The sequence below is a fragment of the Tachyglossus aculeatus genome, chromosome 10 (genome assembly GCF_015852505.1).
Source record: "Tachyglossus aculeatus isolate mTacAcu1 chromosome 10, mTacAcu1.pri, whole genome shotgun sequence".
NCBI classification, from domain to species: domain Eukaryota; kingdom Metazoa; phylum Chordata; class Mammalia; order Monotremata; family Tachyglossidae; genus Tachyglossus; species Tachyglossus aculeatus.
Genome location: NC_052075.1, coordinates 43,128 through 184,573, shown reverse-complemented (window position 1 = coordinate 184,573; position 141,446 = coordinate 43,128). Strand labels below are relative to the sequence as shown.

The window sequence follows — 141,446 nt, the reverse complement described above, 5'->3', positions numbered from 1 at the left end:
ATCTGCCAGACTGCAGGGACAGTGTGGCCTACTGGGAAGAGTGTGAAGCTGGGTGTCAGGAAAACTGTGTCCTAACCCGGCCCCAGCCCCGCACTTGCTGTGTAACTTTGGGCAAGTCACCTTACTCTCATCTTCAGTTTTCTGATCTGGCCACCCTCTTTGTGAAGAAGGGTGGAGCCGCTGCCTCAGCCATTTAGCGCCTTGGGGCCATGGATGGCTTACTTCTCTTTCGAAGCAGTGCAGCCTAGTGGGAAGAGCCCGGGCCCGGGAGTCGGGGACCTGAGTTCAAGTTCTGGCTCAACTACTTTCGTGCTCTGTGACCTTAGTCACATCACTTCACCTCTCTGTGCCTCAGTGTCCTCACCTGTAATATGGGGATTCAATACCTATTCTCTCTTCTAACTTTGACTGTGAGCCCCGTAAGGGGCAGGGACTGTGTTTGACCTAATTGACGTGTATCTCTACCTCAACACTTAGTACAGTGCTTGGCACACTGTAAGTGCTTAATAGGTATGGCCATTAGTAAGCACATAGCATAGTGCTCCGCACACTGTAAGTGTTACATAGGTCCCATTGATTGGCTTACAGTCTGTTTGGTGGTCATGGTATTTATTGAGTGCTCCCTGGGGGCAGGACACTGGGCCCAGCGCTTGGCAAAGAACAAGAGAAGCATGGAGGAGCTGACCCTCCAGAGGGGGAGAAAGAAGAGACATAAAATTATCAACCAAAAAAGTAATTAATGGGACAGTTGATTCCACAAATAGACGATGGTGTTGAGAGAAGGTGTGAATCCATCTGGAAGTGTTGGAGTGGTTGCTGGGCTGCTGTGAGATGGGGAGTTGGAGTTCAACAGGAACTCTGTTAGGGAATCAGCATGGCCTGGACCGTGGGCCTGGGAGTCAGAAGAACCTCTGTTTTAATCCCAATTCCAACACTGGTCTGCCATGTGACCCTGGGCAAGTCAGTTCACTTCTCTGGGCCTCATTAATCTCATCTGAAAATGGGGATTAATATAGTGAGCTCCATAATAATAATGATGATGATGATGGTATTTGTTAAGTGTTTACTACGTGTCAAACACTGTTCTAAGTACCGGTATAGATAGAAGCTAATCAGGTTGAACACAGTCCCTGTCCCACAATTCATTCATTCATTCAATCGTATTTATTGAGTTCTTACTGTGTGCAGAGCACTGTACTAAGCGCTTGGGAAGTACAAGTTGGCAACACATAGAGACGGTCCCTACTCAACAACAGGCTGACAGTCTAGAAGGGGGAGACAGGCAACAAAACAAAACATGTGGACAGGTGTCAAGTCATCAGAATAAACAGAAGTAAAGCTAGATGCAAATCATTAACAAAATAAATAGAATAGTAAATATGTACAAGTAAAATAAATAGAGTAGCAAATCTGGACAAACGTATATGCAGGTGCTGGGGGGGGGGGAGCTCAGACTCTTAATCCCCATTTTACAGATGAGGTAACTGAGGCCCAGGGAAGTTAAGTGACTCACCCAAAGTCTCACAACAGACAAGTGGCAGAGCCGGCATTAGAACCCAGGCATTTTTAACTCCCAAGCCCATGCTCTATCCAATACACCATGCTGTGTCTCATGTGGGATATTGACTGCATTCAACCTAATTAAGTTGTATCTACCCCAGCGCTTAGTACAGTCTCTGGCACATAGTAAGTGTTTAAAAAATACCATTAAGAAAACCCCCAATAATAATAATAATAATGATGGCATTTATTGAGCACTTACTATGTGCAATGCACTGTTCTAAGCACTGGGGAGGTTACAAAGTGATCAGGTTATCCCACAGGGGGCTCACAGTCTTTAATCCCCATTTTACAGATGAGGTAACTGAGGCACAGAGAAGTGAAGTGACTTGCCCACAGTCACACAGCTGACAATTGGTGGAGCCGGGATTTGAACCCATGAACCATGACTCCAAAGCCTGTGCTCTTTCCACTGAGCCTTGCTGCATCTCAAAATACCAAGAAAAAGAACCGGGAAAATTTTCCCAGAGGAAGTGGGATTTCAAGAGGGCTTTGGTCCTGGGGAGAAGATGGTTTTTGGGTTGGGGGAGGGAGGGTGGAAGTGAGGGAGGCATTCTAAGCTGGAAATCTCTGAACGAGGGCCTGGAGGTGGGGGATCCAGAGCCTGGGGATGGCCATTAGAACGTTAGCTGGTGGGGAGGAATGAAGAGACCTGCTAGGTGAGATGGGGAGTGTTTGATGGAAGGAGAGCTTCCTTCCTTTCCCTGCTCTCCCCTCCCTCCCTCCCTCTCCTTTCCTCTCTCCCTCTCCTTTCTTCCTTCCCTCTCTCCCTCCCTCCCTCCCCCCTCTCTTTCTCCCTTCCTCCCCCTCTTCTCCTTCCCTCCCTGCCTCCTCCCTCTTAAAAAGGAAACTGTGAGTACCTGCCTCCAGAGAGGGCTCTGCTACAGGGAATCGGTCAGTCTGGTCTCTGTGGGGAAGACCCTCCCGTTTAATGTCGAGCCAGAGGCTGAGCTGTGACAGAGCAGGTGCCTGGTCATCTCCCAGACCAGGGCACTGTCCAGCCAGGCGGGCAGCATCGGGGCGGTGGTGTTGTGCAAGCAGGACCCTGCCTGGGCCCGCAATTCCCCAGGAACATTTTGAACATTTTTGAAAGTAGGAGACAATACCCAAAGTTCCCATTTCCAGGCTCTCCGGGTCAGAGTACACACATGGTCTTATTTTCTTATTCGAGGTATTATGTGCTCAAGGTAGATTTATGCCACAACTTTTGTTTATTGACTTGTACTTCTCCATATGCAGCTAATGGGACATGACAGCTGCTATTTATGGGCCATGTGTTTGCGATTAAATCACGTTGGACATTAAGCCCCAATAAAGGAGAGCCTGTTGGAAAGGGCAGCGGCAAGGGTGGGGGGAGAGGGAGAGGAGGCTGGCAGCCTCCCGCCCATCTGCCCCAACAGGGGTGTCTAGCCAAGCACCAGCATCAGAGGAGCAACCACAGTGGAGTGTGCATCATCTGCTTGGGCTCTGGCTTGGGCTCCTCTGGCGGGGTGGGGGCTTCCCAGAATCTTTCAGGTGGACTTGAGAGCTGTGAGGGCCCCTTTTCTGAAGGTCCCTAGCTGGGGGCTGGTTGAGGGGCTCATCGGTCTCTTTGGCCTCAGGACTAATAATGATAATAATAATTATGCTATTTGTTAAGCACTTACTATGTGTCAAGCACTGTTCCAAACTCTCGGGTTGATACAAGGTATTCAGGTTGTCCCACGTAGGGCTCACGGTCTTAATCCCCATTTTGCAGATGAGGTAACCAAGGTACAGAGAAGTTAAGTGGCTTGTCCAAGGTCACACAGCAGACAAGTGGTGGAGTGCTTACTATGTGCCAAGCACCGTTCTAAGTTCTGGGGTAGCTACAAGGTAGGTTGTCCCACATGAGGCTCACAGTTTTTATCCCCATTTTACAGATGAGGGAACTGAGACCCAGAGAATTGAAGTGACCTGCCCAAGGTCACACAGCAGACAAGTGGTGGAGCCAGGATTTGAACCCATGATCTTCTGACCCCCAGGCCCATGCTCTATCCACTACGCAATGCTGCCTCTCTATGCCATCTACCCCAGTATTTAGTACAGTGCGTGGCATACCCAGTAAGCACTTATCAAATGTTATTATTATTATTACTATGATTTTATTAAGCATTTACTATGTGCCAGACACTGTACTAAGCTCTTGAGTAGATACAAGCTAATCAGATTGGACAGAATCCATGTCCCACATGGGCTCACAGTCTTAATCCCCATTTTATTCATTCAATTGTATTTATTGAGCTCTTACTGTGTACAGAGCACCATATTAAGCACTTGGAAAGTACAATTCGGCAACAGAGACAATCCCTATCCAACAACTGGCTCACAGTCTAGAAGATGCCACCTCAATTTATAGATGAGGTAACTGAGGCACAGAAAAGTCAAGTGGCTTATCCAAAGTTACCCAGCAAGGTTATGAGAAGCAGCATGGCTTAGTGGAAAGAGCACGGGCTTGGGAGTCAGAGGTCGTGGGTTCTAGTCCCGGCTCTGCCACTTAGCTGTGTGACCTTGGGCAAGTCACTTAACTTCTCTGTGCCTCAGTTCCCTCATCTGTAAAATGGGGATGAAGACTGTGAGCCCCACGTGGGACAACAAGTATTATTATTATGATGTGACAGAACCGGGATCATTATTGCTGAGTGCAACAGACGCACAAGGTGTGGCCCCTGCCCTCAGGAAGTACCTACCATCATTGGGAGCTGGGGTGTCTTGGGGGCAGGGCTGGAATCGAATAAATTTGAAAGTTCAAGTGTATATGTCAGTGCATCCAAGGGCTGGGGTGGGCAGAAATACAAGGACAAGAGGGTGGTGAGGTTCAGGTGTCAATACTTAGTCAGGGGAGGCTTGTTGGAGGATAATAGTAATAATAATAGTTGTGGTATTTTTTAAGCACTTACTATGTGCCATACACCGTACTAATTGCTGGATGGATGCAAGGAAATCAGGTTGGACAGTTGGATACAGTCCCTGTCTCACAAGGGGCTCATGGTCTCAGTCCCCATTTTACAGATGAAGTAACTGAGGCACAGAAAAGTAAAGTGACTTGCCCAAGGTCACACAGCAGACAAGTGGCAGAGCTGGAATTAGAATCTATGACCTTCTGATTCTCAAGCCCATGCTGTATTCACTACACCAGGAGAAGGGTGATGCTTGGAGGGCTTTGTAGGTGGGAAACACTGGGGTCCAAAAGTCAGTCTGTATTATTTACTGAGCTTCTACTACAGGGCACTGTACTAAATGTTTCAAAAGGTACAATAGAATGAGTGGCCAGGAGCCCTGTCCTCAAGGAGCTTAAGGATAGGTCAGATAAACACCAAAACAAATTACAGCTTGGAAGAACTAATGGAGTAAAAAGATATGGACAGATGCAAAGGTATTGCAGAAGGGCCCAAGTGGAAATTGTTGGGAAAAAAGGGTGGGGACGTGAGATTAATGAGGGAAGTCTTCCCAGAGGAGATGAGACTTCAGAAGGGGTTTGAAGATCTGGAGAGTGGCCGTCTGCTGGACATGGAGAGAGAGGAACTTCTAGGCAGGAGGGAGGGTGACAGCAAGAGGTCAACAGTGAGAAAGGTGAGATCAAGGCCCAGAAAGGAGGTAGGTTTGAGAGGACTGAAGAGTGTGAGCTGGGGTGCAGTGGGAGAAGACAGTGGATATGTAGTGGGGAGAGGACTAAGGGCATGCCTTAGAGCCCACCATCAAGAGTTTCTGTTTGATGATGAGAGAAACGGTAACTGGCCGAATGGTTTGGAGGAGCGGAGGAAACTTGCACAGAACTTGCACAGAGTCTGGTGTGGGTCAGGCCCTGGGAAAAATGTGAATGGGGGGTCGGAGGTGCAGGAGAAGAGAGCGAGGCACAACCAGGAGGTGGGCTGGGGAGGAAGGAAGGCCAGGGGCACCACTTAGTAAGGGGGGCAGGACTGGCTCAGGGCCCGGAGGTAAGGGGGCACCTCTTCCCTCACCCAGGCTCCCTCTGGGACGTTGGGGACTGCAGCCTGGTCAGATCTGTTCTCGGAGCAGCATGAGGTGTCAGGGAGGTACATGGTGGGTAGAGAGACAGAGACAGGTGACCCGTGCCCCTGGTGGAGGGAATGGAGCTGAGGCTGGCACTCGGGCTGTGGCCAGCCCCCGGGCGTTGGTTTGGAGTCCCACTGCACAGAGCTGGGGAAAGCGGCATTCTGACGGCAAGGGTGGGAGCAGGCAGTGCAGGGGGATGGAGGTAAATGATGGATCTGTCTATAAGTGCTGTGGAACTGAGGTAGGGGTGAGTAAAGATGCAAATCCAAGAGCAGGGGTGATGCAGAAGTGAGTGTGAGAAGAGGGAATGAGGGCTTAGTGGGGGAAACCAAGCAGTTGATCAGTCATTTATTGAGCACTTATTGTAGGCCTCTTGGAGGAGATGTGCTTTTAATAAGGCTTTGAAGGTGGGGAGAATGATTGTCTTTCAGATATGAAGAGGGAGAGTGCTCTAGGCCAGGGGCAGGACATGAGTGAGAGGACGACAGTGAGATATACGAGATTGAGGTATAGTGAGAAGGTTGGCGTTAGAGGAGAGAAGTGTACAGGCTGGTTTATAGTTGGAAAGTAGTGAGGTGAGGTAGGAGGGAGCAAGATGATTGAGTGCTTTAAAACCAATGGTAAGGGGTTTCTGTTTGATGTGAAGGTTGTTAGCAACCAGTGGAGTTTCTTGAGGAGGGGGGAAACATGGCCTGAAGGTTTTTGTAGAAAAATGATCAGGGCAATAGAGTGAAATCTGGCCTGAGTGGGGAGAGTCAGGAGGCAGGGAGGTCAGCAAGGAGGCTGATATAAAAATCAAAGTGGGACAGGATAAGGGCTTGAGAAGGAGAGAGATCAAGGCTGCATACAGAGATTTGGGAATCATCCTCAGAGTGATAATAGTTGAAGCCCTGGGAGTGAATGAGTTCTCCAGGGGAGTGGGTATAGATGGAGAATAGAAGGGGACCCAGAAGTTTGGGGTGGGAGGCAGAGGAGAAGCCTATGAAAGAGACCGAGAACAAATGACCAGAAAGACAGGAGAAAAACCAGGAGACAACAGTTTTTTTTGTTTCGTTGTTTTTGTCTTTGTTAAACACTTACTACGTACCAGGCATTGTACTAAGAGCTGGGGTAGATGCAAAATAACTAGGATGGCAACAGTCCTTGTCCCACATACAGCTCACAGTCTTAATCCTCTATTTTGCAGGTGAGGTAATTGAGGCACAGAGGAGTGAAGCGACTTGCTCAAGGTCACACAGCAGACAAGTGGCAGAACCCAGGTCGTCGGACTTCCATGTCTGTCCCCTTTCCACTGGGCCCCATTGCTTCCCAGTGTCAATGACAGTGTCAGTGAAGCCAAGGTTGGTTAATGTTTCCTGGAGAAAGGAGTGGTCTGTAATGTCAAAGATAGCTGAGAGGTCAAGGGGGATTAGGATGGAGTAGAGGCCATTGGATTTGCCAAGAAATAGATCACTGGTGAACTTTGAGAGGGTGTTTTTTTTGGTGTGAAGTGGACGGAACCCAGATTGAAGGAGATCAAGGAGAGAATTGAAGGAGAGGAAGTGGAGACAGTGTTTGTAGACAATTTGTCAAGGAGTTTTTAGAGGAATGGTAGGAGGGAGATGGGCAATAACTGGAGGGAGCCATGGGTCAAGAGAGGGTTTTTTTTAGGACTGGGGATATATGAACATGTTTGAAAGCAGTGGAAAATGAAAAAAGTCATTGGAGAGTGAACAGTTGAAGATGGTAGTCTGAAAGGGAAGAAGGGCAGGGGCAAGCACTTTGATAAGGGGTGAAAGGATGGGGTTGGAGGTGCAGGTGGAGGGGCTGAATTTTGAGAGGAGGCAGGAGATCTTCTCTAGAGATACTTCTGGGAAAGATGGGAGAGTTGAAGAAGGGGCAGGAGGAGGGAGGGACTGAAGAGGAGCAGGGGAGATTTTAGGGACATCATGTCTGATGGTTTCAATTTTCCCAATAAGGTTGGTGGCCTGGTCATTAGGGGCAAGAAATGGGGGAAGCAGGGGGACAGGGGGTTTGAGGAGAAAGTTAAACATCTGGAGCAGCTGACAAGTGCAATGGGCTTGATGGAGAAATAATGTTGCCAGTAGGAGGAGAGGGCAGAGTTAAAGCAGGCAAGGATGAACTTAAAGTGAATGAGGTCAGCCTGATATGTGGATTTCTGACAGTGGTGTTCTGTGACTCGTGCACAGGAACAAAGGAAGCAGACTGTGGAGGTGATCCAGGGCTGCAGGTTAGTGGAACAAGATCAGCAAAGGGTTAGGGGAGCAAGTGAGTTTGAGTTGAGTAGAGAAGGTGGTGTTGAGGGCGTCAATTTGGTTGTCAGGGAAAGTAGTTTGGGTATGGAGACTAAATAGGGCAAGATGACTTGAGAAAATTGGATGGGGTCAAAAGATCGGAGTTGTCTTTCGTGGAACAGAACAGGTTTGCTGGGAGTAGGTGTATGGGAGAGAAGGCAGGTGAATACGTCATGATTGGATAGAGGAATTTCAGAGTTGGTGACGGTAGAGACTGTACAGTGACTAGAGATGATGAGATTGAGGGTGCAGGACTGGGTCCCTCTTGGGTGCTTGGGGACCACACAGAGAAATAAAAGCTTTGGTTCCTGGCTTTGAGAATCTCCCCTGCCAGGGGATTAGTAGACAAACACTTCCAAATATACCAGAGGGCAAGTGAGAGAATGGAGCTAGGTGGAAGGGATGTTTTCCTGGAAGAGAGCTCCCTGAGCCTTCCACTCGGAGAGCTGATGGGCTGTTGATTCCGGGAACCGGCATCCCTGTGGTCCCGCTGTGTCCGCTGCTGCCCCTGACCTGGTGCTCCCGAGCTCTGGGCTCTGAATAATCCCTTGGAGCGAGGGCGGGGACAAGCTGGAGGCTGTGGGGTGGGCCTGACTCCTCCCCACCCCCCTGAGAAGGGCTCCCATCCTTTTAGTGTAGCCCCTGACCATCAGACAATGCCTCTCGGCCCATTTTTCACCACAAATCCCAGCGAGGGTCTGGTCTGTGCCACCCTAGCATTGGAGTGTGACTTTGGCAGGATGCCCTGGCAGGTGGGCCCAGACTGAGTGGGAGGTTGGAGCGGATGCTGCACTTGGCTCCTACCTGGGGTAGCTTGGAGCCCACGATCCTTGTCGGGGTCCAGGAGCTTCCCGCCAGGTGGAGCATGAGGGTGGAAGAGTGGCGCTGACGGACCTGCCAGTGGCCCGGGCTCAGCCGCCGGGACAGGATTTCTCCTGCACACGGAGCCTGCACTGGCGGGCGAGCCTATGGTCTGGGACGTCCCAGCAGGGATGGAACGAGCACCACGAGGGCCCGAGGAAGAGAGAGCAGCTTCATTCGGATCCGGCGTCAGGGCACTCTGCTCTCACCATCCTCCAGGCTCGGCTTCTCTTCCCGGGACCCAGCCTGCTCCCGCTTGGCAGACAGAGAGAAGGGCAGTGGCGGAGACATTAGGGACTCGGAGATGTTTTCCCAGGAAGGCTGAGGGAGGGCAAGATGGCCGATATTTTGGGAATCGTGGGTGGTCACGTTGACCCATAGAGTTCCCACCCTCTCAGTGTCTGTCTGCTGGTGCATGTCAGGAACGTCGTTCACTGTGCTGGCCTGGGCCTGGCCCTTCTCGAACCCCTACATCCTGGAGCTTCTGGCTCTGTGCTCTGGACTTTTCCCACCAGGCCATCCCTGGACTGAACTTCTAGGTCTGCACTCTGGACTCTTCCCGTGGTCTTCCCCAGGCTGAGGACCCAGACCACACCCTGGATTTTTACCATCAGGCCATCCTTGGGCTGAGCTTCTTGGTTCGCATTCTGGACTCTTCCCCTAGGGTTCCCTGGTCCGAACAACCGGTCCAAGCTCCAGGCCCTTCTCGGCAGGCTTCCCCAGGCCAAATCAGCCCCCGTGCCAATGATCCGTTCTGCTCCAGAGGCTGTGAGCTTGCTGCCAGACCAGCGGGCGAGGCAATTAACGTTTCTTGCCCAGCTCCCCGTCCCCATGGAGACAGACAGGCAGGATGCTGGTCCACCCAGCTAGGGGCTGCAGAGAGAGGAATTGGCTAGAAGGTTTGCTCCTTGAGGAAGCTGTGGAGTCCCTGGCCGCTCCCAGTGACGTAGAGCTGCGTTCGTTCTGAAGATGGGGCTGCTCCCGGAGAGGTGGTGGCGGGTCCCGGTGAGACCAGAGGATGGACCTCCGCCTGAGACTGTGAGATGGAGCCCACTGCCCCCAGGAGTTGGCCGATGTCTGGGACCAGTCCACACTCACTCTAGTCCTACCCTTTGGGTCCCACAGGGGCCTGGGGTACAGCAGGTGAAAAGGTGGGCCGGGGCAGCATGGGGCCAAGGGCCCATTTGGATGTTGTTTGGGCGGGACCCCCAGGCCAGAATTATTGCAGGACTGTGGTGCCATGACCCGGCGGGCAAGGGGGTTGGGCCTCGGGGACGGCATCCACCTTCACTCCCTCATCGGCCAGCTGTCAGTCGGGATTCCAGTGGGCCCCTCCCCCCCCCCCCCCCCGCGCCCCCGACCCCCCATGGAACACCTCATTTTCTCGGTTCAGAACCACCACTTCTTGTGGCACAGCTGTAGTGGGAAGTGTGGTTGGAATTTGTCCTCTAGACTGTAAGTTTGCTGTGGGCAGGAAATGTGTCTGTTTATTGTAATAATAGTAATAATGGTATTTGTTAAGCACTTACTATGTGCCAAGCACTGTTCTAAGCACTGGGGTAGATACAAGGTAATCAGTTTGTCTCACATGGGGCTCATACTGTTAACCCCATTTTACAGATGAGGTAGCTGAGGCACAGAGAAGTTAAGTGACTTGCCCAGTCACACAGCTGATAGTGGAGGAGCTCTGACTCTCAATCCTGTGCTCTTTCCACTAAACCACAGGGTTTTAATCCCACTCCCACCATTTGTCTGCTGTGGAACCTTAGGCAAGTCACTTAACTTCTCTGTACCTCAGTATAAAACAGGGATTCAGTATCTAGACTCCCTCCAAAATAAACTCTGTGCCCCATATGGGACAGGGACTGTGTCTGACCTGTTATCATGCATCTTTCCCAATGCTTGGCACATAGCTCTTGCAAATATCACAGTTATTAACATTGCATTGTACACTTCCAAGCGTTTAGTACAGTGTTCTGCACACAGTAAGCACTCAATAAACATAATTGAATGAATGAAAGTTGGGGCGACATTGGCAAGGACCCCCCGGGAACCCGAATTCTCCTTGACTTGACGGAAGGCGAGCACTGTGCTGAGAGAGAAATGTAGCGGGAAGGGGGGGGCACAGGTCGACCGTGCCGCTTCGGGGCAAAGCCTCGGGCCTCGGGGCTGGCCTGGTCAGATGGGAAAAATCAGATCCCGAGAGGTTTTTGCGGAGAATGAAGTGGATCAAAGGCAGGCTCAATTAGACTCTGATTAAACATAGCCAAGGAGAACTCCAACTCATTACTGGGGAATGTACACAGCCTGGGCAGTTCTGCTGGGGATAATCACAGATTCACAACCACCAGAGCAGACGCTGTGGCGCTTGGGGGAGACGGACCTTTAGTGGCTGGGGGGCTCGGGGGAGGGGGGCCTGAGGGAGCGAGAGAGGTAAAGGTTGTGAGGGGGTGGCGTGTGAGTGCGCATGTGTGAGTGCAAGCATCTGCTTGCATGTGTGTGATTGCACGTGTACACAAGTGTACATTTGTGTGCGTGCGTGTGTGTGTGTGTGTGTGTGTGTGCCTCCACATGTTTTCCTGGGAGTGCATGAGTGTGTATGCTCTTCTCCTCTGACTCCCTCCTGGACCTTCTGCAATCAGCTCCTCCTCGGTGACCTTACCTGACCTCCTGACCTCAGGATCAGCTTCCAGAGCCTTTCAGGGCTCCCTGGCCCACAGTATCTTCTTTAGAAAAGAGAGCTTGGAGGGCTTGCTGAAAAAGCCCCGGGGGTGTTTGGTGTTGCACATGTCAGAGGCTGGGCTGTGCCAGCTGCTGGGTCACACTGTCTGGGATCAAGTGCTAATCCTGGGTGCGATTTCAGCTCTGCCTTGTTGTGTAACCTTGGATAAGTCACTTAACCTCTTTGCCTCTGAAAAATGGGGGCTAACGATGCTCCCTCCCTCCTCTCCCTCCTTGTCTTTCTCCCTTCCTCCCGACCTCCCTCTCCATTAAAACGTAAATTCCTTGTGGGAAGATGGCTTGTCACTTCATTATTAGAGAAGCAGTGTGGCTCAGTGGAAAGAGCATGGGCTTTGGAGTCAGAGGTCATGGGTTCAAATCCCAGCTCCACCACTTGTCAGCTGTGTGACTTTGGGCAAGTCACTTAACTTCTCTGGGCCTCAGTTCCCTCATCTGTAAAATGGGGATTAAGACTATGAGCCCCCTGGGGGATAACCTGATCACCTTATAACCTTCCCAGCACTTAGAACAGTGCTTTGCACATAGTAAGTGCTTAATAAATGCTATTATTATTATTATTATTATTATTATCATCATCATTATTATTCTGCACTTCTCAAATATCTGGTCCAGTGCACCACACCCAGTGGGTACTGTGTAAATGCTGAAACGACTATTCTTTCTCTTCATCTCTCTTTCCCTCTTTCCTTTCCACTCTTTCTCTTCCTCCTCCTTCTTCTCCTCTTCCTTCCCTCTTCCTCCTTACTTTTCTCTTTCCTTTCCTCCTCCTCCCTTTCTCCCTCTTCCCCTCCCTCCCTCCCCTTCCCTTTCTCTTTCACTCACGCAGTCTCCTTTCCTCCCAAACAGTGTGGCTTAATGGGGCTGTGAATCAGAAGGACTTGGATTCTAATGCTGGTCCTACCTCTTGTTTGCTGTATGACCTTGGGCAAGTAATTTCACTTCTCTGTGTCTCATTTCACTCGCTTGTAAAATGGGGATTAAGTCTTTGAGTTACCCTGGTACTTCATACAGTTCCTGGCATATAGTAAGCGCTTAACAGATACCATTAAAAGAAAATAGAACAGAATTTGTAAACACATTCCCTGCCCATAAGGAGCTCACAGCCAGTAGCATTTTGTACGTCACTCGATCAGTCAGTCAATCATATTTATGGAACGCTTTTTATGGTATTTGTTGAGCACTTTTATGTGCCAGTCACTGTACTAAGTGCTTGAATAGATACAAGCTAAACAGGTTAGACACAGTCCCTGTTCTGCATGGGGCTCGCAGTTCTAATCCCCATTTTGCAGATGAGGTAATTGAGGCACAAGAAGTGAAGTGACTTGTCCAAAGTCACATAGCAGGCAAGTGGCAGAGCCGGAATTAGAACCCAGGTCCTTCTGATTCCCAGGCCTGTGCTGTATCCATTAGGCCACACTGCTAGTACATTACAACAGTATAGTAGACACATTCCCTGCCCACAATGAGCTTACAGTCTAGAGGGGAAGACAGACAAATTACAGATATGTACATGCGTACATGTTGATTATGCTCTGCCATTTAGGCACTTGTTTCTCCTGCCTGTAGATTATTATGAGTTGTCTCCCCCTGCCACCGGTTGCTCGGCTAAGGACTTCTTGAGGGCTGGGATTGTGTCTCCTACAACTGCTTTACCCTTCCAGGCACTCAATTCAGCACTCTGCAAATAGTGTTCAGTCGCTGAATAAAATGCTTTGCACACTGAAAGAGCTCAGTCCATACCATTGGCTAATTTGTCATGATGGTGTGACCTCCCTGAACACCGAGGGGTGGTCGGAGTGAATCTGAGAATTGCAGCCTTGCTCTCTGCCTCTGAAAAGAAGGGAGAAGGGAGAATCAGTGTCATTTATTGAGTGTTTTCTGTGTACAGAGCCCCGTATTAAGCGCTTGGGAGAGGATGATGCAACATTCTTGGCCTGTAAGATCCCTGCCCTCAAGGAGCTTACAGGCTAGTGGAAGAGCTTAAAGTCTAGGCCAAACCCACAGAGGTATCGGAGGCCAAAAAATGCTGATAATCAGGGAAGAGGGTCCAGTCAGCACTGCCTTGGGCCGCAGTGGAGAGGACTGAGGAGGGAGGGACCCATACCAAGAGAACCCCGGGGTAGGGTATGGGTGCCAAGTGGGGTCCAGGGTGGACCTAGAGCCTGAGGGGCAGGTGGGGTTCCCACTGAAGTAGCGGCCTGATGGGAAGTGGCCGCTCACCTGGATTGGCCCCGCTGACCCAAGCAGGCAGATGCTGCCACCTCGGTTCTGGGGAAGAAGAAATCGGTCCTCACATCTAGTATCCCTCCCACTGGCACCTTGAAACCGAGCCAGATTTTCCCAGTAAATACAGTCAGTTCAACTATATGGTCATTTCAAAAGGCCTTCAGACTTCTTTGAAGGCACTGTTAACTTGATTCGAATTGCTAACCGAGCTCCTATCCCTGCCTGGAGGCAGCATAGGAGGCATCCTCAGGATGGGACACAATTTCTCCCACAGGGAGAGGAAAACTGCCGGTTCCTTTTTCCTCCCAAACACTCCACCTGGAAGGAGAGCCATCCTGCAAGCCTTCCCGGCCCCCACACCTGTACCCTTGGTGTTGGCCTTGCCGTCGTCCCCGGCTTCATCTGTCGGCTGCCCACCAGATGCCGCCCGCCAGTGCTTTCCCCATGCTGACTCCCGGAGCCATCTCTTCACTGCCAACTCAGTCCAGGTCCCGGCCACCTGATCCTTCTTGGGCGGACAGTGATTCCAGCCTCCTCGCTGGTCTTCTGGCCCCCAGCCTCTCCCATCTCCAATCCACCCTCCCCGTCTCTGTCCAGTCATGTTCCTGCAAGATCGCTCCTCACACAGGTCTCCAGAACTTATTTTTACAATGTACCCTCCCAAGCACTTAGCACGGTAAGTGCTAAATGAAATAAAATTGAATGAATGAATGAATGAGAAACCTCCAGCATATCTCCACGGGGAACCAGGCTCTCTTCTGGCTTTCTCCATCTCACAGACACTTAGCTCCCTTTTCCCCAGCTTAGACTCTTGGCTCCTCCCACAGCTCACCTCCTAACCATCTCTTTCGCTCATCTCACCGTGCCTCTGACCTCTTGTTGAAGCTGCTCTCCTGGCCTGGGACTGCCTCCCTGTTCCAAGTCCACCAGATTCTGGCTTTCCCCATCTTCAAACCCACCTCTTTCAGCCAGCCTGGCTCAACAGATTTTCAGTCTTCATTCATTCAGTCATATTTATTGAGTACTTACTGTGTATAGTGCAAAGGACTATACTAAGCGCCTGGGAGAGTACAATACAGCGTGGCTTAGTGGAAAGAGTGTGGGCTTGGGAGTCAGAGGTCATGGGTTTGAATTCTGGCTCAGCCACTTATTAGCTGTGTGACCTTGGGCAAGCCACTTAACTTCTCTGTGCCTCAGTTACCTCATCTGTAAAATGGGGATTAAGACTGTGAGCCCCACGTGGGACAACCTGATCACCTTGTATCTCCCCCAGTGCTTAGAACAGTGCTTCGCACATAGTGAGCGCTTAACAAATACCATCATTATTATTATTATTACAATACAACAACAAACACACATTTCCTACCCACAGCAACCCAGTCCAGCAGCCACCTCTAGCTCTCCTGCATTTCTTTACACTCAGCCCTCATTGTGTGTGTGTATATGTGTGTGTGTGTGTGTGTGTGTGTGTGTGTGTGTGTGTGCACGTGGGCGCATCTGTGCATATGTGTTGCACTGCCAGGATGAAAGGCTTGGGGTCTTTGCAGGGAAAAGAAGTTTGAGAGGAGTGACATTTTTCCACAGCAGCGAGGGACCTTGGGCGAGGAAAATGGGGAGAGAAACTAGCGGTGGGACAAGTGGACTCAGCTGGCACTGCAGCCCCAGTTCAGTCTGGCCGGCTGGCCGGCTGTGGGAAGGTCTGAAGCCCAAGATGTGGAGGAATGGTGGGGAAGCAGCTCCCCCAGGAGGGAGATGAGTGGCGATCAGGGAAAGAGGATCACAGCGAGAAGAGCTGGGTAGGAAGCAGGGAGCTGTGGAGAGACCCAAAACCTTGGAGGCACCTGCTCTGAGGATCAGTGAGTCATGGGGAATCTCGATTTTTAATTTTTCCATCGCCGTATGTGAACTCATTCTTTTATCAAGGTATAAAACCTGTTTTACTGGCCTGCCAAATGATGCTCATTTCTTCTAAAGTCTACAGGCTAAGATAGAGACAGGGCCCTCCTGTAATTTGAGCCTGGTTGGCCAGAGGGAGGCAGCCCCAGGGAAAGGAGAAAGCTTGGGCTCCTGATCAGACTCAGCTGAGACTCAGGGGGGAAAAGTGAGATCCTCTCTCGGGACTCTGGGCGCTTATAAAATCAATGATTTATTCGGATGACCCACCTACCATCAGTCTTTCTGTAGCTGTCTCCCCTATTAGTGTGAAAGTTTCTTGTGGGCAAAAAAATGTCTCTTGTGCTTTTGGTGAACTTTCCCAAACATTCATTCCAGTGTGTTGCTCCCAGGGGACACTGGTCAGTACTGTGCTCTGCCTTGGGTCCTGCCGCCCCCTGGTCAGAGATGGTGGCTGGCCTTGTGGGAGGTCCCCTGGCCGGACATTGCGATCTTAAGCTCCCTCTCCACCTCTTCTGATGACTTGCTCTGTGATTCCGGGCAGTTCTGTCGCCCCACTGAGGTCTTACCCTGTGAGAAGGTTAGCTGCACTAGAGGAGTGGAGTGTGCGGGCTGGGCTGCAGAAGGAGAGAAGAGAGGTGAGGTAGGAGGGGACAAGGTGATGGAGAGCTTTGAAGTCAGTAGTAAGGAGTTTTTGCTTGATATGGAGGTTGATCGGCAATCACTGGAGATTTTGAGGAGGGAGGTAACATGCCCGGAGCGTTTCTGTAGAAAGATAATCCGGGCAGCAGAGTGAAGCAGGGAGAGACAGGAAGTTGGGAAATCAGAAAGGAGATGGCCTTAAGCCACTGCAAGAGGGCTTGAAGTTAGATCTAAAGAAGAACTTGCAGTCAATGAGGGTGTTAAACACTGGAGGAAATGACCGAAGATGGCTGTGAAAACTCCTACTCCCTGCCTGGAAAAATGGGTGAGAGACTGAGAACTTGACAGGTCAATCAATGGTATGTGCTGAGCGCCTCCTGAGGGCAGAGCTCTGTACTGAGCACCCGGAACAGGCCAGGAGAAGCAAGACCTCTGTGTCCTGTCCTTAAGGAAATGACAGTCTAATGGGGAGTCAATTGGGCAGAAAATGGTGGGAGCTGGAGGATGAGCGAGGATCCGACTGGTCATGGCATGAATATGTCAGGATGAGAATAATAATAATGATAATAACTACAGTAATGGTGGTATTTAAGCGCTTACTATCTGCAACACACTCTCCTAAGCCCAGGTGTGGCTGCAAGATAATCAGGTGGGACCAATCAATCAATCAATCCATCAATAATTATTATTATTTATTAGGCATTTACTGCATGCAGAGCACTGCACTTGGGAGAGTACAACACAGCTACATAACAGAACATTCCTTGACTACAATGAGCTTAAAGTCTAGAGGGGGAGGCAGACTTTAATATAAAGTAATTAAATTACAAATATGACTTTAAGTGTTGTGGGGCTGGGGTGGTGGAGGTGAATAAAGGGAGTAAGTCAGGGGGATGTAGAAGGGAGTGGGAGAAGAGGAAATGAGAGCCTAGTCAGGGAAAGCCTCTTGGAGGTGATGTGCCTTAAGTAAGGCTTTGAAGGTGGAGAGAGTCACTGTCTGTCAGAGGGTATTCCAGGCCAGAGGCAGGATGTGGGCGATGGGTCAGCCGCGAGATAGAAGAGATAAAAGTACAGTGAGCTTAGTGCAATGCTCTGCACACAGTAAGCACTCAATAAATATGTTGGAATGAATGAATGAATTAGAAGAGCAAAGTCCTCCTCCCACCAGAGGCTCCCAGATGAAGGGTTTAGGTGGAGTTCTGACCGGAGGCAGGGAGCTGGGTTAATGGCCTCACAGGGGGTTCTGCCAACTAGAAGAAACCGTGACACCAGCTATCATCCTGGCTGGCTCCCAAACACAGGACTACTGACCTTTGCTATTCCAGGTGGGATTCCATGGAGAGTCAGGATTCAGACCCCACACCCACCTGGGTGCCAACAGAGGGAGAAGCCTTTCTTAGCCCCATGAACGGACTGAGCTGGGTGCAGCCTTCTCTTCCTCTTTCCCTCCACCACATTTGGGAACTGGGGCACAGTGACCTGGGCTGCCTGGGGTCTTGGTCCCTCCACTCTTGGTCACAGGCCCCGAGCTTGGACGCTTGGACTTGAACAGGGAGGGGCCTGGAGCTTCCATCGAGCCTATATTCCTTGCTCTGGTTCCTCTGTCAGACCCCCTCCATCGGGCCCTTCCACATGACCCGCTCCGTCCGACTTTCCCAGTCTTTTCCAGCCACGGAGGTGGAAGAGCTTGCCTCTCAAATACTCGTTCCAAGGACTCCGGTTAATCTGTAGTCAGGCTTCCCGCTAACCAATCGCAGACTGGGAATTGTCCCAGGAGAGATCTATAAGATGTGTTCTTCACATTTCATATGTTGGGTGATTTTACTGTCTTGTGGTTTGAATTTGGCCACTGTCATTTTAGAGGCATTTCCTGCCATCTGCGATCAATTGCATTTTCTCACAGATTTGTGCTTGCTGGTAAACACCAGGGCTGGCAGAGAGTGAATCTTTTTTCTCAGGGACGCTTAGGAAATTGTTCCTAGGGCGAGTGGTGCTATCCGCCGTGGGGTTGGGGGCTCAGGCCCGGAGACGACATGTGGGCTCTGGGTGGCCGCCAGTTGTTTTCCAACTCTGCCCTGCTTCTTCCAGCTCGACGTTGGTGGGATTTTCCTCTCTGGCCTCCCCCGCCCTCCCTTAGAGAACCTCGAGAAGCTCATCTGCTTGTTCCTTTTGATTTGTTGCTTTGGTTGCGAGGGGCTTGTCGGGCTTGTCACGCCTCAAATCTCTGTTGGGATAAGGTCAGGCCTCCCCCGGCCATCCTCCCTTCCAGCCGCTGTCCCCCCTTCCCCTGCCCCCGCATGATGAGCCCATGAAGGGTGACTGCTCCCTCCCTCCCCTCGAGGTTAACAGTCCATTTTTCACTGCCCGGTTAGCTCCAGGCTGGAGGGCTGGCCAGACTGGACCACTCTTGGGCAGAGAAAGGTCCTCCCTCCCCTCCACCTGCCTTCCTCTCATGGGTCTCTTAATGAGTGACTGGTGGGGCTGTTGCATTAAGTTCCTGCTCTTGGACAGGGAGCCGTCCTCCTGGTCCTGGGCTGCTGGGGATGCTGGTGCTCCCTATTGGGAAACCTGCAACAGGTAGAGGGGAAGAGGGAGAGAAGCCTGGGATCTGGGGGCCAGGGGCTGGGGCAGAAAAAGTGTAGCCGAGTCTGTAATCTGCACTCACTGGTTTGGGCTGGGGGCTCCAGGGAAGTGAAAGGAGAGGTGTCAGGGGTCGGTCCGGTCCCAGCTGGGTAAAGCCCTTTTGGCTCCAGCTCCCGCTCATCTGGCTTGGCTGTCCCTTGCCCTCGTCTCAATCCAGTGTTTTCTCATCAAGCTTTGTATTTTTTGTCTCTCCCTGATATTTTCTGTGCTGGTGTGAGGTCACCTGCCACCGTCCCCCGGCTTTGGGGACCACAGCTCCCAGCACCCGCTGTGCCTGGCTTCCCACAGAGCCAACACGAGAGCGGGTGAGGCGGACAGGGCGAGACAGGCGGATGGGTTGACAGAGAGAGCCTGACTCTCTTGTATTTAGTCAGCCCTTCCAAAATTCTTTGGAACCCAGGTTGAATTTTCTTGTTTACCAAACAGAGAGCAGCGTTTGGCCCAAGCCAAGTATGCCTAGTGACGGAAATTTCTAACCGATTACGTCTGCTGCCATTAGTCATTGTGTGTCTCAGCACCGGGCTGCCCAGACTGAAGGTGTGTTGGACAGAGATGAATGACTCTGTCGAGGACGGGACGGGAAGGTGGCAGATGGCAGAAAGGATTGGGGATTGAGGGGAAGAGTCCTGGGGGGGGTGGCGAGAGGGGCCTTGGGGGAGCGAGAAGACCCTCATGGTTGGGGCTGGGCTCCTGAATAATTGAGATATGTCTTAGTTTAATATATGTTTTAGTTATTTATTTTTGACCTCAGTAGTTGAAAATCACTTTGAGGTTTTTCTCCCCCATTAGATGGAAGCTCATTGTGGGCAGGGAATGTGACACTTGGTTATTTTAAGTTGGTCATTAACTTGGTAATTGTCAAGTACCAAGCACAGGGCACCACACCCCATGGGTGCTCAATAAATGCTGCTACTATTACTAGTTCCAGTACTACTTCTATTATTACTGGTGCTGGAGCTGCTACTACTGTTGCTAGTGCCAGTGCCTCTACTACTAGTAGTAGTAGTAGTACAAGTAGTATGAGAAGCAGCATGGTGTGATGGATAGAGTGCCAGCCTTGGGGTCAAAAGGTCATGGGTTGTATTCCTGCCTCTGCCACTGCTGTGTGACCTTGGGCAAATCACTTCTCTGGGCTTCAGTTACCTCATCTGTAAAATGAGGATTGAGACTGGGAGCCCCATGCAGGACAGGGACTGTGTCCAACCTGATTTCCTTTTATCCATCCCAGTGCTTAATACAGTGCCTTGCACATAGTAAGTGCTTAACAAATACCATTATTATTATTATTATTAGTGCCAGTGCTGCTCTGTTGTGTGACCTTGGGCAAGCCACTTAACTTCTCTGTGCCTCAGTTACCTCATCTGTAAAATGAGGATTAAGACTGTGAGCCGCATGTGGGACAAACTGATCATCTTGTATCTCCCCCAGTGCATAGAACAGTGCTTCGCACATAGCGCTTAACAAATACCATTATTATTATTACTAGTACAGGTACTGCTAGTGCTGGTCCTGCTACTACTACTACTAGTGCTGGTGCTGCTATTACCACTCATACTGGCGCTGCTACTACTATTAGTGCCAGTGCTGTGACTACTCCTAGTACTAGTGCTAGTACTACTACTACATAGTACTACTACCATTAATATTGAGTTCCTCCTTAATAATGGGTTCCTACCAGTTAATAATGGGTTCCTCCTTCCCCTCCCCATCCCCCCCACCTTCCATCCTTCCCCTCTCCACAGCACCTGTATATATGTATATACATTTGTACATATTTATTACTCTATTTATTGTACTTGTACATATTTATTCTATTTATTTTATTTTGTTAATATGTTTTGTTTTGTTGTCTGTCTCCCCCTTCTAGACTGTGAGCCCGCTGTTGGGTAGGGACTGTCTCTATATGTTGCCAACTTGTACTTTCCAAGTGCTTAGTACAGTGCTCTGCACACAGTAAGTGCTTAATAAATATGATTGAATGAATAATAATAATGATGGCATTTATTAAGCGCTTACTATGTGCAAAGCACTGTTCTAAGCACTGGGGAGGTTACAAGGAGATCAGGTTGTCCCACGGGGGGCTCACAGTCTTAATCCCCATTTTACAGATGAGGTAACTGAGGCACAGAGAAGTTAAGTGACTTGCCCAAAGTCACGCAGCTGACAATTGGCAGAGCTGGGATTCGAACCCGTGACCCCTGACTCCAAAGCCCATGCTCTTTCCACTGAGCCACACTGCTTCTCTACTAGTGCTGGTCCTGCTACTACTACTAGTGCTGGTGCTGTTATTACCACTCGTACTGGTGCTGCTACTACTGCCAGTGCTGCTACTACTATCAAGTCTGGGGCTGGTCTGGCACCCATCCAGATAAGAGAGAATCTGCTCCATTGGATGGCTGGGTGAGCTGCCCAGGGTCCAGTCAGACCTTTCTGCCCCCACCCCAGCTGACTGTTGCACCCTTGGTCACAGTCATCAGTGGGGCTGTGGGCCCCTGCCCCCTCTAACCCCCACTTTATGGCACTCCCATCGCTGTCTGCCCCCTGGCTCCCAGCCTCTCTTGGACTCTTTATACCATCCCCCTCCCCTGCATCTCAGGGCTCTTCAGCGAGGAGCAAGTTATGTGGTTGGGAGTCCCGGTGCAAGTGTGGAGTTGCCCCAGAATTGTTGGGACTGCAATTCTCGGTAGCCCAGGGGCAGCCCCTTAGGTCCAAAGGGCAGGAGCAACTCTGTAGAGGAGGCCTCCTAGGGCCCTCAGGGCCCCCCAGCTTGGGGAAGGCGGGCTGTAAGGGTAATGCGGTGAAGCAACACTGTGTTGAACTCACTGGGCACAAACTCTTACCTCAGGTGAGGTGGCAAGTTGCTCTTCCTCAGCCAGCCCCGGGGGCCGGGCACCGGGCACCGGGGATTAGGGGCCAGGTTATCACTGCCCTCCAGGATGGGTAAAGCATTTTACGAAAGATGACCATGAAGCTGGGAAGCTCACGAAGCATGCAAGGGGATGTCGAGGCTGTGCTTCTCTTGCTGTGGTGCTGAAACCACGTGAGTGAGATTTCCCCAGCCGGTGGGTGGGTGGTCCCTCCCTCATCCGGGGCTGAGCCCCCGGTGGCCCCACGCCTGGCATCCCCGGTGGGATGCCCATCTCTGGAAGACAGGCCAGAGGGTCACCAGAGTTGGGGCCCCTGGGAAATATTGCAGGGATGGGGCTGGCCCAGAGCAAACCCCCTCGGTGGAGAGATCCAGCTCTCGGCTTCCAGCTCGGTCAGCTCCATATTTAGGAAGAATCCCAAAGAACCCCACTCGGAAATGATGTGGTTAACCTGGGTTTATTTAGCGAGAGAGGTGGGGGCGGTGGGAGGCGGGAGAGAACAAACCAGCAGCTCTTATTAGTACCCGTTTTTTTACCAAATCCCGAAGCTTTCACGGCCAACTGGTTAATAGTTTTCATTGAATTACTTTAAAAAAAAGAGCCCGGTTTCCTTTATTTAATATAACACAATGACTTCCATATTCTAGCCTGTTGCCGGCGAGATTATGGGTCCCACAGAAAACAAAAGTGAGCATTAAAGTCGTCTCTCCCCATACGGGGAAGGAATAATTTTGTGCAAAGTATTTATTATAAGCTCACTCTGCACTGAAAAACGTTTTACTGGAGTGGTGACAGATACAGCCCAGCACTGGATTGTCAAGTGTCCCGTCTGCCACGTTTAAGTTGATCAACTTTGGGAAACACTGAAGGGCTCAAAGGGAAAACGTAACTCATGCGGATCGTGGAGGGGCTGTGACCATGGGGGTCTGTGCCGAGATGAGGGTGGGAGAGAGGTCCAGGTTTTCTCCCGATGCTGGCCGGCCAGGTCGGGGGCCTAGAAGCCCAGCCTGAGCAGAGGATGGTGTCGACACAGTTAACTGAGGCTCCCAAGGTGGGGCACCGTCGCTATGGTCTGGAGGTGGGTGGCCGCTCGTCTCGAGGGCACCAGGGAAACTCGGGCAACCCCCACAGCCCCCCCACTGCTGCCCGTCGCTCCAGCTGGGCTCAGGGGGAGTTCTCAGCTACTGTTTCAGCACCCCATCCCCCATCCCCAACAATGGCCATGGGGCTCTGGAGGGTTGTCTGTAAGCAAAGCCTGTTTGCGTTTGAGGAGCATCTCGGAAAACTGCCGAAAAGATGTCTGTCTGCTTGTTGGATCCCAGATCTAGGCTACACCAAGGGCTCTCCTCAATATGAGGGGAACTTCTCACCCACTGTTGTGCCCCGGTCTGTGAGCTGCCGCTCCTCGCAGATACTGCTCTGCAGCTCCTGGGAGGCCGGGAAGCTAAGAGACCGGGAGGCTGGCTGTCCTGGCCCTCCCTCCCTCCCTCCACCTGTGTTCAGCAACTGTCAGGGCCTCCAGGGCTTAGGTCATGGAAGGCCTCACCTCTCCCATCCCCCCAGGATGTTTCTTCTTACTTATAGTCTCTTCCCTATCATAGCATCTTTCCCCCTCCCATAGTGTCACTCCCTACCCCTTGGTGGACCTCCTGCCTTCAGGACATCTCCATCTGGATGTCTGCCCGCCATCTAAAACTCAACATGTCCAAGACTGAGCTCCTTATCTCCCCTCCCAAATCCTGTCCTCTCCCTGACTTTCCTGTCACCGTAGACGGCACTACCATCCTTCCTGTCTCACAAGCCCGCAACCTTGGTGTCATCCTTGACTTCACTCTGTCATTCACCCCACATATCCAATCCTTCACCAAAATGTGCCAGTCTCACCTCCAGAACTTCTCCAAGATCCACCCTTTCCTCTCCATCCAAACCGCTACCTTGCTGGTTCAATCTCTCATCCTATCCCGACTGGATTACTACATCAGCTTCCTTTCTGATCTCCCATCCTCTTGTCTCTCCCTGCTTCAATCTATACTTCACTCTGCTGCCTAGATTATCTTTGTACAGAAATGCTCTGGGCGTGTCACACCCCTCCTCAAAAATATCAACCTTTGAATCAAGCAAAAACTCCTCACTCTCGGCTTCAAAGCTTTCCTTCACCTCGCCCCCTCCTACCTCACCTCCCTTCTCTCCTTCTACAGCCCGGCCCACGCACTTCACTCCTCTGCTGCTAACCTCCCCACCCTGCCTCGTTCTCACCTGTCCTGCCATCGACCCCTGGCTCACCTCCTACCTCTGGCCTGGAATGCCCTCCCTCCACACATCCGCCAAACTAGCTCTCTTCCTCCCTTCAGAGCCCTACTGAGAGCTCACCTCCTTCAGGAGGCCTTCCCAGACTGAACCCCCCCTTTTCTCCCCTCCTCCTCCTCCCCTCCCATTGTCCCTCCCCCTCTGCCCTACCCTTTCCCCCTCCCCACAGCACTTGTGCATATTTGTACTTATTTATTACTCTATTTTATTAATGATGTTTATATAGCTATAATTCTATTTATTCTGATGGTATTGACAACTGTTCACTTGTTTTGTTTTGTTGTCTATCTCCCCCTTCTAGACTGTGAGCCCGTTGTTGGGTAGGGACCATCTCTGTGTGTTGCCGATTTGTACTTACCAATCAGTACAGTGCTCTGCACACAGTAAGCGCTCAATAAATTTGACTGAATGAATTGAATGAATGAATGAATAATCATCATCACAGTTGTGGGATTGAAGTGCTTACTATGTGCCAGACATTGTACTAAGCACTGGGGCAGATATGAGATAAGGTCGGACACGGTCCCTCCCTATGTGGAACTGGCCGCTCAGGCTGAGGCGGCTGCTGGAGTCCTGCCGGATTGACCCTTCTTGGGACGGGGGCTGGTTGGGCTGACTTTGACCGCAGGGTGAGATCTTCTCTGATTTTCTGCCAGGAAATCCATCAAGGGGAGTCCAATCCCCCAGGAGTACCTGGGGCCTATGGGGCCCGTCCATTGGCAGTGCATGAATCTCTCCACACCATAGTGAGCAAGCACGTTCCCCTTATTCTCTCTCCTTCCCTCTCCTTTTCTCTTCTTCCCTTCTCTCCCATCCTCTCCCTGTCTCTGTCTCTGTCTTGTCTTTCTATGTCTGTTTCTCTTTGTTTCTCTGACTCTCCCTCCAGTAGCCCTCTCTGCCCTGCTGGAAGTCTCTTTTCTGGTCCAGTAAATCTCAGAAAGTGGGAGAGTGAACTTTCTCCTTGTGCCTGGTTTTGGGGGAATCTGGAGAGGTATGTTTGTAGTGTGGTAGGGGGGATAATAATGGGGCCTGTGTGACCTGGAGGACTCCAGAAAGGGGTAGAGATTGTGCGGGGGGGTGGGGGGGTCTGGCTGCGCATTCCAGGGAGGGGGATAATGGGTGGCTCTGAGGCCTTCTTGCAACAGCCTCCCCTTCCCAAAGGGCAGTGGGTGGGGTGAGAGCTCCCCGGCCTCCAGACTACTCCCATTTCTCCACCCCTCTCCCCTGCCCCTTCTGACCCCCCGAGTCCACTCTGGCACTAGAGAGTGCCCCACAGCAGGTAGCGAGAGATACCCAGTGGTTCTTAAAAGCCCTGTTTTTTGTTTTTTTCTCGGGGGGGAAACTGTAGTCAATTAGTGGGGAGAGAAATTAGAAGTGCCCATTCCCCACACCAAAGTTCAAATCTGGGTTTTGTCAGGGGCTTTGAAAGCAAATACCAAAAGAATCCTTTTTTTCTGCGGGCTTTTATCTCTGAGGGGATCCCTGCCCACTGCCTGCCGGCTGCCCGCCGGATGTGTGGCAGGTGCAGAGGGAGCCCAGGACGACAAATGCCAGGCAGCTTGATGCGAGTCCTCGAGGTTCCCAACCTAGGTTTGCCTGCCTGGCTGTCTGTCTGCCCACCCTCCTGCCTACCTGCTGCCTGCCAGCTGGCCAGTATTTCTGTCTCTGTGTGTGCCCATGTGTGTGACCCACCCTCTCTGGATATTTGTGTTGCCCATCCAGTTTCTACTTCCTCCTCCTCCCTCCTCTTCTCCTTCTCTATCTGTCTTTTCTCCTCCTGCCCCTGAACCTTAGCTTGGTGGGAACAAGGGGCTAGATGACCTGACCTGAGCTGACCTGACCTCTACCTGTACATCCTGAAGCAGAGGGGACTGGGTAGCCTCTGCTTCACCTCCTCTTTGCTTTACTATTTTAAGAGAAACTCTCTTCCCTGGCCCATGATGGCTGGCTTTCTTCACTCCAAAAGCATCTTGGCTACCTTTGGTTGGACAACACTTTGAAGAAGAAAACAGAGTGTTGGCTGGGTGTGCCGGGTGGAGCCTGCCTTGTGCTGGCCCTTACCTCCCTATCCTCCCAGAAGCTGGTGACTGGGGGTGAGTCAGCTACATACTGTGCATGTCTCCTTCCCTCCTCCCGCTTCTCCCTCTGTCTCTATGTTTCACTCTTATAAAATTCCCCTATTGACCCAGTGGAGCGGACTGTGATGTTCTGGCCCCGGGGACCTGTATTTGAATGCCTGGGGGCCCCACCTCCACCTTCTCCTACTCTATGGGAGCTTGGGATTCATTTATTCTTTCATTCATTCACTCAATTATATTTGTGGAGTGCTTACTGTGTGAAGAGCACTGTACTAAGCACCTGGGAAGGTTCAGGGCCTTTGCTCTCTGCCTGGGAGGCAAATGGGATTTGGTCACTTGCAGAGTCCTTCCCAGCTTCTCCCCGCTTGAACATAAATGAGCAGCACCTGAGGGACGCTGATTGGCTCTCCTCTGCCCAGAACTCCCTCTCTGCTTCACATCCTTCATATCCGGCAGACCGCTGCTCTGCCCCCATCTCCCCTTCTGCACTCACAGCTACTCCGGGGAGCCTCTCCCCACTTCCCATGCAGAGGGCTGTGCCAGAAGGTTGGGGCGTGTCCACTGCTGTTCTCAGCACCTGCCGCCACCCTGGGCCCTCTTGGAGTTGGGCAAAGCCCCAGAGAGAAGCCTCTGAAATGGGGAGATCATCCTTAAGCACGGTCCCATGCAGCACCTGCATCCACCCCACCCCCACCATTCCTGTGTCCGGGCATCCTGGCAGCCAGCCGTGAGGTCTGGGGCCTGCCCTGCACTGGGTTTCACAGCTCTAGATGGTGAGATGAACTGGGCCTACCTCAGTCTTTACCCAGTGCATGTGGTTTCCAAAAGGGAGAGCACAGGTCTGGCAGGTGTGGGGTGTTGGGGCAGGGAAGGCTACTGGAGGATTTCCAGAGACTGTGGAAATGGGGAGAGCTGAGGTCTGGCAGATGTAGGGAGGGTGGGTAGGTGGGCATGCTAGGTACAGGGAATGGTCTGATCAAAGAGATGCTGCCAACGCAGAACACCCTGGGCTCAACTGCCCAGCTTGGAAACAAAGTCCCATCAGTCAATTATATATGGATTATTCATTCATTCAATCATATTTATTGAGTGCTTACTGCGTGCAGAGCACTGTACTCAGGGCTTGGAAAGTACAATTCAGCAACAACTAAAGACGATTCCTACCCGACAACGGGCTTGCAGTCTATAAGTGGGGGGGACAGACATCAAAACAAGTAAACAGGCACCAATAGCATCAATATAAATAAATAGAATTATAGGCATATCCACATCATTAATAAAATAAATAGAATAATAAATATGTACAATGTACACAAGTGTTGTGGGGTAGGGGGGTAGAGCAGAGGGAGGGAGTCAGGGTGTTGGGGAGAGGAGGAGGAGCAGAGGGAAAAGGGGGCTTAGTCTGGGACCCATATTGCAAAGAGAAACAAAACCCAGACTTCGCTGCTTTCCCCACATCCCCTCTGCCCCGGTGCAGGGCGACATTTTAGAAATGTCAGCTTGACACAGAGACCCTGGCACGCCCGCAGCAAACAGAGAACATCTGTCGGACCTCCTGGAAAACCCACGGAAAGAAAGCAAGGGGTGATGGGAGGGAGCCTCACACAGCATTGGGGGCTTGGGAGCCCAGCAGCAAGGAGGACCCCAAGAGTGCAAACTGTTGACAGGGGGTCAGAGGTGATTTGGCAGGGGACTCAGTGGGCCAAGGGAGATGCCTAAAACAGGGTTGTTTTTCCCAGTAGTGGAGTGGATCTTGAGCAGGTCTTCCCTGGCCCAAGGGAGACCCCCGAAAGTGGGACTGCATGTCCAGAGCGAGCAGAGGGGATCTTGGGTGAGTGATCCTACCGGGTATGGGAGGTCAGGATGCCCCCCTGAACAGGGACGCCGAGTCGTGACTGAATCTGTATATATATCTATAATTCTATTTATTTATATTGATGTTATTGATGTCTGTCTCCCCCCTTCTAGACTGTGAGCCCATTGTGGGCAGGGATTGTCTCTCTTTGTTGCTGAATTGTACTTCCCAAGAGCTTAGTACAGTGCTCTGCACACAGTAAGTGCTCAATAAATACGATTGAACGAATGAATGAATGAATCCTGAGTGGGAACACTAGCAGGATTCACCACCTGCTTCTTGGGGAGCATCCATGATGTAGGCTCTGAACCTGTCATAGAGCCTTGAAACGTCATCCGATTTCCTGATCCGGATGCTTTTTCTACCTTGAGCTCAGTGGTTGGACGTGCCGTGCCTCGGTCACGTCGCAAAGTGTTTCCAGGAGGCTGGGGAGGCAAAAGCTCAATGGGGCCCTTCTGCTTTGAATTTTGGGTGTCTCCTAAAGTGAGAACAAGTCCAGCATCAGTCTAGGGAGGATTCCACTTGAGCTGGGAGTGGGGTATTTTGCCTTGAAAGCGAGCGAAAGACTTACTGAATATGAACCCTCACAGAAATCAGACTCCTGGGTGATTTTTGCTGGGTAGCATCAGTGGTGCTGGCCCCCTGCTCATCGTTGCCACTTGCTCAGCTCCTCCCCAAATCTGGACGGAAATGGCCAGGGTCAAGGGAAAAAGTTGCTTGGCGCTATCCCGACAGCTCCAGAGAATGCATTGTCCTCCCACACTGGAGAATGTGCTGTCCCAGCTGCGCGGGAGAATGTGTTGTCCCGACCGGACCGGAGAGTGATCTGACCCAGCCACCTGCTTGCTATGTCACTGGATGTCAGATGTCGATGCCAAGGGCAGCCGAGGGGTACCATAATTCTTTGGAAGATTCGATCCTAAATAGATAGTGAATATTTTCTAAGAGGTCTGGCATACTTGAGTAAGGACTAGGGTTTTCTTATTAAAAAATTCTAACATGTCAGGATCGATCAGTGGCGCATACTGAATGCTTGAAAGCGTTGGTAGATGTGGACCCTCACAATCAGTCAATCGATGGTATTTATTGAGCACTTAAGTGCAGAGTACTGGACTGAGCACCTGGGAGAAGACAGTTGAGTTAGTAGGTACAGACCCTGTCCCTGAGGATCTTCCAGTCTACTGTGCACAGGGTGCTGTACTGAGTGTTTGGGAGAGGACAGTAGAATTAGTAGACAAGATTCCCGTTCTTGAAGAGCTTCCGGTATATTGTGTGCACAGTGCTGTACTGAGTGTTTGGGAGAGGACAGTAGAATTAGTAGACAAGATTCCCGTCCTTGAAGAGCTTCGGGTATATTGTGTGCACAGTGCTGTATGGAGTGCTTGGGAGAGGACAATAGAGTTAATAGACATGATTTCTGCTCTTGAGATTTTAATGAAAACAGTATTATTGCAGGATTTAATTTTTCCTCCCACAGTGATTTCAAATGCCCCATTTATCCTTTCCCTCCCATCTCTGCCACCTTCATTCTAATACAACTGAGGAGCGTGTCTGGTTTAGCTGAAGGAGGGGGACCACTCCTCAAGCTTTTCCTCCTCACTGCCCCCCCAACCCCTGGTCGTCCCTTGCTGCCCCTCCCCCTTTGTCCCGCCTTGGGAGTGGACAGGAGACTGAGGCCTCCTTGGACTCTCCTGGACTGGGCCCCTGTCAGAATAATCCTCCCAGAAACTGACTCCCTTAGAAAAATAGGCCTCCCAAGGAAATGCTCTCCCCACCCCAACCTCCCAGAACAGACCCCCCAACCCCAGAACAGGCCACAGCCCTCGAAGTTCACATCTGTCCACCTCCTTTCTCTCTCTCTCTCTCTCTCTCTCTCTCTCTCTGTGTGTGTGTGTGTGTGTGTGTGTGTGTGTGTGTGTGTGTGTGTCTCTGTCTGTCTCTCTTCTTCTTCCCTCATCCTGTTTCTGACAGCAAATGGTGGCTCCAGCCCCACCGGCAGTGGGACGGTGGAAGAGATGAACCTGCTGGAAACAGTCGACAGTCCTGGCCTGGGCTGCAGGCACAGCCTGTACTTCCGCACGGGAGACCCACCCCCCCAGGACCCCACCCTGGCCTGCGAGAGGCACCGGCTGCTGCTCCTGTTGCATGGCGGCCAGCTGGACCCGACCCCCTTGGACTCCAGGTATCGTCGACTGAGGCTAGTTCAGAGTGCCCATTGTCCCCCTCAACCCATCCTTCCTTAAACCCTCACCCCCTCTCTCCGTCCCTCCCCTCCTCCCTCCCTCCATCCCTATTCTCTCCTCCCTCCATCCCTTCCCACCTCCCTCTGTCTCTTCCCCCGCTCCCTCCATCCCTCCCCACCTTCCTCTGCCCCTCTTTTCCTCCCTGCCCCGTTTCTTTCTCTGCCCCCTGCCACTCTTCCCTTTCCAACCCTCACCATCTCCATACAGGAATAGCTGATACTCTTGAGCCCGTAGTCAGACGGTAAAAGTTTCCACCATTGGGCAAGGCGACTACTGTCCGCAGACTGACCGTGGCCACAAAGGTACTACAGAGTTGACTTATCTGAAGGGATCACTCTAGGGCTTCACTAAGAGAAATTCCTGGAAATAGAACTGCAAGAAGGAGAAAGGAAAGGATATTAATGTCTGTCTCCCCCTCTAGACTGTAAGCTCGTTGTGGGCAGGGAATATGTCTGTTGCTCTGCTCACATTAAGTGCTCAATAAATACAATTCAATGAAGGAATGAATGAATGAATGAAGGGAAGCTGCCGCTCGATCCAGTTACACAAACAGCAACCTCCCACACTCACATCCTTCTCTTTACAATGAAAGAAGCCAGTCCCCCCACCTCTATCGCCACCCCCAATCCTTCTGCCTCCCCACTCCCCAAGTGCCCAGGCAACTAGAGTGGCCAATGCAGGACTCAGGATCCCAGCCCCATTATGCACAAGCAATAACAATGTCCCTTGTATTGTCATGCTTAATGCTGGCCGTGCAGTTGCCATTTTCTCTTTTGTCCCTTCATCTTGTCTGTCTCTCGTTCCATACAAAGCTTTTGCTAAAAGAGAGTCGCTCATTTCTTAATAATCAATCAATCGATCATCTTTATTGAGTGTTTACTATTTGCAGAGCACTGTATTAAGAGCTTGGGAGAGTACAGTGCCACAGAATTAACAGACACGTTCCCTGCCCTTAGCTAGGTTGCAGTTTAGAGTCTTAATAAAGTGCACCACACTGGTCTCTTCATGGTAATTGTCTCCCAGTTGCAGTTAGGATGCAGTGTGATCTGAGGTTTTGTTTCACAGGGTCCTTCAGACATTCTCTGGGCCCTCTTTGCATTTGGTTTCCCAGTTTCAGCTCTCCATTCAGCAGCTGTGTGGGTCTCCTGCTGTTGCTCATTCTCCTCACGGGTCCCATCCAGTATAGCTGTGTTGAGGAAAGTATAGCTTTGATGCTCAGAGGTTGACTTGGTTCCAGGACTTCCTTGTTTGTGATTCCGTCTCACTATTTGATATCGAGCCTGGCCCATCAGTGAGGCTGGTGGAACTGGTTGAGGAGCCAGATGAGGCACCTACACAGAATATCCAATATTGTGGCCACAGAGAAGATTGGGCGGCGCTCCGCCTCTGGGAACCTTTAGTTTGGTCTGGAGCCTGATAATAATAATAATAATAATAATAATAATAATAATAATAATAATAATGATGATGGTGGTATTTGTTAAGCTCTTACTATGTGCCAAGCACTGTTCTAAGCGCTGGGGTGGGGATACAAGGTAATCAGGTTGTCCCACATGGGGATCACAGTCTTAATCCCCATTTTACAGATGAGGGAATTGAGGCACAGAGAAATTAAGTGACTTGTCCAAGGTCACACAGCTGACAAGTGGCAGAGCCAATCCCATTCTGCCTCCACACTCTTTTTGACTGTCTCTCAAATGATGTTTCAGTTTTCTGCTTCTCTGTATGGTCTACCACTGTGTCATCGGTCAGTGTGCTACCTGGCTGACGGAATTTCATCGATTGAGTGGCCAATAGGAGTGTTTGGTTGCATGCGCGGCTTACTTGGTGCAGACATTTATAGTCATTTGCATGCCTCCAGGCCGCAGCTGTCTGCCTATTGCAATTCTTGAGTGACTGTTTGTAGGGTTTTGGACCATGGCTGAAATCCGTTGAGCTGGGAGAGTTGCCCAGAGGAGAGGGAGTGTGAGCTAACACCTGTATCCATATCAATATGTCTCTTAGGGGGGTGCTGGCTGGGGCCTTGGCTATTAGGGGAGGGAATTGGCTAGACTAGGCTAGACTTGAGCTCTCAGTACAGGATTTTGCACTCAGTACCTGTTCACAAAATACCATCGATGACTAGCTAACTCAACAGCCTGAGAGCCTCATCCAAAGTTGTTGCTTCCACCATTTAGGAGCTCCAAAACTCTTTCACCTGGGCTCTGGACCCAAGGTACATGACCACGAGCTCCTTCTCGGAATTGTCAAGAAGACGAAGGCAATCAATCAACAGTATTTGTTGGGGGAAGATCTTCAGTCTTTTGGACTGGGCTTACGTATTGGGAGACCAACCTGGCACGTGGGGAGACCAGCCTGGCTTAAAGGCTGATCAACCTGGCGTTTGGATGGAGCAGCGTGGCACCTGGGGAGACCAGCCTGGCATGTGGATGGAGCATATTGGTATGTGAGGAGACCAGCCTGGCATGTGAGGAGACCAGCCTAGCCTTCAGGGTGATCAGCCTAGCTTGCAGGCAGACCAGCCTGGTTTGTGGATAGAGTAGCCTGCCACGTGGGGATATCAGCTTAACATGCAGGGGAACCAGCCTGGTGTGCGGGGAGACCACCCTGGCATTTAGGAAGACCAGCCTGCAGTGTGGGGAGATCAGCCTGGCATGTGGGTAGACCAGCCTGGTGTGTGGGGAGACCAGTCTGGCATGCAGGGAAAGCAGTCTGGCATGTGGATGGATCAGCCTGACATGCTGATGGACCAGCCTGGCATAAAGAGGACCAACCTGGCAAGCGGCCACTAGGAATGGGGAGACTCTGTTGGTGCTGAGGTTTTGGGGCTCCAAGAAGAAGAAAAAACTGCACCAGGAATGGAGGATAACAAATGCCAAAGTGTGAGCCAGGGACGAACTTTGAGTCACATGATGTGAGAGGGAACGTCAATCATGCAAGTAGTTCCTCTGCCTGACCCCCGCCCCCCTAGTAGAGTGTAAACTGCCAGTGGGCAGGGACCGATGGACTTCTAGACTTAGTACAAGCATGTTTCACCCAGCAGGCCCGCAATAAACACCTTCCATACTGTTGCTACACATGTATTGGTCTTAATGATTCCAATGCCCACTGATAATAATTCCACCTTCAGTAACCTCATTTTTGTTCCCACCCCCCGACTAACACACACATACACACAAACACACACAAATACACTCTCTCTCTCTCTCTCTCTCTCTCTCTCTGTCTTTCCCACCTCCATGAAAGAGAGTCTCTGTGCACATTCCCCTCACCCTCCACCCAATCTGGCTCAGGAACTGTTGCTGAGGAACTCACATCCACTGAACCAGTCTTTAAGCCACATATCTACACACTCAGGTTTGCCAGAGCATGTGTTCTATAGCTCCCACTTGACTAAAATGGGATGACAGAATTAAAGTATGTTCTTCCAATACTGTCGACATGGCTAAGCATGTAGTGTGAATTGGTTGCGGGAGTAGAAGAGTGTACATGGGCATATGTGGATGTGTGGGATGTTGGGCACAGTACTACTGGGGAAGTACGATCAATACTACAATTGAGCACTTTACTGAGGTATGCAGAGCACTGAGCACTTGGGAGAGGACAACAGAATTAGTTGACATGGACTCTACCCTCAAGGAGCTTTCAGTTTAGTGGGATAGACAGGGAGCCCTTAGTACAAGGATCTGCCAAGGCTTAGCTCCTTGCATTGTGAGAGAATTGGGGGTGGATTAGTGGAGTGGGGCCCAGGTTCAAATTATCTCCTGGGTCTCTCCACTGCCTCGGATCATCAGCTCTGGGGAAAGGCTATGTGACCGCCCCTCCATTCCCCTCTCCTCCCCGGGGTCTTTATCAGCCCTCATTAATGGAGGGAGCTGAATGTGTTTTCAAGAGAAATGAAAAGGTTGCTGATGCTTTCCCCACAGGGCCCCCAGCTGACGGTGTGTGTGTTTGTGTGTGCACGCCCCCGTTTTTCCTCTCCTCCTCCCCATCCCCGCCGCCCTATCTCCTTCTCCTCTCCACAGCACTTGTATATATTTGTACAGATTTATTACTCTATTTATTTTACCTGTACACATTTACTATTCTATTTAGTTTGTTGATGATGTGCATATAGCTGTAATTCTATTTATTCTGATGGCTTTGACACCTGTCTACATGGTTTTTGTTGTCTGTCTCCCCCATCTAGACCGTAAGCCTGTTGTTTGGGTAGGGACTGTCTCTATATGTTGCCGACTTGTATTTCTCAAGCGCTTAGTGCAGTGCTCTGCACACAGTAAGCGCTCAATAAATATGATTGATTGAATGAATGAAAGTGTGTGTGTGTGTGTGTGTGTGCGCGCGCTTGTGTGCCTCCATGCATGTGTCATTGATTCCCTCAAGTCCTGACCAGCCCAGGGGCCCAGAGACAGAGAGGCTGAACCAGCCTTTCCGGGCCCAGTGATTTTGGGCCATGGGAGATCTCAAGCAAAACATTTGCTACAGATCGATTGCTAGGGAATCAAGAATATTGGAGTTTGCCAGAGTCTTCATTGTACCAAAATTTAACACATCCGCACTTGAGAGCCAAAAGCTATGAGCAGACATGGACTGTGAGGAAGGAAGAGGAGAAACCCTGAGGCAGAGTCGAGGCAGGCAGGCAGGCCACTGAGGTGCATTATCCAGCCTTTTGGCTCGAGGACCTTTAAATAGATGCTTTTTGCTACGAGAAAATGCTCCATAAAGCAGCCACCTCTCTCTCAGATATTTAAAAGAACTAGAGCTTTCTGCTTGAAACCATTAGCCAGAGCGCCTGGCACACCTGGCTCTCGTAAGTTAGAAGTGGAAACTGAAGAGCTGTTTCTGATCTCACGGGCCACTTTTAGGCATTATTTTCCCTCTCCTTTCACTAATGGAGTTCAGAGCTTTCGGGAATGTGAGGGGCATCCGCGTCACAAGGCAGTTTGGGGTGGAACTCAGGGAAAATTAAAGAGGAAGACAGAACCCGAGCTCTGGGAGCCAACCTTGCCTTGGGAGCATTAGGCAGAGGGGGAGGGAGCAGGGTGAGTGGAGTCAGTGGGGTGAGAGGGGCAAGCGGGTCAAACAGGGTGGGCCTCGTAGTGTTCCATCCCCAGCATTCGGCCCTAGATAGCCCTGGTCCCAGAGGGAGATTCACCAGGTTCATTTCCCTGAAGCAGCATGGCTCCAGTGGAAAGAGCATGGACTTTGGAGTCAGAGTTCATGGGTTCAAACCCCGGCTCTGCCAATTGTCAGCTGTGTGACTTTGGGCAAGTCACTTAACTTCTCTGTGCCTCAGTTACCTCATCTGTAAAATGGGGATTAAGACTGTGAGCCCCCTGTGGGACAACCTGATCACCTTGTAACCTCTCCAGTGCTTTGAACAGTGCTTTGCACATACTAAGTGCTTAATAAATGCCATTATTACTATTATTATTATTTCCCTGCTAGTAGTGAGCCTCAGGGTTAGAAAGAAGCAGGCTGGCCATAAGAACAGGTCCCTGTCTCTATCCCCTCCCAAGGGTCATGGTCAAGCAGAGCCCTGGGCGAGCAAGGGCCGAAAGCACCAGGCAATGTAACTCCACCCTTCTTAGACAAAACCAAAACACACACTCTCTCTCTCTCTCTCTCTCTCTCTCTCTCTCTCTCTCTCTCTCTCTCTCTCTCCCTCTCTCTCTCTCTCTCTCTCTCTCTCCCTCTCCCTCTCCCTCTCCCTCTCCCTCTCCCTCTCCCTCTCCCTCTCCCTCTCCCTCTCCCTCTCCCTCTCCCTCTCCCTCTCCCTCTCTCTCCCTCCCTCCCCATCCCCCAGGACTGTGTCCCCAGTCTGTGCTTTATCATGCTCAGTGTTCCAAGAAGTCAATCAGTGATATTTATTGAGCACTTGGTGGTTTCTTTTTGTGATATTTGTTAAGCGCTTACTGTGTGCCAGGCATGGTTCTAAGTGCTGGAGTAGATACAAAACAGTCAGGTTGGAAACAGTCTGTATCCCACCTGGGGCTCACAGTCTTAAGCCCCATTTTACAGATGAGGTAACTGAGGCACAGAAAAGTGAAGTGACTTGCCCAAGGTCACACAGGCAAGTGTTGGAAACGTGCTTAGAATCCAGTTCCTCCTAGCACAGTGTGTGGGCTGGGTTGGTGTGGGAGATGCTGAGAAGCAGCATGGCATAGGGGATAGAGCACAGGGCTGGGAGTCAGAAGGTCATGGATTCTAATTCTGGCTCTGCCACTTGTCTACTCTATGGCCTTGGGAAAGTCACTTCATTTCGCTCTGCCTTAGTTACTTCATCTGTAAAACGGGGATAGAGACTGTGAGCCCCATGTGGGACAAGGACTGTGTCCAACTCGATTTGCTTGTATCCACTCCAGTGCTTAGTACAGTGCCTGGCACATAATAAGCACTTAACAAATACCATAATTATTAATTATTATTAGGGAAGTAAGATAGGAAGGGAAAAGCTGATTGAGCACCTTGACCCTTAAACCCTGCTCTTTGTCTCCTGATGTATGTGGGTGGGTTGGTCCTGCTCCAGGGGATTGGGGGATGAGGGGGAGAGGGGGCTGATGGAGTGGTCCCAAGCAGGGCTCCCTTTGATCTGGGGAGGCTCCCTGCTGGCTGAATAGTCCCAACTGAACCAGCCGGGCACCCTGCATTCAGCTCCTCTGCTCTCCCCTGCACCCCCTTCCTGGGCAGACATCAAGGTCTTTCTCTTGGGGGTTGGGGCTGGGGCCAGTGCTGGGGCTGGATGAATTAATGGTTGGTTGGAAGGAAGGCCTCTCTGCCTTCCAGCAGTATCTCCAGGGAATGTCTGGGCCTTAGCTCCCTGGTGATGCCTGCACCCACTGGCTCCTGCTGCCCATGGCTTCGGGCACACCTCCCCATCGTGGCTCAGGGCACTCTTCCCCATCATGGCTCCAGGCACACTTCCCTGACATGACTTTGGGGACTCCTCCCTGTAATGGCAACAGGCACTGAACCCCATCATAACTCTGGTTACTCCTCTCCATAGTGGCTCCAGTCACTCCTCCCTAGTGTGGCACTCTTCCCCATCTCGGCTGTGGGCATAATCTACCCATCAAGGCTCTGGGTGATTCCCCACCACTGTGGCTCTGGTCACTCCTCCCCATCTTGTCTGGGGCAGTTGCTCGGCCTGGCTGTGGGTAAACCAGGGCTTCTGAACTGTGTTGCAGATCCTGCGGGTGCCTGGATCCAGGAGTCCCCATCATTCCAGACCTAGACGGGCCCCAGCCAGCTCGGCATATCAAGCAGGAGAGCCCAAGTGATTTCCAGTACCAGGGGCCACCTGAGTTCCTTGCTCAGAGGAGGATCAGGGAGACCTCAGGGGTTGGGGCCCCCACCTCCGGCCCACCCCCCGACCTGGACCTCCTAGGTGGCAGTGTCACGGACTCCTCGTCGTCTTACCTGCCGCCACATGAGCATGCGGTCTCCCTGGGGGCCCTAGTCCCTGGGGACGGCACCCAGCCCGGGCCCCACCCTCCGGCCTGTCTCCTGAAGAAGCGCAGCCTCTCGATCCTGCCACCGTCCTCGCCATCCTCCTCCTCCTCCTCCTTGGGGGGCACCACCATCTTTGCCGCCGTCCGGGCTTCACGGGCATCTCTGGTCTCCTGTGTGAACGGCCTGTGGACGGGCTCCTCGGGCGGCCCCCATCCTGGAGAGGTCAATGCTCATCACCCCCACCCACACTGTCACCACGGGGCCCCCAAGCTCCCCCGCCCCCTCCTGGTTCCTCCCTGCAGTCTGCCGCCCCCTCCAGCGTGCCTCGCCCCCAACCCTTCCAGCTGTGAACGTGGGGACCATGAGCCACCGCCTCTGCAGGTGGGGCAGCAGGGGCGGCCGCAGCCGATCCAGGACCACTCCGGCCTCGGCTACCTGCCCAATGGAGCTGCAGGCCACCGGGAAGCCTCACCCGGCAGCCGGAAGGTGGGGTCCCTCAAGCGGGAGCCAGACGACGACTGCTCGGCCGGCCTCGAACCCCTCCGCCCACCTCGGGGCCCGCCCCCTCCCCCCTACCATCCGCTCCCCAGCTCGCCCCAGCTCCCGGTTCTCCCGCTGGACCCTGGGGCCGGCCAGGCCTGCCACTGGGTGGACTGCGGTGCCGCTTACCCGCGGCAGGACGAGCTCGTGAGGCACATCGAGAAGACTCATGTCGACCAGCGCAAGGGTGAGGACTTCACCTGCTTCTGGGCTGGCTGTGTGCGCCGCCACAAGCCCTTCAATGCCCGCTACAAGCTGCTCATCCACATGCGCGTGCACTCCGGCGAGAAGCCCAACAAGTGCATGGTAGGACTCCAGATGCCTCTGTGTCTGTGTATGTGTCCGTGTCTGGGTCTGTGTCTGTCCTTGGACCTCAGGTCCTCCCCTCCGCCCCACTCCACGCATACCACTCCCTGGGACCATGGGGGCTGTCGGAAGGGTGACCGCTGTCGGCTTCCAGCAGTCTGGGCCCCTGGGGGACACGGTCTGGCCTGGATGGCCACCAGTGCGGGGGAATGGTCAAAGCCACAAGCGATACTGGGGACAGCCTGGGAGTGTCGCGGACATGGTATGTATTTTATTAAGCCAGGTACCCAGGGCGGCTTTCCCTCTTCACTTCCTTCCCTCCATCTACTTGAATGTTCTGGGGCAGTTTGGGCCAAGCCCCGGCTGGCTCGGGGAGCTGGGAGAAGGGGATTAGCCATGATCCTCTTGGAAATAGCTAGAATCAGAGCTGCCATGGAGCCCGGCCAGGAACCCACAGCCTGGTAAGGTGAGGCCTAGCTTGTGCCCTGGAGCAGCGGGTACAGCTTGGGTCATTGATGGTGTACGGCCATGCCCTCAGGCCCTGGGAGTCCTGGAGCAGGCAACTGTCTCCCATCGCTGGCGTTGCCTGGAATTTTAGTTGTAGGGATTTTTTCCTGACTCCCAACTGCTTGCTGTGTGGATAGACTTTCTATCCCAGTCTGTCCCAGCCTGTTCTAATCAGTCCCAGTCCCTCTGTTTGCCCCAGTCCATCCCAGTCTGTCCCAGTCTGCCCCAGTCCATCCCAGTCTGTCCCAGTCTACCCCAGCCCATTCCAGTGTCTGTCTCAGTCTATCCCAAGCCACCCCAGTCTGCTCCAGTCTGTCTCTTCAACTCCTTCTCTCTCTCCCGATCTTCCCATCTCCCCCGTCACCTGGTCTCTCCCCACAGCCAGTGTTTCCCTCAGCACAGTGACCAGCTCACACCAACAGCTCATGCCAACAGTCGTTCAGGGAAGGTGAGCTGCAGGACAGCCTCTTTCTCCCTCTCCCTTCGCCTCCCCTGCCATGCCGAACATCATGGTCACCCCTCCCCCAGAAGTTATTCACATCTCCTGACTGGCTCCGCTGCCCTGCTGCTCCAGGCACTACTTGACCAAGGAGTTTGGAGGTCCATAGGACCTACTGGAAAACAGGAGGCAGATAAAAGACAGTTCGACTGAATGGTCAACTGTCCATTCACACCACTCTGCTCCAGTGGTTGCCAGGAAGCCTGGTCTTTCCACCTTGTTCCCAATGGCAGCCTCCCACTCTGGTCAAGATGGACATGGGCGCCAGCTGGCTCCGGCTTGGAGGAAGGGTGGACGCTGGTTCTCTGTCCACTTTGCTGTCTGCCTGCCTGTCTTTCTGCCCTAGCATGGAGCTCTGTTGGTCTCACTGCCACCCCATGGGCCGCTGGCTGCAAGCTCTGGTCCCCTCCGGTCCGGCTCGGGTGCAGCTCTCTTCTTCTTCCATTGGCTCTGCAAGTATTCCCAAGGCATCGGCCTAATCTCTCAGCAATATCCTGTGCCGTTTCAGACTTCCCTTCTGTTATTTTAGTGTTATTGAATTTGGGTTCGTCTGTTCTGTAATCCCCGTTATAGCCCACTGGAATAATGATTCCAGGCCTTTAAGACTTTAGCTTTTGAAGATTAATTTTGTGTTCTCCTTGATGGGATGTCCTAGACTGTTGGAATTCTGCTTGTCTGAGACAGCAGAAATGATCAAGATTAATTTTTTCATTTCTTAAAAGAAGGAGAAAAGTTTCCTTGACCGTTTATTCACCCCACTCTCAGCCACACTGCACTTACGTCCATATCTGAAATTTATTTCAAGGTCTGTCCCCCCGTCTAGACTGTATGCTCCTTGTGGGCAGGGAACCAGTCTACCAATTCTGTTGTATTATACTCTCCCAAGCACTTAGTACAATACTCAGCACACAGAAAGGGCTCAAATAAATGTCATTCACTGATCGATTGATTTTACAGATGAGGAAACTGAGGCCCAGAGAAATGATGTGATTTACCCCAGGTCACACAGCAGGCCAGTGGAAATGCTAGCACTAGCATTGGGTCTTCTGACTTCCAGGGCTGGGCTGCACCCATTAGACCACACTGCCCCCAGGATGAAACTGGACGACCAGGATCATACCTCCATGCCCTGTGTCCCTATTCCTCGGGTGGGGCCAAAGTGGGTGAGGAGCTGTTGTTCCACTGGAGGGAAGCAGTGTCTGTGTCCCCTCTGTACATTGCTGCTGGAGTCACACACTCCAACAATTGGCATGTGTGTGGGCATTTGTGTGCACACATGTGTGAGCATGAATAGGTTTCTGCCTTGCCCTGGGCATTCATGTATGTATGAGCATAAACATGCTTCTTCTCTGGCCCGGGTGTTGGGCCTTTTGGAGATCCTTGTGTGTGTGGGTGTCCTTGTTGGGGGTCTTGGCCGGAAAAGGGGATGGGGAGATTAATGGCCCAGTTCTGCCCAAGAAGGAATCAGTTGTACCATCACCTCCAACCAAGGGGCCCCTCAACCCAAGAACTTGGAGAGAGTCTGGAGAGGGACCTGGGGAACACGTTTTGGGGGAGCTGCCAAGATGCCAGGGGCTGGGGGGCAGAGAATGGGCTTTCCAATTTAATGGAAACAGGACAGAGTGCACTTGGGGGGCTGTCATGTCCCCTCCCCCCTCCTGAAGGGTCTGCAGGGGTGGCTTGACTGGCCTGGTGGGAGAGAGACCCAGTGGACATGGTCATGGCCCAGTGGGGACAATGAGTCCCGATAGCAGTCGCCTTCCAGTCCATGGAGGTCGGTGCCACCGGGTGGCCTGGAGGGGTTCAGGCCTCATTGGCTGGTGATGATGATGGTGTGGGTGTCACCTGTGAAATGGCCATTCCTCCTCTCCCTGCCCCTCCCCTCTTCTCTTCACCCACACTCTCAATCAGCCGATCAATCAGTGGTATTTACTGAGCACTTACTGTGTGTAGAGCACTCAGGAGAGTACAGAAGCAGCGTGGCTCAGTAGAAAGAGCACGGGCTTGGGAGTCAGAGGTCGTGGATTCTAATCCCGGATCTGCCACTTGTCAGCTGTGTGACTCTGGGCCTCAGTTACCTCATCTGTAAAGTGGGGATTATGACTGTGAGCCCCACGTGGGACAACCTGATCACCTTGTATCCCCCCCTGCGTTTACAACAGTGCTTGGTACATAGTAAGCGCTTAACAAATGTCATCGTTATTAATTTATTATTTATTACAATACAGTAGAGTCAGTAGAGTTGATAGACCTGATCCTTGGTCTCAAGGAGCTTACAATCTCCCCTCCCCTCCTTTCCTCTCCCCTGCCTGGAATTGGCAGTCCAGCATGAAGGGGTGGAGAGAAATGTGTGGGCGTCACCTGGCCTTACCCCTCACCCCTCTGGGACCGATCCAAGAACAGTGTAAACCCATCCTTGCACCTCCAGCCGGCCCCGAGTGCAGATCGGGTTGGGGCCTTGTGCTCTGTGGATGAGAGTGTGGACATCTGTGTCAGGTATGGGCTGTGTCTCTGGGTGAGAGAGACTGTGTGGACATTTGTGGCCGGTGTGGGCTGTCTCTCTGGGTTAGGGAAATTATGTGTGGTTGTCTGTGGCTGGTGTGGGCTGTGTCTTTGGGTGAGGGAGATTGTGCAGAGGTGGAGTCCTCTTTGAGGCTTCAATTTAAGGCAGGAAGACACATGGGACTTTTCCAATGGATGCTAGGCTGGAGACCATTTTGTTGCTCCCCCAGCCCCTCTAACTTCCTGGCTGCCCCAGCCCCGTTTTACATCGATCCTAGTGCCCACAAGCAGGGGCAGGCCTTTGGGGGTTGGGGCAGTGGCTGAGGACAGGTTCAGCTGGGTCAGGGGAGCCATTCATTCATTCAATTCATTCAATCGTATTGAATGCTTACTGTGTGCAGAGCACTGTACTAAGCGCTTGGAAAGTACAATTCAGCAATAGAGAAAATCCCTGCCCACATTTGACTTATGGTCTAGGTGGAAGGAAGGGGGCAGGAAGCCGCAGTCAAATCCTAGAATCCCCTGGGTGGTACCCCCTTCCCCTCCCACACCACTTGTGTATATTTGTACATATTTATTACTCTATTTATTTTATTAATGAAGTGTATATATCTATAATTCTATTTACTGTGATGGTATTGACATCCGTCTACTTGTTTTGTTTTGTTGTCTGTCTCCTTCTTCTAGACTGTGAGCCCGTTGTTGCATAGGGACAGTCTCTATATGTTGCCGAATTGTACTTTCCAAGCGCTTAGTACAGTGCTGTGCACACAGTAAGCGCTCAATAAATACGATGGAATGAATGAATGCATGAATGGGGGATATAGGGACAGGATAGGCCGGGCTCTATTAGGAGCTCACGGGACCTGATTCGGTTTTATATCTGATTTTCCTGGGGAATAGGAAAAATACAAGCATCAGGCTCCAAAGAGCAGAATTAAATTAGAATGGGCTTGTAGCTCTTGATTGGGCCCCTGGCTGCTGCCCAACCCTAATGACTCTGGACAGTTAATGAGGGGAGCTACTGACTGACCCCAGTGACGCTGGACATGTAGTGATGGGGGGGCGGAATGGGGATTGACTCCTGACCCCAGTGACTCTGGTCATCTAATGTGTGCATGTGTGTTTGCGGGGGGGGCATTACTGCCTGACCCCAGGGACTCTGGCCATCCACCGAGGTGGGGGAAGTGCGGGGCAGTGCAGGAGGGTAGGGGGCCTGGGGACTGCACCTGACCCCAGTGACTCTGTTGTCCACTAGGGAAGTTGGGGAGCAGGGCTATCGCCCGACCTCAGTAACTCTAGTCATCAGGGGTAATGGGGGTCTGGAAGAGGGGTTGCCAGGTCTCCTTCTTAAAACCAATTAGCTTCAGAAAATAAATAACTGGGATCACCAGGTGGGGCTGTGGTTTCTGGTCACATTATACAGCAATAAAGCCAAATATTGCTTCTAAACCCTGCCAGTGACAGACATCCTTATTAAGTTTCCCACTGAGGCCTGTGGGCTTAAGTTCAGGGCTCCAGTTAAAAGCGCCACTCTGCCCTGCCCTCCCTCCCTTCCCCCTCCCCCCTGCACCCCCACATCGCACTGGGGAGCCGGAAGGAGGTGGGGGGGCAGGGCAAGGTGGGAAGGGCCATGGGGTGGTGGCCGCCCCTTCCGCCTTCCCACTGAGCCTGGCCTGCCCGGAACCCCCAAGGGAATGTGAGTTCCCTCCCAGGCAGAACCAGCGGTGACACCCTTCAAAAGGCCAACTCCAGCCTTGGTCCAGCCAGGACAGTAGCCATGGCAACCAGTCAATCAGTCAATTAATTGTATTTATTGAAGGCCCTGTGTGCAGAGCACTGGATTAAGTGATTGAGAGAGAGCAATATAACAGAGTAGGTAACCATGTTCCCTGCCCACAAGGAGCTTACAGTCTAGAGAGGGAGACAGAAATACAAATAAGTTATGGAAATGTAGATTGGTGCTGCGGGGCTGAGAGTGTAGTGAATAAAGCATACAAATCCAAGTGCAACAGTGATGCAGAAGGGAGAGGGAGAAGAGGAAATAAGGGGCTAGTCAGGGATGGGCTCTTGGAGGAGATGTGCTTTAATAAGTCTTTGAAATGGGGAGAGTGATTGTCAGATATGTAGAGGGAAGGAGTTCTAGACCCGGGGGAGGATGTGTAGCAGGGGTCGACAGCGAGATAGATAAGAAGATGAGAACGAAGTACACTGAGTAGGTCGGCATTAGAGGAGCAAAGTGAGCCGGCTGGGTTGTGATAGGAAGTCAGTGAGATGGGATGCAAGGGGGCAAAGGGATTGAGTGCTTTAAAATCAACAGTAAGGAATATTTGTTGAGTGTCTATCTGTGCAGAGCATCGTTCTGGGCAACTCCTGAGTGCAGAGTGCCGTACTGAGCCCCCTGTTATTGGCAGGGCACTGTCCTGGCTACCCACAGCATGATGACCATTGTTCTGGGAGCCTGCTTGTGTGCAGAGCACTCGACTGGGAGCTGCAGCTGGCTGTGGATAGAGAACTGTAATAAGCACTCGGGAGAGTGCAAAAGCAGTGCAGTCCCTATCCCATAGGAGCTTGCATTCTAATGGGGGAGAAGGGAGCAGTATCGATCCCAGATTGAAGAAGGAAGAGTTGACCTTGTTGAGCCTGGAAATAAATGCATCGAAGCACCCTTGCGGTGGTGGCGAGTGTGTAAGTAGGGAGATGGTAGTAGGGAGGGAGTGGGTGTCCGGGGACAGTGAAGAGGGATGACTAGAAGGGTCCTTGGGTCTGGACAAAACGAGTGGCAGTTCCTCCTCCTTCTCCTCCTCCTCTGGTTGAGGTCCCCCATCTCCCTCCCCCAACTTAGCCCAAAGGTGGACCCCCCCGGCACACACCCGAGGCCCTTCAGATGCCCAGGCAGCGCACAAGAGTGGCGAGTGGCCCATGGACAGGACCCCTGATCCAGCTACGGGGTGAGCTTCAGCTTCTCCCTGCTATGGCCTAGCTGTGGGCTGGAAGGACTAGCTCCCAAGGCCTCAAGAAGCTCCTAGGGGAGGCCGGCTCAATGTCGGCAACTTCTTGGATGGCTGTGGCATCTGGAGAAGGATGACACGCACAAGAAGGTCCCAAGACAGACACTGAAGGCAGGGCTAGCCACTGGCTCGGTCCACCAGCCTGGTGACCTCCTTTCCCTATATCACAATTGAGCCCCCACCCGGGCCTGAGTGAGCCTGGGGTCTGGCTGTTGAAAGTGGGGAGATCCTCACTTCCCCCAGGCTCCGGTGCCCAAAGCACCTCCACGGGGCAGGGTTGCCAGCCCCAGTCTCTCCTTGAAATGGTGTCTGAGGCTTCATGAGTGGGGAATGGAAAAGGCATGTTCTCCTAATCCAGGTCCATGAAGTTTGCACGACCTCTCTTTGTTCCATCCAGCCCAACGATCAATCTTTCGCCTTTGCCAGTTGAGAGCCTCCAAAATCTGTCAGCGATTCCCACCTGTGACTGAGTTGGAATTCTTGTGATTCATTTTTCTTTCATTGGTAATGATAAAGTTGCAGCCCATCAAAAAGCTTTCGCCACCTGGCAGGGACAGCCTTTCCAGAGAAGTGGGCCGCTGGCTGGCATCATCATCATCATCATCAATCGTATTTATTGAGCGCTTACTATGTGCAGAGCACTGTACTAAGCGCTTAGGAAGTACAAATTGGCAACATATAGAGACAGTCCCTACCCAACAGTGGGCTCACAGTCTAAAAGGGGAAGACAGATCCCCGGGCTTTGGTCCTATTACTCCAAGACATCTTTTCACCCCGAGCCGCACCCACACAGGACTCTGCAGAAACCCTGACTTCTGGGCTCAGCAAATAGGAGCCCAGATTCGGTTCTCTGAGAATTCCGTTGTAGATGTGGATCACCTCGCTGGAAATATGGAAAATAATCTTCTAACAGCCAAAATGCTGTGGCCTAAGCCCCTGGCCTGCCTACCCCTTCCCCCCAACACTCCCCCGTTACCATTCCCCTAGTGGCCTCTCGCCCGCCAGGGATGGTCTCAGGGAGCCGGTGCCCAATAGTTTGTCTTGTAAGCAGGGCATTCCCAGCCTGTGATACAGTTGTGTTTGTGCATGCACACACGGTTGTGCGGGGCCACAAGTCTTCCCAGTCCCAGTGGCTGCGCGATAGTGAGGGGCCTCTGCTGCAGACCCCCATGACCCCTTTTCTGAGGCAGAGTCCAGTCCTCCCTGAAGCGGAGGCTCCCTGCTGGACTTTGCTTCAGGCTTTGACTGGGGGTTTTGACTGGTGGCTCTGGTGGGTGTGCAGAGGTGAGGCAGAGGTTCCACAGCCTCACCCGTTACTTGTCACTGTGCCCTTTTGAGCTGAGGTCTGCCCCTCCCCCAGTGATGCCAGCTCCAGGCCCCGAGGGTGACGCAGAGCAGGTCTCGGCCATGCTGGCCTGGCGTGTTTCCGGACTACGGGCCAGCCGCAGTGTTTTGGGGACTGGGGACCCCAGCACTTAGTACAGTGCTTGGCACGTAGTAATCACTTAAGTACCACAATTATTGTTATTATTATTATTATGATGTACCATTTGTTACAATAACAGCAGCATGGTCCGGTGGATAGAGCATGGGCCTGGGAGCCAGAAAGTCTTAGGTATTAATTTTGGCCCTGCTACCTGTCTGTGGTATGACCTTGGGCATCTCATTTCACTTCTCTGGCCCTCAGTTACCTCATCTGTAAAATGGGGATTGAGACTGTGAGCCCCACTTGGGACAGGGACTGTGTCCAACCCGATTTGCTTGTATCCGACCTAGCAGTTAGTACAGTGCCTGGCACATAGTAAGTGCTTAACAAATAAATAATAACAATAATGATGGTATTTGTTAAGCACTTACTATGTGCCAAGCACTGTTCTAAGCACTGGGGTAGATACGAGGAGATCAGGTTGTCTCATGCGGGGCTCACAGTCTTAATCCCCATTTTACAGATGAGTTAACTGAGGCGCAGAGAAGTTAAGCGGCTTGCCCAAAGTCACACAGCTGATTAGTAGCGGAGCCAGGATTAGAACCCATGACCTCTTACTCCCAAGCCAGTGCTCTGTCCATTAAACCACGCTGCTAATACAATTATTATTATTGTTTTTGTTATTACTGAAAGTATACCATCCTATAGTGTGCCATAGCATACTGTACTGAAAATGTACCATCCCACAGTGTACCATAGCATACTGTGCATCCCATAATGTACCATAGTGCCCTGTACTGTAGTGTCCTATCCCTTAGTATATCATAGCACTCTGTCTCATAACCTGCTATGGTGTAGTGTACCATCCTCTGGGGTGCCATAGCTGCTCTGCACACAGTAAGCGCTCAATAAATACGATTGAATGAATGAATAATATGTTGTAGTGTACCAGAGCAGACTGTGCCATAATCTGCCATAGTGGGCTGTGTTGTAGTCCCCTGACAGCGCACTGTACCAGAGCCTGTCACAGCCTGCTGTGGCTATGCCATGCCTTGGCTATGTGTTGTAATCAGTCAGTCAGTTAGTCCAACATATTTATTGAGCCCTTACCATGTGCACAGCACTTGGGAGAGTACAATATAATAGACACATTCTCTGTCCACAATGAGCTTACAGTCTAGAGGTGGGACAGGCATTAATTTAAATAAATAAATTACAGAAATGGATATAAGTTCTGTGGGGCTGGCAGCGGGGATGAATAAAGGGAGCAAGTCAGGGCGACGCAGAAGGGAGTGGGAGAAGAAGAAAGGAGGGCATAGTCAGGGAAAGCCTCCTGGAGGAAATGTGCCTATAATAAGTCTTTGAAAGGGGGGAGAGTGATAGTCTGTCAGATATGAGGTGGGAGAACGTGGCTGAGAGGTCCCGATGGTGCCCTGTAACAGAGCATACTGCGCCATGCCTTGCCGTGGAGAGCTGTGTATAGCATACTGAACTGTAGGTAGTGCACCATGCCATGTTGTAGAATGGTGGGCTGCAACACGGGGTACCGTGGTGCACTATGCTGTGCAGTGCCCTAGAACGGTGTGCCGTGCCACAGTGTACTGCAGCTCACCATGCTATAGTGAACTGTAGCACTGCATGCCATCTCATTCTGGGGCACAGCGTGCCGTAGCAGAGCAGGCTGGAGCAGGTCACAGCACGCTTGGCAGCGCCATGCGGTACCTCCATGGTCTAGGCCGCCGACTTGGAACTGGGCTTGGGGGCTAAGCTTTCTGTGTGACCGCTGCAGGGTTAATGGCAGCTCTCTTCCCCTCTCCTGAGCTGCCCGGGACTGTCCCAGTGCCAACCCTTACGTACCCTGTCGCACGAGCACCTGGCGCCCGATGGGGAGCTGGCGGGGAGCTGGCTGGGCAGCTGTTTACCTTGGGCAACCGGGCTCGCGTCCCCCAGCGCTTCTTCTGTCATGGCGAGAGCAGAGATTTATGAACTGGGTAACGCAGAAATGATTTAAGGAACTTGTTAGCCAAAAATAATGTTAAAACATACAGTGCTTGTTTCAAAAATGGTTGTAATTAGGAGCCCATATTCTGGTCTGATTTACAATGTCAGCTCGAGACCCAATTAGCGGTAACAGCCTTCTTTTAACTAAAACACAGATCCTTCCAGAGCTAGGCAGACTTTCCGATGACTGGCTGTGATGAAATTATAGCCGGGGGCTCGTAAAGCGGGGCCAGGTTGATAAAGGCGATACGCGCCCAGTATCCTGGCCGCCCAGGCTTCCGGTCGGTCTGGGTGGAGAGGGTGCTGATCCACCGGGCCGTCGTGGCTCGGGGTGGCCGGTGAGCGGGAGGGCTCTGACCCCAGCCTGGGGAGGTGGAGGGGGTGCATGGGTGGGTAGGCTCTGGGGTTGTCCTGGAAGGGAAACGGGCTGATGGGCTTCTGGTCCTGTCCCGGGAGGGGAGCAGGAAGCTTGTCCCGTGGGGTCAAGGAGAATGGGTGGGTGGGCTCTGGGCCTGTCCTGGAAGGAAAAGCAGCGTGGCTCAGTGGAAAAGAGCCCGGGCTTTGGAGTCAGAGGTGATGGGTTCAAATCCCGGCTCCGCCACTCATCAGCTGTGTGACTTTGGGCAAGTCACTTCACTTCTCTGGGCCTGAGTTCCCTCATCTGTAAAATGGGGATGAAGCCTGTGAGCCCCACGTGGGACAACCCCATGACCTTGTATCCCCCCAGCGCTTAGAACAGTGCTTTGCACATAGTAAGCGCTTAATAAATGCCATTATTATTATTATTATTATTATTATTATTATTATAAAAGGAACAGGCAGGTAGGCAGGCTCCGGAAGGGGATTGGATGGGTGGGCGCCTGGTCTGTCCAGCAAGGAGAACGAGAAAGTGGGCAGGCTCTAGGCCTGTCGTGGGAGGGGAATGGGTGGGTGGGCTCGAGCCTTGACCCAGAAGAGGAAGCAGCTTGGCCTAGTGGAAGGAGTGCGGGCCTGGGAGTCAGTCAGAGGATGTGGGTTCTAATCCCGTCTCCCCCACGTGTCTGCTGTGTGACTTTGGGCAAGTAGCTTCACTTCTCTGGGCCTCTGTTACCTCATCTGTAAAATGGGGATTAAAACTATGAGCCCCATGAGGGCCAGGGACAGTGTCCAACCTGATCAACTTATATCTACCAAAGTGCTTAGAACAGTGCTTGGTGTCTAGTAAGTGCTTAACCAAAACCATCATCATTATAATTAAGGGAAATGGATGGGTGGGCTCGGATCTGTCTTGGGAGGGGAATGGTTGGGAGGGGCCCCGGCAGGCTCCAGATCAACCGCGACCCAGCACCTCAGACAAGGGAAAAACCTGACCATTGGGGGCTTGATCTGTTCCTCCTCCCCTACCTCCTTCTCTTCCTCCCTCTCCTCTTCAACCTCCATGACACTATTATCTGCATTGGTTCTTTAGATATCAAGCACAATTTCCCACCTGCGTATTAGCAATGCCGCGTTGGATCATTCAATCAACTGTAGTTATCGAACGCTTACTGTGTTTAGAGCAGTGTACTAGGAGCTTGGGATAGTACAACACAACGAGATTCGGTAGACACGATTCCTGCCTACAAGGAACTTAGTCTATAGGGGAGACTGACATTATAATAAATTAGGGTTAGGGGAAATAGTAGAACATAAGAATATGCTCTATGCTCTTGGAGCAAAAGACTATGTGGGGTATGGGTTGGAGTGAGTATCAGAGTGTTCAAAGGATACAGCGCCAAGTGCCTCTCTTCTGCATTGCCCTGACTTGCTCCCTTTGTTCTTCCCCTCTCCCAGCCCCACGGTACTTATGTCCACATCTGTAATGTGTTTATTTGTATTGATGTCTGTCTCCCCGCCTCTAGACTGGAAGCTCATTGCAGGCAGGGAATGTGTTTGTTTATTGTTGTAGTGTACTTTCCCAAGCTCTTGGCACAGTGATCTGCTCACAGTAAGTGCTCAATAAATACAATTAATGAATAAATACAAATGAATGAATAAATAAATGACGCAGAGGGAGGGGAAGGCAGGGCAGATAGGGGAAATAAAGGGCTCAGCCTGGGAAGGCCTCTTGGAAGTGGGATTTTTAGAAGTGATTTCAGGCAATCAATCTACCATTAGTATTGACTGAGAGGCTCCTGTTTGCAGAACGCTATTCTAAGCAATTGCTGAAGGATAATAGAGTTAGTAGATACAGTTCCTGCCCTCAGGGGGCTTACGGCCTAATATGTGCACAACCTGTACTCTACTGAATGCTGGGAAGAGATTAATAAAGTAGACACGATCCCTGCCCTCAAAGAGCTTCTGGTCTAGCGGGGAGATGGCCCTGAAGAAAATGCCAGATTGGGGGATGCAGCAGAGTACGAAGGCTGGGAAATAAGAGCTATGGGAAGTGCGATATGCAATAAGTGACCAAGTGCTTAGGTGCCATAGCAGTGCTGCAGCGTAGGTGCTCCAGGGTTGGTGCTTCAGTGTTGGCACTGCGATGTAAATGCAGTTGTGTCAGTGCTGCAGTGTTGGCACTGGGGGGTCAGGGCAGCAGTGTCAGGGCTGCAGGGTTGGTGCTACAGCATTAGGGCTTAGGTGTCGCTGCAGCCAGCGTCAGGGTTGCACTGTCAACGTTTCAGTGTCAGTGTTGCAGTATCAGGACTGCTGTTTGGTGCAGGAGTGTTGGTGCAATTATGTCAGGGCTGCGATGTTGGGGACGTGGTGTCAGCACTGTGGTGTCAGGGCTACAGTGTCGGCGCTGTGGTGTCGGTGCAATGGGGTCAGGATGCGAGATTAATCAGGAAGGGGCTGATAAATCAGGGCAGGTGGAATGCAGTCCCCAGGTGGGTCGGGACCTGGGATCCAGAGGTACCTCTCCCTCCCTGGGGGAAATGGCCACCCTAAGCTCATTGTGGGCAAGGAATGTCACTGTTTATTGTTGTCTTGTACTTTCCCAAGTGCTTAGCGCAGTGCTCTGCACACAGTAAGCACTCAATAAATACACTGAATGAATTAATGAATGAAACCACACATGGTCCCTCACCCCATTCTTCGGGAGCATATATTGAGCACTTAAATAAATACGCTTGCTTACTTGCTTGATTGATTGAGACTGAAGCTTTTAAAGCCAGCGGTGAAGATTGGAGGTGAGGGATGGCTAGAAGGTTAGATTGGGAGGAACGAAGCCAGCAGGTTGGGGAATAGCGGGTGTGGGAAGATAGCAGAGGGGAGAAGGGGCTAGTGGTGAAGAGGCTCGGTGCCTGCTGTGGAGACCCTCAGAGTCTACTGGGAAGAGCCTCAGAGCCTGCTGTGGTTTGCGGAAGACATCCAGGGAGCTGTGGAGGGGTTTGAGGAGAGGAGGGACATGGCCCGTGTGCCATTTCAGGAAGACCATCTGGGTACGGCGGCAGCAACGTGGAGTAGATGTGGAAGTAGTCGACGGAAGTGAGCCCTGGAGAAATATACCCAGGGGAGAGTTAGACACGGCCTCTAGACCGCTAGGGTCTCATGGTCTAAGAATCAAATGGGGAAGTGTTTGGCAGCAGAAGTGTTTGGCATGATAGGAAAGGTGAAATGATATAAAGATGGCATAAAAGACCAAGTTTGAAGTCCAACAAGCCCACATAAGGGAGCTTTGATTATTTCCTGAGAAAGCCATTCCTCAGTGCGGGGTTTCCTCACTGTTAAAGACATTTCTATTAATTCACTGCTTAGTCTACATATCTCCTTGTCTTCATTTCCTCCCATTAGCCCGCCTCCTTTTGAAGGTCAAACAACACACTCTCCCTGGGCATTTACTTTCTCTTGCTAAAAATTATAGTAATGTATTCTGTGTTGAGGTTTGAACAATATTTGTAAGCCTCAGCCAATTAATTCAGCATTAGTTTGATGCAGCTCCTGTGTGGGCAGCGAACTGTCTACCAGTGTTGTACTTTCCCAAGTACTTAGTACAGTGTTGTGCATTCAGGAAACTCTCAGTAAATACCATAGATTGATACCACTGCTTTTATTCCTTATTCCCCCTCGAGACTGTGAGCTTCTCCCCCTCTAGACTCATTAAACTCTTAAGGGAATCATATCATCCCATATCTTTAAACTCATCATCATCATCATCATCAATCGTATTCATTGAGCGCTTACTATGTGCAGAGCACTGTACTAAGCGCTTGGGAAGTACAAATTGGCAACAAATAGAGACAGTCCCTACCCGACAGTGGGCTCACAGTCTAAAAGGGGGAGACAGAGAACAAAACCAAACATACTAACAAAATAAAATAAATAGAATAGATATGTACAAATAAAATAGAGTAAAAAATATGTACAAACATATATACATATATACAGGTGCTGTGGGGAAGGGAAGGAGGTAAGATGGGGGGATGGAGAGGGGGACAAGGGGGAGAGGAAGAAAGGGGCTCAGTCTGGGAAGGCCTCCTGGAGGAGGAATGGGAATGAAACTCCCATTTCATTCCTGGTTGGGAGTGAAAACTCATTGTGGGAATGGATCATGGCTACCAACTCTGGTGTACTGCACTCTCCCAAGTGCTTAGTACAGTGCTCTACACACAGTAAGCACTCAATAAAGGAGAAACAGTGTGGCTTAGTGGAAAGAGCCCTGGCACGGGAGTCAGAGTTCGTGGGTTCTAATCCCGGCTCCGCCATTTGTCAGCTGTGTGACTTTGGGCAAGTCACTTCACTTCTCTGGTCCTCAGTTCCCTCATCTGTAAAATGGGGATGAAGCCTGTGAGCCCTACGTGGGACACCCTGATTACCTTGTATCTACCCCAGCGCTTAGAGCGGTGCTTTGCACATAGTAAGTGCTTAACAAATGCGATCATTATCATTATTATTATTAAAATGGGGATAAAGACTGTGAGCCCCACATGGGACAACCTGATTACCTTGTATCTACCCCAGCACTTAGAACAGTGCTGGGCACATAGTAAGTGCTTAACAAATATCATAATTATTATTACTATTATAAATATGAGTGATTGAATGATTGATTGATAGTGCATGGTTTTACCTTGGCACATATTCTTGAAAAAACCCCATCATCAGCCTCATACCTCCTACTGCCTCTCCACCAGCATGGAATGCACAAATCTGAGCACTCTGTTCCCCCTCTCCCTCCCTCTCTCTCTCTCTCTCTCTCTCTCTCTCTCTGTTTCTTTCCCTATTTCATCTCTTATGTTTTATGCTTACTTATTTTCCCCCATCCCCAAGGGCAGGAATCTTGTCTTCCAGTTGGACTGTATTTCCCCCAAGTCTTTAAGTGCAGTGTGTGATGCTGAGGGCCCTACATTAATGATGCCAAGAACAGTAGTGATCTATGAAAAAATTCAGTAATCTTACTCTTCCTTTTTTCCCTCAACTTGATTTTGGATCATTTTCCTTAGGCTACAGGATCATTTTCTCTACAATATGCTGCAATGTGAAAAGGCTGGTGGCTGGGAAACAGTAAAGGAGGCTATTGAGTTATCCAAGGTGAGGCGAGATCAGAGCTGGGCCTTGGGGGAGAAGTTTAAGTAGCAGGAAAGTGGAGGATCCAGGAGATGTCAGACGGGAGGAACGGGTGAGATTTGGCCACGGACTGGATGTGTGAGAGTTGAATGACAGAGGACGGTTGAGGATGATTCCTCTGTGGAGGGATTCTGGAATGGGGAGGATGGTGGCAGTGGTGGTGTGCACTGAGATGGGAAAGTTTGGGAGAGCAGTAGGGGTGGGGGAAAAGAAAAGGAGTTGTGTTTTAGACATGATTGCTAAACTGAGACAGTATGGTGTCGTTTTGGCAAGGGTCCGGGTTGGAAGCAACTGGCTCCCTCCCCCCCAATCTCCGGGGGGGCTCTGCAGGACCTGTCTGGGCCCCTCCTGGACTGTGAGGGTACCCCAGGGGACCGGCTGAAATGTCTATCAGAGCTGAATGGGACAGGGGGACAGAACGTTCCTGTTAAAACTGAACAGCAAACATCCTGGTTTGCTAAGAGCTTCTTGCGGTCGTGTAACTTGCCATTAAAGCAAATCAGACAGAGCCCTGAAACTCCTCAGTATAAAGAAGGAAGGAAAGAGTGAGAGAGAGAGGGAGAGTGAGCAAGTGAGAGAGAGACAGAAAGACAACCATCTCTGTGGTTGGCTTGATAATATTTTAATCATCAGTGAAAAACAACTCAAAGAGCTAAAGAATCTGCCCACCATGACTTAAAAAGACCTACTGTGGCTTCAACTGTGCCATTTACGAAACTGTGCACAAAGGCAATTTTACACTCCAGGGAAAATCAGAAGAGAGATGATGAGAGGACACCCACGCACACCCACACCCACAAGCCTGAACACACAGACCCATATCTGGGTGGGCAAGGTGAGCGGGCAGACACACACACTCTCTCTCTCTCTCTCTCTCTCTCTCTCTCTCTCTCTCCCCCTCCCTCCCTCCCTCCCTCCCTTCCCCCTGCAGGCCTGTTACTCCTGTGTCCCAGGGCTCAGCACTAGAGGGATCTCTGTCGGCCCTTTGTGAATGTTGCAGTTGCTCTTCACACTGATGGGAAAAGAGCTAATGAGAAGCATATGGTGAAGCCACCTCGAGCCCCCTCTCCACCTGGAGGCCCAGATGTGCCTCTCCAAAATGGTCTTGTAGCAGCTGGGAGACAAACAGTGAGGCAGACCCATGGGGTATCCCGAACTGGAACTCTCTGGGCTTGAGCTTTCACGGCTCTGTGCTTGGAGACTCTGACCTTGAGCTTGGTAGCTCTGGGCTTGGTAGCGGCTTGGTAGCTCTGGGCTGGGCCAGAACTGTGGGCTGGGCGGCTCTGTGGGCAGTGCACAAGTGCTCCCAGCATTCTCTCCTGGTTGGGAAAAGATGGATGTTTCGTGTTCTTTAAATGGCTTACTCTTTGCTCTAATTCTCTCAGAGTCCTTGCCATAGTTAATGCAAATTAGAATATCAGAGTTGTTCCCTTTGTGTTCTTCTTTGCATCTGTTGTCAAGCAGGTTCTGGAGTTCTCTAAGATAGATGATGGCATGGAAATAAAAAATAAAGTACAAGATGGGGTCCACGTTAGTCTATAAGCCAGGAAATATTGTCGCAGCTGTCCGGTCATTGTTTGTGGCTTTCAAGGGTTGTAGCAGCCTGCTTGGAGGCAGCAGTGTTCAGTCAGTGGGTTTGAGCCCCATTGGTTAGCAGCACCTTCCTTCCTCTTCTTCTTCATCTCTCATCTCCTCCTCTTCCACCTGAATCTCCTCCTCCCCCTTCTCTTTTACCTCCTCCTCCTCATCTTCTTCTCCTTCCCTTCCTCCTCCTCCTTCCCCTCCCCCTTTCCTTCCCCTCTTTCTCCTCCTCATCTTTTTATCCTCCTCCTCTCCCCACTCCTCCTCCTTAGAGAGATCTTTGCTCTGTTCTGTTTCAGAGCCAAGCTTTGTACCTGTTTCCAGATCCTGGATTTCCACCTCAGTCCAAATTTCTATCTAAGCCCCCAAAACTTTCTGGGGTGAAATCTGACCTTTGGAATCCAGGTGACCAAGTTCAGAGTGGGAGTGTCTGGGGCCGGATGTGAAAATGTAGGAGATCAAGCCTTGGGAATGGATGACGGTGTGCTTTCTCAACACTGCGGACCCTCGCTGACTCAAGGGGCTGAGACCATAGGCCTATCCTGCTATTTATCCATGAACTCAATCAATCAATAAGTCGATATTAATTACTGAGTACTTGCTGTGTGCGGAGCAGTCACTCAGTTTGTCAGTTGTATTTATCGAGTGCTTACTGTATGCAGAGCAGTGTACTAAGTGCTTGGGAGGCTACAATATAAATCAATCGTATTTAATCAGTGCTTACTGGGTGCAGAGCACTGTACTAAGTTCTTGGATGAGTACAATATAGCAATATAACAGACACATTTCCTGCCCACAATGAGGTTACAGTCTATAGGGAGAGACAGAAATTAATATAAATAAATAATGGTACTAAGTGCTTGAGAGCCAACAGTAGACTAAGTAGAAATGACCCCTGCCCTAAAGGAGCTTGCATTCTAGCAGGGGAGACAGACACTACAGAAATTACTCCTAGAAGGAAGCAATAGAGCATAAAGATATGTACATAAGGCTTACCATATGTGCGCTTGTGTGTATGTGTGTGTGTTTGTGTGCGCGCACGTGTGTGTGTGTATACACTTAAACCCACTCATCTTCAACATATGAACCACTCACTGAGAAAGTGCCACTTAAGGATGCCTTCGTCAGCACCACCTTGGAAAAAGAAAGTGAAGATACGACTGGGGCAGTTCCGGAGATGTCCGTGTCATATTACTGTCCTTGTCCAGCAAGATGCAAACACACGTTCTCCTGGATTGGCTGTTGAAGATTGCCTGAGCGAAGCCCACCGCCCACCCCCACAACCCCGAATCATGATGTGACTTCAGACCACAAGGTGGCACAGCAGGCACAATTTTTGCTAGGTGTCAGATACTGGAGAAGTGCAGGGAACAGCCCCATCACCCCAGGACCTCCACACTGTTTTCATAGGCCCTAAGAAGAGAAATTTGGGTGCCCTAAAAAGTTGATCAAGATTCTGAGACAGCTTCGTGATGGCCTGGCTAGTCGGGTCAGAACCGAGAGTGCCCTCTCCGAGCCGTTCTCCACCACTGAGGGAGTGAAACAGGGGTGCTCCCTGGTCCTGGTCCTCCTCAACTGGCTCTAGGCAGCCATGCTGAAGGACACAATGGGAGACCGGCATGCAGGACCCACTTCTTCCTTGCCACCCTGGGAAGCTCTTTCAATCCTCTGCCCCCAGGGAAACTCTTCCAACTCCACAAACTGTGAGCATGACCCGAAGTCCAGGAAAGAGTCATCCAAGACCTGCAGTCCGCAGATGACTACACCTTAGATGCCCCCCACCCCAACCTTCAAGATAACAGGAACATGGCTGTAAAACGGATGATACAGTGAGCCAGCTGATCAGTCTAAAGAAAACAGGGATGACGTGGCAACCTTCACCAGGGAAGCCAAACACACAACCTAAAAGTCACGGGGGCAACTCAGGGTTAAATCCTGGCATTTTAAGGAATGAGAGGAAGGAGAGATCAGGAGGCAAACAAGAAAACAGCCCCAGGCACTTCACACATTAAGCAGGACCACATACACCACATAACAAGAGGGGCTTTTTGTGTGCATAGCATGGCTGGAAATGTGGGTTCCCACAATGACCTTTCTCAGCCGTCTATGGAGTCGTAGTTGAACTTCGCTGTCAGTGGTGTCTTCTTCAAATATGAAGACTATATATACTTATATATCATATATCTATCTCACTATATAGGTATATGTCTGACTATATATATTCATTCATTCATTCAATCGTATTTATTGAGCGCTTACTGTGTGCAAAGCACTGTACTAAGCGCTTGGGAAGTACAAGTTGGCAACATATAGAGATGGTCCCTACACAACAGCGGGCTCACAGTCTAGAAGGAGGAGACAGACAACAAAACAAAACATATTAACAAAATAAGATAAATAGAATAAATATGTACAAGTAAAATAAATAGAGTAATAAATACGTACAAACATATATACATATATATAGGTGCTGTGGGGAGAGGAAGGAGGTAAGGCAGGGGGGAGGGGGAGAAAGGGGAGAGGAAAGAGGAGGCTCAGTCTGGGAAGGCCTCCTGGAGGAGATGAGCTCTCAGTAGGGCTTTGAAGGGCGGAAGAGAGCTAGCTTGGCGGATGTGCAGAGGGAGGTCATTCTAGGCCTGGGGGATGATGTGGGCCGGGGGTCGATGGCGGGACAGGTGAGAACGAGGCACAGTGAGGAGATTAGTGGCAGAGGAGTGGAGGGTGCAGGCTGCGCTGTAGAAGGAGAGAAGGGAGGTGAGGTAGGAGGGGTGAGGTGATGGACAGCCTTGAAGCTGAGGGTGAGGAGTTTTTGCTTGATGTGTAGGTTGATTGGTAGCCACTGGAGATTTTTGAGGAGGGGAGTAGCATGCCCAGAGCATTTCTGCACAAAGACGATCCAGGCAGCGGCATGAAGTATGGATTGAAGTGGGGAGAGACAGGAGGATGGGAGATCGGAGATGAGGCTGATGCAGTAATCCAGTCGGGATAGGATGAAAGATTGAACGAGCAGGGTAGTGGTTTGGATGGAGAGGAAAGGGCGGATCTTGGCGATGTTGCGGAGGTGAGACCGACAGGTTTTGGCAATGGATTGGATGTGAGGGGTGAACAAGAGAGCGGAGTCGAGGATGACACCAAGGTTGTGGGCTTGTGAGACGGGAAGGATGGTAGTGCCATCAACAGTGATGGGAAAGTCAGGGAGAGGGCAGGGTTTGGGAGGGAAGATAGGGAGTTCAGTCTTGGACATGTTGAGTTTTAGATGGCGGGCAGACATCCAGATGGAGATGTCCTGAAGGCAGAAGGAGATACGAGCCCGGAGGGAAGGAGAGAGAGCAGGGGCAGAGATGTAGATTTGGGTGTCATCAGCGTAGAGATGATAGTTAAAGCCGTGGGAGCAAATGAGTTCACCAAGGGAGTGAGTGTAGATAGAGAACAGAAGGGGACCAAGAACTGACCTTGAGGAACTCCTACAGTAAGGGGATGGGAGGGGGAGGAGGAGCCCACAAAAGAGACTGAGAATGAACAGCCGGAGAGATAAGAGGAGAACCAGGAGTGGACAGAGTCTGTGAAGCCAAGGTTGGATAGCGTGTTGAGGAGAAGGGGGTGGTCCACAGTGTCAAAGGCAGCTGAGAGGTCGAGGAGGATTAGGATAGAGTAGGATCCATTGGATTTGGCAAGCAAGAGATCATTGGTGACCTTTGAGAGGGCAGTTTCCATGGAATGTAGGGGACAGAAGCCAGATTGGAGGGGGTCGAGGACAGAGTTGGCATTGAGGAATTCGAGGCAGTGCGTGTAGATGACTCATTCAAGGATTTTGGAAAGGAGTGGTAGGAGGGAGATAGGGCAATAACTAGAAGATAACTATATATATACCTGTGAGTATTTAAATTTTTGGGAGGGGCCAAACTGCTGACGTTGGAGGGGTGGGGCTACACGGGAGGGGAAGATGAGATTAATGAGTGACTCCTTGGTTGGAAGCCCCCTCCCACCATAACAGAATCCATGCTGGGACCCCCTCCCCCCGCCCAAATCCACATCTACCAGCTCCTCAAGCCCACCCTGCTCTGAGGGGAGGAAAGGGGAAGGTCATTCCCTGCTTGGGGTGGGGGAGAGGTGGGAGGCAACAAGGAGGGGAAGGATCAGTCTCTGCCAGGGTTGGGGACAGAGAGTGGTTGAAGATCTGTGCTGAGGAGTGAGGAGCCTGTAGCCAAACTGATCTTGGGCTGGACCCAACCTCTGTCTTGAGGAAACGGAGGGGATGGGGAGTGACTTGTGACTTGGATGGGCCAGCAAGCAACCCCTGTTATGGGAACAGAACTGAATTTATGATCTGGGTACCCGCAGACCCTGGGCCCTCGACAGAGCACCCCTCTCTGCTGAAAGACCCATAGGCCAAGAGCTCCAGACCTGATGCGCAGACTCCAAGGGCAGGAGTGCCTGTCCTACTTGCAGGTTTCACATTTTCTCCCCTGCGATCTGCCTGAGTACTGCCCAGAGCATGGAATATGTTGATCACTTTCTTCTCTGGCCTCTGTGCTCGCTTAGAATGTGCTCGATCGATACGTATGCTTGGCCTGACCATTCTGAGGAGTCTCTCACTACGTAAAAATAATCCTTTCTGCCACTGCACGTGTAGGTGCTGTGGCGAGGGCCCGGGTCAACTCCCAGGTAGCTTCACCTCCAACACCCTCATAAGTCTGGAGCCACCCATGGTTCTTTGCGCTCGATCTTAGCATTATCTACGGGAGCTGGTTCTTCTAGAAACAGGGATTACCCTCCCTTCAGGGGCATCGACACATTAATCTTCTCTTTCCCTCAAGCTGCCTTGTCTTAGCATGCCTGGGGAATGTCACGGTGGGTATCGGAGGGGCTACTGTCGGTCTGACTGCCCTGTCCACTCTCTCCTCTCCCCACCACAGTCACCCAGCCACATAGGCAGGTGGGGTCTTGCTGCTGGGCGACGTTTGGCTCATGGTCCGGGGGGCGCAGCCCTTGAGAACCACAGAACTGGGGTCAAACATGTCTCTCTTGTCCACGGGCAGCTCATGTCCAAGTTGTTGCTGGCCTCCATGTCCAAGGTGAGGAACCAAAATGGAGTGAGCACCATAACTTTATGACTCCTGCCTATTGGGCTGTCTTGTTTCTGCCATCTACTCTGTGCCTAGAGTGGGACATGTTCTGCTTCGATGATGGATTCCCTCAAGCTCCTCTTCCATTGCATCTCCCCTCGTCTTGGGAATGATGTAGAAAAGTATTTCTCTTTAAGAGGCTCCTCAATCACATGGGGATCAGCCATTCCCATTCTCACCTCGGGTTCTCTGGTGGGGTGGGCCACTGGGGGGATCCTGTGAGAAACAGCCTGGTGCATGAGAAGCTGTATGATATAGTGGATAGAGCACGAGCCTGGGAGTTAGAAGCTCAGGGGTTCCAATGCCAGCTCCACCACACGTCTGTTGGGTGACCTTGGGCAAGCCACTTCATTTCTCTGCCTCAGTTACCTCATCTGTAAGATGGGGATTGAGAATGTGAGTCCCATATAGGATAGGGACTACATCCAACCCAATTTGCTTGTATCCACCCCACTGCTTAGTACAGTGCTTGACAAATAATAAGTGCTTAACAAATACTATTATTATTATTAATATTATTATTATTATCCGGATTGGTTGCACATATGGAAGCCCCACTGAAGGAATAATGATGATGATGATGATAATAATAATAACAATAACAACTATTATGGTCTTTGCTAAGCGCTTTCTATGTGCCAGGCACCATACTAAGCACTGGATTGGATACAAGCAAATCAGGTTGGACACAGTCCCTTGTCCCACGTGGGTTCACATTCTCAATCCCTATTTTACAGATGAGGTAACTGAGGCCCAGAGAAGTCAAGTGACTTTCTAGACTGTGAGCCCATTGTTGGGTAGGGACTGTCTGTATATGTTGCCGATTTGTACTTCCCAAGTGCTTAATACAGTGCTCTGCACATAGTAAGAGCTCAATAAATGTGATTGAATGAATGAACTTGCCTAGAGTCACACAGCAGACACAAAGCGGAGCCAGGATTAGAACCCATGACCTTCTGACTCCCAGGCCCGGGCTGTAGCCACTAGGCCATGCACTTTCGTCTCCCGGCTTTCTACAGAAGACAGAAGGCACTGGGGCAGCCGTGGCTTCTGCCAGGCCAGGGACACAGTGGGGGAAGGGTCCCAAGACCCTCGGCAGCCTTTCCTCAAAACTGTGGGCCGATAGTTGCGTGTGACGATGGTGTGGCTTCTTCGTCTCTTTGCGGAACGTGGTTGTTGGCAGGCATGGAGAACAGCTATCCTTGGTTTGGCAGGGCAGTGTGGGGAAAGATGTCATTTTCGGCTCAAGTCTGGCTTGGCTTTAGTTGTCCAACTGAAATCTCTGTTGTTCGGGGGTGTCTGGGTTCCACTGAGTGTTACATTGCTAAACATGCTGAAGCCCAGCCTGGGTCCAAAGGGTGAGTGCAAAGACAGGCTTGGACTCCCTGCCCTGACTCCAGACTGGGTGGTGAAACAGGCCGGGGTACGGACTCCTGGGCACGGTCCCCCTGGCCATGTCCCTGACCCCACCATCATTCTCATGGGTGCGGTCCCCAAGGTGCCCCTTCTACAGATGTCACCCGCCACAGGTACAGGCCTCTCATAAGCTTGGGGTGGGTGCTGGGTGGCTCTGAGCTCTGTTGGGGCACTGGAGGGGTAGGAGGGCAAGGACCAGCCCCTGGTCGGAAGAGGGAGAAACCACCTCAACCAGGTGAGATTTCTGAGCTCTCTGGCTTTAAGATCCTCTTCAGGCTGACAGACAGAGGCACTGTTTCTCTCAGTCACCTGAGATCGACTGCTCCGACTCCCCGTATCTGCCAGGAAGCCGAGAGAGGTCAGGCCTCCCTCAGTGGCCCCAGGATAGGGGTATCTGCCCTCTCCTCCCTGCCTCGGTCCCGGAGTGGGGGTATCTGTCCTCTTCTACCCTTCACGGCCCTGGGATGAGGGTGTCTCCCCTCTCTCTCCCACCACGACTCTGGGGCAGAGGAATCTGCTGCCCTGAACCCTCCATCCCCGGCCCACCTCGGCACCTTCTACTGCCCCAGCATGGGGGGTATCTGCTCTCTCTACTCTCCACTGTTCATCTACAGTGCATTGATCTTAGGTTTGTAGTTTGAAATATTCCAACCCTTTTCCCCAACTCTGATTGGCCCTGGTAGGTTTTGGGGGCTGGTTGTTGCAACTGGGCTGGCACATGCAGATATGTTTTTATACAATGGGCTCTCACACAGACAATATGTCTTGAGAGATCATGACCCATGCAGTTTGACTAAACTGTTCCATCATCACTCCTCAGCAGCAGAGGGATGGGCGGGCCAGTTCCATTTCTGGCTGGAGATGGGCTTTCCCAGAGCCCTGTAGTTGACAGCCTGTCGGTCAGGGTACTGATTCAGCATTTACCCTGGGCCTGACACCATGCTGAACACTGGGTTGGATACAAGTTTCGCGGATCAGAGCCGGGTCCCATCCTGCAAAAGACCCACTGCCTGGTTCAGGGAGGGCAGATGTCCTGCTGAGGTAAAGACATTACTGACAACAGCAGTATTTAAAAACACAAGAGTGGAAGCTGAAGGGCAAACAGGACAGATGGGCGATCCAAGGAGGGAGCAGACCATTCGGTCCCCTATCCTGACTTCTCAGCATTCCAGCAGTTGGGAAGGTTGACTCTGTTCCAATCTCCTGGCAGAGGAGGGGGTCACTTTGACAGGTCCAGGTGTCTGTCAGTCAGTCAGTCAGTTAGTCAGTCAGTCATATTTATTGAGTGCTTACTGCATGCAGAGCATTGTATTAAGTGTTTGGGAGAGTACAACACAACAATATAACTGACACATTCCCTGCCCACAAAGAGCTTACAGTCTAGAGTGGGAGACAGACATTAATATAAGTAAATAAATTACAGATATGTATGGAAGTGCTGTGGGACTGAGAGGGGAGATGAATAAAAGGAGCAAGTCATAGCGACTCAGAGGGAGTGGGAGAAGAGGAAAGGAGGGCTTAGGGAAGTTGGGGGGTTGCTCTGACCTTGAGCAGCTCCCTGGATCAGAGAGTAGGGTGAAATTTGCACATGCATATGGGTGGATGTCTCTGTGCCTAGGTGGTACTGAGAAGCAGCGTGGCTTAGTGGAAGGAGCCCGGGCTTGCGAGTCAGAGGTCATGGGTTCTAATCTCTACTCCACCACGTATCAGCTGTTTGACCTTGGCCAAGTCACTTCACTTCTCTGTGCCTCAGTTCCTTCATCTGTAAAATGGGGATTAAGACTGTGAGCCCCACGTGGGACAACGCTGATTACCTTGTATCTACCTCAGTGCTTAGAACAGTGCTTGGCACATAGTAAATACTTAACAAATGCCGTAATAATAATAATAATAATAATAATAATAATAATAATAATATTGACTAAGCATGTGTTCTGGGCCCAGCACTGTGCTGAGTGCTAGTGCAGGAATGAGATAACTGGTTCAGACCCAGCCCCTGTCACTGTGGGGCTCCAGGTCAACAAACTGAAGTTTGGGTGCTCTGATGTTTGTCCCTTCCCTAGGTGTGTTTACAGTTCCTAGCTTCTCTTCCCTTTTTTGACCCATCCCCAGTCTTCAGTCTGTCCACTTGCCCTCCCCATTTTCTTGCACACTCCCCAAGTGTTTAGGCATGAAAGGGCAGGATGGAGCCTAAGGAGGCTGGAAGAGGGCAGGTTGGAGCCCAAAGAGGCTGGGAGAGGGCAGAGCAGAGCCAGAAGAGGCTGGGAGAAGGCAGGACAGAGTTGGAAGAGACTGGAAGAGGGCAGGTTGGAGCCAGAGGAGTCTCGGAGAGGGCAGGCTGGAGTTGGAGGAGGCTGGGAGAGGGCAAGGCAGACCCAGGGGAGGCTGGGAGAGGCAGGACAGAGATGGGGGAGCTGGGAGAGGGCAGGATGGAGACAGGGGAGGCTGGGAGAGGGCTGGTTGGAGCTGGAGGAGGAGGCTTGGAGAGGGCAAGGCAGAGCCAGAGGAGGCTGGGAGTGGGCAGGCCGAAACTGGAGGTGGGGGAGACTGGGAGAGGGCAGGTTGGAGCCGGAAGAGGCCAGGAGAGGGAAGGGCAGACCCCGGGGGAGGCTGGAAGAAGGCAGGCTGGAGCCAGAGGAAGCTGGAAGAAGTCAGGCTGGAGCCAGAAGAGACCGGGAGAGAACAGTCACGATGATGATCCCGGCTTGAAGAAGCTTCTTTATGAAGATTTACTAAAGAGATTAGGACTCTTCATAAATAAGATTTTAATGAAGCTTTGGAGAGAACCGGCATCTCTCCAAAACCTTATTAAAATCACAAATCCTTCAAGAGGCCTTTCTTGACTTAGCCCTCATTTCCCATACTCCCCCTCCTTTCTGCATTTTCCTTGCACCCTTTATTTACCCCACGCTCAGCCCCGCAGCCCTTATGTCCATATCTGTCATTTATTATAATGTCTCTCTCCCATTCTAGACGGTAAGCTCCTTGTGGGCAGGGAATGTATCTTCTGAGAAGGTCATGGGCTCTTATCCCAGCTCCACCACTTGTATGCTGTGTGACCTTGGTCAAGTAACTTCAATTCTCTGTGTCTCAGTTACCTCATCTGGCAAATGGAGTTTGAGACTTTGAGCCCCCCGCAGGAAAGGGACTCTGTCCAACCCATTTTGCTTGTACCCATCCTTGCGGTTAGTACAGGGCCTGGCACACAATAAGCACTTACAAATATGACAATTATTATTATTATTATTATTATTACTCACAGCATGGCCTAGTGGCAAGAGCATGGGCTTGGGAGTCAGAGGTTGTGGTTCTAATCCTGGGTCTGCCATATCTGCTGTGTGACTTTGGGCAAGTCACAACTTCTCTGTGCCTCATTTACCTCATCTGTAAAATGGAGGATTGAGACAGCCCCACATGGGACAACCTGATTACCTTGTTTCTATCCCAATGCTTAGACCAGTGCCTGGCACATAGTAAGAACTCAACAAATTATTGTAATAATAATAATACAGTGCTCTGCACACAATAAGTGCGCAATACAATTGATTGATTGAGTCTGAAAAAAGCAGGTGGGGAGGGGACATGATTGAAGTGTTCAGAATCATAGAGTTCCTGGATGAGAGCAAGGATAAGTGAGGGCAGCTCAGGATTGTTCCTTAGCTTCTACAAGCTGAAGGAAACACTTCTACACCCTGGAGTGCAACACAGTGCCCTAATCACAGGTAGAGCTCAGTTCAGAGCTGTGCACCCAGTGGGCAGCCAATACAGTGCTCCGCACACTGTAAACACCCAGGAGTATTTGTAGTAGTATTTTCTGAATGCTAGCTGAATACAACACACTGTTCTAAACACTTGTCTAAGTACAATGGAAAACAAAAGACACATTTCCCACCCATAGAGAATTTACAATCCAGTGAAACGGTGCTCACTTGGCCCACAGTAGGTGCCCAGTCCAGTGCTCTGCACACAATAGGTAACTAGTCCAGTGCTCAGCAAACAGGAAATTCCCAGTCCAGTGCTCTGCAAATGGGTGGCATCCAGCCCAGTGCTCTGCCCACAGGAAATTCCCAGGCCAGCTTTCTGCCTGCTGGAGGCATCCAGTTGAGGTGCCAGTCCAGTGCTCTGCACCCAGGAGGTGCCCAGTCCAATGCTCTGCGCATACGAGATACCTAGTACAATGCTGCACAAACAGGAGATGCCCAGTACAGCACTCTGCAGACAAGAGGTACCCAGTACAGTGTTCTTCATGGAGTAGGTGCCCAGTACAGTGCTCTGCAAGCAGAAGTCACCTGGCACAGTAACGCTCAGAGTATGTGCACCTGGTACAACACTGAGCCCACAGGAGGTGTCCAGCCCAGGCCCATGCACCCAGTGGGTGCTCAGTCAACAAAGGTGGTCCTGACGGAGAGGCCGGGGTCATCATGCATTCCTGCCCCAAGATGAACCCATGAAAGGAGGCAGGGGGAGCCCCACAGGGCCCCATCCCCACCGAACAGAACCAGGGCGCCTTCTCCCGGGGGCCGGCTGGTTGGGACAGGGGCAGATAATTTGTTGGCGTATCTAAACGGGTCATGGGTGTGCAGGACTGAAGGCTGTGGAGGGCAGCTCTAATTTCCCTCATTATTGCCTGACTTTTGTAAGCAGTCTCGATTGAGTGAGCGATAAATCATGATTTGGGGAAACTCAAACAACTTGGGAAACTTGGTTGGTTTTGAAAAGCACTGAACTTCACCTTAATTTTTTTAATGGGATGTTTTTCCAAAATGGGCCTGGCTGTTGGAGGACAAGAGGCTTTTCTTTGCCCAGAAATGAATTAGGACAGTGTTCCCCCCACCCGCCAGGACAGAGCCCCTCATGGTGACCGACGGTGGCGGAATGTAAATGGAGCCACTCGGGGAAGACAGATTATGTTCGGAATGGGCCTGCTCAACCTTGTCGTGCTGCCTGCAAAAATGCAGATTTGCAACCCTGTCCACACCCTGTCCTCTCTGTGTCCATGCCCTGTCCTTTCCATGTCCTGGCCATGTCTGCTCTGTGTTCTCACTGTATTCATACCATGTCCGTGCTGGGTCTGTGCCACATCTGCGCCATCTCCATGCCGTGTCTTCACCTCGTCCACCCCATGTTCACCCATGTCCACACCACAACTGCTCCATTTCCCATGTCATGTCCATACCACACCCGTGCCTTGTTCTCACGACACCACTGGGCTCCCAGGAGGCAGTTGGGGAGCCAGAGAGGGGCTGCTGGTAGGGCCTCAGAGATGCTTTGACCCTGTCTTTCTCTCTCCAGCTGCACCCCACTCTCCCCCGCTCTCCGGGTGACTGTCACAGGATGGTGGTGGTGGGGGGGGGGGGGCTGGAAGGTGGGGAACAAGTGGGGTGGAACCAGGCCTCCCAGAGCCCTGGCCTGTAGACCCGTGACCTTTCCCATGACTGTCCGGAACTTGGGCTGGCGTGGCCCTGGCAGGGCCGCTCTCAAGGTCACATGGGGGATGCCGGGTGGCGGTCAGCCTAGGGGTGGGAGCTTGGGGCGGGAGCTCTGGGTAGGAATTCGGGACAGGGCCAGCAATCAGCCCTCCCTCAGAGGGTGGGGCCGTGGGGTCTTCGCCCAAGCCTTGTCCCGAGGGGTTGACTTCTGGCTGGTTGGCCAGTGAAAGTTGGTAGAGGGGGAAGATGGAAAAAAAAAAAAGGTCTTGGAAAAAGAGAGACAACAAGATTGCATTAGTCTCTGCCATCCAGATAATTGTTGAAAAGTAAGTTAAAATATTTTAACAAAAACTGACCCAGAACAAGCCGCCAGGCCATCGTAATTCAATAAGTTTTGCCCTCCGATGAGTTGTTTGTTGAGAAACGAGAGTTAGGCCTAAGCTGTAAGCAGGGCAGTTCACCACTCTCTCTTTTCTTGCCCTCCTTCCTTCTTCTTGCCTCACCTGCCCCTGCTCCCTGGGGGGACCCTGCAGGGCAATTCGCTTCTACCAGGGGGGGACTGGATTGAGGATTATTTCCCTGCACTCAGCCTCTCTAGAGCTTGAAATCCTTAAGAGCTGGGTCCCCGAACCCATGTCTTCGGAGAAGAGCAACTGTTCATGTAGCCACATGTGCACACACACAAATGGAACACATCTACACCACCCATAACAGGCACAGACACTCAAACACAATCAATTAATAAGTGGTATTGACTGAACCCTTATTCTGTGCAGAGCACTGTACTAAGCCCTTGGGAGAGGACCAGAGTTGTTAGACTTGTTCTCTATCCACAGTGACCTTATCGATCAACCGATCAGTGGTATGGGCAGGGAATGTGTCTGCTAATTCTGATATATTGTATGCTTCCAAGCACTTAGTACAGTGCTCTGCACGTAGTAAGCACTTGATAAATACCACTGATTGATTGATTATGATGTACTTTTGGGGGTTTTGGCCGGGGACTGAGGCCAGGGATTGGGGCTGGGGGTCGGGGCCGGGGGTTGGGGTGTCTTTTCCTTTCCCCTCCAGTCCCTGAAGACCAGCTCCAGTTCATCATTTACACGAGCGGAGCTTTAGGGTTGAACCAAGCCCCAAATGGAATCTTTAAAAAGAAGAATCCTTTTCCTAGCTCCTTTTATTTCTTTTCTCCTCTCTTCCCTTTCATCTCCCATCCTTTCAATTCTATTAAGCTTTATTGTACAGTAATGTATTGCAGTGGACTTTTTTCAATTATGTTTTGATTTTTTCCTGCTTGTTCCTATAAAACTCCAGATGTTTTGGGACTTCACGGTTCCCTGGATATTTTTTCCTTTATTTTCATCTTCTTTCGTAACGTGCCACACATGTGGGGTTTGGGGGCTTTCAAGAAGCCTCTCTCCGTTAATCAGCCGTGATTTTTTTTGCTGTTACATTTTTTCTTTCTGTACGCTGTCTTGAATGGACAAGTCTTGGCCTCCATGCTTGTCCCGATGCTGGGACCCTGACCCCAGCCCACGCCCGACCCAGGCCCAGTGGGTTTGAGAAGGGGTCTGTCGTTCTGAGATCTAGTTCAGTGTGGGAGTAAGGGAGTCTGGGGCGAAACTGGGGGAAGGGGAGAGGGGCAGGGGGAGGAGCTGAAATGGGTTTGCTAGTAGGAATTCCTATAACGCATTTTGGTTGGTTTGTTATGGGATCGATTCAGCTCTTATTCTCTTCAAGTGCTGTGTTCAGTGCTGGGGTCGACAGAAGAGAATCAGCTCAAACATGGTCCCTGTCCTCCCACAGAGAGAGGGAGGTAAAGAGGCATAGAGGGAGGAAACGAGGGAAAGAGGGAGGAAGGGAGGGCAGGGATTTTATGCCCATTTGGCAGAGGAGGAAACTGAGTTCTGGAACAGGCCAGGGCCAGAGCAGAGACTAGAACCTGGGTCTCTAAATAATAATAATAATAATAATAATAATCCAAGCAGAGAAGCTGTTTTATCAGGGATAAGGATGGGAGAGAGAAAGAATTCTGTGAATGTATGTGGGTGTGTGATGATGTGCATCTCTGGATCTGCATGTGCATGGATCAATCAATCAATCAATCATATTTATTGAGTGCTTACTGTGCGCAGAGCACTGTACTAAGTGCTTGGGAAGTACAAATTGGCAACATAATGGATGGCTGTCTTGTGTATGGGTTGTAAGAGTATGAGTCTATGTGTGTGTGTCTGAGGGTGTGTGTGTGTGTGTGTGAGTGTATGTGATTGCTGGTGGCACTGTGTGTGTGAGACTGAGATCCCCATATGGGACAGGGACTAAGTAAAATGAAGAAGCAGCATGGCTTAGTGGATAGAGCATGGGTCTGGGAGTCCGAAGGATCTGGGTTCTAATCTTGGTTCTGCCCATGCCTGCTTTGTAAGGTTGGGCAAGTCGCTTAACTTCTCTGGGCCTCAGTTGCCTCATCTGTAAAATGGAGATTAAGAGTTTGAGCCCTATGTGGGACAGGGACTGTGTCCAACCTGATTGACTTGTATCCACCGCAGCACTTAAAACACTGCTTGGCAATAGTAAGCGCTGAACAAATACCATAATTATTAAGATCATGCATTAAATCCCCATTTTGCAGAAGAAGAAATTGAGGCACAGAGAAATTAAGTGATTTGCCCAAGGTCACACAGCAGGCAAGTGGTGGAGGTGGGATTAGAATCCAGGGCCCCCGGCTTCCAGGCCTAAGGTCAATCCACTAGTTAATGATAATAATGATATTTAAGTGATTACTGTGTGCCAAGCACTGTTCTAAGCACTGGGGTAGATACAAGGTAAATAGATTGTCCCACGTGGGGCTCACAGTCTTAATCCCTATTTTGTAGATGGGTAATTGAGGCACAGAGAAGTGAAGTGACTTGCCCAAAGTCACCCAGCTGATAAGTGGCAGAACCAGGTTTAGAACCCAGGACCTCTGACTCCCAAGCCCGGGCTCTTTCCATTGAGTCCCACACCACCCTCTTCTGGCTCACACCAGCACTGTCCCCAAGAGGGTGAAGCCCATAGGAGCACATGTGAAATCTCCCATCTGTTGGCGTAGCCTGCATCCTCCCTTTTCTGGTCCTTCAGTAAAAGGCAGGTTGTTGACCGTTGGTGGCAGCGTATGCTGTCAAGGTGGGCACTAGGGGCCTTTGCCACGGCCTCCGGGTTCCTCTGTCCATCCCCATCCCCTCCCAGAGCAAGCCTTGGGTTCTGCTTCACCTGGTTTGGATGCCACTCGACCTGGTCCAGACACTGTTCAGTCTGGTCTGAGCACCATTCTGCCTGGTCTGTATATATGTATATATGTTTGTACATATTTATTACTCTATTTATTTATTTATTTATTTATTTATTTATTTATTTATTTATTTATTTATTTATTTATTTAGTGCATATCTATTCTATTTATTTTATTTTGTTAGTATGTTTGGTTTTGTTCTCTGTCTCCCCCTTTTAGACTGTGAGCCCACTGTTGGGTAGGGACTGTCTCTATACGTTGCCAACTTGTACTTCCCAAGCGCTTAGTCCAGTGCTCTGCACACAGTAAGCGCTCAATAAATACGATTGACTGGTCTGGGCACTGCTCTGCCTGGACCAGGTGCTGCTCAGCCCAGTCTGGGTGCCTGGGTTGGACCATGTGTTCCTAAGGATCTCGATCCCCAGGAGTCCAGCTCCCACCCGCTGATGGGCCACCCAAGACCGAACTCCTGACAAGCCAGACACCGGCCAACCGGAGCCCCCACCTCAGGCAGACTAGCCCCAAGACAGGGCCAGGGTTCCCTGGGCTGAAGGACGGTGGTGTCTACAGTGGAGTGGGATGTCCGGTCTGGAGTCCTGTCTCTGGCTGTGCTGCCCTGCTCAGGTGCATTTGTGCTGCAAAAAGGAAGCAAAGAAAAACAGTTTAAGCAATTAGATTAATCCCATTACATTGTTTGGGTCAAAGGGAAATAAATGGTGAAAAGTAAGCGGGCCCTGCAGCCGCGGATGCCGTCCTGCCGAGCGAGCGACCGTGTTTCCAATTAACACCAGAGGGAGGGAGGGAGGAAGGGAGGCAGGAAGGGAGGAATGGAAGGAGTCACAGCCCCGTCAAGAGGGGCCAGACAGAGCCAGCCGGAGTTTGGGGTTCAAGACTTGGAGGTCAGGGGTTGGGATTCAGAGTTGGGAGGTTGGAGTCTGGGGTTCAGTGTTCAGAAGTCAGGGTATGGTGTTTGGGGTCCGGGGTTTGTGGACTGAGCTTTGGAGGCCAAAGTACAGGGTTTGCAGCATGGCCTAGTAGAAGAGCATGGACCTCGGAGTCAGAAGGACCTGGGTTCCAATTCTGGCTCCATCACTTGTCCACTGTGTGACCTTGAGCAAGTCACTTGACTTTTCTGGGCCTCAGTTACCTCGTCTGTAAAATGGAGATTGAGGCTGTTAGTCCCACGTGGGACAGGGACTGTGTTCAACCCAATTTTCTTGTATGCATCCCAGAGGTTAGTACAGTGCCTGGCGCATAGTAATGCTCAACAAATACCACAGTTATTATTGTTATTATTTGTTGCCTGGGGCTCGAGATTCAGAGATCAGGGAATGGAGTTTGGAGCCTGGAGTTTGGGTTTCAGAGGTTGGGGTCTAGGGTCTGGAGTTTGGGGTTTGCGGTACAGGATTCAGGGCTTGGAGTTTGAGGTTTGGAGGTCGGTTTACAGCATTTGGGGTCTGGAGTTTGTGGGTATGGGGTTTGGGGTCTAGGAATTGGGTTTCAAGCCTCAAAGATCAGGGAACTGCTTCTGGGGTTTAAAGTTCAGAGGTTGGGCTGTGGGGTTTGGAGGTCTGAACTCTAGTGTTTGGGGTTCATGGATAGTAGGTTGGGGTGTGGGGATTGAGGTCTGAGGTTTGGGAGTGTGTGGTTTGCAGTTCATAGGCTGGGGTTTGGGGTCTGAGGTTCGGGGTTTGGAGCTTGGAGGTCCTGCTATGGGGTTTGGAGCCGGAAACTCCCTGCTGATTTGCAGCAGAAAACATGGAGAGGCTGAAGGCAGGGAAAGAATTCGAGCTGCCAAGTTGGAAAGAAGATGAGCGGGCAGAGGGGCAGGCGAGTGTCCACCCTCCCGAAACTCCGGCTGCCATCTACTTGGGCCAGAAAGCTAGCTGTGTCCCCGTTGACCGATGGTATCGAGACCAAAATCATTCAGAACGAAACCTCATCATCAGCCGAGGATGCAGCCAGGGTGAGTCACTCGGCCCCTCCCCCAACTCGCTGACAGGGCCAACAGGGTAAGCCCGTGGAGGCTGTTGGCAGTGTGGACCCTGGTGCCTGCCAATCCTCTGGGGGAGAATGGGGCTACTGTCCCACTCTTCTCTCTCCCCACGTTTCCCTCTCTTCCATGCAAACCCCCTGGCCCAGACCTGCTCCTCCTCCGATCCTCCCCATCCTTCATGTCCCTCTTTCCTAACTCCCTCCCCTCTCCCCTCTCCCCTATCTCTCTCCTCATTTTGCCCCCCTTGACTCTGCAGCTCAACTTTCCTATCTGTAAATGGTGAGCAGGAATTCTTCCTCCCTCACCTGCTGCCTGGCTGGCCCACACTTATTCCACCGTCCCCTAGCCCTGACCCGGCCCTGCCTCTCTGCCAGCCCCCGGGGCTCTGCCATGCCAGTTTCCTAGCCCTGGTCCTGCTCTGCCCTGCCAGCCAGCCCCCAGCACTCTGTTTCGGCAAACCAATGGAGTGAGAGGTCCGCCCTTCGCCCTCACCTCTTTTTGTGCCTCAGAACCTTGTGGATTTGCTCTGTCCCCCTTTGGATGCAGCTTCCCTGGGGCTGGGACCGAGTTTTACTCTGCTTTGGTAGTTTCCCTTCGTTATCGTCATGATTGTCACCTTCGTTATCGTCGTCAGTAGTTATGATGCACCCGCTGCCCGCAGAACTCTGTATTACTCGCTTAGCTGCATGCCACTAAAGTAGAAGATGGAGGTCCCCACATCCCTGCCCTCAGGGAGTTTACACTGTATCAATCAGTGAGATTGCTTGAGGGCTTACTGTGTACAGAGTGCCAGACTAAATGCTTGGGAGGGGACAATACCATATAGTTGGTAGATACGATCCTTGCCTACGAGGAACTCATAGTCCACAGGGGGAGGCAAACATTACCAAAAAAAATTACAGGTGGGTCAAGTGGCAGAGTGTAAAGCTGTGGGTATAAGGGCTGTGAAGCTGGGGAGAGAATGTAAGTGCTTAGAAGGGTACAGGTCCAAGTGCACAGAAGCTACATTGGGGAGAGTGAATAGGTTGGGGAAGTGAGGGCTTAGGCAGGGAAGGCCTCTTGAAGGAGTTGTATTTTCAGGATGGCTGTGGAGCTGGGAAGACCCGTGGTCTCTCTGATATGAAAGTGGAGGGAAGCAGCAAGGCCTAGTGGAAAAAGCCCAGCCCTGGGTGTCAGGGGACCTGGATTCTAATGCCTTCCCTGCCACTTGGTTGTGTTTGACCTTCACTTGTCTGTGTCTTGGTTTCCTCATCTGTAAAATGAGGATTCAGTACCTGTTTTCCTTCCTACTTAGATTGTGAGCCCCATGTGGGACAGGAACTCTGTCTGACCTGAATAACTTGTATCTACTTCAACGCTTAGAACAACGTCTGACACAGGAAACGCTTTATAAATATACAAAAAGAGAGCTTCAGGCCAGAGGGAGGACATGGTCGGTTAATCATGAGCTCTTACTGTATGCAGAACGTTGTACTAAGTGCTTAGGAGAGTACAATATAATAATATAACAGGTGCATTCCCTGCCCACAACAAGCTTGAGGGGTCAGCAGCAAGAAGGATGAGATTGAGGCCCAGTGAGCTCTAATGGGGGAGGGAGGAGTGGTAGGGATTTTAGAGGAGGAAAGGATTGGAACTGGCCCAGAGGTGGTCAAGGTCGAGGAGGTCGAGAATGTGAGCTCTTTGTGGGCAGGGAATGGCACTGTTTATTGTTGTATTGTACTTTCCCAAGGACTTAGTATAGTGCTCTGCCCACAGTAAGTGTTTAATAAACGAATGAATGAATGAGTGGAGCCCATTAGACTTGACTTTGAAGAAGAGGGTGGCGGCAACAGGTGTAGAAACCTTTCAAGGAGTTTGGACAGAAAGGGGAGGAGAGAGATGTGGGTGCTAGGTGGAGGGAGGAGAGAGCTCCAGAGAAGGCTGGAGGGAGGAGGGGAAGGAGCCATCTGAGAGGGAGAGGGAGAGGGAGAGGTGGAGGACAGTGGTCAGGAAGTGCAAGAGGGTGGGAGCAAGGGTGTTTGAGAGAGGAGAGTAGGGGCCATAGATAAGGGCAGAGGGGATAGAGGTCAAGAGCAGGAGATCTGCTGGGGAGGAGGTGGAGGAGGTAGTAGAGCACTGAGGAGGAAGAGGAGGAGATAGTAGAGCACTGAGTAGGAGAAGGAGAAAATAGTAGAGCACTGAGGAAAGGGAGGAGGAGGCAGAAGGTGATGGTTCACCGAAAGGTGGCAGTGAGAATGGGGGCAGGCAGGATTCTGATCTTCGGGCATCTGCCTTGTCCCCCACTTCCCTTTCCCACTGCTCCATCCTGCTTTCCCCTCCTCTCTTTGGCCCCAACTCCTTCCTCTCCCCCTCTTTTCCCCAGCCTCTCCCAAACATGACTATTTTCATTGCTGTGGAAGGAACAAAGGGCGGGGCTTCACTGAAACAGAAAATGCCACCATAAAGCCTAGAGTGGCCACTTTTTACTTGGGGATGAATGTTTACTTGACTTCAGGCCATTGGAGGAGAATGAGTTTGGCGTCTCTTGTTTTATTTACTACCAAACCCAGGATTTCCTTCTGGATTTGATGTATTGAATAGGCAAAACATCTGGAAATAAGAACTGTTATGACCTTGAAAAACAGCTGCAGCTTTGCCTCGAAATAAACCAAAGCAGGGGGCTGTGTCCAGAAGCAGGGGGACTGTGTCCAGAAGTCGGGGGTTGTGTCCAGGGGGGCTGGGCCCAGAAAGAGGGGACTAGGGCCACAGTCAGCTTCAATTCTGACAAGAAGTTTATGTTCCTTCAACTGAGGATTGAAATGTGCCAATGATAAGTTCATTAGTCTCTGTTTGTCTTTCTGTGTCTTTCTATACCTCTGTCTCTGTTCTCTGTCTCTGTCTCTGGTCTCCACCTCTGATCTCAGTTTCTCACCTCTGGTCTCCGGTCTCTGTCTCTGGTCTCCTTTTCTCTGTATATGTATGATCTACCTGTGTTTGTGAGTATGTGTGTTTGTGTATCTCTCTCTCTATATAGATATATACGTATCTATCTTTCCATCTATCTATCTATATCAAAGGTCATGGGTTCTAATCCTGGCTCTGCCATTTGTATGCTGTGTGACCTTGAGCAAGTCACTTAACTTCTCTGTGCCTCAGTTACCTCAGCTATAAAATGGGGATTGAGAATGTGAGTCCCATGTGGGTCAGGGACAGTGTCCAATCTGATTAACTTGTATCTACCCCAGCGCTTAGAACAATACTTGGCACATAGTATTCATTCATTCAGTCAGTCATATTTATTGAGCACTTACTGTGTGCAGAGCACTGTACTAAGCTCTTGGGAAGTACAAATCGGCAACATATAGAGACGGTCCCTACCCAACAACGAGCTTATAGTCTAGAAGGGGGAGACAGACAACAAAACAAAACAAGTAGACAGGTGTCAATACCCTCAGAATAAATAGAATTATAGCTATATTAACATCATTAATAAAATAGAGAAATAATTACGTACAAATATACACAAGTCCTGTGGGGAGGAGAAGGGGTTAGGGCAGGGGGTGATGGGGAGGGGAGGAGGAGGAGATGAAAAGGGGGGCTCAGTCTGGGAAGGCCTCCTGGAGGAGGTGAGCTCTCAGTAGGGCTTTGAAGGGAGGGAGAGAGCTAGTTTGACGGATGTGTGGAGGGAGGGCATTCCAGGACAGAGGTAGGATGTGGGCCAGGGGTCGACGGTGGGACAGGCGAGAATGAGGCACAGTGGAGGAGGTTAGCAGCAGAGGAGCGGAGTGTGCAGGCTGGGCTGTAGAAGGAGAGAAGGGAGGTGAGAGGTAGGAGGGAGTGAGGTGATGGAGAGCTTTGAAGCTAAGAGTGAGGACTTTTTGCTTGATTTGAAGGTTGATAGGCAACCACTGGAGATTTTTGAGGAGGGGAGTGACATGCCCAGAGCGTTTCTGTACAAAGATAATCTGGGCAGCAAATACTGTTTTATTATTATTATATATAATATATGCATGTATATATGTGTATATATACACACGTATATTTTATATTTGCATAAAATTTGCAGGTCCTTAGTTTTGTTGAAGGAGAACTGGTGTTCCCAAGCCAGAGATAAGGGCAGGGCAGAATTTCTGGGTGGGTATTGGAGGTGAGTGGCCACCCTGTCCCCACAGGCCTCAGGCTGCAGGCTAGTGGCCCTCCCAGCCCTCTCCCTGAGGGCTCTGGGGAAGAACATGGCCCTCTGGAAGCCTGAGCTCTTGGGGCCCAAGGGCCACTGAGGCCCCAGTTATCCCCAGGGGTGGGGACATTCCAGAAATATCAAGGACGGGGGAGGATGTTCTTGAGGAGGGGCTCTCCTGAAGAGCCTGGGATATTCCTGGCCTGAGGCAGGGCCAGTCAGCAGCTGGCCCTTGACACACTGGAGCCCCACAGGCTGTGGGCACATCTGCCCTTTGGTTGCATGGTGGCAGCGCCAGCCTCCAGGCTGGGCCGTTCAGGACTTGGCCTCAGACCACCTTGGACCTCGGGGTGAGTGAGGGTGGCCCGTATCTCTGGCTTGAGTCGGAGTTGGGGCCAGTGACACCCTCCTCTGAAAGGAAGAAGGCTGAACCAGGGGAAGACCACCTGGAAGGGGCTTGTGTGTGAGAGGAAATGAGGGCACCATCTCTTTCCACTGTCAAACCTGTCTGGGGGTCATCTTGGGAGTGAGGGACCTGGGTGGCCTGGGTTCACAGGGAGGGGAGGGACCTGGGGCAATTACCCTGCTGAAAGCCTGTTTGGGCATCACTGGAAGGTGGATAGGGGACACTGGTGATGTGTTCAGGTGGGATGTTGAGGAGAATCAGGAGTGCAGAAAGGTCCATGCTGCATCACTGGGGGCATCAGGGATGGAGAGGGCAAAGTCAGAGCTGTTGTACGGTACATACTGGGTCACTGGGGAGAGTCTGGGACAGAGAGGGAAGAATCAGGTGCTGGATGGTCTGTGCTGGGTCACTGGGAAGAGTCTGGGACAGAGAGGGAAGAATCAGGTGCTGGATGGTCTGTGCTGGGTCAGTGGGAAGAGTCTGGGACAGAGAGGGAAGAATCAGGTGCTGGATGGTCTGTGCTGGGTCACTGGGGAGAGTCAGGGATGGAAAAGGGAGAGTCAAGGAAGGTTAACCCCTAACCATGAGGGAGCATATCGAGAAGGGCAACCAGCATCTGCTTCCCCCCAGCATCCTAATAGTCATCGGAGTTGGCGTGTCAGGCCGACCGAGTCAAGAACAATATTCCCATTAGTCTTGGGTTCTGTGGATCTGCTGGTTTCATACTTTTTCTCAACTTTCAACACTCTCTAAGTTTCCAAATTCATGCTGAGGGATTTTGTCTCTGGTTCTCAAAGAATGGAGCTGATGGTAGGACTGGGGCATGGGGAGTGCTGAATCCCCTGGGAGAAAGGGGAAGAGGCAGAAACCCTGCCACTGTGCCTGAGAAGGCAGGTTGGCCAACGGGAGAGACCAAGGCAGAGTGTTTTCCGGATCCCAGTCATGCCAAGTGGTGCCATCTAAGTGTTGGGGCATCTGGTCCCCAGGCAGCTGCTTTCATGAGAGTTGAGGAGGCTGGGAAGGGGCCAGGATGGGGTGGGGAGGAGTCTGGCTGGGCTGGGTTGGGCTGGGCTGGTCTCCTCCCAGGGGCCTTCAAGATCTGTTGGGTGTTGAGAGGCTGGCAGGGGCGGGGGGGGGGGGGGGGTTGGGAGCATTTTGAGGGAGGGGAGGGAGGAGGAGAGAGAAGAGGAGTAGAGGCAGAGGTCCCTGGGGCTCCCAGGCCATGCTGTGTTCAGACCAGTGTCCCAGGGACTCCTGGGATTTAAGAGCAGTGGAGAGAAGATTGGCTCCCAGGCTACCAGGCCAGACACCTTAATTCCCAGCCACAGCCTCCCCGGAGGTCTGGGAGTCTAGGTGGCCCCAGGCCACCAGCAGAATTAAAATCCTTTCTAGAATGGAGCAGGAATGAATTGGGTCACTCTGCTTCTCTCTCTCCCTGCCCCCGGCTCTGGCAGTTTGAAGGGTGCAATAAGGCGTTCTCCCGGCTGGAGAACCTGAAGATTCACCTGCGCAGCCACACCGGGGAGAAGCCGTACCTGTGCCAGCACCCCGCCTGCCACAAGGCCTTCAGTAACTCCAGTGACCGGGCCAAGCACCAGCGGACACACCTGGACACGGTCAGCCCAGCAGCGGTGGGTGGGGACGAGGGTGGAGGAGGCAAGGGATGTCATGTCTCGGGGTACTCAAAGCAGGAGGGAGCAGGGCGGGCCTGGATTCTGTGCGGCCCAAAGGCAGGGAGATGGAGCAGGTGGGCTCCTCCCAGCTGCCTCAGAGTCACCTGGGATTGGGTCCTTCCTCTCTGAATCCAGATGGCACATGGGTGGGCTCCTAGGGCAGTTAGGCACCCCAGGTGTGCCCCATGGGATTGGAGAGGCTCTAGTGGTCCAGTCCACTGAAGGCAGTGGTTAGAGGCCACAGCTGGAGTTGAAAATGCTTCCCTGGTGTGAACCAAGCCCCTCCTTGCATTAGTTAGGCTTGAAACCCCGGGCTTCCCCTGCTCTTAAGGCCTCCGCAGCATCCTCCTATCAGTGGCTGAGGAACCCCCGCGGAGGAGCTCTGAGTGCTTCCCAGCCTGCTCCCAGTCTGCACTTAGCCTGCACCCATCATCAAAACTGCAAAATCATTTCCTCGGACCATTTGTTGCATGCTGGCAACCCTTAAGCACAGCGCCTGGACGTTCTGGGGCTGGAGTGCCACTCCTCACTCACCACCAGGCCCACTCTCCTCTGCCCAGCTTTACACCCTCCCCGAGCCCCTGGGCTGGCCCAACCCCAAACCCTTGGTGGGGCAGATGGAACATGTGACTCCATTGGTGGCAGGCTCAGTGATGAGGCAGTCTGGGAGCCAAACCAGCACTAGTGAGGGGCAGTCGGTGACTGCATTAATTGACGGAGCCTGGACTGTGGTGCAGACTAGCAGCTGTTGGCTCTCAGCTTCGAGCCTGCTCCCGAGTCTGGCTCTGGCCCTTGCTCCAGTACTGGTTCTGGTTCCTGGTTCCTGGTTCCGGCTCCAGCCCTGGATCTGGCTCTGCCTCTGGTCCTGGCTCTAGCTCTCATGAGGCCCGAGCTCCCACATTCAGAAGGTGTAGCCAGTCAGCCTGCATCCGGCTCAGGAGCAGGGACAATCCAAGAGAGGACCCATCACCCACCCGGTCTGCTTGCATGTGTGTGTGTTTTTGTGTGCATGCGCGCGCATATGTATTGGCTTCCCTATTGCAGAAAAACACCTTAACTTGCCTATTTATTGTCTTTTCTTTCCTCCTTTTTCTCCTGTGTCTTTAAACTGGGCAATGCCATATCCAGCAGACAGGTAGAGTACCCTTTTGTTTCCTAACTCTCCAAGCTCCCAAGTCCCATTTCCACAACTCTCCGCCGCCGGGCGGCTCCCGAGGAACCAGCCTGGGCCGGGGCGGCCAATCGGCAGGGTGGATTTGGAGGAGCGTGTGACTCAGGGGTGTTTCTGGTGGGGGGCAGGGGTTGGGAGAGGGCCGGGCAGATCCCCTTGCTCTTCCCTGGGTGGGTGGGGCTGCCAGTGGCCTGGCTCATGAGGTCTCCCAGCCCCAGAGTTCTTCAGACCACACACTGAGAACAGAGTTGAGCCCCGGTCCTAATCGAGCAGATGTGCACAAGGCGATCGAGGCAAATGAGATGGGGCATGTGAGTTGGGCGAGGCGGGACGACTAAGACAAGACGAGTCAGGCTAGATGGATGGAGTGACTGAGATAGGGCAGGTGAAAGGGGCAAGATGAGATGAATGAGATGAGCGAGATGAGGTGGGCAAAGTGAGCTGGATCAATCAAACAAATGATCAGTGGTATATATTGAGTGCTTACTATATACAGAGCACTGTACTAAGCACTTGGGAGGGTACAATGCAACAGAGTTGGTAGACATGCTCCCTGCCCTCAGCAAGCTTACATCCTAGAGGGATGGGATGACTGAGATGAGGCAAGAGAGGTGAGTGAGATGGATGAGACAGGCAAAATGAGACGGGTGGGTTGACTGAGACAAGGCAGGTGAGAAGGCGAGCTCTTGATGGGGTAGGGCTTTGAGCAGAGCTGCGGACACCATAGCTTTCTTGGGGAACAAAGCAAGTGACAATGTGGGAGGCTGCTTGGGGTGGTGGAGCTGTGCTCCCCCACACTCCCCCCCATCCCCATGTGGGCTCCCATGTCAACGAGTTTGTATGTGAGGAGCCTTGGTCGGGACCTCCCTCTGGCCCTCCAGATGTGAACAGTACCCTGTGCCCCCCAGGGGGCCATGCTCGTGGGGGATGGTCAGGTTTAGGGTGGAGCACATGAGAGCTGAAAATACTGGACCTACACCGGAAGGCACCCCAGCTCACTCCCAGGGTGGGGAGTTAGGGGTTAGTGGCCTGACCAGGGTCAGGGGCTGGACAGGGGTCAGGGGTTGGACTGGGGTCAGGTCCTGGATCGGGGTAAGGGGCAAGATCGGGGTTGGGGGCCATATAGGGGTCAGGGGCAGGCAGGTGAGAAAGGCAGTCAGACGGAAAGTCTGCCTGGGCTCTGACCCCCTGCCCACACACCCACTCGCTCCCTGTGGGATCCTGAGCACCACCACCTAAGCGGCCCACCCATGGACAACTGCGCTTGGAGGCTGGAAGTGGGCTGGCCCTCTTGGTCTGGCCAGAGAGCTCATCCCTCGAGGCCGGGCCTGGGCCATGGGGTCAGTCCGTGGCCTTTCTAGCTGCCCTAGCTAGTCTCCTTCTCCTCTCCCTCACTGGCTTCCTGCCCACTCTCTAATTCCTCAGCCACCCTTGCCCGCCACTCTATGCTGTTGCAGGTGGGGCCATGTGGGGAGGGGTGTTGCACCCACATAGAGAAGAAGCTCTTGAACTGTCCTGGAGTTCCTTAGGGGAAAGGGTCTGAAGGAGGGGGACAGTGTCAATGATGAAAGGGAGTGACAGGTAAAGGAGGATGAGGGATCATGGTGAAGGGGTGAAGGAGAGGGAGCTGGAGGGAGGGAAGGAGAAATAAGTAAGGGGAGAGGAGGGGATACAGGGGAAGGAGGCTAAAGGGAACTGTTGGGGTACCCAGAGGCCTCCCAGAACCCCCAGCCCTGGCCTCACAGGCTGGCACCCTCAGGAAAACCCAAATTCTGGGCCAGCCGGCTGGCCCAGGAAGGCGAGATGTTGTACCAGAGACTGGGCAGACAGCGGGATTCTCCAGATGGGCACGTGTGACTTCCTGCCAAGTTCCTGGGCAGAACTTGGGGTGTTGGGTGGGGGCTTAGAGATTACGGGGACCTGGCCCACTAGAGGCAGTGTGAGTGTGTGTGTGCGTGCATGCATGGTGGGGGCCGGTGTCTATTTGTGCCTATGTGTGAGCTTGTCTGCGGGGGTGTCCGTGTGTGAGTCTGAGATCCACCAGGAGGGAGAAGCAGCTTGGTCATCACGGGGGGAGAAAGCTGGTCCCTTGGGCAGCTGCCCTTAGTAATGTTGGTGTACGAGTAGCTGAGGGTGCACATGTGCCTGGTATTTACCGAGTGCTTACTGTGTGCTGAGCACTGTACCAACCCTGGGGTGAGTACAGCGTAATACAATTGGTAGACATGATCCCAGCCCACAGGGAGCTCAAGTCTATAAAGGGAGACCGACATTAAAATAGATAAGGAATAGGGGAAATAATAGAGTATGAGGTTATGGATGTAAGTGCTGTAGGGCTGTGGTGGGGGTCCAAGTGCTTAAGGGGTATATGGCCAAGGGCGTAGGTGACCCAGAGGGGAGGGCAGGAAGGATAAATAAGCATTTAATCGGGGAAGACCTCTTTGAGGAGGTGTGATTTTAGGAGGGATTTAAAGGTGGACATGGTAGTGGACTGTCTTATATGAAGGGGATGGGAGTTCCAGTCCAGAGGGAGGATGTGGGCAAGGGGTCGACAGTGAGATAGACAAGATTGAGGTATAGAGAGTAGATTGGCGTTGGAGGAGCGAAGTGCGTGGGCTTGGGTGTAGTAAGAAATCCGTGAAGTAGGGAGGAGGGAGCAAGCTAATTGTTTGATGCAGAAGTGGATGGGCAATCATTGGAGGTTTTTGAGCAGTGGAGAGATTTAGACTAGATGGTCTTAGAGAAATGATCTGGGCAGCAGAGTTAAGTATGGACTTGGAGAGGGAAGAGACAGGAGGCAGGCAAGTCAACGAGGAGGCTGAAGCGGTAGTTATGGAGGGATATAATAAGTGCTTGGATCAGTGTTATAGCAGTTTGGATGGAGAGGAAAGGGTAGATTCTAGAGATGCTATGAAGGTAGAACTGACAGGATTTGGTGACAGATTGAATATGCAGGTTAAATGATAAAGATGAGTTGGGGATAATATCAAGTGCACATATGCTTGCATGTGTGTGTGTGCATTTGTGCATGTATGCATGTGAGTGTGCATGTGATTTGTTACAGTGTTCAAATCTAAGGTTTGTTTGCGTGGCTGTGTATTGTGTGAATGAAGCTATGGTTATTGCTTTCTTAGTGTAAAGTGGGAAAAAATATAAATGGGGCACAATGGAGGGGAACGTTCGAGCTTTGCCCGTGAGTGGATGTTCCCTTCTCTGCATTCCCTGTGCCCAGGGTTCCACCCCGTCCCCAGGGAGGTACTGCGCTTCCTGATGTGTGGGCATGACAGCATGCGTATATTCATGCCTACCTCTCCGAATCCTTGCGGAGGTTGGGTTTGTCACTGTGTGTCCCCGAGGTTGTGCACATGTGATCCTGTTCGGTCTTGTCCATGGATAACCCTCTGAATCTTTGTGGAGGTGCTGATTTTCTCTCTGTGTGTGTGTGTGTGTGTGTGTGTGTGTGTGTGTGTGTGTGTGTGTGTGTATTTCTCAGGTTGGGCCCAGCCTGACATAGATATATCTGGTCCAACATGAGAAATTCTGCCACCAAGGTAGCTCCCCAGGCCCTGGGGTTGGGGAGACAGAAAGCAGCCTCTTCCCTGGCTCCAAGGGGAAGGTGGGCCACTGGGAAGGGAGACATGTGGGAAGTGTGGGCGTACCCATTCCAGGCTCCTGGATGCCCTTGGACCCTGCCAGCCTGACAGAGACACAGTGGGTGTTTCAAGTACCGTCTGAGCTGAGTGTAGGCCCCCAGGCCAGTTTGGGCTTTGTTGGGGGGGCTGAGAGGGGGCAGGGAGGTGGGGTTAGTCAGGGGCCCTGGACTCCAGCCTCTCAATTTCTGGTATGAATCATTTGTTCCCGGGGCAGTCCCTGCTGGAGGTGTCAGGTGACAGGTGAGTTTGCAGAATCTGTTTCTGGACCTTCAGGCCCCAGGGGGTCTGTCTCACCCAGGCCCATCAATGAAGATGGAATACAGAGCTTTCCCCTGGACCCGGACCTGACAGGGCTAAAAGCAGATGTGCCTGATGCGCCTGCCCAGGACAGAGTTCAGAGCGTAGATGTGCCCATTGTTCCTGCCCAAGACGGAACTCAGAGCACAGATATGCCCATTGTGCCTATTCTAGATGCATCGCAGAGCACAGAAGTGCCCACTGTGCCCACCTGGGACTGAGCTCAGCACACAGGCTCCAGCCTAAGCACCATGGTGCTCCAGGGCCCACTGGACCAGGGAATGCTGGGGAGGCAGCCTTGGGCACCGCCAATGCCGCTGTGGGCACCGAAGCATTTGGGTGCCTGGTTCCCAGTGCCCAGTGTCAGGGTGGTGGGTGCAGAGCCAGGGGAGGCCTTTAACCATTTCCCCCCCACCCTTGCCCTCCATACAGAAACCATATGCCTGCCAGATCCCCGGGTGCTCGAAACGCTACACGGACCCAAGCTCCCTTCGCAAGCATGTCAAGGCGCATTCGGCCAAGGAGCCACAGGTGCACAAGAAGGTAAACTGTTGGGCCAATGGAGGCTCCTCCCCTGGCTCAATTGGAGCCATTGACCCCCCTTGCCCCTTTCTGGATAAAGATGCCAGGCTAGATGGGGCCACTAAACCCCTTCCTGGTCAGGGCTTCCCGGACTGGATGAGACCACTGATCCTCCTGTCTGGCCAGGGTTTTCCAGGATGGTCACGGCCACTGATCCCCCTTTATGGCCAAGTCTTCTTGGTCTGGACAAGGCCCCTGATTTCCCCTTTCTGGCCAGGGCTCTCCAGGATGGATGGGGCCGCTGATTCCCCTTTATGGCCAGCTCTCCAATTGGAGGTTGGGTAGACAGACACCTGGGCCTCTGGCAGTTGGCACGAGTGCGGGCAGGTGAAATCACAGGTTACTCTGCTCTGGCCTCATCCCCTGAACCCAGTTTCACTCCCTTTTTGGTTAGAAACCCCCCCCCCCCCCCACCAGCCCACAGAGCAATCTCAGGGTCTCCCCATCCACGCTGACAACCCCTGGGTTTCCCTCTCCCTTCCCATATAGACAGTCCCTGTCCATGTCCATCAAGAAGCTCATGATCCAAGAGGGAGGAAAGAAGGAAGGGAGGAAGGGAGGACAGGCATTTCCATTGTACAGTTGAGGAGACTGAGGCCCAGAGAGGTTCAGCGACTTTGTGAGATCACTCAGCAGGTGAGGGGCAGAGCTGGGACCATAAATTGGGTCTCCCAGATCTCAGCATGGCACCTTCTATGCTAGTCTGCTTCACCTTCCTGAAGTCCAGAGCCTGATGTGCCTGTTCAAAACCTGGGTTCAGCCTACTGGGCTCTTGGAACTGGAGGGGCCCAGAGGGCTGGTAGTAGCAGCAGCAGCAAGAGCAGCAGGAGTAGTGGTGGGAGCAACAGGGGGAGTAGTAGCAGCAGCAGCAGCAGTAGCAGGGTGCGTTGCCCATAAGCATTGGGTGATCATGGTCAATGTGGGCTGGAGGGAGCAGGGGAGAGGAGAGAGAAGTGGACAGTCCAGAGGTTCAGCTCCAGGCAGCTCCCGGGGTATCTCAACAAACCTCAGTCGTGGACAGGAACCTGCAGTTTCCCAAGCCCCGGGCCAGGGTGAGGCTGGAGACCCTTGGAGCTGAGCCACCAGTCCTCAACCTCCGGCCAGGGAATAATAATAATAATAATGATGGCATTTGTTAAGCACTTACTGTGTGCAAAGCACTGTTCTAAGCGCTGTGGGGGATACAAGGTGATCAGGTTGTCCCATGTGGGGCTCATAGTCTTAATCCCCATTTTACAGATGAGGTAACTGAGGCTCAAAGAAGTTAATTGACTTGCCCAATATCACACAGCAGACATGTGGTGGAGCCGGGATTAGAACCCATGACCTCTGACTCTCAAGCCCGTTCTCTTTCCACTGAACCACGCTGCTTCACAATGAAAACAGAAACCAACCAGGCACACACTGGAGTGGAGGAGCCATAGGAGCAGGAACTGAAGGAGAATGAGGAGGAGGAAGTGGAGCAGGAGAAGGAATAAGAACAGGAGCAGGAGGAAGTCAGGCTGGAGAAAGGAGGAATACTGGGTGGGCAGCCCTAGAGTGCAGGGTGTAGGAGGGAAACAGAGAGAGTTGGGAGGACTTCAATAATAATAATAATGATGGTATTTGTTAAGCACTTACTATGTGTGAGGCACTGTTGTAAGCACTGGGGGGAATACAAGGTGATCAGGTTGTCCCACGTGGGGCTCACAGTCTTCATCCCCATTTTACAGATGAGGTAACTGAGGCACAGAGAAGTTAAGTGGCTTGCGCAAGGTCACACAGCTGACAAGTGGCTTATCTGGGATTTGAACCCATAGTCTCTGACTCCCAAGCCCGTGCTCTTTCCACTGAGCTACACTGCTTCTCTTCAAATACACTGGGAGGTGGGATGGGGGATACAGTGATGAGAACAAGGAGGAGGAGGAGGAACAGGGAACAGCAGGGAGGGGAGGATTGGAGTCTACGCCTGCAGGGCCAGGCTGGTGGGAAGGAGAAGGGGAGAGCACAGACCGGGGAATCGGCCAGTGGACCTCAGAAGGCATACCTTATGGCATACCCTTACACTCTGTTGCTCCCCTCTCCTTATATTTATTCTAGGTCAGTCTCCCCTAGCATGGGCTGGGAAGTGTAATCTGGTCATTTGGGTCTTTTGGCCACAGCAAATGCAGATTTTTATCTGTCCTGTCCTGCCCCGTCGGGTCCTGGGAGGTGGTTGGGCATCTGACTTCCTAATGGACTGGTGTCCCTGGGCCCTGCCTGTCGGGCTGCTGAGCCCAGGGGATAGGGCTAGAAAACCGTAAACTTCCAAACAATAACTCTTTATTAATGGCCATAGAATCTGATGGATGTTTCTGTGAAAGCTGAGCATTGTATCATGACAATCGCTTGGCAACAACATCGTGTTTAAAAAGAGAATTAGAAATGCTTTTCTTTCTTAATTCTCCTCTCCTGCTGGTTTTAATATGATCGACATTATGGTTTGTGAAAACATGCCTCAGCTCCTTCTGCCAGAACGTTAATTTACATGGAAAACAGCTGCCGTTCCAGCGATGCCTCATCCCGTGACTCACGCGGGCGTCCTGGGACCCAGGCCCAGGGTCCAGGCAGGCGGAGGCGGACTGGGGCGGGCGTTCTTAGCCAGTCCAGGAACCTCAGGACCCCGGGGCTGGCCATGGTCCCTGGCTGAATATCGCCCCTCCTTGAAACTCCTGCCAGCTGCTTGACCAATTGCCACTGCCACCAGCTCGGCTGGGCCTGCAGGAGAGGGCCGGAGTCCATATTAATAATAATAATAATAATAATAATGGTGTTTGTTAAGCGCTTACTGTGGGTCAGACACTGAACTCAGTGTTGGGGTGGATACAAGCAAATTGAGTTAGACACAGTCTCTGTTCCACATGGGGCTCACCCTTTTAACTCCCATTTTACAGATGAGATAACAGGCACAGAGAAGCGAAGTGACTTGCCTAAGGTTATACAGCAGAACTTGCCTAAGGTTATACAGCAGACAAGTGGCAGAGCCGGGATTAGAACCCGGGTCCTTTTGATTCCCAGGCCCGTGATCTATCCACTAGGCCATGTTGCTTCTCTTCCCCCAGAAAGCCAAGCCCCCAACCTACTCTTATGGAAGAAGAGGGACTCATGGACTGAATTGTCCTGGCCAATGCCCATGTCAACCCTTCTCATTCTGCCCCGGGGGGGGGCTCAGCCTTGGCCTTGGCAGGCTCTCTAATGACCCCGGTGTAGGGAGCTGGAGCCGGGTCATGGTCTGGCACCAGAGGCAGAGAGCAAGAGGCCTGGGAGCCCACCGTGGTTCATCTTGATCTGACCCTTCAGTTTGCTCACCTTCCAGCTGCAGTTGCAAGCTGACGTGGAGCCTGACGTGCTGACCCGGGGCCTGGGACTGCGGCAGCTCCTCCCACCGGGACCGGTGCCCAGCCTGGATGGGCCAGGCGTCCAGACCACAGGCCACGAGCTGCTGACTGGTAAGCTGACCCCATGGCTCTCTGGTCTCTGGGGTCCAGTAACCCCAGAGTGTACCAGGAACTGGGCCACCACCACGTTTTTTCAGGGCACCGTGCTGCCGTTGGGCCTATCAGCTGGGGAGCAGCTGTGAGAGCCAGAGGTTAAAGCCTTTAGCGTTTGGATGGATGTCACGACTTTATAAACCAGTCGACAACATGTTAAGAGGTATGAGTTGACATTCTGTGCCCAGGAGAACAGGGCTAGGCTAGGGACTCTGTGGTGACTCTCCCAGGAGGCTGCTGACACACTCTGCCATTTCCCCCAAGTTTGTGGGGAATGGCAGAGGGGGAGGTCTGGGGGCGAGGATGGAGAGCCAGCAGCAGCCTGGAGGGCTCCCCACTCTTTTTTTTTTTAATAGTATTTGTTCCACACTTACTATGTGCCATGCACTGCACTAAGCAATGGGGTAGATACAAGGTTGTCAGTCTGAGTAGAGTCCCTGTCCCGCATGGGGCTCACAGTCTTAATCCCCATTTTACAGATGAGGTAACTGAGGCACAGAGAAGTTAAATGACTTGCCCAGGATCACACAGCAGACAAGTGATGGAGCTAGGATTAGGACCCAGGTCCTTCTGACTCCCAGTGCTGTGCCCTATCCACTAGGCAGTGCTGCTTCTCCTCCCTCCCTTCACTTCTCCATTTCCCCTTTCACAAATCTCTTCCTCTTCTCATGCCTTTTTTCTCTGGTGGTATTTGTTAAGCACTTTCTATGTGCCAGGCTACTTATTAAATGCTGGGATAGATACACGTTTATCAGATTGGACAAAGTCCATGTCCCACATGGGACTCACAGTCTAAATTCTCATTTTACAGATGAGGTAACTGAGGCACAGAGAAATGAAATGACTTGTCCAAGATCACCCAGCAGATAAGTGGGGGAGCAGAAGAACTTAGGTCCTCCTGACTTCCAGGACCATGCTCTATCCACTAGGCCACACTGCTTGTCTTTCCATGTTTCTCCCTGTCTCTGTCCCTGCCCCAGGACCCTGCCATCCTAAAATGGAGCAAATCCCGGTCAACTATCAAATAATAGTATTTACACAGTGTTTACTGGGTTGCAGAGCTCTTTTTTGAGTACTCAAGAGAGAGTATGAAAGAGACAGGGAACACGATCCCTGCCCTGAAGGAGTTTCCAGTCTACTGTGTACAGAGCACTGTAGTGAGCACTTCAGACAGCACTATAATGTTTGTAGACAAAATCCCCGGCCTCATGGACCTTATGGCTAGGTGGGAAAACAGACACTAAAATGAACTACAGGTAAGTGGAAGAAATAGATCTAGAAGTTAAATGTGAAAGTGCTGTAGGGCTAGGCGATGGGGAAGATAAATGCTTAGGAGGTGTGGACTCAAGGGCACAGGTGACAGTGGAGTAGGGGGAAAATAGGGTGGGAAGATGAGATAATCAAGGGAGGCCTCATGGTGGAGATGTTATTTTAGAAGGGCTTTGAGGTTGGAGAGAGCAGTGGTCTGCCAGATATGCAGGGGAAGGGGTTCCTGGAGGAGGGAGCATGTGAGCAAGAGGTCGACAGTGAGAGAGGTGGAAGTGAGCACAGTGAGTAGGTTGGCATGAGAGGAATGAAGTGGGCAAGTGGGAGAAAAGCGAGGATAAGTAGAGGGGAGAGAGCTGATTGAAGGCCTTAGAGCCAGTGAGCAGGAGTTTCATCTTGATGCAGAGATGACTGGCTTTTGAAGAGCGAGGAGATGTGTATAGAATAATTCTTTAGAATAATGATCCAGAAGTGTGGTCTGGAGAGGGGAGAGACAGGAGATGGGGAGACCAGTGAAGAGGCAGATGTAGTAGTTAAGATGGAATAGGATGAGTGTCTGGACCATGCTAGCAGTCCCAATGGTGAAAGCAGGGAGAAGATTTAGCTGAAAATGGGGATAATATAAAAGAATGACAAAGCAGAATAAATTATTGACTCCACAAAGACATTTCCAAGTAAATAATGATATTCAAATCTACACAAGTATTGAAGTTAAGAGTCATGTGTCTTACTTCTTTGGTACGCTCCCAGGTGCTTAGTTTAACGCTTTGCTCTCTGGAGGCACCCAATAAATATCACTCTTGTCGAGGAAGATGAGAAAGAGGAAATCTCACAAGTGGTAGAGTGGCGTGACAACTGGGGAAGGCAAAGGAAGAAGTGTACATCGGTCTTTGTATTCCCCAAATCCACTGTGGAGCCTGACATATCTTAGTCTGGCCAATCAATTAATCATTCATTCGATCCAGGCAGCTAGAACTGAAGAAACAGAGGAAAGAACTTTCCTCTGTTGAAGTCAAGCTTCCCAAAAGACCACGTACACTGTGGCTCCACTCCACACAAATCAACTAAAGGTCTCTAGTCTCCCCAACCCTCGAGTACCAGATCCAAGATCCAAGGGTGGATATGCAGGTGACAACCACCCCCAGACCCCATCTTCAGTCTACTTGAAGTAGGTTGTGATTGCCCAGTTTGAAGACTGGCTGGGTGCTGGAGTGGTTGGATAAGAGAAAGGGGTGGTGATTGTGTAGTGTGAAGCCAGCCCAGGTGCTGGAGTTGTCAGTTAAGGGAAAGGGCCTGTGGTTGTCTAGTATGAAGCCAGCTCAGGCTCCTGAGGAGTCAGTTAAGAGAAAGGAATTGTGGTTGTCTAGTTTGAAGGCAGTCCAGGCACTGGAGAGTCCAGTTAAGAGAAAGAGGTTTTGGATTTACACCCTTGGGCAGTTGCTCAGGGTGGACTGCAGTGGAGAGTTCACATTGGCCTGGGGGCTGCTCACAGGTGTTTGCAGAATTGACTTTGTTTACCTCTCCCAGACCTGTATCCCACTTCTGGCCCGGCTCTCCATGGACCATCCCCTGGGGTCCTGCCAAACTCTCATGACATCTCCTCAAGACATCACCCCCTGGACCCCACCTTGATGGGCTCCCAGCACCTCCTGGCTGCTATGCCAGTGGCAGAGAACACCAGCGAAGGGTATGTGAACTCTCCCAACGCTCCTTTTTTATGGTACCTGTTAAGCAATTACTCTGTGCCAGGGACTGCACTAAGCACTCGGGGTAATTATGAAATAATCAGGTTGGACACAGTCCCTGTCACACATAGGACTTCCAGTCTTATCTCATAGCTCTTCCTCCACATTCTTCTTCTGTGTTGCTACTGAGAAAGGAGAAGTGATGAGAAATTGGTGGGAGGCTAATCCTGGGTGACAGGGAGAACATTCCAGCCCTGGGTGATGGGGTGACCATCCTGGCGCTGGGCACCAGGGAGACTGTCTTGGTCTTGGTTGACAGGGAGAACATCCCAGCCCTGGGTGATGGTTGAGTCTGTCCTGGTTCTGAGCAGTGGGGAGAACATCCTGGCCCTGAGAGATGGGGAGACCATCCAGGTCTAGAATCTTGCTGCTCCTTTGCCACTATCTTCTTCCCCACAGTGGGTGTTTGACAGGTCCAGGACCACAGTGTGATGGTTGCCCATGGTGACCTGCAGCTGGGCATTCTCAACTCCATTTGGCCCAACCAGGAGCTTGGCCTCCTCCTGTTTGCACACGTTCCCGTCGTCACGTTTCCCCTCCCCAACGTAACTGGGGCCTTGAGCCTCCTGTTGGACACAAGAGCCACTGAGCTGGCACCCCGGGGTGTGGACAGAACTCTCCGGCCCGGAATGGTCATGAGACCTGTTTAGCCCTTCCCAGGTTGGGCACTCTAGGCCTGGCAGCTCTGGGCCACTCTCCAGCTGGGGAAAATTTTCCCCTCCTACCATCCCCCAAACCCTTCTCCTCTCTCTTTGCTGCTGAGGTCAGTAGCTGTCGATGATCTGGCCGACACCTCCTAGGCCTGCCTGGCGCCCAGAACCTGGTGAGGACAGAGTCACTGGGGAGCTGCCCCTAGGCCCAACCCTGGTGAGGTGATGGGGGTCCCATCTTGAGGTAGCAGATGGAGCTTACAGAAAAGAGCTAGCAGCCTCTTAGACAGGGTACCTGGGGCCCGAAGACCTCATCGCTGCCCTCAAGTAGCATACAGTCGAGCAGGGGAGATGGGCACTGCGGTAACTTACAGCTAGAAGAAGTGAAGGGGAAAAATATGTGACGAATAAGTGCTTAAATGAAAGTCGATATGGACAGAAGCTGGAATGCCATCCAACTTTCCCTCCGCCTGAGGGGCCGAGATTCCTCACAAGTGCCACGTCCGGCTCCTCGAGCAGCTCCTCGGTGCCGAGTACAGGCCGGGTTCCAAGGCAAATAGATAAGATCACAGATGATCCATTTCTGAAACAGCGTCAGTCTCCAAGCATTGAGGCTACATTCACATTAATATGGCAGTGCTGGGAGGGACATCTGAGGAGAAGGACCAATTGCAGGAGACCCAAACTACCGCTGAATGGGGTGCTGAATTTGGGGAACAGAAAGCCAGGAGGGCTGAGGCAATGCTTTAAGGACGAGTTTAGATAAAGCCTCAGACAGTGCTGCATTTCACTGACTTGTGGGGGCTATGGCCTGGTGATTGATGTACTGACTGATTGATTGATGTATTGTTATTGAGACTGAGGCGACTCTTTTGGAGCCAAAGGTTCATAAGTACCAGAAACGAGGGAAAAGAAAAATGGCACCAGTTGCTGCAAACATGGAACATGATAACACAATAAGGCACAGCTTTTGGTGTATGCACACTATGGGTGGGACTATAAGTCCCATATTGGCCTTCTCAGCTACACATGTGATCATAGGTGAACTTCATTGTTAGTGGTGTCTTCTTTACAAAAGGACAATTGTATATACACATACTATACACATACATACATACATGTATACACACACATATACACATACACACACACACATAGTATAAGTCTGGGCCCATATTGGGTTTGTTTGGATTAAACCCCTTCTCCAAGCTTCTTTAGTGAGCTGCTTCCCCCCTCCCATCTCCAGGACCAAGGCTAAATCCAAGGTGGGCAGAGAATATTAGCACTGAGTGACAGTGATGACTGGCCCCACCCCCGAGAAGGCCTCACTTGACCTCTCCCCAAATGCCCCACCTCAAGCCATGAAATTCAGGGATGCTAAAACCCCGCCTCCCACTTCTCACTGCCCCTGCCAGTGTTCAGGGCGTCCACTCGGGCACATAGGAGATCCAGAATTTTATGGAAATGTGTTTTTTTAGGACATGAAGAGGAGACCCACATTCCACCCTTCCTGCCAAAGTCAATACTTAGCATGACCTCTTCTTTTCCCGAGTGGTTTGTGGAGACCTGTTAAACCATCTGACACCAGTATCTAATTCACTTGGAAAGTCCTAACAGGATCTGACTTCCTGACAAGTGTATTTACCCTGGCTTTATGTGATTCGTAGAGTATTTTTCTTGCACATAGACTTGTCCCAAATTCTCTTTTCACCAGATCATGTGAGTTTACAGTACTTTCTCTCCATACTTTATTGGGAACAGAAGTTTGTGATTTAGGAATATTTTTTACCCTACGAAAAGAGGGTCCCGGGGTTTGGCATATGTTCAGGTCGTGCGGCGTTGGGGTAACATGGGTTCTCCTGGAGCGTTGGCCAGGCAATCTGCTGTTGCCATCCATGAGGCTCCCGAATGCTGATTTATAGTGGCCCCTGTCTGGGAAAGGGGACTCGGGCATGATGGTCTCTTGGGGCCCAGCTCTGAGGGGCTCAGGTGGAACTTCCCTTCTGTGAGTGTCAGCCATCTGATAACAGGGCGATGCTTACATGCCCCTCGGCTGTGGCTCCAGAAGGGCCTCCGGGCACCTTTCCGACCTCAGGGCCTGTCTCTCAGGTGTTCTACTTGGCCGGAGGAGGGCAATGGGGAGGCTGCAGTCCCTGGGAAAGGTGACTGCTGAATTTCCACCTGTACTCCCTCTCCCTGCACACCCTTGGCCTGGGCTGGATTTGCCCATGTTGGAGAAGATGGTTGGAGGGACCCTAAAGTGCCTCATCTTGTGCACCCCACTGGAGACCCTTCCAGAACTCCCAACTGTGATGGGGCAGCCCCTTACCTGAAGAGCAAGAACAGTATGTACCAAGTGCCTCTCGACAGAGACGCTGGGAGCAACCAGCAGATGCACAAGATGGTCCTTCCTCTCCCAGGTTAGAATCTGCGGGAGCCAGAGAAGGCCTTTCTTGAGGGTGGTGGAGGGTGGTGTTGGCATGTATAAATTGGCTTAGCCCATAATGGATGGGACTCCAGGACCCCAACTCCAGTCTCTCCTTGTCCCTGGGGGTGGTAATTGGGTGAATGTGGAAGGATTTCAGGCCTCGGCCCCTCTCCCTCCCCCATGATCCATTGGGAAGGATGGTCTCAAGGCTAGAGCCAGTGGGGCTGGACAGGCCAGTTGTGAATGCCGCAGGGTAGCTTCCAGTTGTGACTGTCATGGCAGTGGAAACACAATCAGTGGCTCACCCTGGAAGAGCTTCCCCGGGTCCCCAGGAGATCTGGGAGGTGGCCTGCTGGGGTCACTGCTCCAAGTTGCCCAGTCTCAATGGGGCGGGGCCATTTTGTTTGGTTGCCAGCTGCCAACGAAGGACTGGATTCCCTGTTTCCCAGTGGTGGCCTGTTCCAAAAGCAGAACAAAAGCCCACACCATGCCTTATTGTCTTCCTTGTTCCGCTCAGGTAGAATCAGGAGATGCAGAGGCGTGCAGTGTTGCCTGCCATTGCGGGAGGGGGACGGGAGGCTGATGCTCACCTTGCCTGCCCGCCCGCCCTTCTGACCCAGGACTTGGCGTTGTCTAGTGACAGCTGTCATTTTAGAAAAGAAGCCCCTGGTGGGTAGACCCAAGCCCTATGTCTTGTGGATCACTGTAGAGCTGTAGGGCACTGTGTCATAGTTATTGAGCTCAGTTGTTTTCATGCCAACCTTGAGGCATTCATTCTGAAGGTGCTAGAACCAGCCTCCAAGGCTTGGGCAGGGCAGTTTGGTGGTGTGGTCAGGGGGATGGGCAGGGCAGGATGGTGAGGCCGTTGAGGGGATGGGCAGGGAAGCTCGGTGGGTTAGGGATCGACCTAAACAAGAAACACAACAGATTAGGAGGGAGTTTCATGGCTCCGATAATAATAATAATAATAATGATAATAATAATAATAATAATGATGGCATTTGTTAGGTGCTTACTATGTGCCATGGTACTATGTACTATGGGAGGGATACAGGGTGATCGGGTTGTCCCACGTGGGGCTCACAGTCTTAATCCCCATTTTACAGATGAGGTAACTGAAGCTCAGAGAAGTTAAGAGACTTGCCCAAAGTCACACAGCTGACAAGCGGCGGAGCCGGGATTAAAACCCATGTCCTCTGACTCCCAAGCCCATGATCTTTCCACTGAGACACGTTGCTTCTCAGATCTTGGGTTCTCTTCTCCCTGGAACAGGGCAGCCACAGATTAGTTACTTTTGGTTTGGAACTTTTCGTTAATCAGAGGAACGAGCTGCACTAATGAGGAACTGCGACCGCAGTCTCAGGACCCACTTGCGGCATGCGGCACTGCTGAACTCCCCTGAAGCCTGGCCGCTGAACCCTGCTGGGCTAATCCAGCCAAGGCATTTGGCCACTCATGTGGACTGACCCCTTCAGGTCCAGGGCAGCCCCGAGGGTGGCCCCCAGGGAAGTGGGCCTGGCCATTCAGCTGCCATCACAGGACACTGTTCTCCATGAGGAAGGGAGCCGGGGCTGGGCTGAAGGTGAGGCTGGGACAGGTGGGGCTGAGCCGAGGTGTGTGCGGACTGAGGCTGGGGCTGGGGCTGAGGATGCTGGGAAAGGGCAGGTTGGAGTAGGACAGGAGGGCAGCAACCCTCCCAGTTGTCCAGGCTATAAGACTGGCAAAGGTGAGCCTTGTATTGAGTTCCCGTCTGAGCAGGGGCAGCCTAAAGGTAAAGGGGTGGGTGGGGATGGGAGTCACGTTTTCCTGGGATAGACCTGTCCCGTTGCCAACTGGCAAGGAATGGCTACGCCACAGTAGAACTTATCACTGCTACTAAGCGTTGTCATATATAAGTGCTTCCTCTGTGCCAAGCACTATGGTAGACACAAGGTAATCAGATCGGCCACGTTTCTCATCCCGCACAGGACTCACGGTCTAAGAAGGAGGGAGAAAATGTTTTGAATTACCGTTTTACAGATTCGGAAGCTGAGGCACAGAGAAGTGAAGTGACTTGTCCAAAGGTCCCACAGCAGGTGAATGGCAGAGTCAAGATTAAAATCCAGGTCTTCTGACTCCCAAGCTCTATCCTTTAGGGGATCTCCGAGAAGGGTCATGAAAGAAAAAATGGCTTTGTCTTTGAAATCAAAAGACACATCTTTTTCTTTGCATGTGACAGTTAGGAGGAGAGCTTGGGAGAGGTCCAGAGAGCCAACCGATAAGCGGCAGGTGAAGAGAACTGATCTTTAGGTTAGAGGAAGCTGGCAGAGATCCTTGGAGTGGATAGTCAGGGGTCTCTTGGATGAGGAAGGAGATGGGAAGCCATGGGTAGCTTCTGAGCTGCTTCTGAGAAGCAGCATGGCTCAGTGGAAAGAGCCCCGGCCTGAGTCAGAGGTCATGGGTTCTCATCCTGGCTCCCCAACATGTCTGTTGTGTGACCTTGGGCAAGTCACTTAACTTCTTTGAGCCTCAGTTACCTCATCTGTAAAATGGGGATTAAGACTGTGAAACCCTATGTGGGACAACCTGATCACCTTGTATCCCCTCAGCGCTTAGAACAGTGCTTTGCACATAGTAAGAGCTTAACAGATGCCATCATTATTATTTAAGCAATGAAGAAACTGGTGTTGAGTGAGGTTACAGGAAGATAATCCGTGCTGCACCTGGAAGTATGGACTTTAGATGGTGAAGCCGGAGGCAGGGAGACCAGCGAGGAGGACCAATTCAGGGTCTAATTGCTCACGGGCACAGGCACAGGCGTCTGGAGAAGCGGGTCAACCCCTGCCGTTCTCCTAAGTTGAACGCTTTGGTGGGGGGCAAGGTCCATTCTTCCCTTCCCCACAGCACCTGTATATATGTATATATGTTTGTACATATTTATTACTCTATTTATTTATTTATTTATTTTACTTGTACATATCTATTCTATTTATTTTATTTTGTTAGTATGTTTGGTTTTGTCTCCCCCTTTTAGACTGTGAGCCCACTGTTGGGTAAGGACTGTCTCTATATGTTGCCGATTTGTACTTCCCAAGCGCTTAGTACAGTGCTCTGCACACAGTAAGCGCTCAATAAATATGATTGATGATGATGATGATGATGAGTGCAGGTCAGTGTGGGAGGACCAGAGGAAGAAAAAATCCAGCAGTGACAGTCTTTGGGGGCAAGGGGGCACTTGGGTTGATGGATCGATTGAGAGTATTTGGGGGCACTGCCTGACCAGGGAGCTTCCCGACTGCCTGCTGGTGACCACCAGCCTGCTGGTGACCTGCAGCAGGTGCCAGGCTCTTGGGCCTCCTGGTGGCCCAGAGGGGAGCCGGGAGAAGGGATGGGGATGGGAGAGCCCCGCTGGGCAGAAGGGAGGGAGGGAGATGGGTTGAAGGAGTTGAAGGGGTTGAAGGAGGCTGGGGAGACAGAGGGGCTGATGGAGTCCAGGGGCTGGAGGGAGGGGTAAGAGCTTGAAGAGGGGGATGGGACTGGACTAGGGTGGAGAGAAGGGTAAAGGAGGCTGCAAATTCCAGAAATTCCCCCAACTAGGGATGGACACCTGGCAGTGATTAGCGTTGAATCGCCCAAATTCAAATGGATGTAAGGAAGAGAGAATGAGAGAGGAAGAATACTCAGCATAACTGTTTCCTGAGCCTTTGCTGACAGAAACTTCCAAAGGCAAGATCCAGAACAGAAACACGGCTACAGCATTGGCTTCCACCCAGGGCCCAGATTAGTGCATCGTGGACACATCCTCCTCGCTGTATACCGTTTAGACCCATGCCCCTCACTGTACACTGCCTGGACACGTCCTCGTCACTGTAAACGGCATGGACATACCCTCCTCACTATAAATGGTGTGGACCCATCCCCCTCACTGCACAAGGTGTGGACCCATCCTCTTCACTGTAAACAGCAAGGGCACACGCTGGTCACAGTACATGGCATGGACACATCCTCCTCATTGTACACGGCATGGGCATACCCTTCTCACCCCACCTTCAGCCACCCCACATTTATGAACATTTCCATAATCAATCAATCAATCAATCAATGGTATTGATTGAGCACTACTGTGTGCAGAGCACAGTACTAAGCATTGGGAGAGTACAATGCAATGTCACTGTACAATACAATGAGAAGCAGCATGGCTCAGTGGAAAGAGCTCAGGCTTGGGAGCCAGAGGTCATGGGTTCTAATCCCTGCTCCACCACTTGTCAACTGTGTGACTTTGGACAAGTCACTTAACTTTTCTGGGCTTCAGTTACCACATCTGTAAAATGGGGATGAAGTCTGTGAGCCCCAAGTGGGACAACCCAGTACTTAGAACAGTGCTCAGCACATAGTAAGCACTTAACAAATACCATTATTATTACTATTATGTTATTTGTTTTAATGTCCATCTCCCCATCTAGACTGTAAGCTCCTGGTAGGTAGGGATCATGGCTACCGATTCTGTGGTGTCCTACTCTCCCAAGTGCTTAGTACAGTGCTCTTCACATGGTAAGTGCTCAATCAACCCCGACTGATTGATTGATGTGCTCAGCAGGACACACGCTCCTCAGTGAGAGGGAAGAGATGGAAATCCTTGCTCACTCTTGTTTTGGGGGAAGGTTTTACTCCCCCTACGAGGAAGTCTTCCTCCTGGAAACCAACTGGACCCTGTTCTTCCTTGCCACAAGTGACCCTCTAGGGCTGGGAGGTGTCCACCGGCCATCTGGTTTGGGCACGGAAGAGGCCCTGTGGGAATATGACATGAGCCAGCTCAGAGAAAGGGATGGGCCCCTCGATACCTCGCCCTCAGCCCCACCATGCACCGAAGGCCCCTTTCTGAAACCTTTTCCAGAGACTTGACCCCCTGCAAGTCGTTCCCTTCCAAAGGAGCCGAGACCATCCTGCCAGAATTTCCAGAAACCCCGCTGCCTGCTGGTGTCCACAGAGACCTGACCGCCCCTATCTCTGGAGACCCCTGTCGCCTGCCAATGTTTCCAGAGACCCCCCTCGCTGCCTGCCAGAGTCTGCGGTGACCCCGCTGCCTTGGCAGGGGGTGGGGAATGTCAGCTCACCCCACATCCCCCAACCCTCACTGAGGGCCCAGACATGCTGGTCTCACCTAAATGAGACTGACTGATGAAGCTCTGCATGGCTTGGATGACAGCTATGGAGCTTTCATATAGGAAATGGACCCATGCTCGCTGCTCCCCTCCCACAGACTTGGGACCGTCTCCCCCCTCATCACTGCCCCGCCACCCTCATCACTGCCCCGCCACCCCCACCACTGCCACCCCCACCGCCGCCTGGATCCTCCGAGAGACATGGCTTCCCCAGGATGTCTGGCCTCCTTGTGGTCTGTCTGCCTTTGGGAAAATATGGAAGCTGTTTGAAGGGGCTGGGATTTTTTCCCTTTTCCAACTGACATTTTCTCTCTGTTTTTAACCAGTCGATCGATCATTAGTACTTACTGAGCACATGCTCTGTGCCAAGCACTGCGCTAGGTGCCTGAGAGAGTACAGTGAATCTGGTAGACCCAATCCCTGCCCTAAAGGGGTTTTCAGTCTGACGGGGAGACAGATGCTTAATTTCCCAACAGGAGGAAGAAAGTGGTTACATGGGCAGATGAGTACCTAAGTAATAACATCTATACCAAAATGCTACCAGTGACTGTGAGTATGTAAAGGCACGGTGGGTGCCAAATAGAGGGGTGACACTGGGGGAAGTGAAGCCAGAGGTGATTTTAGAAGGGCTGGGATGATTGGGAGAGGCCTGGTCAGGAGGATATGAAGAGGGAGGAAGTTCAGGCCAGAGGATTGTGAACACTTTGGGAAACAGTGACAGAGAGACTGTGAGTGTTGTGGGAGATTGGGGCGGAACTGAGCAGTGAGGGAAATTTTTGGTGGGAAAGACTATGAACTTGGTGGGAGATCTTTGTCGGGGAGAACTTTGTGAGCACTAGAGGAGATGCCGTGGAGGGAGGGATGACTGTGAACATGATGGGAGATTTTGGTGGGGAAGCAGGGTTTGGCCAATAGCAGGAGCAGGATAGCCAGACCCCTCGGTCCTGGACTGGTGGTCTGCATGGGAACATCAGCGGAAGGTCCCCAAGCCAGACCCCCAACACAGGGGTTGGGGAACTGGGTGAGGGTGAGGCGGGAAGCCATGCAGATGATCCATCAAAACCAAACACAGTCTCTCACTCCCAAATTGAGGCAGGCTGTGGCCGGAACCAGCTATGGGATAGCGAGGGGTGGAGGGCGAGGAGCTTTCATGGCCAGAACCAGCTGCCGGGCAGCGAGGGGAGGAGGGGTGGAGCCCCCGTTGCCAGAACCAGCTGCGGGGTAGTGAGGGGAGGAAGGGGAGAAGCCCCCAGGCCCTGTCTAGACCTCACCCGGATCCTGCCCTCCCCAACCCTTAGACTAGCCAATGGATTCAGCCTCGACCCTGTGGGGAGGTCCGTAATGTTGCTGGGGGTTGTGGGGTGGGGGTGATAGCTGGTGCCTCCTCGCTTTCTCAAACCCCAGGCCACTCGGGGTGGGGGCAGGTCCCTCACCCGAGGGGCACTGAGGGTGGGGTCTCGTCTGTTCTAAGCATGTGATTCAGTCATATTGATTGAGCGCTTACTGTGTGCAAAGCACTGCACTAAGCACTTGGGAGAGTACACTATAACAGTTAATAGACACATTCCCTGCCCACGAGTGGGCACCATGGGTCCTTGTCTAAGTGTGCCATATGTGTCTAAAATGGGAGTTGGGCCATTTAGTAAGCACTTATATGCTGAGTGCTGGAGTAGATGCAAACAATCAATCGATCAATTGCACATCGACTGAGTAAGTGTTTAGGGCAGGGAAATGTCCACTAATTCTGTTGGATTGAACTCTCCCAAGCTCTTAGTACAGTGCTCCGCACATAGTAAGGGCTCAATAAATGCTATTGATGGATTGATTGAGAGCTTACTGTGCGCAGAGCACAGTACCAAGTGCTTGGGAGAGTACAATATAACAGTGTTGGTAGAAATGTTCCTTGCACACAGCAAGTTTACAGTCTAGAGGGGGAGTCAGATGTTAATATAAACAAAAAAATGATGGATGTGGATTTAAGTGCTGTTGGACTGAGGGAGAGGTGAATAAAAGGTGCAAATCCAAGTGCAAGGGTGAAGCAGAAAGGAGTAGGAGAAGAAGAAATGAGGGCTTAGTCAGGGAAGTGGTTGTCTGCTGATTCCAGGATAGCTGGTAGGGGCATCTTCCTGGGCAAGCTAATGATTCTTTCACGGTGCTTTAAAAAGGCACGGTTCTGATTCAGCACCAGCATGGTTGATTTCTGATAGACCACGTGGGAAGACACCCACGTGGGTGGGGTGGGGGTTGGGAGGTTTCCAGAGTTGGCTGTCATCCCCTTTCCTTCCCTCTGACCAAGATGTTTCTTTTCTCTTCTTTTAGGCTCACGCCAAGTATTCCCTCACCTCATGTCAGCCCTCTGAAAACACTCGGTCCACCTTCCCTATTGCAGAAACATACCCCTCAGCCACCACAAAGCCTCTCTCCAGATGGGTCCCTCTTCACCGCAGGCCCACGTAAACCTTATGCTCCGTTCCAGAGCCAGTCGGGTCAGCAAGCACCCCAAGGTAGGAGCCACTCGAGCTTCCCGGGGAATTGGAATATGAGGGTGGCGATGGTGCTGGTGGAGGTGATGGTGCTGGTGGTGATAGTGATAATGGTGATTGGGATGGTCACGGTGATTGTGTTCAGCTGGTTTTAGTGGCAGTGGTGCTGGTGATGATCGAGGTCGAGATGTTAGTGATTTGGGATTGTGGTGGTGGTGCTGGTAATAGTGATGGTACATGGTGGTGGTAGTGGTGATTGGGATGATGGTGGTGGTGGTTGTGGTGATGGTGAATGGGATAATGAAGTGATATCTGTGGTCATGGGGGTGATGATTGTGATGATGGTGGTGGCGGGGGTGATTGGGTCGATGTGGGTAGTGGTTTCAGTGGTTACGGCAGTGGGGATTACGGTGGTGGTGGTGGTGATGAGTAGGATAATAGTAGCAGTGGTTTCAGGGCTCACTGTGGTGGTGATGGTGATGATAGTGGTGGCAGTGGTGATTGGGATGATGGTTGTGGTGGTTTCAGTGATTATGGTGGTGGTGACTATTGGTAGTAGTAGTGATAGTGATGATTTGGGTGACGAAGATGGTGATAATGGCGGTGCTGGTGAATGGGACAATGGTAGTGGTGGTTTCAGCGGTCATGGTGGTGTGACTGTGAGAATGAAGGTCAAAGTGCTGGTAGTTATGTTGATTATGGTCACGGTGGTGGTGGTGTGTTTGTGGTGGTCGTGATTGGGTGAATGGTAGTGGTGGTGGTGAATGGGATAATGGTAGTGGTGGTTTCTGTGATCGTGGTGGTGATGGTGACTGTGCTAATGATGGTGTTGGTCTCAGTGGTTATAGTGGTGGTGATTAAGGTGATTGGTGGTGGTGATTTTGTAGGTGGTGGTTGGTGGTGAATGGGATAATGGTGGTGGTGGCTTCAGTGACCATGGTGGTGGTGGTAGTGGTTTCAGTGGTGAAGAGCATGATGATGAAAGCAAGGGAGGCAGAGGCCCGGGAGATGCTGGCAGACTGTGATATGCATAGGATATTCCAACTCTTGTCCCGGTCAGTGATCAATGTATCATGGGCCAAATGCTGGGCAGCCAGAGGAATGTGGAATACGGGCCCAGCGGCCTGCACGCTTTCAGATTGGGGATTTGGGGCAGTCTCCTGGAGGTAGAGATTGGGGCCCCATCTTTTGCCCTTCCCTTGGAGGTGTGTGTGTGTGTGTGTGTGTGTGTGTGTGTGTGTGTGTGTGTGTTGTGGTGGGGGAGTCTTGGCGGGGTCCAGGATCAGCGGAGTGGAGTGAGGACAGGAGAAGGTCGCCAGAGACCAGCAGCTTCAGGCCAGCTGGGATCCGAGAACCCCACTCACAGTCCAGCCAACAGGCACCATTTCCCCTACGGCTCCTCCGAGGGCTCGCTGGCTTCTGATTGGTCCCTCCTGCTCTGGGAAGAAGACAGATAGGGTGGCCCAGTCCTCTGGAGCCCACCGATGATTTGGCCTAGAAGGGCACAGGCTGGGCAGCAGGTAATGAAGGAGGTCTGGGCGTAGGCCTGGTTCGAAGTCCCGGCAGAGGCTCAGGGAGCGGCTGGAGGTTTGGTCAGAGGTCCAGCCAGAGGCTTCTGCCAGAGGTCCAGACAGGCTCAGGAGTGGCAGACATCTGGCCAGAGGTCCGGGCAGAAGCTTGGGAGCAGCAGAGGTATGGCCAAAGGTCTGGGCAGAGGCTCGGGAGAGGCAGAGATATGGCCCGAGGTTTGGTCAGAGGCTCAGGAACAGCAGAGGTCCAGCTGGAGGTTTGGCTGGAGACCCTGGAGTGGCAGAGGTCCAGCCGGAGGTTTGGTCAGAGGTCCAGACGGACGCTCCTGCCAGAGGTCCGGGCAGAGACTCGGGAGCAGCAGAAGTCTGGTAGGAGGTTAGGTCAGAGGTCTGGCTGGAGGTTCAGTAAGAGGTTTAGGTGGAGGTCCAACGAGCTGAGGTTCTGGAAGCTTCCACCAGAGGACAAGCTAGTGGTTGGCTCTGGGACAGAGGCAGATACGGTGGCAGAACAGGTTTGGGGTTTGGGTCTCCTCAGGAGTCCTGTAGGCAGGGGACTGGGCTGTGGGCTCTGGGGACTGGCATCTACCAGCCCCATCGATGGAGGAAGCCAGGTGATGGGCCCCTCGCTGATGACCCAGCCGCCCCCGCCCCTTGTGTCTACTAACTGTGTTGTACTGTCCCAAGCACTCAGTACACAGTTCACTCTCTGCTCACACTCCTAACTCATATTCATGGCTCACACTCCCCCTTCATGCCTCACACTCCCTGCTCACACTCCCTTCTAACACCTCCTGCTTAAACTCCCTGCTCAGATTCAAAGTTCACACTCCCTGCTCATACTCACAGGTCACACTCTCCTCTCACAATCACAGGTTACATTCTCCACTCACACTCGACACTCACAGTCCCTGCTCACATCCCCCCACTCACACTCCCTACTCATATTCCCCACTCACACTCCCAACTCACAGTAGCAGGTCACATATCCCACTCATACCTCCCGCTCACTCCCAGCTCACACTCCCTGTTCCTGCAGCCTAGGGAGGGACCACAACGTGGAAGCCCCTTGTAGGCAGGAATCATTTCTTCCTAGTCTGTTGTGTTGTACTCTCCAAAGCACCTAGTTCAGTGCTCTGCTCACAGCGTACGTTCAGTGTTGATTGATTGACTGACTGATTGATGGAACTTCCCTACCCAAAATGGGGCTTCAGTCAGGAAGAGCTTCTCCAAGCAGGCGAGCCGTGAGCCTGCGTGTGTGGCCCCCCCCCCCCCCGCCCCCGGCGGCCCCCAGACTTGTGTACCAGGGGCGAGCGGAGCCGAGCCCAGCAGAGGTCTTCCCGGTGACTCTCTGGATCCCAACCTCCTCCTTGAGGGACGGATGGCCCACCGTTCCTTCACACCGTGGGCTCCCAGGCCCCGGACAGCACCCAAGGGGTTAGCCTGCCCATGCTCCCACGGCTTTCTTATTTTCTGTCAGCAGCATCTTGGGCCCCCTGCGTGACGACACCTTGAGAGGTGACCTCAGAAGCAGGCCAGGGACCCGATTCCCTCCTCCACTCAGCTTCGAACTGCCTCCTTCCCTCTGGTCATTCCCCCACACATGGCGACCCCCTGAGATGTGATTTTGGAAGCAGGATGGGGCCCCCACTCCCTCTCCGGCCCAGTTTCTAACCGCCCCTCCCCTGTGATCACCACAGAGAACAGTGCCCTGTGCAGGATGTGGGGATGATGCCTCTCTTCCAGGGACAGGGAGCGGCTGGCCACGAGCTTTATCTGCCCTTCCCCGACCTCCGCCTTCACATCCTCCCACCCTCAGGGGTCATGGCCGGCTCTACAGAGTAGTGAGGAGGGTGGGTGATTTGCGAGTTGTCTGCAAAACACCTGCATGCCACCTACATGGCACCTACATGGTATAGCAGCCCCAGAGACCTCGAGTTGTAATGGGTGGGTAGTTGCACATACCCTAAGAAGAAAATAGTCTGGAAGCTGTGGCTGTCCCCTCTCTCCTGGGTCCTCTCCTCTCTCCTTTGGCTGCTGCTGCTGCTCAGTGCTTACTCCTCTACTCTCTCCTCTGGCTTCTAGGCTTACCCTTGTGAGTGAGCATGTGGGTCTGTCTGCATCTCTGTATGTCAATGTGAGTGTCTTTGCGTGTCTTTCCCGAGCTCTCCTGGCCCCTGGCTAGTCCACCCCTCCCACCGCCTCCCTGGGACACTCTAGGGTCAACAACCCAAGCCCTGTCCCATCTTGAGCTCTAGAAAATATCTGGGAATCCTGTCCCGGTGGCATCTGTTAAAATTGGGGTGCCCGGTGCAGGGCTCTTGCAGGGATGGGGAGAGAGGAAGATCAGGATGTTCTCTGAAGAGGATGCCCAGGGACCACCTGGGTCTTGCAACTGACTATGGGTTTTCAGAGTGGGGACCAAGGGAGAGCCAAGGCAGAGGTCAAAGATCAGGGAGGCACCTCCGGTGTGAGCCCATCCACATCTCCAGTGCCAACTGATGACTGCTGTGTGCCGAGCACTGTTCAGAGCAGCCATTTCATAGGTCTTCACAGAGTTGATATCCAGTCCAGTGCTTGGCACACAGTAAGCTCTCAGATCAATGCTCTGCACACAGTAAGCACCCAGTACAGTATTCTACACACAGTAAACTCCCAGATCAATGAATGTTCTGCACACAGTAGGCCCCCAGGACATCGCTCTGCATATAGTAAGTTCCCGGTACGCAATAGGAGCTCAGTTGATACAGTTCATCGTGACCCACTGACACGGGATTCTCGTGAAAGGGATTGTGCATTGCTCAAAGATCGAGAGGTTCTGATGTTCTGCGAGACTTCACAAGTCCTTGCCTCATAAACGTTTCCGGTCCTGTTCAGAAGACTAGCCAAGGCCAAAGCTAACGCCAGGGCAGTGGGCCAAGAATGGAGGGCGGAGGGCAGGGGGTGGAAGATTGAGGGCAGAAGGTGGCCGGTGCCAGGGCAGAGGGTGGAGGGCAGCATCTTTTGTCAGTCAGTGGTTTTTACTGGGCGCTTACTATGTGCAGAGCCCTGTTCTAAGGACTGAAGTCTTGGGAGTGGTCTCTTGGGAAAGGGCAGGAGCCGGGCTGGAACTATGCTCCTTTCTGACCTCAGGTTATCAAGGCAGCTTCCACACGATCCAAAACTGTTTCCACTACGGAGACCGCTACCGAGCCGTGGGCCCGGCCTCCTGCCCCGAGGTCCTGGCTGCCACCGCTGGAGAACCCCTTGGCTTCACCCCCTTGAGGCCCAACGGTTACCCCGGTCTCAGCACCCAGACAGGTAACCTAGCTTGTCAGAGCCGTGGGCACCGGGCCGGGGGGACGGGGAGGTTGGGGACACCTGCGGGGCACCCGGGGACCGGGCAGAGGAGACTAGTTCTTGTCCGGAGCAATCCGGGGAAGGGATTTCCAACACTGCCCTCACAGCGCCTTCCTTCTGCTCTCTCGGCAGGCTACGACAGCATGTCCGACGGCCAGTATCCATCTGAGGAAGTCGGCACCGGCAGCGCGGTAGGGCCTGGGTTCTTCCCTAATGGAGCCTTTGACCATTGTTTGATTCCCCTCCCCTCCATCTACACGGACACCTAAGCATCAGGACCTCATTCTCTGCTCCTCCTCCAGCTCGGTCCAGTGCTCCTCCTAGACCTATGTCCAGGACTTGCCCCTGAGCTGTGTCCAGTGGTCCCCCCAAAGCTGTGTCCAGGGCTCTCCCCAGAGCCGTGTCCAGTGCTCCACCTAGAGCTGTGTCCAGGGGTCGCCTCTGAGGTGTGTCTAAGTCTTACTCCAGAGCTGTGGCCAGTGCTTACTCCAGAGCTGTGGCCAGTGCTTGCTCCAGAGCTGTGGCCAGTGCTTGCTTCCGAGCTGTGTCCAGGGCTTGCCCCGGAACTATGTCCAGTGCTCACCCCAGAGCTGTGTCCAGGGCTCGCTCAAGAGATGTGCCCAGGGCTCGCCTAAGACCTGTGTCCAGTGCTCACTCCAGAGGTGTGTCCGGTGCTTTGCTCCATGTGGCTGCTCCAGCACATGTATTTAGTCTGCCGGACTGTACGAGCTCAGTTGACCCAATCCTGTGACGTACCCGCCTTCCCTTTCCCCCACCCCCTGCCCCCAGCCCCGACTCTGGGAACCAAACTGAGTGCTGAGGGGAACCAGCAGAACGGGCCCTGGATCTGGGCCCTGGGCGATCGGAGGGTAGGGTTAGGGTATCTGGGGTGGTCGTTTCCCATACCCTCTTCTGAACTGTAAACACGTCGCATGTGGAACGCGTCATGGCGGGTGCCTTCCCAACAGGTGGGTTTTCCCACGGACACTGAATTGTCCCAACGACTGTGTCGTGCCCAGAGCGGTGGACGTTTCTTGATTGCTAAGAATTTTTTAGTCACAGACCTCATGTAGATAAAAATGTACAGAATGGATTTCCGTTCCTCAACTGGTTTTATATCTTCCATTTTCCCAGAAAGCATTAAAGACTGGAAACCAGATGATGGCCTCAGCCTCTCTGAGTGGCAAAGGGAGAGGGAGGGAGGGGGAAAGGGTGGGAGGAAAGGAGGGAGGGAGGAGAGAGGAAAGGGAGGGAGGGAGGAGAGAGGAAAGGGAGGGAGGGAGAGAGGAAAGGGAGGGAGGGAGAGAGGGAGACTTTCTTAGATCCAGGAATCGAGACAGGATATTCTTCCCGATAAGATCCATTTATGGCCCGGATCTGTCTGGGGCCAAATGAACCCTGAGCGACAAACGGCCCCCTTAGGACTGCGGCAGCCGCCGGTGACTGCTTCTCGGACATACAGGCCGAGGAGCGCCCTTAAGCCGTGGGCTATGCGCTCCCCTTGCTCTTATCCCCTGATCCATGGGCTCCCCTTGCTCTCACCCCTCTGGCCACTGGCCCTTTACCCAAGTCCTCCCTCCTGCCCGGAGCTCCTTCTTCCTGCACATCTGGCAAGACCACCACCACTCTCCCCGCCCTCAATGCCCTTTTGAAATCACACCTTCTCCAGGAGGCCTTCCCTGACTAACCTCTCATGTCCTCACCCTTTTACTCTCACCTACAGATACTTAGGCGACACCTGAGATCTTGGGTCCTCATACCTGTCTCCCCCAGAGCCCTTATATTTGATTGCTTCCCCTACCTGTAGTTGATTTTAATGTCTGTCTCCCCACTAGACTGCAAGCTCTTTGAGATCAGGGATCTATTTTACTCTCCCAAGTGCTTAGTACAGTTCTGTGCACACATTTAGCACTCAATAAATACCATTAATGGATTCCATCCTAATGGCCTCTAGAACCATGGACCACTAAGCCTAATCCCAGAGCCATGGGTCATAATAATAATGATGATGAAATAATAATATCTATCACTGTAATTATTGTGGTGTTGGTTAAGTGCTTACACTGTGCCAAGGACTGAACTGAGCGCTGGGCTAGATGCAATACAATCAGGTCGGACCCAGTCCCTATCCCACACAGGACTCCCAGTCCAAGGGGAAGGGAGAAGAAGCACACTATCCCCATTTTCCTAGATGAAGAGACCGAGGCTCAGACAAGATAAGTAATGGTCCCCGGGCCAGCCAGCAAACCAGCAGTGGAGCTGGGATTAGAACCCAGATCCTCAGGCTCCCAGTCTCTGGGCTCTCCCTAGTAGGCCACGCCCCGGGCTGGCCCCCGGAACTCCGCCATCACACATCCTCCCAAGGACCGACTCCCAAGGTCTGGGGTTTCCTGGCCCCGCTGCCTGACACTGACTCTGGGCTGGGCTGGGCTGGGAGAGGCAGCCTCGCTCACAGGCAGCATGGTCAGCAGGGCGGCCCAGCTGGGGGGCTGCGGAGCAGGAGCTCGGTTCTGTGCCAGCCACCCGGGGTCTGGCAGGTGGACGGCCATCTTCAGCCGCCCGGGTGGGAGGGACAGCCAAGCGAGCCTGAACCTGACCGACCAGGTTTTGGGGCCCAGCGGGCTGGGCACTGCTTGGGGTCAGTGGCATCCCAGGCGGCAGTATCCTCACTCTGGGTCCCCGGGCCCCTCTCCCCACAAAGTGGAGTCAGGTAAGTGAGCCTGGGCCACCCCTGGTGCACGGCCTGACAGAAGTGAGGGGAGCCCCTATCATAAATCTGAGCCCTGCCGCTCACTCTAGGTCCAAACGTCAACCATCCAGTCTCCACCCAGCCAAGTCCTATGTCAGTCGGGGTGAGCGTGACTTCTTTCTCACCTTCCTCCCCTCAACCCCAACATGTGCACTGGCCCTGGAAGATGTCACGGCCCTGCTCCTGCCCCAGCATCTCGCTCCTGCCCACTCTTGGACTCTGCTGACCTCCAGACCCGCTCATGTTGGTCAGGCCATTCCGGGGCTCCACGGGTCAGTAAGTTCACATCCTCCGGCCACTCTCAGATCCAAACCTCAATCATCCCGCCTCAGTCAATCAATCATTCAATGGTATTTATTGAGCACTTTGTGCAGAGCAATCAATCAATCGATCGTATTTGAGCGCTTACTGTGTGCAGAGCACTGTACTAAGCGCTTGGGAAGTACAAGTTGGCAACATATAGAGACAGTCCCTACCCAACAGTGGGCTCACAGTCTAGAAGTCTAAAGCACTATTCTAAGCGCTTGGGAGAATACAATACTAGAGAATTAGCAGACACATTCCCTGCCCCTAATGAGCTTACAGTCTAGAGGTTGAGCAACCTGGCCAAGCCCTTCCTGCATCCCCACCTGCCCACCTGCCCTCTAGGACAGGGCAGGGCAGGGGTCCCGTCTAGCCACCCTATCAACACTAATGTATGCTCCTCTTCCCACTGTATCGTGCCCAGTCCAGCGCTTAGAACAGTGCTTTGCACATACTAAGCGCTTAACAAATACAATCATTTTTATTATTATTACAGTGCTCTGTGCTCCAAGCTGTGTGACTTTGGGCAAGTCAACTTCTCTGTGCCTCAGTTACCTCATCTGTAAAATGGGGATTAAGACTGTGAGCCCCATATGGGACAACCTGATTACCTTGTATCCCCCTAGGGCTTAGAACATTGCTTGGCACATAGTAAGCACTTAACAAATACCATCATTATTATTATGACTATTTCCTTCAGTGTACTCCACACAGTTCCACACACAGAGTCTCCTCTGGGTGAGGGCAGAGCAGGGATCCCGTCTACCAACTCTAATGATCTCTCCCAGACACTTAATACAGTGCTCAGCAACCAGTCAGTGCTCCATCAATACCACCAATTGATTGATTAGTGGAGCAGTGAACTCATTCGTTCCTCACTGACTGTCTCACCCATATCTCCCCATTGACTATTCCAGAATCAACCACCCAACTCCCTTGTGGGGCCTCCCAAACTCTTCCTTCCACCCGCTCTCTAACCCTCAGTGATTGATGGTCAATCAATCAATTGATAGATTAAGTGCGTAACAAATACTATTAAAAAAATCGATCAATGGTATTCGTTGAGCACCGACTGTGGGCACAGCACTGTATTAAGTGCTTGGGAAAGTATAATACAGTAGAGCTGGTAGACACGATCCCCTACCCACAAGGAACTAGAGGGAGACAGACATGAAAATTAATTACAGATAAGGAAAATAGAGGAATTTAAGGATTTGGATGTAAGCCCTGTGGGGGTGAGGTGAGTATCAAAGTGCTCAATCAATCAATCGTATTTATTGAGCGCTTACTGTGTGCAGAGCACTGTACACAGCTAAGTGCACAGGAGATGCAGAGGGGAGGGTGGATGGGGAAATGAAGACTTATTCAGGGAAGGCCTCTTGGAAGAGGTGTCATTTTAGGAGGAGTTTGACTGTGGGGAGTGTGGTGGTCTATTAGATATGAAGGGGGAAGAAGTTCCTGGTCAGAGGCAGGTCTTAAATAAGGGGTCGGTAGAGGGACAGACGGGATACAGGTGCAGAGAGTGGTTTGATGTTAGAGAAGCAAAGTGTGTTTACTGGGTTGTAGATCAGCGAGGTAAAATAGGAGGAGGGGAACTGATCCAGTGCTTTAAAGGCATTGGTGATGAGTTTCTGTTTGATGTGGAGGTGGAGGGGCCACCACTGGAGGTTCTTGAGGACCGGGGAAACACGGACTGAATGACTGTGTAGAAAAATGATCTGGGCAATCAGTCAGTGCTGAAGTATGGCCTGGAGTGGGAGGAGACAGGGAAAGAAGGTGGTCAGTGAAGAGGCTGATGCAGAAATCAAGGCTGGATAGGATAAGGGCCTGGGTCAGCAGTTTGGGTGCAGAGGAAAGAGCCCTTCGAAGATCAATCAATCAATCGTATTTATTGAGCGCTTACTGTGTGCAGAGCACCGTACTAAGCGCTTGGGAAGTACAAGTTGGCAACATATATGATGTGAAGGTAGAAGTGGCAGGACTCAGTGACAGACTGATCGTGCGGGTTGAATGCAACACTCATTGGTGAGACACAAACTCTTCCTTTGCCTCACGGATGCTCTCCTGGCCTCAAATCCCCTCTTCTCCTTCCCAGTTGGGCCCCAGATAATCCGGCCCCTCTTCCTGTGCCCTGGACCCTCTCCTCTCTCCCAAACCCTTGCTCCCACTCTCTCCCTCATCTCCCAACTCTCAAATAATAATATTAATAATGATTGTGGTATTTGTTAAGTGCTTACTGTGTGCCAGGCACTATACTAAACACTGGGATGGCTGCAAGCACATCAGGTTGGACACAGTCCCTGTCCCACATGGGGCTCACAGTCTCAATCCCCATTTCACAGATGAGGTAACCAAGGCCCAGAGAAGTGAAGTGACTTGCCCTAGGTCACACAGCAGACAGATGGCGGAGCCGGGATCAGACCCCATGACTCCCAGGCCCGTGCTCTATCCACTCTGCCGTGCTGCTTCTCACATACCACCACCATCGTTAATATTATCGTCCTCCCTGCCCCTTTGCCTTTTTCAGAAGTCGAAGTCCCCCCCTCCCTGGCTGCACGGTCTCGCCTTCTCCACAAGAGGGAGCGCTCACCCCATCTTGGGTCTCCTGCAGCCCGCCAGTTTCTGCTACATATCTATTCTGTTTATTACATATCATCTATTCTATTTATTTACATATCTATTCTATTTATTTTATTTTGTTAGTATGTTTGGTTTTGTTCTCTGTCTCCCCCTTCTAGACTGTGAGCCCGCTGTTGAGTAGGGACTGTCTCTATGTGTTGCCGACTTGTACTTCCCAAGCGCTTAGTACAGTGCTCTGCACACAGTAAGCGCTCACCCCATCTTGGGTCTCCTGCAGGCCGCCAGTCTCTGCTACATATCTATTCTATTTATTACATATCATCTATTCTATTTATTTACATATCTATTCTATTTATTTTATTTTGTGAGTATGTTTGGTTTTGTTCTCTGTCTCCCCCTTCTAGACTGTGAGCCCGCTGTTGGGTAGGGACTGTCTCTATGTGTTGCCGACTTGTACTTCCCAAGCGCTTAGTACAGTGCTCTGCACACAGTAAGCTCTCAATTAATACGATTGATTGATTGATTGATTGATTGATCGCTGCCAGACTCCAAAGGCCGGCTTACTTGCCCGATTGATTGGCCGAGGGACGGCGGGGGGGAACAGCGCCCTCTAGCGGCTCTGACAGAGACGGCCCCATGCCCGTCTGTCCGTCTTCGCGCCTCCGGGGCCGCTCAGCCCCGAGTTCCAGAAACAGTTCTCCCTTCGGGATCGGCCCAGAGGGAGCAGCAGGATTTTTATAAGGAATTTTTATAACCTGATCCGGCCGCTCGGCCCTCCCGGGCCGTGGGACGGTATTTATTGTCTCTCGGTGGGGAGGGCCGTGCAAATCTCAAACCTGCACTCTTTCCATCTCCGGGCCGCCGCCAATCCCGTGGACGCGCGTGCAGCCTGGGAAGCCATCGGATTTCTTTTGCAAGGGGACCTGGAACGTGGGGAGGGAGGGAGCGGAGAGAGAGGCAGCCCGGCTGGCTTGCATTAGGACCCCAAGGGGAAAACCCTGAGAAAGTAAAATTCAAATAAAAGCCAATCTGTCAAATGGGATTTTCGGTTAAAATAGTTTCAGTTATTGCCTCCACGCCTATAAAAGAGAATTAGCTGAGCTTTGCATCAGCCTGGAGTTCGCCCTTTCGATGGAGAAAACATCGGCTTGGGGTTTGGAGAGGACTTGGAACCCGGCGTGCCGCGCCCCCTCCATTTCCTCCTCCATGGGCCCCGGGGCCGCCTCCCCGGGGACCAGGAAGAAGCTCGGGCTCTTTGGGGGGTGCGCAGTGAGGGGAGCGACCCCCGACGGGCGGGATGGACGGGAGGGCAGGTGGATGGAGAGAGGAGGGGGTCAAGGAAAGAATTAGAGGGGAGAAAGTGGAGGCAATCGGTGTAGACAACTGGCTAGGGGAATGAAATGGTAGGAGGGAGATGGGGCGATAACTAAGGGAGCTTCTGGGTCAATGGAAGGGTTTGTTTTAAGATAAGGAAGACATCTGTGTTTGAAAGCAGTGGGGACGAAGGTATTGGAGAACGAACGGTTGAAGATGGCTGCTAGGGAGGGAAGGAAAGGGGCAAGTGGTTTTGAAAAGGTGTGATGGGGTGGGGTCAGATGTGCAAGTGGAAGGCGTAGATTTTGAGAGAATTTATATACATATTTGTAATCTATAGCTTATTTAGTTATGTATTCGTATTAGTGTCCGTCTCCCCCTCTAGACTGTAAACTCGTTGTGGGCCGGGGAAGTGTCTGTTTATTGTTATATTGAACTCTCCCAAGCACGAAGTGTGGTGCTTTGCACAGTAAGCGCTCAATAAATACGAAAGAATGAAGGAATGAAAGATCTCTTCTTGAGATACTGCTGGGAATAGAGAAGCAGCGTGGCTCGGTGGAAAGAGCCACGGCTCGGCTTTGGAGTCGGAGGTCATGGGTTCAAATCCCGATTCCGCCACTTGTCAGCTGTGTGACTGGGTAAGTCACTTAGCTTCTCTGTGCCTCAGTGACCTCATCTGTAAAATGGGGATGAAGACTGTGAGCCCACTGTTGGGTAGGGACTGTCTCTATATGTTGCCAACTTGTACTTCCCAAGCGCTTAGTACACTGCTCTGCACACAGTAATCGCTCAATAAATATGATTGATTGCTTGATTGACAACCTGATCACCTTGTAACCTCCCAGCGCTTAGAACAGTGCTTTGAACATAGCAAGTGCTTAATAAATGCCATCATTATTATCTAGGGAGACTTGAACAAGAGGTAGGAGGAGGGAAGTTGTGGAGATGACAGTCTCAAAGTGCTTAGCTTGCAATCAATCAGTCGTATTTATTGAGCGCTTACTGTGTGCAGAGCACTGTACTAAGCGCTTGGGAAGTCCAAGTTGGCAAAATATAGAGACAGTCCCTACCTAACAGCGGGCTCACAGTCTAAAAGGGGGAGACGTCCTCTCCCCCTCGTCCCCCTCTCCCTCCCCCATCTTACCTCCTTCCCTTCCCCACAGCACCTGTATATATGTATATATGTTTGTACATATTTATTACTCTATTTATTTATTTATTTTACTTGTCCATATCTATTCTATTTATTTTATTTTGTTAGTATGTTTGGTTTTGTTCTCTGTCTCCCCCTTTTAGACTGTGAGCCCACTGTCAGCCCGGCGGGATGGGACTGGGTCGCCGGGATTCCGAGCGCGCGCCCCCGCCCCCCCCGCGCGCCCGCGCATTCCGGCTCTGCCGTGCACGCGCTGGGCGGCTTTCCCGCGCTCGTGCTGGGCGACTTTCCCGCGCACGCGCTGGGCGGCTTTCCCGCGCTCGTGCGGGACGGCTTTGCCGCGCTTGCGCAGTGAGCCGCGGGTGCCGAAGAGCTCCGGCCTGGGGAGCGGAGGGGAGCGCAGCGGGCAGCGCGCGCGCGCGCTTGCCGCCGTTGGAGGGGCCGCAGGCCGAAGCCCGCCGGGCTGCACGGCGGGACCTAGGGGGGTGGCCTCGTAGCGGCCGGGACACAGAGCGGCTCCGAGTCGGGAACGGCCGCGCTCCGGTGCCGGACCGCAGGCCAAGGGGGGCTCGGAGCTCAGCCAGGCCCTGCAGACTGGCAGTGATGCCTGCTCCGCGCCCCGTGCAGGCCGCAACCGCGCATTGCCTCGGTGCATAATCTTTGCCCGTTAGTGCATGTTTGCACGGCACTTGGGGCATGCACCGTAATACCATTAATGATGATGGCGGCATTTATTAAGCGCTTACTATGTGCAAAGCACTGTTCTAAGCGCTGGGGTAGATACAAGGTAATCAAGTTGTCCCACATGGGGCTCACAGACTTAATCCCCATTTTCCAGGTGAGGGAACTGAGGCCCAGAGAAGTGAAGTGACTTGCCCAAAGTCACACACCTGACAAGTAGCGGAGCTGGGATTTGAACCCGTGACCTCTGACTCCAAAGCCCGAGCTCTTTCCACTGAGCCATTCTACTTCTTTTGTTTTGGTCCCTTAATGATTTTTTTTTGGCTTTGGGGAATGCAATAATAATAATAATAATGGCATTTGTTAAGCACTTACTATGTGCAAAGCACTGTTCTAAGCGCTGGGGGGATACAAGGTGATCAGGTTATCCCACATGGGGCTCACAGTCTTCATCCCCATTTTACAGATGAGGGAACTGAGGCTCAGAGAAGTGAAGTGACTTGCCCAAGGTGACACAGCAGACATGGGGTGGAGCCGGGATTCAAACCCATGGCCTTCGACTCCAAAGCCCGTGCTCTTTCCACTGAGCCATGCTGCTTCTCAGCCATGCTGCTTCTCAATAATGTGTTTGGCGTAAGTTTCTTTTGGAAACTAGACTTGGTTTAGCTTCCTTTCGTTGAACGTTCTTTTTATGGGACCAATCAAGAGCACTAACTGGGTTTTTGCTTTGTTTTGTTTTACAATCCCTAAATGCATACATGAAAAATGTTTAAAAAACAACAACAAAAACACGGTCTCCCCTGGGCATTAGGCAGTATTTGTGCATCCAGCTGTAATTAATAGCGCCTATGTCGGAGAGAAGAGAGTATATGAAATAAATGTGTTCTGATCTCCAGAATGCTGAGCATTATTTGGGGACCACACCCTACTACAGCAGCCTCTTCGTCTCCACATTCTTTGTGCTCCGGGGCCCAGTGGCTGGGAATGGATCAAGCGATAGTATTTACCCAGCACTTAATGTGTGTAGAGCACTGTACTAAGCGCTGGGTAGAGCACGATACAGTAGGTGGTAGACACGTCCCCTGTCTCGCAGTTGGAGACAGACATTAAATGAATTATGAAAATGTACATATGTGCTTTGGGACAGAGCGGGATGATTATTAAAAGGATACAGAGTCAAGTGCATAGGTGACGCATGAGGGAGAGAGAATAGGGGAAATGAGGGATTGGTTGGTCTCTAGACCGTAAACTCGTTGTGGGCAGGGAATGATTCACTTTATTGTTATTCCGTACTCTCCCAAGTGCTTAGTACAGTGCTCTGTGCACAGTAAGTGCTCAATAAATACGAATGAATCAATGGAAAGCTTCTTTGGAGGAGATGTTACTTTAATAAGGCTTTGAAGGCGGGGCTAGTGATGGTGTGTCGGACATGTAGGACGTGAAAGAAGGGAGAGCTCCAGACGAGAGGGAGGATGTGTGCCAGGGGTCTGCGGCGAGATAGACGAGATCGAGGTGCAGTGAGCAGGTTGGCGTTAGAGGAGCCAACTGTGTGGACTGGGTTGGAGTAGAAAATCAGGGGGGTAAGATGGGGAGTTCGAAGCTGATTGCTTTAAAATCGATGGTGGTAAGGAGTGGCGTGGAGGTGGATGGACAATCACTAGAGGGTCTCGAGGAGTGAGGAGACATGGACCGAATGTAAACGTTTCCTATAGACTAGTCTGTACATTGTGGGGAGGGGTCACGTGTACCAACTCCGTGGTATCGTACTTTCCCAAACGTTCAGTACAGTGGTCTGCACAAAGCGTGCTCAATAAATACGATTGCCTGATGGGTCGATTAAGTGCCGGATAGTCACCAATGTTGTCAAGTCAGTGCCCCTGAGAATGCCCAGTGCTTGCTGCTCAGAGAACAGCCCGTTGGCCCAGCTGGGAGGCTGTGGGGCCAGACCCCTCCCGGTCTCCAGGCCCCATCCGTCCAAGCAGGAGCCCAGTTCTGTGTCAGCCACCCGGGGTGGGGGGGTATGGCAGGTTGGGCACTGCCTGGGGTCAGTGGCATCCCAGGCGGCAGTATCCTCACTCTGGGCCCCTGGGCCCCAGCCCAACCCTCCTCTTTAAGCCCAGCAGCCTAGGAAATTATTTTCAATAGAGGCCTCAGCAGCCAATCAATCAATTGTACTTATTGAACACCTCCCGATGCGCCGCACTATACTTTGAGCTCGAAAGAGTGTAATCCCTGCCCTCAAGGAGTTTGTAATCCAATGCGGACATGTACAACCGTTAACAGGCAAACGACGAGAATAGAAAGATGGGTGTGCAAAAGTGGTTAAATGGTAGAGTGTGGAAATCGGTACGTACATGCTGCCGGGGGTCGTGGGCTGATATGTGGGATGTGAATTGCGATGCGAGATGGAAATGCGGAGGTGACTCGTTGGGAGGATGTGCCCTGGAGAGCAGCGAGATGAATCGGGGAAGACCTCCTGGAGGAGGTGAGGTTTCAGGAGGGCCGCGGAGATGGGGAGAGCCGTGTTCAGCCCGCTGGGAGCGGGAGAGTGAAAAGCACGAGCCGGGGAGTAGCGGGAGAAGGAGATGGGGTCGGGACGCACTCATTCATTCAATCGTATATTACAAATTTACTATTCTGTTTACTTTATTTTGTTAATATGTTTTGTTTTGTTGTCTGTCCTCCCCTTCTACACTGTGAGCCCGCTGTTGAGTAGGGACCGTCTCTATATCTTGCCAACGTGCACTTCCCAAGCGCTTAGTCCAGTGCTCTGCACACGATAAGCGCTCATTAAATACGATTGAATGAATGAATGAATGAGAGCCTGCCTGTGGGGAGGGGCGGTCGGGGGGCACCGGACCAGCGTGTGTCGGCGACGCTGCGGGTAGCGGAGTGGACGATGGCGGGAGAGGGGAGAGGCGGGGCCGCCGTTTCGAAAGGAATTCACAGAAGAAATGTGGAGCAACTGTGTTCTGGTTGAAACTATTCAGTCACCACTAGGTCCAGCCGACACGCGGTCTTCACCTTGCTTCGGGCCCTGGAAGCGACGCATTCGGTGCTTTGCACATAGCGCTTAATAAATGCCATTATTATTATTAAAGCCGGGGGCTCAGCACCGAGCCTCACACTGTCGGCTCGCAGTTCGCCCTTCCGTCCGTCCGGCCGTCCGTCCGGGGGTCGGTCCCCGGAGAGTCCCGCGGCCATTGGCGTTGGGCAGGACCCCCGGCTCGGCCCCCCTGCCCCCCGGGGGCCACCTGCAGCCCCGAACCAAACGGCCGCAGCGGGGCGGCCCCCGTCGGGGGGAAGCGGGCAATCAGTGCTGAGCCCCTGGTCACTGCGGGGTGGCCGATCGCCAGGGCCCCTCGTCCGGCCCGCGGCCTCTCCCTACGGGCGGGGACCCTCCCCCGCCGCCCCGGCGTCACGCCTGGGCTGGGCCGGGCCGGGCCCTCCTCCCTCCCGCTCCCCGGCCCCTCCCTCCCTCCGGGCCGCTCTCCGGGCCCTCCCTCCCGCCGTCCGGCCCCGCCCCTTCGCGTTTCAGCCCTTTCCCCTCGCACGTGCTGCCCATGAGATCCGCCCCCGCCGAGGGCCTTGGGCTCATCCCTTTCCCGGGCCCCGCCCCCTGAGCCGGGGCCCCTCCCCTCCCCTGGCCGGAGCCCCCCCTCCCCGGCCGGGCCCCCCCCTCCCCGCCCCTCCCCGCCCCTCCCCGGGCCCCGCCCCTCCCCGGGCCCACACCCTGGCACCTTGGCGCGCTGCGCGCCCGAGCTCCCCGGGCAGATCGATCTGGCTCCCTTCTCTGTCGGGTCGGCGGGCAGATCTCCCTCGCTCTCTCTGTCTCCGTCTCTGTCTCTCCTGTCTGTCTGCCTGTCGGCGGGCCGAGAGGGCGGGCAGGCAGGCCGGCATGCAGCAGGCCGGCGCGGGGGAGGCGGGCAGGGGGCTGCGCGCCCCGAAATGCTCCCGCTGCCGGAACCACGGCTTCCTGGTGCCCGTCAAGGGCCACGCCGGGCAGTGCCGCTGGAAGCAGTGCGCCTGCCGCAAGTGTCACCTGGTCACCGAGCGGCAGAAGGCGTCGGCCGCCCACAAGGGCCCGCCGGGCCCCCGGCCCCAGGGCCGGCCCCACCCCGAGGACCGGCCCGGGCCCCGGGACCAGCCTAAGGCCACGTCCGGCTCCGGGACCGGCTCCGGGCCCGGGCCCGGGCCCGGGCCCAGCCCGCCGCCGCCGCCGCCGCCGCCTCCGGGCAGCCCCCCGCCGGCGGCCCCGGGCCTGTCGGGCCTGTCGGGCCCGTCGGGGCGGCCTACCGCCTTGGGCCCGGCGGGCCCGGTCCGCGGCGACCACGTGGACCTGCTGCTGCCGGGCGGCGGCCCCCCCCGCGCCCCGCCGCCCCGCGCCCAGCCCGGGCCGCTCACCGTACTGCTGCCCGCCGCCGCCGCCGCCGCCGCCGCCGCCGCCGCCCCCGCCGGCGGACCCAACGGGCTGCCCACCTTGGCCGACTACGGTAAGGGCCCCCCAGCCTCCCTTCGCCCACGCCCGGGGGGCCTGGGCTGGCACTGGGGACACCCTCCCTCCCCCTCCTCCGTCCCCGGGACCCCGGACCCCAAGCCCCCCCATCCCCCGGCTGCCCTTGCCCATAGTAAGCGCTTACTAAATGCCATCATCACCATCACCGGGCCCCGCCGCCCAAAGGCGTGTCTGGGGAAAGACGCCCTGCCCTTTTGGGCGGGAAATTTTGCTGCCCCGGGAGACCGTCGGGGCCGCTCCCTCTCTCCCTTTCTCTCCCTCTCTCCCTCTCTCTCTCTCTCTCCCTCTCTCCCTCTCTCTCCCTCTCTCTCCCTCTCTCCCTCTCTCTCCCTCCCTCTCTCTCCCTCCCTCTCCCTCCCTCTCCCTCCCTCTCCGTCTCTCTCCCTCTCCCTCTCTTCCTCTCCCTCTCTCACTCCTTGCCTACCCGCCCTCCCGCCCCCGAGCATCCCGAGCCTGGGACCCGATGTTCGGCCCTTTTGCTCCAGGAAATACCCAGCCCAGAGCCGTGTCAGGGGTCGAGGTTTACACGATCGGGGTCATCGCGGGGCAGGCACAAGTACTTAATGCCTAACTCTGCCCTCAAGAGGAAAACCCCCTCGCCCAAAAACCCTTCCACCGCCCCCCACCCCCGGCCCCTTCCAAGGTTTGACTTGAAGGAAATCCTGCTTGAAAGGAGGCCAATAGCAAAAAGCCCCCCCCCCCCCCCCACTCCCCGACACCCGGGCCCCAGCAGTAGGGAGGAGGGTCTGGGGGCGCCGGGGGGCCGCCCGAGGAGGTTTCTGCCTCCCGCTGGCCTGCGAGCTCGGCCCCTGGGCCCTAGCGTGTGGCGGGACACCCTATTAGACGGTGGACACCGCAGGGGGCACCTTGTGTGTAAAGCGCCAGACTGGGCTCCTCCTGTGTGCAGAATGCTCGGCTGGGTGCTTCACAAGGCGCATCTCCTCCAAGAAGCCTTCGCTAACTTAGCCCTTCTCTCCTCTTCTCCCACTCCCTTCTGTTCCGCTCTTACTTGCTCCTTCATTCATCCTCCCTCCTATCTCCACAGCACATGTGTATGTATCTGTATATATTTGTTATTCACTTATTTATTCATTCATCTATTTACATTAATATCTATCTCCCCCTCTAGACTGCAAGATCATTATGGGCAGGAATTTCTCTGTCTGCTATGTTGTATTTTCCCAAGCGCTCAGGACAGTGCTTTGCACATAGTAGGCCCTCAGTAAATACGACTGAATGAGCACTGGACTGGGCTCCTGCTGTGTGTCGCTGTGCTTCTTCCTTCCCTAACAGCCATTTTCAACTGTTTGCTCACCGATGGCTTCTTCCCCATTGCTTTCAAACGTGCCCCTGTCTCCCCTATCCCAAAATACCCCTCCCTTGACCCCAAGGCTCTTTCCAGTGATTGCTCCATCTCCCGCCTACCATTCCTCTCCAAACTCCCTGAGCAAGTTGTCTACAGCCACTGCCTCAAATTCCTCTCCTCCAGTTCTCTCCTTGACACCCTCCAATTTGGTTTCCATCCCCTTCACGCCATAGAAACCCCTCTCTCAGAGGTCACCGGTAATCTCACCAAATCCAAAGGCCTCCACTCCATCCTGATCTTTCTCGACTTCTCAGCTGCCTTTGACACTGTAGACCACTCCCTCTCCTGGAAACATCATCCAACCATGGCTTCGCTGACTCTGTCCACTCTTGGTTTTCCTCTTATCTCCCTGGCCTTTCATTCTCAGTGCCCTTTGCGGACTCCTCCTCTGCCTCCCACCCCCTAACTGTGGGAGTCCCTCAAGGTTCAGTTCTGGGTTCGCTTCTATTCTCCACCTACACCCACTGTCTTGGAGAACTCATTCGCTCCCGTGGCTTCAGCTACCACCTCTATGCCGATGATACCCAAATCTACATCTCCAGTCCCGATCCCTCTTCCTCGCTGCAGACATCTCTACTTGAATGCCCTCCCATCACCGCAAGCTTAACGTGTCCAAAACAGAACTCCTCATCTTCCCGCCCAAATCCTGTCCTCCCCCTGACTTTCCCATTACCGCAGATGGCACCACCATCCTTCGTGTCTCACGAACCCATAAGCTTGGCGTTATCCTTGACTCTTCTCTCTCATTCAACCCACATATTAAATCCATCACTAAATCCTGTCGGTCCAACCTTCATGACATTGCTAAAAACCACCCTTTCCTTCCCAACCAAATGCTACCACATTAATTCAGTCACTCATCCTGTTCTGCCTGGGTTACTGCATCAGCCTCCTTGCTGTCCTCCTAGCCTCCTGTCTCTCCCCACTCCAGTCTATACTTCACTCTGCTGCCCAGATTATCTTTCAACAAAAACGTTCAAGACGTCACCCCATCTTCAAAAAACTCCATTGGCTGCCCACCCACCTCTGCATAGAACAAAAACTCCTCACCATTGGCCATTTAAAGCACTCCCTCACCTTGCCCCCTCCAACCTCACCTCACTACTCTCTTATTACAACCTATCCCGTACACTGCTTTTCTAACACTAACCTTCTCACTGTGCCCCGGTGGTGTCTAAGTCGCCACCGACTCCTCGCTCACGTCCTGCCTCTGGCCTGGAACGCCCTCCCTCCTCAAATCCAACATACGCTTCCCGTCTTCAAAGCCATATTGAAGGCACATCCCTGCCAGGAGGCCTTCCCTGACTAACCGCCCCCTCCTTTTCCCACTCCCTCTGCATCACCTTGACTTGCTCCCTCAGTTCTTCCCCCCTCCCAACCCCACAGCACTTAGGTGCATATCTGTTTTTTTTATATTAATGTCTGTCACCACCCCTTTCATAGACGATAAGCTCACTGTGGGCAGGGAATGTCTCTGTTTATTGTTCTATTGTATCTCCAAAGCGCTTAGTACAGTGCTCTGCACAGAGTAAATGCTCAATAAATACGGTTGAATGAATGAACGAATGAAGTGTGCAGAATGCTGGCCTGATGCCTCGTGTGCAGAGTACTGCACTGAACTCCTGCTATGTGCAGAACGCTGGACTGGCGCCTCGTGTATGCCGAGTCCTAGACGGGGGCCTCGTGTGCAGAGCACAGGACTGGGTACCTCGTGCGAGCCGAGTACTGGATTGGGGGCTTCCTGTGTGCAAAGTGCTGGACTGGGCTCTTGGGAGAATGTGGTAAAAGTTAGACAAATGTTCTCTGCTCTCAAAGGTTGCAGTTTAATGAGGGACAGTGTGGTTATGCGATTCCTATTTTATTGAGCACTTGTGTGCAGAGGGCTATACTAAGTGCTTGGGAAAGTACAGTACCACAGAGTTGGTAGACATCGCCCTACCCATAAGGAGTTTGCAGTCCACAACTTCCTCCTTGATCTACTGTTCAGGTCAGCCCGCCCCCACCCCCCCAAGAAAAACAAAAAAGGCAAACATGCGACATTTTTCTACTGGTAGTAATATTGATAATATAGGTGACTGTGTCGAAATTGTCAATTGTGGTGATATCTACCTCCTAATCCACTAATCCCCACTGGAGGTGGCACTTGTGTATATTTGTACATATTTATTTCTCCGTTTTATTAATGATGTGTATATAGCTATAATTCTATTTATTCTGATGGTATTGACATCTGTCTACTTGTTTTGTTTTGTTGTCTGTCTCCCCCTTCTAGACTGTGAGCCCATTGTTGGGGAGGGATCGTCTCTGTATGTTGCCGATTTGTACTTCCCAAGCGCTTAGTACAGTGCTCTGTCAATAAATACGATTGATTGAATGAATGAGTGAATGAATGAATGCCAGAACTCAATTCCCCCCACCACACTCACACACACTCTCTCTCTCTCTCTCTCTCTCTCTCTCTCTCTCTCTGTGTCTCTCTTACAATTTCCAGTCCTTCCAAACCCTATTGTACTATTAATGAAGACAGCACCTACTGACAAAGTAGACGTCCCTATCAGAATGTTCGGAATAGCCTCTGGAACCCACTGGCTGTGATTCCAGGATACCCCAAAATCTAGGACAAAGTTAAGGGCTAAAGTAGATGTCTGTAGATGCCCAACTACTGGTACCAAGGAGAGCCTAGAACCTACCATAAATGGCCCATCCAGCCTCAGGAACCCACCCTAGATGGCACCTCCCAGAAAGCCCCAGAATTTGACAGTTTCCCAAGTCTCAAGAAATGCTGACCGAAACCTAACCTCACTGCTGTGTGACCTGCCCGGGGAAGGTCAATTGGTCAATCTATCAGCCATATTTATTGAGTGCTTATTGTGTGTAGAGCAGTGTACTAAGTGCTTGAGAGAGTATAGCACAACAATGTAACAGTCACATTCCTTTCCCACAATGAGTTTTCAGACTAGAGGGGGAGACACACATTAATATAAATAAATAAATTACAGATATGGATGTATGTGCTGTGGGGCTGGGGAAGGTGATGGTGGAGAAGGAAACCTAGTGTCAGCAAGCGGTGTCTGAAATGCCCCGTGGCGGTGCGGTGTGGCCCTCCTTTTCTCGGCGGGGTGGACTAACAGTTGGTTTATGGCCTGTGTCCTGTGTGTGCTCTAGGTCCCCATGTTGTGCTCCCGGAGTGTGCGGTGGGATCTGACATCTTCGAGCGAGACGCTCCCCGGCTCTACACCGGGTACCCCAACATGTACCACTACCAACCGTTTGCTCTGGGCCCTAGTCCTGGTCAGCCCAGCTATCATGGAGGTCCCATAATTTCAGGCATCCCCCTGCCAAGGGGCTACTACCATGGCCACTGTTCGGTAAGGCCTTCCCTGTGTCTGGGTTGGGTGGCTCTCACCGCCGGGGCTCTGAAACTTGGGGCCGTGTCCCGGGAGATGGCAGACGACCACCTCTGTCAGGTTTCCCGGCTGGGCGGTGGTGGTCCCGGCGTTCCCTCAGCTCCCACTGTGGATGAGGCTCTGAGTGGAGCGCTTGGGAAGGGGGTGACAGCAGGATAAGGTCCATGCCCTGCCCACAGGGAGCTTCCGTGCCAGTGGCTGGGGAGTGTGTGGTTACCCCGGGATCCTCGGCCTGCTCAATGGCCAGCGGGGCAGGGCAGGGCAGGGCCAGGCTCCCTAGGGGAGGGCGGTCGCTCTGTCCACCAGTCCGCCAGGCCTCTCAGGTTCCCGCGGGTTGGGAGGAATGGTAGGCCTTGGCTGGTTTAGAAGGAGATTTCTTTAACTCATTGTCTTGCCCGGGGAACTGGCAGTCAGCTCTTTTAGCAAGCCTGGGTGTCATCCGCTCTCTGGGTGAAACGGTTTCCCAGCTGTGGGGGCGATTGGGGGACCGGTGTCCCATGGGATTCCAGCTGTGAGGTGATGCCCCCCCTTCCCCTTGCGCCCCCCCCCCCACAACAGGGTCAAGCTGTGAAGCGGTTATTGTCCTCTTGGGCTCCAGCTGAGGGGGTGATGGGGCTGGTGTCCCCCTGAGCTCCAGTTGTAGGGGCAATGGGGTTGTTTCCTCGGGCTCCAGCTTTGGGGTCAATGGGTTGGTGTCCTACCTCCCAGGATCCAGCCCCTGGGATGAAACTGTTGTCCCGCCACCCCCATCCCCCAGCTGTCTGGTCTGGACTCCGTCCCCTGCTGCCCCAGTTCCCAGCCAGGCTCGGGGGATTCCCAGGGGGTGCAGAAAGAGTGAGTCTCCAAGTGCTGTTGAACAAAATTGGTGCTTTCTGCCTCCTTCTCTCACCACCCCCAAGCTGAGCCCCAGCCTGCTTGCTCCCTCTCTACAAGGCCTCCACCTGGGCCTTCCCACTCAGAAGATAAGGGTCCTCTCCAAACTGCGGGGTGGGGTGGGGTGGAGCCGTGGCCCAGGGAGCCGCTTCTGTCCCGGCAGGCGTGCACGCTCACTACCGGCACGGCCCGAGCATTTCCTTGGATCTCCCACCGTCTCCCCGTGCAGATGCAGGTGCCGGTGCAGGACACGGATGGAGACTACCATCCCGGCTTCTACCAGATGCTGCCCCAATTCATCTCACCAGGCTTCCTTCCCACGGTGCAGTACATGCCTCCGCCGCCCCCTCCACCTCCATCCTCGCCTCTGAACGGCCTGGCCGAGTCGTCCAGCGGAGCTGATGGTAAGTTAGTGGAGAACCACCCCGGGTGCCCGGAGAATGTGGTCGGCGGCTCCCTCCTCCAGGCAGCCCATCCGGTGATCGGCAGTCGCCACGTTGAATCTGTTCCCAGACAGATCGGGTCCCTCTTCCATTCTGGTCTTGTACTTCCGGCATTGATTCTTCTGATAGAGTCAGGATTGTGTCTCATCTGATCTGATTTTCTGGTATCAGCCCAGTGCGTAGCACAGTCCTTGGCACACAGTGAACACTGAGGAAATGCCACAATCGTTATTATTACTGTTATTATTAGGGTGGCTCAGCGTTCAGAGCTGTGTGCTCTGTACGTCGTCAGCATGAATCTGCCACTTACGATGTGCAGAGCGCCTTGCTGGGTGCCTACTGATGCTACCAAAAATAAGCGTATTTGCTAACTGCCTTCTAAGTGACGAGCACTGTCCTAAGCGCTGGGGTAGATACATTTATAAGCAGATTGGACAGTTTCTGCCTCACGTGGCTGAGAAAGAGAACGGGTATTGAATCCTCATATTACAGATGAGGAAAATTAAGATACATAAGTGAGTGATTTGTCCAAAGTCGCATGGCAGATGAGTGGCAGAGCTGAGATTAAAACCCAGGCCTCCTGGTCCCCAGTCCCGGGGACCTACCGTATGCACATTGCCGGGTGGGGTTCTTGGGAACACCCAATACAAACCCAAGGTGAGTGTGTCCCCCAGCTTTGAAGCCCAGTGGATGTGTTACTTTGCTTCCTGAACAGAGGACCCACTGGAGAATAAACAGCCAGTTGTGTTTCTTTGCCAGCATCGAGAAATTGAGGGTTTAGAGCCCAGTATATTTTCCCTTCCCCCACGGGCCCAACAGCTTTCTGCAAGATGTGGAGGTCTTACCCCTGCTGTCTTGTCCTTGCTAACGGAAGTGGCGGGGATGGATGGCTGGCTCCGGCCAAGGAGTCTGTATGTGACGGGCGGGATGGGACCCTTGGGAACACCGTGGCTGGGGTTCTCCCCCGGGTTCCTTCGGCCCTGATTGGGCATTCCTGCCGACCCCCACAGAAGGCAAAGGACCACACCTGGGCAGCGTAGCCTTCCTCATTCTCTCGTACAAGGGAATCATGCAAGGTTATCCTCCAGTTGGTCGGAGACTCTGTAACGGTGAGCGTCTGCCAGAGAGATTCCTCTGCCCAGCTCCTCTCTGTGCCCATGGATGTACAACTGGGCCCTTCCTGGCCCCAGTCACTGGGTGGGCATTATACGGGCCCCAGTGGTCCGGACAGGTGAGGTGTGTCCCCTCCAGCTTGGGTCTCCTATCCCTCTCCGAGGTGACCCAACAGAGCGTCAGTGCCACGCAAAGCGGCAGGCGGGATGTGGGCCTGGGGACCACACACCCTGACCTTGTCGTGATCGACACCCACCCTGTGACCTCTCTGCCTTTTCCAGTTGACCCCACCCACAGCCAGGACTCGGGAGCTGAGTGTGAGCCCAGTGAGCCTCCTCAAGACCAGGCCAATTGAGGACTGGGCTCAGGCCCGCCCACCCGGCCGTGGCCCAAGAGGTGGGGGTGGCCCTCCGGCGAGGCTGCCGGGCAGAGCGAGTTGGAGTTCTGCTCATTGTCTGCATCAAAGCTGCACTGGAGAAGTGTTGAGGGAGAGTGGAGAATCGCAGGGAGGGTTTGGGGGCTGGGAGCTGGGGGCTGGGGTGTGAGGATAGAGAGCAGGGGAGAGGTGAGCTGTGTTGGGAGCCTAACCCCTCCTCCAGCAGAGATTCGGTTCTGCCGGTTAAAGGGGTGTCAGTGCTGGGGTGGTGTGGGGGAGCGTCAGCCCTAGTCCCTCAGGCGGGGGACTGGCCGCCCAGGGGGATGGAAGCGGGGCCTTTCCGTCCTGCCGGGGCCCAGGGTTTGGGTTGGGGAAGGAGTTGAAGTTATCTGAAGCTCTGAAATGTTGTTAAGAGTTTAGACCGTTTGTAATCTTGTGGTGAGTCGGACGGGTCAGCTGTTCCAGCTCTGTTCTGTCCTCGGGAAAACTGTGTGGGCAACTTCTCCTCAATAAAGTTATGTGTTGGCACTCTCCTAATTTGTCTGAGCCCGGGTCTCAGGAGGGCACCCAGCCGGGTGTACGAGAAGTCCGTCCTTGTCAGGATGCGGCCCCCCCACGAAGAATTACACTTCCTGCGGTGGAACCCGCCCTGGCCTGCGGTGGCCCGGGCAGGTGGGGGCCGATCCTCATCCGTTCCCGGGGAGCCTCCGGGGGAATGTACCCAGTCTGCCGAGCTGGTGGGTGAGGCATCTCTGAGGGCCGGGCCCTGAGCCCCCAGAAGCGGTAGCCCAACCTATGGATGTGAGCACAAACCCGGGAATCGGCAGTCACCATGTGGCCTTGGGCTGGGGCAGAGCTCAACCTCTATGGATCTCAGTCTCTCCTGCAAAATGATGGTGAGAGACCCACCGTCCCGCCCTCTTCAACTGGGAGCCCCCTGTGTCCCGTCCCATCAGATGGGCTCATGCCCACCCAATATTCCCCCGGGGCTTGGAACATTGTCTTGTCTTATGCCGTCGAGCCATTTCTGACCCATAGCAACCCCATGGACACATCTCTCCCAGAATGCCCCGCTTTCCACCTGCAATCGTTCCGGTAGTGTATTCATAGAGTTTTCTTGATAAGCATGTGGAAGTGGTTTACCATTGCCTCCTTCCATACAGTAAACTTGAGTCTCCGCACTCGACTCTCTCCCATGCCACTGTTGCCTAGCACAGGTGAATTTTGACTCGTAGCAGATTGTCTTCCACTCGCTAGCCACTGCCCAAACTAGGAGTGGAATGGATACGCTTCTGCTCGACTATCCTCCCTGTAGCCGAAACTGCTAGAGTACCGGAAACTCTTCAGGTGTGAACCTGAGAGGGCTTGGAACATAGTGCTTAGTAAATCGTACGCACAAGTACCACAGAACACCAGATTAACCCCAGCGTGCTCAAAGCAGTCATCTGGTCGTTTCCTGAATGATAAGCATTTCCCTGAGCACCCGAGAGTGAGACCCGTTTCCTGCTCTGAAGGAGTTTCTGATCCAGAGTGGAAAGATGGACAGGTGAACATCAGTTACCCAGGTAACCCCTTCCACGCCTCCCACCCCCTCCACCTGGCACACGTGCCCCTCCATGGCTCGTAAAACTGACCAGTCATCTCCCCGCATCTAGGCCCCCTCCCCCGGATCTGGGTCTGGATGGGAGGCCAAGCTGATGTGTCGACGAGGCTAACGTCGAAGGAAGGCGTGTTCCGCCGAACCGGTGCTGGTCCGTGGGTGATGGCTGGCTCTGTTCTGATTCCACTAACAGGTGCGAGGACACTGAGTCTCCTGGATTCCACCCTGGCCAGAGGAGCCTTGAGCCAGCGGGTCAGAGAGGAGGAAATGGAAGGGGCCTGAGGCTATTTTGTCTCCAAGCGACTGTTATAATACTTATTGTGGTATTTGTTAAGTACTTACTGTGTGTGCCAGGCACTGTACTAAGCACTGGGGTGGATACAAGCAAATCAGGCTGACACAGTCCCTGTACCACATGGGGCTCATCCCCATTTTACAGATGAGGGAGCTGAGGCCCAGAGAAGTGAAGTGACTTGCCCAGGGTCACCCAGCAGACACGTGGCACTCTCTCCCCGCTTCAGTCTATACTTCACTCTGCTGCCCGGATTATCTTTGTACAGAAACTCTCTGGGCATGTCGCTCCCCTCCTCAGAAATCTCCAGTGGTTGCCTCTCAACCTTCGAATCAAGCAAAAACTCCTCACTCTTGGCTTCAAAGCTCTCCATCACCTCCCCCCCTCCTACCTCACCTCCCTTCTCTCCTACAGCCTAGCCCGCACACTCGGCTCCTCTGCGGCTAACCTCCTCACTGTGCTTCGTTCTCGCCTGTCCCGTCGTCGACCCCTGGCCCACGTCCTACCTCTGGCCTGGAATGCCCTCCCTCCGCACATCTGCCAAACTAGCCCTCTTCCTCCCTTCAAAGCTCCACTGAGCTCACCTCCTCCAGGAGGCCTTCCCAGACTGAGCCCCCCTTTTCCTCTCCTCCTCCCCTCCCCATCACCCCCCCCCGCCCTACCGCCTTCCCCTCCCCACAGCACGTGTATTTATTAATGATGTTAATATAGCTATAATTCCATTTATTCTGATGGTATTGACACCTGTCTACTTGTTTGGATGGGTTGTCTGTCTCCCCTTTCTATACTGTGAGCCCATTGTTGGGCAGGGACCCTCTCTATATGTTGCCATTTTGTACTTCCCAAGTGCTTAGTACAGTGCTCTGCACACAGTAAGCGCTCAGTAAATACGATTGAATGAATGAAGTGGCGGAGCTGGGATTAGAACCCATGACCTGCTATCCATCAGTCCACCCTGCCCTGCCCTACCCTGGGTCAGACTCTCCCCACACCCGTTTAGAGGCAGACAGTGCCACTGGACCATCTCAGTTCAGGGTGAATCACGAAGTCCAATGTGCCCAGGGCCCCCCACGCCATGCTCCCTTCCTTCCTCCCACAAGGCAAACCAAAGGTGATAAGGCAGGGTCTTTGCTGGCACCCTGCCAAGCTCAGGAGCCGGTGACCTGACAGCTCCAGCCATTGGAATGGACAGCTGGATACCCTGGCCACAGGAAGGGTGGGGAGCTGATATTCCCCGCCTGGGAGCAGATGGCAGGACAGCCCTGCTCACTCAGTGGGTGAGGAAACACCCCAGACCATAGGAGCAGGGAGGTGGTCCCTGGTTAGTGGTAGGAGGGGGCAGGGAGGAAGTCTCCCAGAAGTGGGTGGGCTCTTCCGAGCAGATCCTAGGGGCAGGGAAAGTTTGGACTGAGCCAGGGTCAGTGCATCCATCATCTGCCCTGCCCCTCCACTTCCATGTCTGGGAGGGGACACAGCCCCATACCGCTAAGCACTTAGTACAGTGCTCTTCATCCGGTAAGCACTCAATACCACTGATTAGTTTTGCCGAGAGGAAGCGGGAGCTGCTCCGGGAGGGAGAGGGAGAGAGGGTGACTGCTGCTGTGGGTTCAGGCCTTCTGTTAGCTACTGAGGTTCTCTCCGACCCCCCCCCCCCCCCACCCAGGGGGAGGATTGCAAATTCGTCAGAGGTTGTAGGGGGCAGGGGAGGGGCAGGTAAAGGGGGATGGCTGGGGGACTCCACCTGTCTTTTACCTTCTCCCTCCTATCACCTCCTCTTCACCCTTTTTCCCCTTTTGTCTGTCCATTTCATTTCAGTTATCCCCCCAATCAATAAACCCCCTTAATTCCAGCAGCTCTCCTGCATTTCTCAACCACAGTCAGATTAGGGCTACGCCTAGGGAGCAGGGGGCAGGGGGTAGGGGAGGGCTGCTGTGCCTGCCAAGGGCCACCAGCTGGCAGGACAGAATCTCTTGCAAAACCCTCCAGGTCAGTGAATAGCAGGAGAGGGAATAGAGGGCCCTGCCCCTGGGTTCTGGCAAGCCTATAGGCCTGAAGCCAACCTCCCTCCTCTAGTGGTCCTCCAACCGGGAGCCTCCGGGCGGTAGTGAGGTAGGGAGGGTCATGGGTCCTGTGAGAAAGGGAAAAAATCGGGAGGGTGAAGCCAGCTCACCTTGGCTCCGAAGTAACAGATTGGGGCCGCTACCGCCGTCCCCAGCACACTCATCGCTCTTAAGAGTTTGCCGATCTATTTGTCTCGAACTGGAAATCTCAGGGCTGTTCCTTAGTCATCGTTTGGAGAAGCAGCGTAGCCTGGTGGAAAGAGACCAGGCCTGGGAGTCAAAAGATCAGACTTCTAATCCCGGCTTTTCCACTTGCCTACTGTGTGACCTTGGACAAGTCAAGCAATCAATCAATCAAGCGCAGTTTTTGAGCGCTTGCTGTGTGCACAGCACTGTACTGAGCGCTTGGAAGATTACAATGTAAGAGTTGGTAGACTTGTCTCCTGCCCTCGAGTCTATACTTCTCTCTTCCTCAGTTACCTTACCTGTAAAATGGGGATGAAGACTGGGAGCCCCATGAGGGACGTGGACTGTGTCCAACGTGTTTACCTTAGCTTGTGTCTACTCCAGCGGTTAATACAGCGCCTGGCAGGGGACCGTTAAAAAGAGTATCAGCGAGGCTGCGCCTCGATCGCCCCCTGCTGGCAATAGTCATTGGTCTGCAGAGTTGCATCTCTCTATCGCCTCCTGGTGGCTTTAGGCGTTGTTCCTAGCGACTGCACGTCTATCATTTCAAGTGGCGATCATAATTGATCATCATCATCATCAATCGTATTTATTGAGCGCTTACTGTGTGCAGAGCACTGTACTAAGCGCTTGGGAAGTACAAATTGGCAACATATAGAGACAGTCCCTGCCCAACAGTGGGCTCACAGTCTAAAAGGGGGAGACAATTGATGTTGTGTTCAGTTTTTTTCCCGAAACTTTCACAGTCAGTAGGGGCTGCAGAAGCTTTTAGGATCCATTTTTGGCGTGCGCCGGTCAACTTTAGCCAATCAAGTGCATTTGTGCGACGAATAGTCAATGTGGGTTATTATTATTATTATTAATCGTATTTATTGAGTGCTTATTGTGTGCAAAGCACTGTTCTAAGCGCTTGGGAGAGTACACTATAAAATCAAACAAATTCTCTGCCCACAGTGAACTCAAAGTCAAGAGGGGGAGACAGACCTTAATACAAATAAATAACTAGATAAATAAATAAATTACAGATATATGTAGATCTATAGAGAAGCATAGTGGCTCAGTGGAAAGAACACGGGCTTGGAAGTCAGAGGTCAAACCCCGGCTCCGCCAGTTGTCAGCTGTGTGACTTTGGGCAAGTCACAAATTCTCTATGCCTCAGTTACCTCATATGTAAAATGGGGATTAATAAAAATAATAGCAGTTATTAAGCACTTACTATGTGCAAAGCACTGGTCTAAGTGCTGGGGAGGTTACAAGGTAATCAAGTTGTCCCATGTGGGCCTTACGGTCTTAATGTCCATTTTACAGATGTGGGAACTGAGGCACAGAGAAGTGAAGTGATGCCCAAAGTCACACAGCTGACAAGTGGTGGAGCCGGGATTTGAACCCATGACCTCTGACCCCAAAACCCGGACTCTTTCCACTAAGCCACGCTGCTTGGTGGCTGTGAGCACGTGGCAGTGGGCTGTGAGCCCCACCTGGGACAACCTGATCACCTTGTATCCTCTCCAGCGCTTAGAACAGTGCTTTGCATCATCATCATCAATCGTATTTATTGAGCACTTACTATGTGCAGAGCACTGTACTAAGCGCTTGGGAAGTACAAATTGGCAACACATAGAGACAGTCCCTACCCAACAGTGGGCTCACAGTCTAAAAGGGGGAGTAAGCATGTAGTAAGTGCTTAACATATGCCAGGATGATGATGATTATTATTATATAAATATGTGCCGTGGGGAAGGGAGAGAGGATGAATGAAGGAGCAGAAGGGAGTGGGAGACAAGGAGAGAAGGGCTCAGTCAGGGAAGGCTTCCTGGAGGAGATGTGCCTTCAATAAGGCTTTGAAGCAGGGGAGACCAATTATCTGCCTGATATGAGGAAAGAGGGCGTTCCTGGCCAGAGGTAGGATTTGGGCAAGAGGTCAGCGGCGAGATAGACGGGATCGAGGTACAGTGAGAAGATTAGCACCAGAGGAGCTAAGTGTGTGGGCTGGGTTGTAGTAGGAGAACAGCGAGGTGAGGTAGGAGGGGGCAAGGTGGTTAAGTGCTTTAAAGCCATTGGTGAGGAGTTTCTGCTTGATGCGGAAGTGGTTGGGCAACCACCAGAGTTTCTTGAGGACTGGGAAAAAATAATAATGATAATGATAATGGTATTTGTTAAAGGCTTACTATGTGCCAAGGACTGTTCTGAGCTCCGGGGCTAATACAAGAAGTAGCGTGGCTCAGTGGAAAGAGCACGGGCCTTGGAGTCAGAGATCATGGGTTCAAATCCTGGCTCTGCCAACTGTCAGCTGTATGCCTTTGGGCAAGTCACTTAACTTCTCTGGGCCTCAGTTACCTCATCTGTAAAATGGGGATTAAAATTGTGTGAGCACCCGGCAAACAACCTGATCACTTTGTAACCTCCCCAGCGCTTAGAACAGTGCTTGGCACATAGTAAGCGCTTAACAAATACCAACATTATTATTATTATTATTATAATTACAAGATTGTCAGGTTGGACACAGTCTCCTGTCCCACGTAGGGGGACACAGTCTCCTGTCCCACGTAGGGGGTCACAGTCTTAATCCTCATTTTACCGATAAGGTAATTGAGACACAGAGAACTGAAATGATTTGCCCAAGGTCACATCACAGACAAGTGGCAGAGCCAGAATTAGAACCCAGCTCTTTCTGAATCCCAGGCCCATTCGCTATCCACTAGGCCACACTACTTGTACATTCTGCACCGTTATGGAATGGGACAACTGAAACACTTGGCTGTTTGGCAAATGAGCCACAGATTATTATTTTTTTTTCTGGGCACTTCCCCTTCTCTTCGGTGTGTAAAAATTTCTGTAGGTGAAGGACTTCATTTAGTTTGCTAGTGGTTCCACTTTCTTTTCTACTTCACAAACAGCTGGGAAAGACCCTGCCCTGTGCTGGACATAGGAGTGCAGGGGAGGCAGAACCTGAGAGATCTGTGCCCACTGTCTCAGAGACCCCTCACCTTGGTCCTTGTGGCCAAGCCTCTGGACAGAAAAACTGACTTCACAGGAAATGGCCATGATCAACCGCTGCAACCTTCTTTAGGCACCCCCTGTCCGGGAGTATGGCCCAGCTGGAGAGGTGAGGGTTCTTCAGATTCGACCAGTGAAACTTTCAGAAAAAGAGCAGGAGAGAAAGGGACCCCAGCCCTAGGGAGCAGGGTGGAAAAAAGCAGTCAGCTCCACTAGCTCTGGTACTGGATGCGGAGTTCCAAGTGTTATCTGGGTTTCCATTTCTCAATCAATCCATCTGAGCCCCTACTGTTTCCAGAGTACCATCCTAAGGACTTTAGAGAGAACAGTAGAATTAGGAGACATCTGGGAGGATGGTTTAGTGAATAGAGTCCAGGCCCGGGAATCTGAGGGTCCCAGGTTCTAATTCCAACTGTCACCTCCCTGCTGTGTGACCTTGGGTAAGTCACTTCACTTCTCTGGGCCTCAGTTACCTCATCTGTAAAATGGGACTCCTACAGTGAGCCCCATGGGGGACGTGGACTATGTCCAACCTGATTAGCTTGTATCTATCCCAGCACTTTTTACCGAGCCTGACACATAGTAAGCACTTAAGAAAGACTATTTAAAAAAAATCTGGGGATGAGCCTGGGTCACCACAGACCAGGCCAGGCTCACAGTGAAAGTGGTTGGAGAAACTTGGAGATACATTATCATTATCATCAGCGCCATCACCACTGTCATTATCACCTCCACCTCCACCACCATCAATCACACTAATCAATCAGTCAATCATATTAATTGAGTGCTTACTATGTGCAGGCACTGTACTAAGTGCTTGGGAGAGCCCAATACAACAGCCCATAATGAGCTTTCATCATCACTCCCCCACCCACCGACCCCTGACCCCCAAGCGCTCCCATGGTGCAGAGCCCTGTGCTGGGCTTGAGTTAAAGAACAGACTTGGCTCTTGCGCTCAGATGTTTCCAACGTTGTAGGGCAGCTCTGCTCTGCCCTGCCCTAAACAACCAATCTCTTCCCCAGGTGCCTCTAAGTGCAGGATAGAGCTTCTCTATGCCCTACATTGAGAAGCAGTGTGGCTCTGTGGAAAGAGCCCGGGCTTAGACGTCAGAGATCATGGGTTCTAATCCAGGCTCCACCACTTGTCAGCTGTGTGACTTTGGGCAAGTCACTTCACTTCTCTGGGCCTCTGTTCCCCCATCTGTAAAATGGGGATTAAGACTGTGAGGCCCACGTGGGACAACCTGATTGCCTTGTATCCCCCCAGAACAGTGCTTTGCACATAGTAAGAGCTTAACAAATACCATCATTATTATTATTGTTATTATAAGACTCCAGAGATGTAGCTTGCCCAGTTGGCATGTGGGTACCTCCAGCCCCACATTGTGGGGTCAGCATTCTGAGGGGGAAATGATAGGGAGGCCAAGCTTTGAGGATGTGGAATTGTGGGTCTAGACCCACTGCCACTAGGCACCCCTTGATCCTCTAATAATAATAATAATAATAATAATAATAATAATGGCATAGTCATAGGGGAGGGTTGGGGTTGGGGTAATCAGGGTTGGAGGTCAGGATTAGAGCTAATCGGTATTGAGGTGAGGGTCAGGGAAAAACTAGTTAAAGTTAGGGGGTTAGGGTAATCAGGGTTGGGGTTTGGGTTAAGGTTCTAACGGTTTGGGTTAGGGTTCTTGACACCTGTCCAGAGTCCTGCGATTCTCTCCATCACCCCTTTGGCTCAACCTCACCCCATCTCTCCAGCCTCAGTTACAGCACGCTGTGTGCCACTGTGCAGATCCCAGAAGCGTCCCGGCCATGTCGAGGGGCCCACCAAATCTGTTCTCTGAACTGTGCCACTTACTTCAAGACACTCAGAGGGAACTGAAATATTCCAGTGGTTAGTCTTTCCCGATTGCATTATTGCAGCTTGGCCTGGAAACTGTCGCAGGAGAGTTAGGCTTGCCACTGTAGGTTTTTTTTTTTTTTGCATTAGAGCTGGTCGTGGCCCATTAAAGTAGCAAATGCTTCTCTAGGTCTCTGAAGGTGAGGGTTAGGAGTGGGTTAGGAGTTTAGGGTTAGGCTAATTGGATTTAGAGTAATTAGGATTAGGGTAAGGGTAATTGGGTTTGGAGTCTGGGGTTGGGATTGGGGTTAGGATTAAGGTTAAGAGTCAAGGGGACTGGGGTAGTTAGGGTTGGCGTAATTAGGGTCAGTGTTGGGGTTAGGGTTAGGGAAATTGGGGTTGGGTTAGGGTGAGGGTTATTAAGGTGAGGGTTAGGGTTAACAGGGCTAGGGTTATTGGGATTAGGGTAATTGGATTTGGGGAAATTAGGGTTAGGGTAATTAGGGTCGGGGTTGGGATTAGGGCAATTAGGGTTGGGGCTAAGGTAATTGGTGTTAGGGTGAGGGCTATTAGGGTGATGGTTAGGGTTATCAGGGTTAGGGATTAGGGGTTGGGTTGTTAGGGTTATTAGAGTTTGGATTAGGGTTATTTGGGTTATTAGGATTAGAGTTGGGGTTAGGGTTATTAAGGTTAGGGTTATTAGGGTAGGGATTAGGGGTTGGGGTTAGGGTTAGGATAATTAAGGTGTTTGGGTTAAAGGTTAGCGTTGTTAGGATTAGGGTAATTAGGGTTAGAGTGGTTTGGGTTAGGTTAACTACGGTTAAGGTTAAGGTAATTGCTACTTGGATGTCCTCTCGTCACCTCAAACTCAAGATTTCTAAAACAGAACTTTTCATCTTCCTACCCAAACCCTTTTCCCCCACCCCGACTTTCCCATCACTCTCTCCAAAGCTCACAGCGTTATCCTTGACTCCTCTCTCTCATGCAACCCGTATATTCAATCCACCACTAAATCCTGTAAATTCCACTTTCACAACATCACGAAAAACTGCCCTTTCCTATGCATCCAACTGCTATCCCATTAAGGATGATGATGATGATGATGACATTTATTAAAAGTGCTTACTATGTTCCAAGCACTGTTCTAAACTCTGGGGTAGATACAAGGTAATTAGGTTGTCCCACATGGGGCTCACAGTCTTAATCCCCATTTTCTAGATGAGGTAACTGAGTCACAGAGACGTTATGTGACTTGCCCAAAGTCACACAGCTGAAAGGGGTGGAGCCAGGATTTGAACCCACGACCTCTGACTCCAAAGCCTGGCTCTTTCCACTGAGCCATGCTGCCCGGCTCATTCTACTGAAAGGACACCTACCTATCAGTGTGGCTCCACCTCAGGAGAGGCCAAAGCCGGGGAAGGGGACAATGGGAGAGAGAGGGGAGAAAGGGGACAGTTTTGGGGTGGGGGGAAGGCGGGGAGAGTGGACGGCGGCGGGAGGGGGAGAAGGGGACAGAGAAGAGGCCGCAGGACAGAGCTCCGCACACAGTAAGCACTCAATAAATATGATTGAATGAATGAATGAATGAACCCGATTATCTTCTATCCTCCACAGCACCTAGAACAGTGCCTAGCACATAGTAAGCGCTTAACAAATACCACAATTATTATTATTATTTATTATTCGTGTTCTTAAGTGTTCAATAAATGGCATTGATTGGTGGATTGGGACTGAGTGGCCCTAGGAGCTAACACTGATTAAAGGGCTGAAGGGAGTGGGAAGGGGGGGTGTGGCCCTTTAAGGCCTGGAAGTTCCAAACGGCCACAGGACCTGTACCAGTCAGGCAGCTGGGACTGGACCAGCCTGGCAGTTGGAGATCGAGGGAGACCTAGGAAGGTCTCCTCGCTGGAGAGGAAAAGAGAAATCTGGAGGAAATTTGGAGGAGGACAATGAGTGGGGAGGGCAAAGGGAGAGAGAGAGGCATTGCACCGCCCAGTTGAAGAGCTCAGCGGTTGGGAAATGCCAGGCTTTGCAGAAAGGGGAAACTGCCAAGGGTAGAAGTCCTGTTTCCGGGTCTCCTTAACTGTGTCTGACAGACAGACACACAGTCAGAGGGCCACGAGCCTGTTTATTGGGAACCGGGGAACCGCTTGATCTCTTCATCACAGGGCCGCACACCTGTGGGTTCGCTGGACCCCTGTCCGCGCCCTCCCCGCCACTCACAGGTGGACAGGGGAGAGCCGAGCCGTCTGAAACCGTCGGGACCAGCGTCCGGCCGTGTGGACGGCGTCCGGCTCATCTGCGGGAGGCAGAAGTAGTAGAGAGGCTGAGACTTCGCTCCCAGAACCGTGGCGCACGGCCGAGGCTGAGGCCGGAGTCTGGCGGGCATCATGAAGAACTTCTTTGCTTTGGACCGCCATGCTCTGCTGCGCTACTCCCAGAACGAGTCACTGTCCGCCCCCCAGGTGCCCCGCCTCAACTACCTGAGCGTCCTGGAGGACAAGCCCAGGGTCCAGATGAAAAAGTTCCTGCTGAACCGCATGTTCCTCGTCGCCACGGTGCTGGGCGAGGTGCAGGAGGTCCCCGTTTTCTTGGAGAGGATGTTCCATAATGCTCTGAAACATCACCAGGGGGAGCCGGTGACTGGCATCGCCCTGCTGTACCCGGACTCTGTCCTGATCGTGCTGGAGTCCTCCAGCGGGAGCCTGTACAGTGTCCTCCGGGAGCTCGATAGGCCCCCGGAGCCCGGCCGAGACGCCACCCCGCTGCAGGGCATGAAGATCCTAGTGGTGTCCCACGACATCCCGGCGCGACTCTTCCTGCAGTGGCACGTCTCCATCGTCACCGTCCCCATCATGTACTTGGAGGACGTCACTCAGTCTCAGTCACCCGAAGAGGTGGTCACCGAGTGCCTCACCCTGGTGCTCAAACTGGGCATGTTCCTCCTGAAGACCATCAAGGCGGGCACCAGGTTCCCCGGGGCCAACCTCCACCAAATGGCTCCCGAACTCCTCATCCCGGAAGAGACCATCAAGTACCTGTCCAAGTGTGAACTGTTCATGACTCCGGGCCAGTTTCTGGAAATGTACAACAGCCCCATATGCGTCCCCATGGACTCGGAGAGCGTCTGGCCCGTTCCTGCCAGTCTGTAGGCCGGACGGGACCGAGGCCCTGGCCCGCGTGGCTGTGAGGCCTCACGGACCAATGCCCCCGGGGGGACGAGGGCTTCGCCTACGCATCTGCATTCCCCACCGAAGGAAGGCTGAGAGGGCGTGCCCTCTCGCGGCCACAGCTAAAAACCGAGCAAGCTCCGCTGGGAATCGGGATAAATAAAACTTGGAAATGCTTCGCATGCCAACTGATTTCCCCACCCTCAGGTGCTAAGGAGGGCAGTGGAACAGAGAGATGGCTCGTCCCGGAAACGGTGGCAATCCCGCAAACTATCTGGAGGTTGAGAAGGGAAGATGGATGGAAAATTGGGAAAATGAAAGCAAGGAGAGCAGAGGAGACATTTTAAGGATGAGGTCATAGAGACACTCAGACAGTACTGCATCGCAGCTGAAAACTAAGAAAGGAAGGCAGAGGAGACATCTTAAGGGCAAGGTCAAACGAACACTCTGACAATGCTGCAGCCCAGCTGAAAACTGGGAGTCAGTTGCAGAGAATAGACCAGTTTGGCATATTGCTATTAAGAAATGGGTGGCTCTTTTTGAGCAAAAATGTCTAAAGGAACAAGAGGCAGCATGGCCCAATGGAAAGAGCGCAGGCCTTAGAATCAGGGGTCCTGCCTTCTTATCCCTGCCCAGCCACTTGGATGCTGCATGACCTTGGGCCAATCACTTTTCTGTGCCTCAGTTTCCTCCTCTGAAAAATGAAAAGCAGCATGGCCTAGTGGATAGAGCACGGTCCTGGAAGTCCAAAGGACCTGGTTTCTAATCCTGGCCCTGTCACTTGTCTGCTGTGTGGCCTTAGACAAGTCGTTTTAATTCTCTGTGCCTCAGTTATCTTATCTGTAAAAATGGGATTATGACTGTGATCTCCTCATGGGATGTGTACTGTGTCCAAACTGATTAGCTTGTATCTATCCCATTGACTAGTACAGTGCCTGGCACACCATAAGCACTTAACAAATATCATTAATAAAAATGTAGCTTCAATACCCGTTCTCTCTTCCCCTTAGAACGTGAGCCAAATGTGATATAGGGACTGTGTCTGACCCTAATAACGTGTATCTACCCAAGTGCTTAGTTCAGTGCTTGACACACAGTAAGCATTTAATGAAGGCCATGATTTTTCTTCTTATTATTAGACAATTAGTGAATAAAATTGATTGATTTGTGGGTTCATGAAGGAGTGAATCAATCAATTCATTCATTGATGAAGATGGGTAATAAATGACCCCTCTCTTCCAGGAGTTTGCAAGAATATGGGGAAGACAAGCCTATACAAGGACATGAATAGGAGAGTGTGAAACTAGATAAAAAATAAGAAACCCGGTTGGATCCGTGAATGAATCACCCAGACAAGAATAAAAAGGTGATACGTGAGTGTTGAGCTCGTGGTAGTAGCGAGGGGAGGGCCTGGCCCAACGGACAGGTGGGAGGAGTGCACCAGAGAGTGCCTTTCAGAGGGGCTGATGTTAGGAGGCTTCGAACGGGAAGCTGAGGGCAGAAGGGGTTCCAGGTGGGAGAGGCTTGAGTGAGGCGGGAGGGTGGAGGGTGAGCACCAGTCAGACGGGCT

At 52.4% G+C, this 141,446-nt stretch overlaps 3 protein-coding genes across 3 annotated transcripts; all 3 read left to right on the top strand.

Annotated features, from left to right (window-relative positions):
- The first annotated feature begins 27,998 nt into the window (after positions 1–27,998).
- GLIS1 (GLIS family zinc finger 1) lies at positions 27,999–107,304 on the top strand. Its single transcript, XM_038752614.1, has 10 exons — positions 27,999–28,005; positions 29,975–30,185; positions 37,434–38,544; positions 78,849–79,010; positions 84,621–84,731; positions 88,105–88,237; positions 91,073–91,232; positions 101,829–102,013; positions 106,651–106,818; positions 106,990–107,304. Exons 1-10 carry the CDS (start codon positions 27,999–28,001, stop codon positions 107,124–107,126), a joined length of 2,385 nt encoding a protein of 794 aa, XP_038608542.1. The 3' UTR covers positions 107,127–107,304.
- A 12,231-nt stretch (positions 107,305–119,535) lies between these two features.
- DMRTB1 (DMRT like family B with proline rich C-terminal 1) lies at positions 119,536–128,258 on the top strand. The gene is made up of 7 exons (XM_038752613.1): positions 119,536–119,795; positions 119,877–120,130; positions 120,639–120,709; positions 124,121–124,184; positions 124,685–124,887; positions 126,029–126,203; positions 127,637–128,258. Exons 1-7 carry the CDS (start codon positions 119,536–119,538, stop codon positions 127,708–127,710), a joined length of 1,101 nt encoding a protein of 366 aa, XP_038608541.1. The 3' UTR covers positions 127,711–128,258.
- A 10,317-nt stretch (positions 128,259–138,575) lies between these two features.
- TEX47 (testis expressed 47) lies at positions 138,576–140,314 on the top strand. Its single transcript, XM_038753161.1, has one exon. The coding sequence runs from the start codon at positions 139,097–139,099 to the stop codon at positions 139,856–139,858; it is 762 nt and encodes a 253-aa protein (XP_038609089.1). The 5' UTR covers positions 138,576–139,096; the 3' UTR covers positions 139,859–140,314.
- Positions 140,315–141,446: the final 1,132 nt, after the last annotated feature.

What these genes read in the sequence shown, in the direction of transcription:
- GLIS1 (XM_038752614.1), top strand. An exon ending in AGCCACAGGTGCACAAGAAG is followed by an intron (nt 84,732 to 88,104) that starts GTAAACTGTTGG and finishes CTCACCTTCCAG; the next exon opens with CTGCAGTTGCAAGCTGACGT. An exon ending in GGGTCAGCAAGCACCCCAAG is followed by an intron (nt 102,014 to 106,650) that starts GTAGGAGCCACT and finishes TTCTGACCTCAG; the next exon opens with GTTATCAAGGCAGCTTCCAC.
- TEX47 (XM_038753161.1), top strand. Translation starts at nt 139,097, where the DNA reads ATGAAGAACTTCTTTGCTTTGGACCGCCATGCTCTGCTGCGCTACTCC.
- DMRTB1 (XM_038752613.1), top strand. Translation starts at nt 119,536, where the DNA reads ATGCAGCAGGCCGGCGCGGGGGAGGCGGGCAGGGGGCTGCGCGCCCCG. An exon ending in CGGGACCAGCCTAAGGCCAC is followed by an intron (nt 119,796 to 119,876) that starts GTCCGGCTCCGG and finishes GCCTCCGGGCAG; the next exon opens with CCCCCCGCCGGCGGCCCCGG. An exon ending in CTGTAGATGCCCAACTACTG is followed by an intron (nt 124,185 to 124,684) that starts GTACCAAGGAGA and finishes TGTGTGCTCTAG; the next exon opens with GTCCCCATGTTGTGCTCCCG.